Raw genomic sequence first — 131,083 nt, 5'->3', positions numbered from 1 at the left:
ATGCGGACCCCCTAGATGGCTTCAGAAATTCTTGAAATTTAGCATGGTGGATACAATTAGGATACGTAACAAATTAATTTCGGTGACAGGGGGTTCGCAGAATTTTTTTCGAAAAAGTGGGGCGTTTGATGCACCCTAGTGTACACCAATCTAACTCTTCATTTGTTTCCGACGACAAGCTGTATCCCTTTATCCGTTGCCTCTCTCTCTCTCTCTCTCTCTCTCTCTCTCTCTCTCTCTCTCTCTCTCTCTCCCTCTCTCTCTCTCGCTCTCGCTCTCGCTCTCGCCTCTCTCTCTCTCTCCCTCTGTCTATCTGTCTGTCTGTCTGTCTGTCTGTCTGTCTGTCTGTCTCTGTCTCTGTCTCTCTCTCTCTCTCTCTCTCTCTCTCTCTCTCTCTCTCTCTCTCTCTCTCTCTCTCTCTCTCTCTCTCCTCTCTCTCTCTCTCTCTCTCTCTCTCTCTCTCTCTCTCTGTCTTTCAATTAAACATATTTGAGACATCGAGAGAGACATCCAGCCGACATATATCACCACTCTCCACGCATGGTACCGACAAAACGCTCTGTTGGTAAGTGCCAGCCCCGAAAGGAAGTCTCCGCTCACTTTTTGCGCCGACCGCCTCCAGCCCGTCAGCAGCTCTGTGGGCGCGTGGTGAGTTTGCTCGGCGGTTTCGTGTGGCCGATAGGGTCAGAAATCAACTAGCCTTTCCACCTCCAGCTGAGAGAAGCCGGTTAATAGATTTCCGAGGGAGAAGATTACCATGGAAATTATGGGTTTCATTTGGCCGGTCGGGTATATTAGGGTGAGGATCTTAGCTCGGGGTCAGGCTTTGAATGACAGGGTGCCGGGCGGGTGGAAGGTAGTTTGTACACTCATTTGCTTGGAGGAGTGATTGAAATAGCTGAGAACAAAACGGCAGGCCAGCGCTGCCGAAGGGGTTGAAGTGGATACAATTTGAATAGTATGCCACTTCAGCGCTAACTTTGATTGGCTCTTCACACACAGAGGTGAACGGTGGACGTGACTGTAGTGCTTCCCTTATTAATTTAACACCTCTTTTAAATGGCAAGCTTTTACAAATATCATATAGGGCAATTATTAATGACAATATTCAACTGATTTATTCACAAGCATTTTAGTTCTGTCTGAATCACGTACTGGAAAGCACGTGATTCCTGAAAAGCATATATTCAGTCATTCGTTCGAACCGCTTAACAAAAACTGCTTCAGCAGTTCACCCGACTGTAGAAACAGCTCAATTACCCCAATTCCAATCCTCGCACCTACCGGCGGGATATGTTTTGTCCTTTTACTACGCACCACAAAAAGCTCCGCACGAAATGGTGTTCGTTTCTTGTGCGCGGCTGCGGTCTCCAGCGCTGGTGTTAGTGGCTTATTTTGCGCGCAGTCTCCCAGCCTTTCCCGAAGCCAATTTCCTGTCTGAAGGTGAAAAAGTGAGGCATGGGAGTGAGCTGCTGTAATTTCACGGAATATTGGTGGTTATAAAATACAGTAGTGTGTGTTTGGTGGGATGTTATAATATTGTCAAAAACTGTACCGGAAGCTCGAGGTTGAGTGTTCACATCAAAACAACGCCAGAAAACTTTTCACCCCTTTCCTAGCAGTTAATTGATACCTGTGGGTATATGAACCTATAACGATGCCGACGAACATCTCGCCATCGGGAAATTTCATTTTTTATGCCAATGTATTTATCAGCTTCTGTACAGCAATACATTATGAAGAAAAATGTTCGCTTTCTACGTAGCGTTTATCATTACAACCTAGTCTCGGTTGGGCTGTGCCGCTGGTAATTGTTCAGTGACCGATTTTGAATGCGAAATTGAATGCCATTTTAAAGGTGATACCCTCGACACGTAATCAATTAAATCGAAACGATCGGTGCGCTCAAACGCCGTTTGAATTTTCCCTCATGAATACCTCTCTAATATCTGTCCCTAATTAAGCCAGCATGCTATCTAACAGTCGCTGTTTTTGCGTCTCTAAATGTGCTAATTCGCCTGTTTTTCCGCTCTATACCTTTGCAACATTCCACCCACCCCACCTGTTCGAATTCAGTGCACGCACTCGAAACACACGCACCGACACTAAACCTCTAATTTGCGTGCCGAAAATTCCGGCTCTGATCTCGTGGCTGGGGAGAAAGCCGAGCGGTCGCCCCCGCCCCACAGCTGGTCAGTGGGTTGGACCCTACCATCTGTACCGGTATATCACGGAGGAAGGGGCGCTCGCCGTACTCTCACGTGGCAGAGCGGACGGAAAGCAGCTCGCATTGGGCACATGATCTGAAGCGATTCGTATTAAGCGGCGAACTTAGTTTTCATACCCGTTGTAGGCGTTTTTAATAACTGAGTGTTGACAAATGTGGAAATGAATATGCGTCCATTTGATGTCTTTCTGATCGCTCACTTAGGTTACCCATTACCTTATTTTGACGTGAAGTTACAAAGTGGCGATGCACAGAAATGCGTCCAAAATTTGTGTTGCTTTTACAGGTCATTGTAAAACGAAGTTCGTCTTATTCCGGGCAGTGTTTTGAAATCATATTCATGACCCTTGATAAGATTGCGCAATGGTGACTGACCTTAACCGCCCGGGGGCAAACCGCCGCCAGCTGATTTCCATACAAGAAGTCACGATGGGAGAACCCGCTTCCGGGTCAAGCAACCCCGTCTGCATAAAGAAAATGAAAGTGTTTGATAGTGCGGAACCCCTGCAAGTTCATTGCAGTCACTTCCACAGACGTAAAATGATAGGCGGATCCGTAGCATAGGTGTGTCGGTTACGTTTCCTCTGTAGGACATGGCTTTAGATCGTGTGATTGAGGAAGGTTTGTGGAGCCAGACCTAGTAGCTCCAATAAAAAGTAAGACACATTATCATGCTCGAGTTCTTTCAAAGCTGCCGGTCGGGTAACATCTGTTGAGGCGTGGAGAACAATGCGTAAAAATGCGCCACGAATTGATTACCAATTCGTGAGGCGTTGAATCTATGCCGCGCCCCAGATCCAGCTGAATCTGTTCAGCCAAGAACATTTCGTGATTAGGTATGAGCTATGGTCTGGTTTGCCTCGTCGTGCTCGCTTTCCAACAGAAACTATTTTACAATCAATAGTAGAGTTCTATCAAATCTCGACTCAAATCTCGATTTTTTTATTCTAGCTAAGAAGAACCTAGTTCGAAAATATATTCTGGACCTTTTTTCAATTAATTTATCCGATATTATGAGCATAAGGTCAATTTCCCCATTTTTATTAAATCTCGATTCCATGACGAAATCGACCAGTAAATCCATGCCTCCATGGGAGCTCCCAATAAACTTACAAATTAACATTAAACGCACAAACAGATAAATGACAGATAACGCGGAAGGAATTGACGCACCTTTCTAATTCCATTTACCTTCTGTCATTTGAACACACAGAGCCTTCTCTTACGCCCTAAGGATGGGACAACGTCGCAGTCGGCGTATTGAAGGACACCTCATCAAATTACGTGCCCTGGGCACCGCTGAAGCTACTTCAAAACGGCTATTAAAATCACTCAGAGAGGGAGCGCACTCATCAGAGATCTCTCTCCGCCCACTGGTCACGTGATCTGAGGGACATAGGCGCGTAGTTTGCCCCACGGCGGGCGCGCCAACTTTTTGCGCTGGAAAGGACGACGAGCCGGCCCCCTGTAACACGCGACCTGAGACGGTTGAGATTGAAACAGAACTGACCAGACGCCACTAAAGTGGCATTAGATGACATGCTACACCTTATTATGGCTCTGGTGGCTTTCAGAGCATGCGCAAAAATCGAGAAGAAAAACGGCTAAAGTATCGCGAAACAGAGGGCGATTTGTAAAATGAAGGCAATAAGAAGAGATTGTTTTGAATGAGTCGAGTCATACTGTGTGGCTTTGGTTTCTTTGATTGGCCGCCATCACGAGAGAAGGATCCTTTAGAACCGAAGGAAGAAAAGACGACATTGTAACGATCTTGGAAGCATATTTGTTCGAAAAGTGCATCGAAAAGTTTTCGATGCATTTGAAAACAAAAGTGTTCTATCTGGCGTAATCTTAGGGTCGAAAAAAATGATGTTATGACTGCTATACTCAATAGCGTGTCATCCACGATATCATAACCCCATTCTCACCACACGCATTGGAAGAATCCCAACAAATCTAGAACTCCTATTCCTTCAGGTCAACCCTCCCCATAACTGTCAAATAAATGGATGGGTGCCCTCTAATTGACCAACATCGGCACCCTGACATGATTCACGCCGTTATCGGTCACGGCTCTGGCTATCTGGTGATCGAACATTCATGTCGGTTCAGTGGTGACTCTAACCGGAGTTCCATAGTCCGGTTATTCTTGTTACAGGCTCCGGTCAGTTGGTCACATGACCTGTGACAGGGTGATCACGTGAAATGCGGTGGCACATAGTGGTTAGAGAATGGTCGGACAGCAGGGATCACGACCGAGCTCTTAAGTCATATGAGCTTTATAAAGATGAATTTAGCGTGACATATTGACTCTAACCGGTGTTCGGTTAGAGTCAATATGTCACGCTCTTGTCACGGTGTTCCAACTTCCGTAGTCCGGTTTTGCTAGTTACAGGCTCCGGTCAGTTGGTCACATGACCTGTGACCGGGTGATCACGTGATAATATCATGTGGTGTTAATACGTAATGCTTAGAAGATGGTCTGTCAGCGGGGACGATAAACCACGACGGAGGTCAAAAGTCATATGAGCTTTATAAAGGTGAATTTAACGTGACATATTGGCAAAGAAACTGCAGTCATGTTGACCTTATCGTGAACCGGTATCCAGGATTACCAACTAATCAAGTGATTGTGAATTGATCACCTGATGTATCAACTGGTTAAGCTTTTATGTCTGTCTATATCACTGCACAAAAGTTGACCCAATCTTGATTTTAGATTTCAAAAAAATCACCACCACCACGTGTAGTCCATTTCACGCTCAGTACCGGAAAGCAATAATTCACCAAAGCTGGCGTTTGATTCAGCAGGCCCACATAATTTATTAACCCTTATCGCCCGACTGTATCCCGACCGCGATCCGACTGTAGTCCAGCCTTGGTCCGTCCGTGGTCCAGTCTTGGTCCGTCCGCGGTCCGACCGCGGTCGGTCCGCGGTCCGCTGGTCTCCGGAGCGTAGCGGGCGGTCTGCGGTGGGAGCTAGCGGTCCCACCACCCGCCCACAGATCGACACCCGTCACACCCCACCCGTCAATCCGACAATCCGTCAATTGGATCCGTTAAAAGATCAGTCAATTTTGGTCAATTGGAACCACGGAACCGGCTGGGCTGCATGGGGGTTGGTATCGGTACCGGTACGGTCATACTTCCGTGACTTCTGATGTGGTTGATTTGTAAGTAATGGGATTTGATTGGCGTCTGATTTGTGCCCCATATCTGTATATGGAGTTGACATACATAGATGTGAGTTCAACCTTGACCAACAGAAGTGAGGAATGATTCATGAATCCACTCGATAATAGCGAATGAAAAGTATCCAGTCCGCTATTCATTGTCTATTTTTGCTTAGATAGCTACCATTAGTTGGCTACGAAGTAAATCCAGGATATCACTGCCAAAGAAACGTCCGAGCTGAACGGATCCCGGTCATCCATGTTATCCGACCCATGATCTGTGCCTCAAAAACAGTTCAAAGCTTTAAGGGCTTGATCTCATCTGTTCGGAGCATCAGCTTAGAACCGTGTTTCTTTGGGTCCACCCCGTACTTGTAGCTATGTCCCTTGTATGAACTTTTCTCGTGGGATGGGAACCTTCTTTTATGAGCGTCTGAGCGAACTGCGAAGAGCCCTTTGGAGCCCTCGAGGACAATGTTTTGTTCCTCCTTTTTATCTGTTAGTATTCGACGAAGAAGCCGTCTTCAAATGCTATCGGCGCTGGTGTATTGTATTGTAGAGTTTTTCATTCAGCCATTATTTCTTTCTATAGCATTGTGCTGTAGGCTTTTCTAAGGCATTCTACATTGAATACGAGTTTATGTGTATTGTACAAACAACACGGACCGGGAAATTTGTTACTGCACAAGCCGTGAACTCGTGCAGCCGTGCGGACTTTACAGCACACTTGCTCACTTACAAACATTCAAAACAATACGGTCGGCAGTGCACACTTATTGAAAATAAAAATGGGCCGTACTTGTTCTCATTCTCACACAACAGAATCGATGCAATTTTGTGCACGTTTCAACTCGGCTCGCATAGCCAAAGACTTGCAGGAAAAGGACAACCCGTGAGGCCGGACGTCCTTTCCAACACGGGCCGTGCCGCTGTTTTTCACGGACCGTGTACCCGTGTAACACCGCCCGTGACGCGCCCGACCGTCACAACACGTCACAGCACCGAATTAGCCTCGTCATGGTATTCACAGCTCTAGTGAGTGAAGCGTGCGGAGACGCGGCCGCTAAATTCCCACACGGCCCCTCCCTTCGCCCCCCCCCCCCGCCCCGTTGATAGCTCCCAGGGTCCAGGCTAGTGGTGCCAATTTCATGAAATTTCAATTCCAATTCCGATCCAATTCCAAGAAATTGCCAAGTAAATTTCCAATTTTGTCCAAAGCGGGGGCTATTCCAATTTTTAACGATTTTTGCATTTTTTGCGTAAATTTTAAAAGTGTTTAAAAGCGTTTTAAAGGCCTCCGTTTTAAAATTTCAAATTTTAAAGGCCTTGTGTTCCGATTAATTTCCAAAAAATGTTAAGAATTCCGTCCAAATTCCAAATTGGAATTGGACAAAAATTGGAATTCCAAGAAAAGAAATTCCGATTGGCACCAATAGTCCAGGCAGGTGTCTCTCACAGAGTTACAGCATCGGCCGGTGAACGTGACATTGGGCAAGCTTTTTCCTGGTTTGTGCATTACGTATTAGCTACGGAGTACGGATTTAATTGGTTGTGGTTAAGCCTTAGATTTTGAGTTAGTTGTTTCTTTTAATTATTTCGGTACCTACTGATCAATTAGGTGGACAGCCTCAATACCTGATGAATCAACGACATGGAATCTTTTATGAATGTTTTTCCCTCAAAAAGTAGTTGACGACGTCTTAGGTAGATGCTGCTTACATTCAGCTCTTAGAACACAAGCAGTGGCAACGACACTAAAAACGATCCAAATTTCCAAGTTTCATGTCCACCATTCCTTATTCAAAGTCGCAGGCAGTAAGGCAAAGCAGAGGTCGCCCCAGGAGCGGCAGATAGCGGTCAGTCAACCGATGACGTAACGGCTTTCCGCTGACGTCACTCGGACGGACACAGAACAGCCTTGCCGCTGGCTGCGTAGTTCGAACGGCCGCCGCTTGTGGCGCTCCTGTCGCTACAAGGATGCACCGGTCGGATATCTTTCTGCTTAGAGTTGAAGTCGCCAATGGATTAGCCCATTTCTAGTGAGGCATCGGGTCACGATGCCAGCACCTCCTCAGTACACTACTCCATGCCCTTGCTAAGATGAAAATGTGTCTGTTCCCAGCGGGTAGGCAAGACCAATGGACATTTGGCAAAATGACCACTTGATGGACCAATGGAAATATTTTGCATGGGAAATGGTGCTAGCTGTAATCCTAAGTTGGACGAATGTATATTACTTAGGCTGGGGGGATCCGTGCTATCGTAAGTTATATCGGACGTGGCTGCGAAACTTCTCTCGGTACGAAACTTCTCTTGATCGGAAGAAAATCGGAGGGATGAAAAAGAAAGAGCGGCAAATCGGAGCTACGTTGTACGTAAGTTGTTTCGCAGCGTTTAAATGCCAGTTTTACTACGATTTAAATGCCAAGCAGATCAGCTGACCTCGTAGTACCATGTCGATAAGGTCGAATTCCCCATACGTCTATAGTGTAAAAGTGACCCTTATTGCAAATAGGCTGTCAGGGACATCTCCTCCTCTGTAAATTTGGAGGGATCATGTGTCGGCATTCCCATGTTCGTTTCGGAGTCCATCTGTTCCATTTGGAGCCCGTCAGTTAGCGTCAAGAGTTGGCGCAGCGAGCGCCCCGAAGACTGCGTCTGCGCACGAGGCTTCGCGATGGAGGAAATCGCCCTCGCTGCAGAAGAAATAGAGGGACTTGTTGAGAAAGAGGAGGCCGCAGTGTGCCGACGACTTTAAACTGTACGCCAACGCCAAGACCAAGGCAATCAGGGGGCGCTCAGATGATCGGGAGGTTTCAATTGATCAGGGACCCACCAGGTGACCAGGGAACCCTCTGATAACCAGGGGTCCTTCCAGTAACCAGGGACTTCTTCAATAACCAGGGGCCCCTCAGTAAACGTGGGCCACTCAGGTTACTGCAAGAGACAGGAGTCCAGGGACCGGCAAGGTCTCTCAGGTCCGTTTTTGACAAAGCTGTTATTGACGTCATATGCGAGCCCTTTGCCACCAGCAGAGGGCCCTTTCAAGCCTTTTTAGGGCCGTTTAACGTCTCTTGAGTTTCCTTTGAGGCTAAGGGCCTCTTCAGCAGCCGAGGGGTCTTTGAGGCCTTTTTGAGGGCCTCTTAACGTCAGCTGAGGACCGTTGGACGCCATCTGAGGACCGTTTGGTGCCTTCTGATGGCTAGTAGATGCCAACTGAGGGCTCTCTGACACCAGCTGAGGGCACGCTGACACCAACTGGAGGCCTCCTGACACCAGCTAAGGGCGCTTTTATATTTGACACGATCTCAGGGCCCTTTGACGCCCTTTGAGACCTTCTGAGGTCCGTTTGACGCCAGCAGAGGACCCTTTGGGGTCATATGAGGGCCCTTTGCTGCCTTCTAAGCGGCCTTTGAGGCTTTTTGAGGGCCGCTTGACGCCACCTGAGGACCGTTGCGACTCCAGTTACGGACCGTTTGAGGCCTTCTGATGGCCATTTTGCGCCAACTGAGGGCCCTCTGACACTAGCTGGGGGCCCTCTGACACCAGATAAGGGCCCTTTAAGGCCTTCTGAAGTCCGGTTAACGCTAGCGGAGGGCCTTTTGAGGCCAAATGAGGGCCCTTTGAGACCTTATAAGGGATCCTTGAGACTTTTGAGGGCCGCGTGACGGCATCTGAGGACCGTTGTACTCCAGCTGACGACCGTTTGAGGCCTTCAGATGGACTTTTGGCGCCAGCTGAGGAGGGCTTACTGACACCAGCTGGGGGCCCTCTGACACAAGCTAAGAACTCTTTAAGGCCTTCGGAGGGTCGTTTGACGCGAGCTCAGGGCCCTCTGACGCAGGTTTAGGGCTCTTTGACGCCCTTTAAGGTCTTCTGAGGTAGGTTTAACGTTGGCTGAGAGCCCTTTGAACCCATCTGAGGGCCCTTTGAGGCCATCTTGTGGCCCTTCATTTGGCCATCTGAGGGCCCTTTGACACCAGATGAGGGCCATTTGACGCTAACCGAGGGCCCTTCGAGACCATCTGAGGACCCGGTGACCCCATCTGTGGGCCCTTTGAGGTCTTTTGAGGGCCATTGAAATTTCACCACAATACCCCTGGCTGCGCTACTGGGCATTTATGGACTCGTATGGGCCTGCTGGGGAACGAGATGGGCCCTCCCCGTCTTTTCAATCATTATTTCAGTTCATTTTACATGGTCTTCGGCGGTCTAAAGATTAGGGGCCCCAACTCGAATGGGGGGAGGCCCGTGTGCCCTCTCCTGTGTGCGGCCTTGCCGACACTACACCGCTTCCCCTCCCTCCGCCATAAACGCACCGCTGCACTGTTAGGCGCCGACAAATACGGACCGGCGCCGCAACCGGCTCCCCCGCGGCCTGCCTCGCGTTGACATAGCCCTTCCCGAACACCAGTGTAACCCCCACGCGGCCTAGGTATCGCCGCGCCCACCTGTCCGCGGCGCGGCCTCTGATGGCGTATCGGATCATTGATGGTGCGATACATGTTTTGGTCAGATTTTCGCAATTAACGCGAAAAATTGCCCAAAACACTTTTTAAATTTCAAAATTGAAACAAAGTGATTACAAAAATGACGTGAAAGTGACCGTTTTCAACGTGTAAATTTAAAACGCTCTAGCGCAGCCATTTTTGAAGAAATCGACTTCAAATTTTGCACACGTGTTCATCAACCATATTTGTTTAACATATATTTCGGTTTTGTGAAAATTTTGAAAATTTCTTATATTTTTCTCTTGAGAAAGAGGTAAAGCTTCGCTACGATCGGCCTTCCGATCGACCGAGAAGATTCGTAAAGTTAGTTCGTATCTTCACCATTTGCGATACAACTTGCGTATCTACTTAGCCTACGATGTGATGGATCCCTCCAATATCTGTTCCGATTCAACTTACGTTTGATCGCAACTGCGAGGTGCCTTGCGATCACATGGATCCCCCCAGCCTTAGGCTGGGGGGATCCGTGCTATCGTAAGTTATATCGGACGTGGCTGCGAAACTTCTCTCGGTACGAAACTTCTCTTGATCGGAAGAAAATCGGAGGGATGAAAAAGAAAGAGCGGCAAATCGGAGCTACGTTATACGTAAGTTGTTTCGCAGCGTTTAAATGCCAGTTTTACTACGATTTAAATGCCAAGCAGATCAGCTGACCTCGTAGTACCATGTCGATAAGGTCGAATTCCCCATACGTCTATAGTATAAAAGTGACCCCTATTGCAAATGGGCTGTCAGGGACATCTCCTCCTCTGTAAATTTGGAGGGATCATGTGTCGGCATTCCCACGTTCGTTTCGGAGTCCATCTGTTCCATTTGGAGCCCGTCAGTTGGCGTCAAGAGTTGGCGCAGCGAGCGCCCCGAAGACTGCGTCTGCGCACGAGGCTTCGCGATGGAGGAGTATTTTGACGAAATCGCCCTCGCTGCAGAAGAAATAGAGGGACTTGTTGAGAAAGAGGAGGCCGCAGTGTGCCGACGACTTTAAACTGTACGCCAACGCCAAGACCAAGGCAATCAGGGGGCGCTCAGATGATCGGGAGGTTTCAATTGATCAGGGACCCACCAGGTGACCAGGGAACCCTCTGATAACCAGGGGTCCTTCCAGTAACCAGGGACTCCTTCAATAACCAGGGGCCCCTCAGTAAACGTGGGCCACTCAGGTTACTGCAAGAGACAGGAGTCCCTTATAACCAGGGACCGGCAAGGTCTCTCAGGTCCGTTTTTGACAAAGCTGTTATTGATGTCATATGCGAGCCCTTTGCCACCAGCAGAGGGCCCTTTCAAGCCTTTTTAGGGCCGTTTAACGTCTCTTGAGTTTCCTTTGAGGCTAAGGGCCTCTTCAGCAGCCGAGGGGTCTTTGAGGCCTTTTTGAGGGCCTCTTAACGTCAGCTGAGGACCGATGGACGCCATCTGAGGACCGTTTGGGGCCTTCTGATGGCCAGTAGATGCCAACTGAGGGCTGACACCAGCTGAGGGCACGCTGACACCAACTGGGGGCCTCCTGACACCAGCTAAGGGCGCTTTTATATTTGACACGAGCTCAGGGCCCTTTGACGCCCTTTGAGACCTTCTGAGGTCCGTTTGACGCCAGCAGAGGACCCTTTGGGGTCATATGAGGGCCCTTTGCTGCCTTCTAAGCGGCCTTTGAGGCTTTTTGAGGGCCGCTTGACGCCACCTGAGGACCGTTGCGGTTGGACTCCAGTTACGGACCGTTTGAGGCCTTCTGATGGCCATTTTGCGCCAACTGAGGGCCCTCTGACACTAGCTGGGGGCCCTCTGACACCAGATAAGGGCCCTTTAAGGCCTTCTGAAGTCCGGTTAACGATAGCGGAGGGCCTTTTGAGGCCAAATGAGGGCCCTTTGAGACCTTATAAGGGCTCCTTGAGGCTTTTGAGGGCCGCGTGACGGCATCTGAGGACCGTTGTACTCCAGCTGACAACCGTTTGAGGCCTTCAGATGGACTTTTGGCGCCAGCTGAGGAGGGCTCACTGACACCAGCTGGGGGCCCTCTGACACAAGCTAAGGACTCTTTAAGACCTTCGGAGGGTCGTTTGACGCGAGCTCAGGGCCCTCTGACGCAGGTTTAGGGCCCTTTGACGCCCTTTAAGGTCTTCTGAGGTAGGTTTAACGTTGGCTGAGAGCCCTTTGAACCCATCTGAGGGCCCTTTGAGGCCATCTTGTGGCCCTTCATTTGGCCATCTGAGGGCCCTTTGACACCAGATGAGGGCCATTTGACGCTAACCGAGGGCCCTTCGAGACCATCTGAGGACCCGGTTACCCCATCTGTGGGCCCTTTGAGGTCTTTTGAGGGCCATTGAAATTTCACCACAATACCCCTGGCTGCGCTACTGGGCAATTATGGACTCGTATGGGCCTGCTGGGGAATGAGATGGGCCCTCCCGGTCTTTTTAATCATTATTTCAGTTCATTTTACTTGGTCTTCGGTGGTCTAAAGATTAGGGGCCCCAACTCGAATGGGGGGGGAGGCCCGTGTGCCCTCTCCTGTGTGCGGCCTTGCAGACACTACACCGCTTCCCCTCCCTCCGCCATAAACGCACCGCTGCACTGCTAGGCGCCGACAAATACGGACCGGCGCCGCAACCGGCTCCCCCGCGGCCTGCCTCGCGTTGACATAGCCCTTCCCGAACACCAGTGTAACCCCCACGCGGCCTAGGTATCGCCGCGCCCACCTGTCCGCGGCGCGGCCTCTGATGGCGTATCGGATCATTGGTGGTGCGATACATGTTTTGGTCAGATTTTCGCAATTAACGCGAAAAATTGCCCAAAACACTTTTTAAATTTCAAAATTGAAAAAAAAATAATTACAAAAATGACGTGAAAGTGACCGTTTTCAACGTGTAAATTTAAAACGCTCTAGCGCAGCCATTTTTGAAGAAATCGACTTCAAATTTTGCACACGTGTTCATCAACCATATTTGTTTAACATATATTTCGGTTTTGTGAAAATTTTGAAAATTTCTTATATTTTTCTCTTGAGAAAGAGGTAAAGCTTCGCTACGATCGGCCTTCCGATCGACCGAGAAGATTCGTAAAGTTAGTTCGTATCTTCACCATTTGCGATACAACTTGCGTATCTACTTAGCCTACGATGTGATGGATCCCTCCAATATCTGTTCCGATTCAACTTACGTTTGATCGCAACTGCGAGGTGCCTTGCGATCACATGGATCCCCCCAGCCTTAGTCGTGGATCTCAGACAACATGTGACCATCATTCAAGTTTTTGCTGCACTGTGCAATGTGTAATAATCTCAGAACCTGCCCAGCATAACCCCGTGAGTCGTGACCCTCGGCTAACCTTTCCTCCCCCTCCTCCCCTTCCTGTCCAGAGTCCACCCCCCTTTCCGTTCTTGGCGGTTCGTACCGTCCCCAACCCATCAGTCATACCCCACTGCCCGTGTCGCTGGCCCGACATTCCTGTGGCTTTCAGTGGTTTTCAGTGGTTTACGACGACCCAGTCGGGTGACCCGGACGTGGAGGTCCTGGAACGGTGTCGTTACCGTGTCGTTACCGTGTCGTTACGGAGTGTCGTTACCGGCGTTGCTAACGGTGTACCGTGCGCGAGGGGACACTGCCGATGACGCAATGAGGGGTCACTGGAGCGCTTCGGATGGGACGGGTCAGTCGGAGCCCGGAGGGACTTGACAGGAATGGAAGGGAGTGTACGGGGCTGTGTTTTGTAACTTCAACATAAGCTTCTCAGGAAGGTATGCCTATTTTATCGTTCGGTTAAAATGACGGATTCGGGAGAGAAAAAAAAAAGATCCGTAGACCAGAAAACAGTAGAATAGCTGTATATTTCAGCTCTCTGAGTATGGCCGATTGTCTAGAGTGGGACGTCACATTTGTTCCAACCAAAACAAGTTATTGTCAATAAACAAGCTATCGTAATACATGTTATGTTGAGTAACGCGTTTTAACTATAATGCACACAACTTTTCTACCTTTCTCCCCAGTTCCTGTCACATAAAACCTACCAGCATGTCACTTATCGCTGTATCACATGTCACCTTTTACAACCATCCCCCTGTCACCCCGTAAGCCGGCGTAGGGTCACGTCACACCCTGCTGGCTGTAGGCACGTGTGGAAATCGTGTGGAATTTGAAACGGGCGGGGTCGGTGGACCGTGGACGGTGTCCATTCATAGCCTCAGGGCGGGGGGGGGGGACAGAGTGGGGTGACAGAGACCTGCGAATGGGAGACACATTGGACATGGTGATGGTTGTGTATTTGTACCTATGCTAGGAAGCGATGGGGAGATGGAAAAGGAATTAAGAAATAGGGCCATGGCGGAGGGATGCGAGAGAGAAAGATGAGAGAAGGGAGAGAGAGGGAGTGAGAGATAGCGGACAGGAGAGGGGAGGAGACAAAGAAGGAGAGAGAGAGATAGAGAGAGAGAAAGAGATATAAAGAGAGAGAGAGAGATAAAGAGAGAGAGAGAGATAAAGAGAGAGGAGAGAGAGAGAGAGAGAGATAAAGAGAGAGGAGAGAGAGAGAGAGAGAGAGAGAGAGAGAGAGAGAGAGAGAGAGAGAGAGAGAGAGAGAGAGAGAGAGAGAGAGAGAGAGAGAGAGAGAGAGAGAGAGAGAGAGAGAGAGAGAGAGAGAGAGAGAGAGAAGAATGGGAGGGTGAAAATCGTTTCGAGAACGTTTTGGTACAGTCAGGCCGGTAAGAAGAAGGCATTTTATTGGAGATGTGGACCTGTCGAGAAAAGGAATGTCCACTGCCTGAATAAAAGCATCATGCATTTCGCTTTCAGTTGAAGGTTCACATTTCACTTAAAATGCGAGTGAAAGTGGATTCTTTCCGGAGAAAAGTAGTCAAACATTTTTTTTTCTGAATTCCAACAATACTTGTGCCCGTTAGTGACAGATCTCTCCCATTGGTCACTCTGTCAGACTTGTAAGCGATTCAACTCTGATCGAATCGATTCTCATGAATCGCTTGAAAATGCCGATTCACTGTGATTGAGTCGGTTGAATCACCTCTTGTCACCATATGAATACTGATTGAATCGGTCACACATGGCAACTGCAAGTGATTGAATCGGCAACTCATCGATTCAAGTTGATTGAATTAACAAAATGATTCAATCACCATGTGCTGGAAATTGAAGTTATGACCATATTTAGTACTATACATATTATGTGGAAATATATGTGGCATTTGCATCATAGTCACACACAACGCACTGCAAAGTTTTTAGGTATTTTGCTAGTATTACAAATGCGCACAGCTATCAGTATTGAAAAAAAAACAAAAATTTTGTTTTAAGTTTTTAATCAAACTGTAAACACAAAATTATACATAAATGTCAATGCATGAAGATGAAAAAATGAATGTAAAGTTTCTTTCCATTACCCTAAAATCAGTATAGTAATCAAGTTAACAGTAGCAGTAAGCAGGCGCACATTGCTCAACAGTCAACACACATGTTTTAGATATCGTGTTAATCTTTATATTTTCAATACCCTGTTTCATCAGGACATTTGTGAGCAAGCATAGATTTAGTACTTTTCTATGTTTTTTGGTATTTTCCTAGTGTATTTGGTTGGTATCTGTTTGGTATCAGTTTCCAAAAATGTCTTAAATTGATATCGCATCATCTTGATTGAATCGCGTTGAGTTAAATCATGAGTTGAGCCATTCCCTGAATCACTGATAATGGGATGAGTCGTGATTGAGTTGAATCACAAGATCCATGAGTCGTGATTGAATCGCTTGGAAAATCAGACTGTTTGATTGAGTTATGATTGAATCAGTCATTTCATGAAGTGAGTCGTGATTGAATTGATTGAATTTTTTTGAATCGTTTACAAGTCTGCACTCTGTTGCCGATAAATGGTTTAAATTAAACGCACCAATAAACAAACAAAAAAAAACTACAATATCGTCAATTATTAAGTGAGCCTTTCACAGAGAACGTTTTGCCGAGCAAAGGGCACAAACAAATTCCTTGAACTTTTGTTATATTGAACTCCAATAAAAAAATAATCGAGAGAAATAAAAAGCGCCACGCCCCCCTCTGACGTCACATCCCCTCTGTTCCGACAGGACCGCACTGATGACGTCTGCACTGGTGGCGCTGATGACCTCACAGATGACGTCATCACGGCCATACTCTGGTCACTTCACGGTGATTCGTCCAGACGGCGAGACAATCAGCGAGAACTTCATCAACGCCGCCGGCAGTCCGGCACACTACCAGAACATCAACAAGAACTCACCGACTTACTATATCAAGCTGGCGCCTTCACCCTATACTTTTGTGCCAGGTGAGAGCGGGATGGAACTAGGAATCAACTTTGGAACAGTTGGTTGAAAGAGCTCAGTTGCTTGTGAATAGTAATCTTGAGGAAACAATGTTCAGATAAAAATATCGTTTATTGAACTGGTTTCACATTGTAAGCACAGCAAGTATAGAAAAACAGAAGTAAAAACGGATGGATATGCAATATGCATTGCGCGCTGCTCATGTCATTAACGTATTGTTGCTTAAATACCTAATGCTCAAAACTCAAAGTGTCGTTCCTCCATTGCATTCACAGATATATAACTCAGCCAGTAGGCACATTTCCCCCTTCGATCGCCTCCCTTTGTCACGTCTCGGCGGCTCATGTCAAAGCTCAATAGCCTCTGACTCAGTGCATTTCTCGGAGAGCAGTCGCGCACCCTCTCCCTCTCCTCCCTCTCCCTCTCCCTCTCTTCCTCTCCCTTCCCCTCTACCCCTGCGTGCCAGCTGACAGTTAGCACCAAGTAACCGCGGCGGGGCAAGGTCGGGCAAGGACGCTGACCCCAACCGAGCCGGACTGGGACCTCCTGACTTGCATAGGGAGCTGGATTGATTTGTGACTCAGCTAGGGAAATCCTCCTCCGTTCCATAGGCCTTAGGAATGGGGTTGGATTGAGATGGGGTCTCTGAATCGACAGGGGTCTAAAACGGATTATCGAAAGGGTTGAGTCACTTCGTTGATGAATTTAGTGATCGATAGGTACGGGTTTTTATGTACGAAAGAATAGCCTTTTCTGTTTCTGGGCCTGTAAAAGATGCAGATCAGCGAGTGATTTTCGTTGGCATGATATAACTTGAGAAAATGACTGAAATATTAAGGCAGACCGTAGCAGATCATCAAAAAGACCTAATGCATTTGATGTGTCAGCAAATCTCACTCAAAAATTGCGATGACTTGCTAGAACTGCACCATCATGCTATGCCGGTCTTGACCTACATCGCTGAGATGGCATTGGCATGTCCCTCGCACAGCGAGACATAACTAATTGTTAATCAATAACTTCAGTGGACGGCATGTGTGCTGTGTGAGGTCATATATGACAGCACGGCAAATGACGAAAAGACGGCATCATCGTGACACGAAAAAGTTACGTAATGGACTTGTATTACCGCGTTGGGACCCTGAACTGCATTCGACTGGTGCTTGAAGAGCAAGATTTCGAACGTCATCTTTCATTCATCAATAACTTATCAATAAGCTAGACAGTAGACATGGTACTTGACCCAAAGGAAGGAAGCAATCCACAATTAGAAACTAAAATCTGAACATGTTGAATGATGTTGAGGGTTTCTTTGAAAATGAGCCCCATTATTATTAAAAGATAAGCAAGTAATAGCCTTTGGCTCATTGTATAATAGACAAAAGACCTCATGCTGGGCATGAGGTATCATTTATGCCCGTATAACTCTGTACTTGTTGGACTTTGAATGATTTTGTCGACATTTCTGAAATTATTATGTAATATATAATACTGAACGAGGCCGGTGTAAATAAATTTTCAAGACCGAGGTCCTTACTGAATTTTTGAACGAGGCCGAAGGCCGAGTTCAAAAATCAGTAAGGACTGAGGTCTTGAAAATTTATCACCGGCCGAGTTTGGTATGTATTTTACTGTATGCCAACGATAAAATAATTGTCTAGACCGAAGCTCTTAGCCGTTTTTTGAACGAGGACATCCCAAAATGTTGACTTGGTAATTCGTTTTTGACCGTGGTCACTTTGCTTACACCAGTTATTACCACACCTCTCAGGCTAATGTATTTGAATAGGCCAGGCATACAGTAATCCAATGTTTCGTTATCAGAGGAGGGATATTCAACTGTGCTCGTTTTGTGTGTTTGCTTGTCAACAAAAATATTTTTTAAACATCAGTGCATGAAAAAGTGTCGAACACGAAATATCGCACATATATTCTTTTCCATTTCTTTTGTCTATTATACAATGAGCCAAAGGCTATTACTTGCTTATCTTTTAAAATCTGAACAATCACGGGGTGTTCGATGAAGCATCGAAGTGCTGCCAAAGGGATGAAAGGAAGGGGTCTACCCGGAAAGGCATGCCTTCTTAAAAAAAAAAAAACATTTGAAGCTGGGTTAAGGACAAATTGTCATGATATGACAAAACTCATTGGGGAGCTGTTTCCGCTTCCGCCAAACCTTTTTCCTTTGACCTTGGCACGACCCTTACTTGAACTAGGGAACATCTTATGAACGGTGTAATAATCAATGATTAAATGACGTGTTTATTACGAGTGCTTATTTTTCTCTGCTCTCAGCATGAACCACGTCAGCCAACTAGCTGGAAGGCATGTGACACCTCCTCACATCTAAGTAAGCTTAGCATCTCTTGCCACCTTTCTTACCAATGTCTCTTTCTCCCGCAGGTCTCGGCTACATCAGCAAGCCGCCTGTGAAGAACCCGTTCTTCAGCGTCAACTTCCCTTCTAACGGGAAACCGACAGGCCTCTACTCTCTGACCAGCCTTCTTCAATCGAGCCAAACGACCACCACCACCACTCCTGCGCCCATCTCGCGTTCAGATAGTCCGGTTTCCTGGATGAAGGGAAGGTACATCTTCAACGGAAGGCCATCCCAGAGGGTTACCGCAGTACGTGGACCCGCCAACTCATCCCTTCTGAACGCCCTCCTGGCCAGAAACCGGCCATCGAGGTTCAGCTCCCGTGCGGGAAAGATTGACAGCTCCTTGTGGTGAGCTTCGTTACGCTAGGGTTCGCTTCACGTCACGTTTTCGTCACATTTTTGTCACGTAGTGTGACGACCGGTAGATGATCCGCCGGTCACCGAATGTCTTTCTGCTGGTGTCGCTCGGACTGAAGGGATAAGAGAGATCTCCGAGTGATTGACTGCCAAGCGTACCGGGCGGGATTAAGGCTCGGAAGTGCCGGAGTTCTGCAAGCTGATGCCAGGACATCCACTGCCGTCCTGCCCGATGTTGGGTCATGAACTGCTGAAGGTCCTGCCGAATCTGAGGTCATGTATCGTCCAGCGTACTGCCTGATTTTACATCATGTACTGCCCGATGTGAGGTGCTGTTGAATGACCCGTACGATATTAGACCTTGTGATGTCGAGCAACCTAAGCACAATCTTAGGTCAGGTCACATCATGGATAAGTGTTGGCAACAGTTGACTCGTCAAGGTTGGCCTACTGGCGATACATGTCACTCGACTCATTTGTTACAGTTTTGATTGGCATCCTGCATGCTTACTTGTAACGCTTCTTGGCTCGAATATTGTTCGATTCAAGAATGCACGCCTGAGAGTGCGCTAACATCAGAATCGCTAATCAAAACTGTTAATTGTGCTGAAGTAAGGTCTCTTCGAAGGAAAGCGAAGCTAAAAGACATTGTGATGGAAGATAGCGACCATCACTCAACTGGTGTGTTAGGAACCAATTTTATTAGTCAGTTCCATGTCACGGGAAATAGTGGTAATGGTGACTAGATATGCCAGTGTAGTTGTAGATGATTTCTGATGCATATCCACATGTTACCATCTTTGTTCACTATGGACGCCTAGGAAATCACTGGCAGCGCCATCTGTTGCCCAGTAAGTTTACAGGGGTGAAAAATTGTATCGTTTTGTCGTTGTCGACGACAACCGAGAAGACGATCTTATGGCGACCACGCGCCGCGCCTGAACTGATTAAGACCTCCCGCTTAGTGCGGTTAGAAGCGCGCAATCCATCCGCCTCTGCCCACGCAAACTATTCTCTGTCCCTCCCCATCACATCGACTCGCAGTTCTCGAGTCCGTTACCTCCCGTACGCGGCGGCATCCCAGTGGAAAATTTCCTGGTAGCTACAGACATATTCCAACTCCCCGTAGCTATTTAGTATATACTGCGTCGTTCGACCATCGTTCAGACGGCCGATCGGCGACCCTCATAAAGACGACCAATGGCATACCAAGTGGTCGCCGTGGTTGTCCGCTGGCAACACGTGTCTGGCAAATCTAGTACATTCCAGGACTCGGCCGGCCCCTGCCCGCACCCTTCAGCGCCGCCCCCGGCCGGCGGCCAGTTAGCGTCCCCTCTAATCCGCCGGGGCTCTTTTGTGACGTCAAAACCCACCCCGGTGGCGCCTGGGGGTAGGTCCGCGGCGGGACATCTTGAGTGGGACCGTGTCAGTGCCGGTAATGTTTTGGTGAGGCCGAGGGGAGGGCACGCCATGTCATGTCCACGAGGATATGGAGGCTCAGGACTTCATAGGTCGAGGAACACGGATCGTCGGACAATTGAGCCTGACGGCTGAGCGCCCTGCGCTATCAAAAAGGAGCGGAATTATAATGTATTCGCACGCAGGGTACGTGGCGTCTGCACGACTGAAGTGTACCAACTTGAGCACATTTTGTTCAAAGGTGAGTGGAAGTCGACCAGTGGCACCGTCGAAGGGTCACCAAAAGGGTCAAAAGGGCTGTCTAATCTTTTCCGCGGCGCTGTACAGCTCTATATAATTGGTTCCCGAGTTGTGCGCCGGTGTTAAAAAAAAAAAATGAAAGGCAATATCTTTCATGACCTCCGGTGACCTGACCTTCGACTTAGCCTATAAAACGAATGTCATATTTTCGCCCTTATTTTGGACGTTCTTTCGAATGCCGTTTACTGCTTGTCACTACGTGACCCAGGATCCGAGTTAACCCGCGCCCTGGTGTGGGTCTGAGCCACCTTCGCCCTGGTGGGGGGGGGGCCAAAATGACCCCCCCCGTCTAACTCGAAAACGAAGAGGGCTAGGAAGACGCGGAAAAAAGCAAACGAAAGCCCATAACAAGTACGTTCGAAAGTATTTCAGTCATTTTTTCGCTAAGGTCAATATTGAGGTCGCTAGAGGTCATCATAGGTCAAATTTCAGTGTTTTCGGTGTTGCCGGACATATTCCGCTGTAGCTCGGAAACTAGAAGAGCTAGAGAGCCGCGGAAAAAAGCAATCGATAGCTCTTTTCAAGCTCTTTCGCCAAGGTTCGTCAGATTTGACCTCAGCTCAACGGTTTGGCCCACAGAGGTCATGCAAGGTCAACTTGGCAAATTTCGTTGAAAATGTTTTTAACTATAGCATGCATTCACGAGAAAATAGAGAAACGATTCATGCACCATCGTGCTTGGCTCGTCGAGACGCGTCGAATGATATATAGTTTGACCTCGAAAGGTCATTTTGAAAATTTGACCTCAGGTCAAGGTCATGACCTTACCGAAATAGGTCATGCTGCATATCATTCGATCCGCATTGACGAGACAAACACGATAAACGTCGAACGGAGTCTCTATCTCTATTCAATAACAAGTAAGTGCAGAAAAACCGCTGGTGACCTCTGGTGACCAGGGAGATGACCTAGCGTGACCTCAGCGAGGTCACAAGCAAATGGTTTCACATGGGCTGTGATTTGCTGACCCAAGACACTTCAATAACGAAATATAGGAACAATCACGCCCGATTTAGCTGAAAAACAACTACTTTTCGATTCTCCCATTGACTTATAATGGGGAGCAGCGATGACCTGACCTGACCTTAGGTCACATTTATAAAAAATCCGAGATAGCCATTTTGTAGAGCTGGGTGACATCTTCAAGTACTGTAAATTTTACATCGATCGGATAAAAGCTGTGCCTTTGAGAGAGCTTTGAACTTTTTTAGAGGTGGTGTCAGTTTTGGTGACCTTGTGACCTGACCTGACCTGACCCGAACCCCCCAAAAAAGGACATGATGTAAAAATGTTGAATAAACAGCTATACAAAGTTTCAGGGCGCTAACTCAAGTGGTTTCTGAGTTATCGCTGAAAAACCACAGGGGGGGGGGCCAAAATGGCCCCCCCCCCCACCAGGGCGAAGGTTAAAAGGGCGGGGTGTTTGACCCCCCCCCCTCCCGAGCAGGGCGTGGAAATCAAGGACCCTCAGCGGGCGCGGGTTAGACATCTTGAGTTGACAACCACATAAGCCCGTTTTCCCTTGGACGACAACCACCGAAACACTTTTTCCAGCCCTGTAAGTTTAGTAGTGCGGTGGGTGAAAATCTACCGTGCTGTTATTAGCATATCTGCAGTGTTATTGGTATGGTGTTTTGAGACCATTGTAACGTGGTTATGAAGATACGTGCTGGATTTTATATTGTACCATGCACTGGATTGTTGTTTGTATGCGTGTGTGTGACACTGACTCATGACCGATATGGTTTGATCTGAATAAATAACACAAGGTAGATGATTGACGTGATTTTTTTCGATATCACTGAACATGAGGGGGTTGCAAATTTAATTTCCTTGTGGCCTTGTCTAACTTTTCCATAAGATATGCTGAAAAATTCGAAGAATCTATATGCCTATTTGTATGCGTTACGGCCAAGGCATTGATGATATTGGAAGGAAAGGAAATATGAACATTCGTATCAGGATTCAGATGGGTAAGATTGGGCGATCATACTGACGACGTTGGCATTCACTGCACCTAGTGTTCATGGTTTATGTGCGCGTCGTTTCCTTAGATACATTCAGTAATAAACAATCACTATGCTTACATCAATGTATATTCAGTTCACCATTTATTCGAATACACGACCGAAAAACGAATGGAGATGCTCAAAAAAATATAAACGAATAAGAACATACCTAGTACCTACCGTGGTTGGTTTTATCGTCTTTTTTATACATCCTTGAAGGTGTCGAGCTGGTGGTTCATCCACTGGCGCAGCCTCCCGCCAGCAAATGAAGCACCCTCTCTCCCTCTCTCTCTCTCTCTCTCTCTCTCTCTCTCTCTCTCTCTCTCTCTCTCTCTCTCTCTCTCTCCCTCTCTCCCTCTCTCTCTCTCTCTCTCTCTCTCTCTCTCTCTCTCTCTATCTCTCTACATCAAATAGAAAGTATATCCTCTCTTGAAAGCATCGCTACTCGAAAGTATCGCTATCCCCCCCGGTTTTAGAGCACCTGGCTTTTGAGGGTTGGCCGCCTGGCCGGCCCGTAAAACCGTGAAAACTGTACGGGGCGGCCAGACGCCCAACCCTCAAAAGCTGAGGCTTGAAAAACCAGGGAGCGATAGCGATACTTTCGAGTAGCGTTACTTTCAAAAGAGACTTAACATATATCCCACACACACCACAACACAAAAGGTTAGACACAACACACGCAGCACAACGCAACTGTTCCACGCACACGCATCATACCACTAAGATCAATTCGCATGCAGCGAATGTCACACACCATACCATAAAGATCCAATGTGTGATATAGCCAATGTCTAATGTCGCGCATATCGCTCAACACACAACTCTTCATTATTTGAAGCGATAGTCAATGTCTGCCTTAATAAAGGTGGCACATGTAGGTATAATTGTAGAACGCGCGCAACATCGCACATAGATAGCGATTGGTCCCCCGTTACATGATTCGTTGACTAGTATTCATTGCAAATATGACATCATGCAATCATGCGTGCAACATCGCAACACAGACGCCGTTTAACAACTAACGCAGCACATTCAATAGCAGTTGGTCCCTTAATTCCAGCTTGGTCCCTACACACATTACACGAGTCATAATCATGATTGGCAAACTCACATTGATTGTTGATATACAGATACACTGATGTCAAAATATTTACATGTTTGTCCCTCCTCCTTGATAGTTGACACTCATTAGCTCGAACTCGGTATGGATTGTAGGTGCGATAGCTATTATTCTCCCTTAACGATTAGATTTAACACTAAAGCGCAAAAGCGCTTTATATCTGCAGTTCTGTAGGGTTCTGTAGGAGAGTGTTCTCGTCTGCATGTTTTTAGCAAAATCTAGTGGGGTACACAAGTTGAGATCTAGAAAACCTCCAAGAGAGAAAAATCAGGAAAATGATTTAGCTTCCCAGTTCAACATCCTTCGCTGTGCTCCAGCCTCAAAGTCCTCGTAACTGGTAAGATGAAAATTTAAAAACAAAAAATGTCACACCATTTGAATGATAAGCAATATAACCCTATTACTTGCGGGCTAATGAAAGGTTCGATTCTGGGCGGGGGGGAGGCTTTTCAGGCCCCCTTCAGATCTCAAAAACTACACATCGGAGCGTCAAACGTCAAACGGCGTTTGATAGATCATTTAAAGATCTACAACTTTTACAAAAAACATTTTCGAGTCAGGTCAATATTGGGGTCACCAGAGGTCATCAACGATAAAATGTTTTGGAATTAGTTACTTATATAACTTTTGAACTAAGAAACGTAGAGACATAAAGCTAATACATTTGTTGTTGCTCTCGTTGAGGCGATGCGAAATAAGTATACGATGTCGATGACCTTCACAGGTCAATTTGAAATTTGACCTGAGGTCAAGGTCAGGTCATTCACCAATGGGGTTGTGGGGTATGGTCATGCTGCATACCAAACGACGCGCCTTGACCAGGCGAGTACTTCGGTACCACTTACAAGTCTGGAGCACCATCATGTCGTGATTTATTTTAAAAAAAACGATTTATGACGTCACATGACCTCAGATGACCTTGCCCGGTGCCCCTGTCATTAAACGGCACCAGGATCATCACCGATGAGATTATCTTCCATAATACTGAAAGAAGTGGGTGGGTTTGACCCGTTTACACGAAGCAGGAGGCATTTCAATAGTTCCCCATAGGCTTGCAATGTAAAGGTCACGAGTCTGGCCTGACCTCAGGTCACAGATATACAAATTCTGAGATATACAAATTGCACATACGGGTACCGTTACTAAAACCTGAAGAGAAGAAAGTGATCAGTCAAAACCTCTAGCTCTGGCGTGATTGCAAACTTTTCTGAGGTGTGGTCAACAAACCTCCTCTGGTGACCTGACCTGACCTGACCCGGCAACTTTGTTTTGTCAAAATGTGCGCAATGAATGTCTAGGAAAAGTCACCGAATATGAGCTTTCAGTCTTGCGGCGTTTGGCAATGCCACAAGAAAAACGTGAAGGGGGACTTGAAGTCCCCCCGCCCGGAATAGGGCTAAGCAAGCATTTTCTCGCGCACTTGAATCTGTCCATGGGGAAAGACCATATCGATCTAAGGGTGGCCTAAATGGATCATCATGCCTCTAGGGGATCAGTTGGTAGTGTTCATAAGCCTGTGATTGGTGTTTGTGCTGTTCCTCTATGTGTGATTGGTCGCTGTCTCGATCCCTCCGTTGTGATTGGCCGCTGTCTCCGTTCCCGCGCTGTGATTGGCCGCTGTCTCCGTTCCCGCGCTGTGATTGGCCGCTGTCTCCGTTCCTGCGCTGTGATTGGCTAAGGGCTCCGGGGTGACAGCTGGTGGCGGGGATGGGGTACGAGATGCCTCGGCAGGCAGCGCGGCAGATAACAGCTGTGTGATGGCTTCGACATCTGCATCCTCGTCGTTTTCTTGAATCTTTCTGCGGAATAACGAGATAATTATGTTATGAGTCTCTTATGGGTCATGACCTTCCGTTCTAGTGAGACCTTTCGGGACTACATGATATCAGGAATTAGGGGGATACCGGGATATTTTGGTCAGGGGGTATGACTTGCCACTAAGGCTGGGCCCATAACGAAGAACAAGCGGCACTCAGACTCTCGTTAGGATTTGACGAGGACAGGTGCGAAGATAGATCAGAGGAATCGGAACGAGATCAATGATAGCTTCCTGACCTAGTTGGAAAAGAAGGCCCAAACACCTTAAGACCCCAATATCGCTACCCCTACTTCATCAGTCAGCAGTCGAGCCTAGCTGGCAGATCAAACGCGGCACTACTTAGCGACACCCCCTGCATCCCTGAGGCCCTCCCTAACCACAGCTTCCTACACCACTCACTTGAGGGCGTTGGTGACGATACAAAGATCGCCACGGAGCTCGGACACTAGAGCTGCCACTTTTTGCGTGCTGGAGAGCACGTCCACGGTATGAGTGTACGGATTGTACCGGACTCCGAACGGCCGAACGATGGTAGCTGCGTAGGCCCTGCCAAACAGCACAAACATATCACCGAAATTCGGTAGGAGTGGATCAGCCGCTGCTAGCGGACCAGTCGGTGGTCGAATCATCCAAGATCTTCTTCCTCTATCCTTCTCATTCCCTCGATCTCTCTCATAATGGTCTCATAATGGTCTCATAATGGTCTCATAATGGCCCAGGAATAATGGTCTCATAGAATAGACCAAAAGTTCCGGGCCCAGCGAAACAAAACCGATAAATTTAAATCTCTTGGCACTTATGATCCACGTTCAAAATTTCCGCATGAAGACCCACCTCATCTTTTCCTTGGCCTCTTCGAACGTGTCCGTGTAGTAGTAGACGTTCTGGAAGGCGGTGATGATGCACTCCTCGTTGCTAGTGACGTCAGGGTCGAACCTGCCGCACGAACCAGTGATGAGACCATACAGAGAACATGTACTGAAAATATACTGCGAACAAACTGCGCTACTGTTATAGGTTTGGTTCTCGACGAGAACATACTGAAATGCATGATTTTCAAACCTAATATTTCAGCTAAATTATGTTGTGAAAGATTGTGACCTTTTGAGAATCTGCGTTGTTATCATGTAAGGATCTACTGTGATCCCATCTGAGTTTTCTGTGGTGTCACCTGATCCGAAGTCAAGACCTGCAACGTAATTATAGTCTGATAACTAATTGTTCTATTGTTATCGGAAGACGTCCTGTTGTCTCATCTGAGAACCTTCTGTATTCTAAACCGAGAACCATGGCTGGTCTCATCTGAGAACCATGGCTGGTCTCATCTGAGAACCTACAGTGTTCTCACCTGCGGACCGTGGCGGCCGGCGTCAGCGAGTGTTTCAGCTCGGCGATCGATGACAGAAGGCCAGCACCGTACACACGCAGCTGACCGTTCTCGCGACAGAGACCGAACTCCACCGTGAAGAAGTAGCACTGAGAACAGCACAAAAGGTCCACCGTTCCGTGCTTCTATCCTCAGGACACTGAAATCCTTCTCCTCCATGCCGCAGCCCCACTCTCCGGGCTGGACAGGCAACTTTATCTCATGCGGGCTGCTCCCTTGGAGCGGCACCGCCGCTCCCGAGGGAGCGCACCCCGTAGCCGGGTGCAGTGAGTGCCTTGGGGCTGGGTGGCCTGTCCTCTGGACGGGCTCCGCCCCGGCGACTCACTAGGGTGCCTGCCCAGACCAATGTCTCCCCCTATATCCTATCATCCTCCCGGCTCTGAAATGGTCTCATTGGACCGAAAGGGCCTAACCCAACAAAACAAAAACAAAACAAAAAGCACAAAGGAGGGGAAACAGCACAGCGCTGCTAAATTACTATTAGCCCCGGATTTGCTTGTGAAAAGCAGCTCATCGAGTAGCTCAAAGAGTATGTAGATTGTGCCTGAATGGTCTTAGGTAATGTGGTAAGAGGCAGATACAGCCTTACATATATTTTAGGGGAATATAAAAATATGTTTTCTTTGATTGCTCTTATTGGTCTTTCATTGTTTAAAATTGTTTTATTGCTTTTAATGATTAGCCTATCTAATTGTTTTTTAGGTGTTTTGGATGTTAATTCAATTGTTTTGGTTTTGAGTGTGAAATTTTACGTTGGAGTTGAAGTTGAAGTTGGTGTTGGAGCTTGAGTTGGAGTTGAAACTTATATCTACTTATATATAGAAACTTATATCGAATATCTGCGTCCAGATATTCGTCCGAGGACCAGCGGTCGTGTGACCTCATACCGTGGCCAATTTGGAGATCTCCTCCTCAGAGGCCCCCAGAGAGGCGAGGCCCAGCTCCTGCGAGAACTGCGCGAAACTGGCGTTGGCCAGCAGCGGCATGTGGCCCAGCAGTTCGTGACAGCAGTCCCTGGAGCATAACATAAAGAGAGAACGTGTTAAACAGTGCGCAAATCGTATCCCTTTCGATCTTCTCAGACATTGCAGGATAAACTACATATAGCATACTGGGTTGTTGGAATACTATCTTCCTATAGCATTGCTTTGGTGTGTTGTACCTCTTTATTCCTAACTAATCTTGAGTCTGAAAGTCCCTTTTGTTTGTTATACGTTGAAGTATCGGTTCTTGTATCACTCTCCCTCTTATTTTCCCTGTCTGTCTGTCTGTCTGTCTCTGTCTCTGTCTCTGTCTCTCTCCCTCTCTCTCCCCCTCCCTCTCTCTCTCTCCTCTCTCTCTCTCTCTCTCTCTCTCTCTCTCTCTCTCTCTCTCTCTCTCTCTCTCTCTCTCTCTCTCTCTCTCTCTCTCTCTCTCGCCTTTACTCACGGTTCGGGTGTATACAGTGGGTCCGAGCTGTGCCGAATATACTGGGTACAGTGGAACACCCTGAATGCCAGGCCGGCCAGGAAATCCCGTGGTGATAGGTAGCCCGCCACAGGTCGTAGCTGAAAGCCGGTTCTCTCTGTCGAAATAAAATGAGAGCACACCAGTGGTTTATCGTTTTGGCTGGCAATGGACATGGAAGTCACGGGTATACCTATCAGTCGTGGTTTTCTGAGGTACTAAAACGTCCAATGTTTGGCAAGATAATGAACAATTTAACAATCAAAGAAGTGCTAGGATTGTCTACAGAGTATCACTCGTCAGCGATGTGCCTAAGAACCGTGCTAGAAAAGAAGTTGATATACCCTCTCGGGCCTTTGCTTCCTTCGCCTCGATACGCTACAATCGGGTCACTTGCTCACTATCACTCATCAGTCATCACAATACCTATGTGGCACAGCCAGCATGTATGGTGGGCCTATTTATGCCTTCGTTGAACTATTGCATTGCATAGATGGCAATTGCTGTGTGGTAGGTGGCTGGCTGTGTTGTGCCAGTGTCACACCGTCCAGTAACACCGTCATGCACCGTCATTGACACAGTCCACGACTTACGTCGGAGGTAAGCGTCGACGTCCACCAGTTGGGGGATGTGGTTCTGACGATAGCCGCAATATTTCCTCAGCTCACGCCAGTTCTCCAGGTACTCTTTGCAGGCGTGTGTCTCGTACAGCTCACTCAGCTGGCTAAAGATCACACCCCTGTGGGTCGGATCAATATATTGTCACTGTGTTGTTGAGTAATACAGTCACTGCTATTGTAAAACGCAATAGTTTGCTAACGAGGCACTTCTTCCAGCATATTTCGTCTTTTATCTTAAAGACAACGCTTTCCTTGGACTTTCCAAACATCTCATAAGCTCAATTCGGTTGGTCTCGGTCTTGAAGTTCAGCACTAAGCAGACTGAATGGTCTGGCTTGCATTCAGAATGGCCAAATGGTAGGACGAAGAGCAGCAATTTAATCAACACAAACTCTACACAAAGATAACAATGTTAATCACAATTAGGGGATGGCTGCATGATTTGATTGCATGGTATAGTGCATAGGTGTAGCAACGTATCTCTTTGGTGAAGGATACCTTTCACCAAAGTTTTAGATTGGTGAAGGATCCTTCACCAATCTTGAGCAATGCAGGTGAGGGTCTTCACCAATGCTAGAAGTTAGAACGACTGGGTTCGACGGTCGATCTAATGTTAAAAAAAGAAAAGCAATGCCGAATGGGATGAACAAAAAGGCTAAAACGGCAACAGGTACCCAATTACCCCATCCTTTCAGTTATGAAGTGTTATGCCCACCTTCTTCACAATTCACGCCATTTAACCCGGCAGTTGCTGGGGTATTTCGCCACCCACCGTTTGCTGGGGGGGGGGGGCGTTAAACGCCCCCAGCCGATAACTCGAGAACCAATAGGCGCAGCGAAACGCACGAGGCGGCAAACGAAAGAGCGCGACGAGACGCTTCAGATGAGTACTTAAAAGTTGAATTTTGAGGTCACAGGTCGGGTCAAGGTCAGGTCAAACACCTGAAAACGGGCTTTCAGTAGCATGGACTTCAGGACTTCGCAATGGGCGCCTCTCGCCATAAACTCTGTCAAAACGGTGCACAATCCATCTTATAATGCCTACAGGAGTGTCAGCTCCATGTAGGGGTCAGTCAAGCATAGGTCAGGGTCAAGGTCAGGTCAACCGGGTAGGCACATATCCCCGAAAATCAAAACTGATATTCGCAGCCTGTGACACATGTTTTATAGGTAATTTGGGGCGTAGAACACGATGGTGACATTCATTTTATCATATGTGTACGTGTTTGGCTCAAAAAGTTCAATCTAAGAAATTCATGTATCATGGTCGTGAAGTAGTCACGAAAAATTGCCAAGATTCAGTTCAAGATTATGGAAAATGCGGAACAATAATCAATAATCGAAGATAGCCATTTGATTGATCATGGTATTGGCAGTCTAATAGCGTTTACAGCATGTCTGTATGTCTATTCTGTGATTTTATATGATTTTTTGAACATATGCCGTTTTTGGTCGAAAACTCAGAAATCATGACGTCACTAAAACCTCGATATCTCAAAAACTTTCCGACTGATTTTTTTGAAACTTTGTCACAATAAACTTCAATCAATTCCCTACAGGTACCCAAAATTTGGCGCGCCTGCGGCGCGCCGTTTTTATGCTATGGCCCGGCGAAAAAAGTGGGGGCGTTTAACGCCCCCCCCCCCCAGCAACTCGCGGGTTAATAAACCAGTATAACGCCTTTTGGGGCGACTAACGGAGCGGGCGAGAGGGTGAGCTTTGCACGTGCGAAATTTCGACGGGGTACCTCCAGCTGACTTGTGCACGGCACCCTACTAACCGGTCTCTAGCGATGTGCCAAATTTGAGCACAATCGGCCCAGTCGTTCTCGAGATCTGGAAGCGGCACCCTGCACGTGCGCACGTGCAAAATGGGTCCGAAATGACTTTTGCACGGCACCCTACTAACCGGTCCCTAACTGTGTACCAAATTTGAGCGCCATCGGTCCAGCCATTCTCGAGATCTGGAATCGACCCCTGCACGTGCGCACGCGCAGCAGCACCCCAACTCTGGCACATGGATATGCATTGCCTAGTGGGTGCCTACCTACATGCCAACTTTCAGCGCAATCGGCCAAGTAGTTACCGAGATATTGCAACAATCACAAAAGTGACACCTCTTCGTTTTGCACGTGGCACGTGCATAAGGGGTCACCCACATGCATCGGGAATAGTCCAATACTTGGTAGAAGGAATGAAGCTACCCTACAAAAATTACTGCGTGTAAATCGGTCAAGTGGTTGCTGAGATATAAGCGTCGCAGAATCGTGACCACGGCCGGCCGGCCGGCCAGTCGGACGGCCGCTCATACTCAGAAATTTCCGTTAATCTAAGGAAAGACTACGCTCGCTTCGCTCGCTCCGTAATGATAGGTAAGGCCGAAAACTATTGAAGTTGGTAAAAGTGTAAATGTGTCTCAGTAAATGCGTGAATATCAAAATACATTGGCTTGTTTTTACTCGTGGGAAAGTTGTAAGGGTTGTAAGACTTTGGTCACGAAAAAAGAGCAGTGGAGCATACCTTCAGGTTCCAAAGGTATGCTTGGATAGTGGATACCTTTGGTAGGTATCCAAAGGTATGCTTGGATACCTAAAAATTCAATTTTAGGCATGTACTGAAAAGTTGGCGTTAATTAGATGATAATGGCGTGAGACATTTGCGAGAAAAAAAAACAGGAGTTGGCGAAATTCCCCCCCCCCCCTCCTCCACTGCGGTAAGGTCCTGCGCCTTCTCCGAAGGTTCAGGTGACATCCTTCACCAATATTTTTGGCGCTCCTACACCCATGGTATAGTGTCACATTTCGGTCTGATTTCTTTCGTCCGCGTCCCGTAGAGTTTCACCCCTTTGGAGCGTGCCTAAATTGAGCAAATTATTTCCGCTGATTTAACAACGGTATATCAGTCCTCACCCCTACGTCTCCTAACTACGTTACGCTGAGACACCCGTGATAACCAAGTCATTGTCACGCCTCAATTCATCCCAGGATAATCAACTTTCAGGTATTTCCAGAATTGTGTTATGCACCACGATGAAATTTAAAAACATCTGCGATCGTGAATTGCTATTGTCTTACCATGTTTTTGTCTCCTCTTCTGTATATTCCACCCTTGGGATCGGCTGATTACTGCAAACAGAGGGATTCAGTATTCACATCTACAGAGATATAGTTAGTCGGTACAGCGGATACAGAAGTTGTTGAGCAGTGTAAAAGAAAGAGATGACGTTCTCAAAGCAACATTTTTTTTAATTGAACGCTATGCATAAAAAGAAAAACAACGATTACGAGATGTAATAGCAACGATTTAGAAATGGAATACGTCATACCGTATCATACTTCGACGAAACGACCGAGCTTTTTATCAATGCAAAATATGAAAACCTGAAAGAATTAAAAATAAACTAAGCCGTCTCACTCCCGTCAAATGTTGAACTGTTATGACTATCCTAAAATGACCCTCTTACAATCGATACTTCATCGCAATGTCGTAGAAGTGTTTTCTTCGCTTTCTGTACTCGGTGTCCTTGAATCCCTGAAATGCGTAGAAGACACCTGTCGATAACAATATCAGGAATCGATCATTCCACAGATAAATGGGGAGTGATCGAAATTGGTATTTTAGATCAGCAGCGTAATGTGAATTTTAATTCATTGGTTGGAACAACTCAAAATAATGAAAAAAAGGCTCATAATTTAATCAAAAGTAACTTGTCAGCCTGAACCAGGCTTGTTCATGTCAATTCTGACCTCTGAATAGCCCGCGGTCATTTTCTGTGACCGGAGAAGGTGTCCTTACCGGGTGATCAGCGTCCAGTTCGGAGCCATACATCAGCACCCGCTGAGACTTGTCCAGGTCAGACAGCTTTCTCGGGAACCACGGGATGTCACCAAAATCTGTTGGTAACGATCAAAAGTGCCGGGAATTACCGCGGAATGGCACAAACGTGTGCTGGCAACGTAGGAAAAGGCGCCGTGAATAATCACAGAATGTCATTAAAATCAATCAGCGGTAAAACGGTATTTTAAAAGCACGTTCAAAGATACTGTTGTAGATTAGAACAGGGTATATATTGAATTAGGGGTACGAATGTCAGAAAATCGATTTTTATGTGTCACCAATAAAAAAGCATAACTACTGAGGAATCATTCAATGCTATGGAAATATTTGAAGGGTTGAAAACTTTTTTAGCACGAAGAATAAATAATAACATTTTGCTCTTAACCAAAGGAAGAATTGCTTTAGGTATGAGCAAATCGTTATTATTCATCCTTTCTTTTGTGTTACCGAGTCCGGAGACATAAGCTTGAATACCGAGACGTTTCCGCCCGATAACAATACGTATTTTTTCATCCATGACCATACTTACCGAAACTGCTTTGGATGCTCATGCTTCTCTTCGCCAAACCTTCTCTTGAAAAGCCGGGCCTGAAAGATATGTACAAACGTACAACATTAATACAAAACGGCAAACACATAAATACCAGTAAAACGCCTTTTGGGCGAAGAACGAGCGAGCGAGATAGTGAGCCCTACACGTGCAGAAGGGCGAGAGGGTACTTTCAACGGGCTTGTGCAAAGCACCATTCTAACCGGTCGCTAGCGGTGTACCAAATTTGAACGCAATCGGCCCAGCCGTTCCTGAGATCTGGAAGCGGCATTCTGCACGTGCGCACGTGCAAACGGGGTCCAAAATGACTTTTGCACGGCACCCTACTAACCGGTCCCCAACCGTGTACCAAATTTGAGCGCAATCGGCCCAGCCGTTCTCGAGATCTGGAAACGCCCCCTGCACGTGCGCACGTGCAGTAGCACCCTAACCGCAACACATGGGAATGCATTGCCTGGTGGGTGCCTACCTGTATGCCAAGTTTCAGCGAAATCGCCCCAGTAATTACCGAGTTACTGAAATGGGAACAAATTTGGCACCTCTTATTGTTGTATTTTGCACGTGCAGTGGGGGTCACTCACATAGATGAAGAGTATCCGACCTTTGCACAGTGGGGATTTTTCCGATCTAGCACGTATTTATTCGTAGAGGGCAAACCATAGGTAGAATTGTAGCCAGATTGTGCACAGATGTTGGCTGGTGTGTCCTGGTGAGAATTTTACCTGTAAATGTGCATAATCAACATAGTATAGGGGGTTCAATTGGACCCCCCGCTCAGCCGTTTGGCCCCTGATCAAGCTAGAGCTTCGCGGAAAAGTCAAGCGTGCTGCCTATGACGAAATTAGGCCGAATATATCCAATTTCAAAGTCCAAGGTCATAAGCTGACTTTCCAAGTCAGTTTAATGACCCAACTAAAGTTGGGAAATCGAGACCTCTTGAAACTTCGCAAAGTTAGGGTGTTACGGGGTATTTTGGGGTGCTGATCACGAATTTCATGTTAGTTTTGATCACAGACGATGTCTTTATGCATTTAGGCCAGGTCGGGTCAGGTCAGGTTAGATCAATTAGTAGGCGTCCTGCCGGCCATCCATAGAAGTGTCACCTACTACTGATAGCTTCGTAACATGGAACGAAGGCACTAGAACTACTTCGTAAATATTCAAATGGCTGCTAAAATCGAAATCAGCACCAAAAACTACCCTGGAAACAAGTAAAACTCGAAAAAGGGAACTAAGGTCATCAAAAGGTCAATGACCTTGACTTGACCTTCACGTGACCTTGACACCCACCATTATGCATGGCACCAACATCATTTCACATATTTGAACGTTTAAAACCACAAAAAGACTGGAAACCGCGGATAATGTGAGCTGGCATACGCCGAATCGCGATTCCGGCCAAACATGGTCTCGAGAAATATGCCACAGGTCAAAGGTCAGTTGGGTCAGAGTCATGAAATTTTTAGGATAGATGTAAAATTGATGATCTCGAGGGTACCGAAAGTTTCGGCGCGATCGGCCGCTTTTTGCGCGAGTAATTTGCGGAAAACCATGGGGTTTTATCCGACCCCTTCCCCCTCCCCCTCCCCACAAGTGCGATGGTTAATAAGGTTACGGTATGTATAATTTACGCTGGTCATCCTATTCCTAATGAACGTGTCTCAGAAAATATGCATCATATAAATCACGAAGTAGAATTATTCGCCTATGTCCGGAAAATACCTATATCGTGCTGTTTGCTCTAGCGCTCCTCGAGTGGGGTGTTAAGATACTCTAATGTGAATATTCCGTGTTCAGGCAAGTTTCGGCAGCCAAACTAGGCGCTGTCTTGTGCAGAAGAAAGTGGCGAATGCGAAAGGATATATTTCGGAGTGGAAAAGTGGGGAGAACATTTTTGATTTCCTACATTTATTTAGAACTAGAGGTACAGGTTTACGCGATAACTGTATGTTTTGAGTTATGTTATGTTACGGGTGCATTAGTTTGGGTGATTGACTTGTATTCTTAGATGTATTATTTGGATAGATTTGGGTAGCTGTTTTTAATTAAACTGTAAGGGTTGGTGATAGGTGCGGTGCGGTGCGGGGTGTTCAAGTGTTTTGTATGTTAGGCCCTTTTTGAACTTAACCCTACCCCTACCCTACCCTACCCTACCCTACCCTACACTACCCTACCCTACCCTACCTATACCCTACCCTACCCTACTCTACTCTACCCTACCCTACCATACCCTACCCTACCCTACCCCTACACTACCCTACCCTACCCTAACCTACCCTACACTACCCTACCCTACCCTACTCTACCCCTACACTACCCTACCATACCCTACCCGTCCCTACCCTACCCCTACCCTACCCTACCCTACCCTAACCTACCCTACACTACCCTACCCTACCCCTACCCCTACACTACCCTACCCTACCCTACCCTACCCTACCCTACCCTACAATCCCCTACCCTACCCTACCCTACCCTACCCTACAATCCCCTACCCTACCCTACCCTACCCTACCCTACCCCTACACTACCCTACCCTACCCCTACACTACCCTACCCTACCCTACCCCTACCCTACCCTACTCTACCCTACCCTACGCTACCCTACAATCCCCTACCCTACCCTATCCTACCCTACTCTACCCTACAATCCCCTACCCTACCCTACCCTACCCTACCCTACCCTACCCTACCCTACCCTACAATCCCCTACCCTACCCTACCCTACCCTACCCTACCTTACCCCTACCCTACCCTACCCTACCCTACCCTACCCTACAACTACCCTACCTACCCTACCCTACCCTAAACTACACTACCACCGACAGTCCAAGTTTCAGCTAAATCATCCCAGAAACGGCTGAGATATTGCAAAAGCAAATTAATTGTATTTACTGGCGAATCCCCTTGGCGAGCGGTGCCCTGTGTCGGCCTTCGTTGTCAAAGGTCAACGACCTGCCGGCTCTGATGCTTTCACTCAGTTTTTTAAGCGAACAACTGAGCCTAAAGCACGTGCCCTCTGCTCGGCGCCGGTCGCGATTCTAATGCTAACCCTATGGCGCACATGAGCACGCGCCACGGGTGCACCCCTGGCCGCATCGTGCCCAAAATTTAATACGACCTGTTGAATTACGTGACCCACGAGTCGTGAAAATTTCACCCTCCTGCGTCAATCGACGGCGCCGCAATAAGCGTTTTTGGGAGTAACACCGACTGCGTAACCCCGACGGCGGCGGCGTGGGCGGACTTTTTAAGATTTACTAGAGGTACAGGTTTACGCGATAACTGTATGTTTTGATACGTATGATTAACGGATGCATTAGTTTGGGTGTAGAAACTTGCATTTTTATTGGTATTACTTCTGTAGAACTGGGTAACTGCTTTTAATTGAACTGTAAAGTATGATGGTGATGCATGCGAGTTCTTCGAGCCCTTTGTAAGTTAAGATGTTACTGAACGCAACCCTACCCTACCCTACCCTACCCTACCCTACCCTACTCTACCCCTACCCTACCCTACCCTACCCTACTCTACCCCTACCCTACCCCACCCTACACTACCCTACACTACCCTACCCTACCCCTACACTACCCTACCCTACCCTACCCCTACCCTACACTACCCTACCCTACCCTACCCTGCCCTACCCTACCCTACCCTACCCCTACCCTACCCTACCCCTACCTTACCCCTACACTGTACCCTACCCTACCCTGCCCTACCCTACACTACCCCTACTCCTACCCTACCCTACCCTACCCCTACTCCTACACTACCCTACCCCTACCCTACCCTACCCTACCCTTACACTACCCTACCCTACCCTACCCTACCCTACCCTACCCCTAACCCTAACCCTACACTACCCTACCCTACCCTACCCTACCCTACCCTACCTACCCCTACCCTACCCTACCCTTCCCTATCCTACCCTACCCTACCCTACCCTACCCTACCCTACCCTACCCCTAACCATACACTACCCTACCTACCCTACCCTACCCTACCCCTAACCCTACACTACCCTACCCTACCCTACCCTACCCTACACTACCACCGACAGTCCAAGTTTCAGTTAAATCGGCCGAGAAACGGCTGAGATATTGCGAAAACTAATTAATTGTATTTATTGGCGAATCCTCTTGGCGAGCGGTGCCTTGTGTCAGCCTTCGTTGGCAAAGGTCAATGACCTGCCGGCTCTATTGCTTTCCACTCAGTTTTTTAAGCGAACAACTGAACCTAAAGCACGTGCCTTCTGCTCGGCGCCGGTCGCGGCCCCACCACGTGCACACCGCTGAACCCACCCTCTCGAAAATTTAATACGACAAATGAGTGCACGCGTCCGACTTGCAGCGAAAAATTTACCCCCGTAGCCCTTACCGTTCCCGAGCAATAGTCTGTTGCCGATTCTAGTGTTAACCCTATGGCACACCACGTGAGCACGCGCCACGGGCGCACCCCTGGCCGCATCGTGCCCAAAATTTAATACGACCTGTTGAATGACGCGATCCACGAGCCGTGAAAATTTCACCCCCCTGCGTCAATCGACGGCGCCGCTATAAGCGTTTTTGGGCGTTACCCCGACGGCGGACTTTTTAAGATTTATAATAGTAGATAATAGTAGATACCATTCCTTCAATATGGTGTCTGTAAGGGTTTTTTTTGTAAAGGGCATTTTTGTGACCTTAGTAAGGTTGTGGCATACTTTCTGTTTGCCATTCCATTCCTAATAAAGGTGCCTTTCAGACGATATGCAACTTTAAGACCTCGCAAGATTAAAACCAACAGGACAGGACAATGAAATTGAGCTATACTTTCGGGCCTTGTTGAGCCCATTGAGTAATCACGCATGAGTGTGAACTTTGGGCGCATTTTTCCTAGTTTTGCTGTGGACATACAGATAAAACAATGCCATAGATGAAAAATTCAGACATTTCTTAGCCCCACTGACACAAAAAATAAACAAAAATCCAAAAAATATTTTTTGAATTAATAGGCGCTAGATCGGAAAAATCCCCACTGTGCTTTGGTAGAAGGGATGCAGCTACCCTATAAAAACGACCGCAAGACAATCGCTCAAGCCGTTGCTGAGATATGGGCCTCTCAAAATCATTACTTTTGCAAAACTGCTTGAACACCCTTGACTTTTCACGTGGCACGTGCCACGACGGTCACTGAGATGTATCAAAAGTAGTCAATTACGGAGTAGAAAGGATGGGGCTACCCAGCAAAAAAGACCGCAGGCCATTCGGTCCAGCGGTTGCTGAGATATAAGCCTCTCAAAAGCGTTACAGGCCGGGCCGGGCCGGGCCGGGCCGCTCATACTGAGATTTTTCCGTTATATTGAAAAGACTTCGCTTCGCTCGCTGCGCTCGCTCGCTCGTAACAAGTTTGTTTGAAAAGAGAAAAAGTCATACCTAAGAAACTTATTTTGACTGAAATGAATGTAAATGAACTGTTTGCATTCACCAGTGCTGATTACGAGCGAGCGAGCGCAGCGAGCGAAGTGAGTCTTTTCAATATAACGGAAAAATCTCAGTATGAGCGGCCCGGCCCGGCCCGGCCCGGCCCGGCCCGGCCCGGCCCGGCCCGGCCCGGCCTGTAACGCTTTTGAGAGGCTTATATCTCAGCAACCGCTGGACCGATTGGCCTGCGGTCTTTTTTGTTGGGTAGCCCCACCCCTTCTACCCCGTAATTGACAAGGCTGTTATTGGCCGTACTCACCCACTTTTTGGTTGCGCTCCTCATCTACCACAACCTTGGGTGAGACGACGGTACCTATTACTGGGGACAACTAACAAAGACAACGAAGCAGGAGTGGAGTTAAAAAAAAAACGAGAAAAGGAGAGAAAAAGAAAGGAAGAGGGGCCGCTGTGTGGGGATGGTGGGCGGGGGACGCGCTGTCCGCGGTCCATCTCCGCTCCCCGCCGGCCTCTGCCGCAGACTGACGGCTGTCCCCTCCGTCCCGTTTCCCCCTCCCTCCCCGTCCTCGCCCCCTCCCCACAGAGTGTTCTCCCGACCCTGCCTCGGACCAGGCGGCTCGCGGAGTCTCCAATTCGCGCCTCGTCGAGCCACTAAACTTCATTAGGGGGCCCTAATGTCGATTAGTGTTTCCTCCTCTATCGCCATTGTCCCGTGCTCCCATTCCCATTTGGCTGTTATTGGCCGTACTCACCCACTTTTTGGTTGCGCTCCTCATCTACCACCAAATGCCCCAACTGGAACCGATAGGCAATTGTAGTGTATTGGCACACGCAGAGTCGATAACCGGACAGTGGCGACGGTGTCTAATATGACCCCCAAAAGTTCGATATATAGCGACATATCGCCTGAATGTGATCGTAGACGGCGACCGCGTCGTCCGTGTCACCCCGACCGACACCACAAAGCTCCCATCGGGTGGGACAGGTCTAAAAAGAGCCGGGCGTCTGAACAGGTCCCCTAGGGAATCCGTTATTGATTTCCCGGGTAATCGCAGCACACACGGCCCTGCTGCGCCGCACGGCGGAGCGGTTGTCGCGGTGAATCTCCACCGGCGGCCCCCTCTGAACCCTATCCGCTGAGCTCGGACGCGAAAGCGGTACAAGACGACCTCCGCGTTTCTAGGTTAACATTGGGACAGCCCCGGAACACTTGGTCAAGTCTCTCGGCGCCTATACCGGTGTAGGCGGGCACGCGTCTCGCGCCGCGGCAGGTGTTGCACTCACCTGGGCACTAGGGAAAAACACCGCCGCGGCTCACCGGTCCCCGGCCGCGGCCCAATGCCGGGCCAAAACCGCCACCGCCGATTGGTGCTCCGTGGTAACCTGTAGGGTGGACCTGAGAACCACACTCGGTACACGGCGGGTGATACCTGTTCTCGGGGCACGGGAAACGGCACACGTTCCGTTGAACATGACGCATACATGTCACTCGGCCATTACGAAACCCTCCCCCGGGGCCTGGGTTCCCACCATTCCGCACTGGGGCCGCGGGCGCCGCGAACCGGTCCAGATCATCATGCGTCATGAAGTCTCTCGGCCGCATGGCCATGGCCTGACGCGCCCGGCTATCGGCCCCCTGTACGTCGCGGAGCGAGCGCCGCGCACACAGCCCGACAAGCCAACTCAGGTACCCGACCACCTGCAACCCGCACTCAGGGAAATGAAACACTGTGTGTGTGAGCAAGCCGGCCACACGGTCGACATACTCCATGGCCGTGTTCGGCCGGCCCTCTGCGGCATCGTAAGCCTCCTCCACTGACACATACAGGCGCCTGTTCCGTAGCCGCCGCTCGGCTCTGACTTGGATCGCAGGCAGCCGCAGAGCCGTCGGCGCCGCCCCCGTCCGTGACCGCGTCGGGGCGGCCCGATACTCCACCCTCCGGTCGATGCCGTCCTCTTCGTCAGACTCCGACTCTGATGAGGACGACAGGTCGTCCCGCCGTCGGCGGCGCACCGGTCCCCCATCGCTGCTGTGTCGGCGGCGCCGCCGCCGCCCGGTGCGGCCGCGCTGCTCCGGGTCCGCGTTCCGGGGCTCAGGGCCGCCGCCGTGCCGTCGAAGGTCGCCGAAACGTGTCGCCGGCGCCGCCGAACCAGCCCGTTCGCGATCGTCATCATACCCCAGAACGTCATCGGTCCCGGCCCATCGTCCCCGTGTGTACGAGTCCTCCGCACTATAACAGCCGGGCCGCCGGGGTCGTGCCACCGGCTCTCGGTCACGGCCGCCAGCCGCCGGCCCTGTACCCGGCCCACACGGCCCCGCCCCCGCTGCCGGGGGCCCACTGCGGAAAGCCGGGCCCGTCGCCGTCGCCGCGCCGGCCGCCGTCACCGTAGCGGCGGCCGGGGGCAGGTGATCGCGCTGTTGGCTCTGATGGTGGATTGCTGCATGCGATCGCACACCTTCGTGACCGCCGCCGCGTTCGTCGCCGGACCCCGGATGCATGGTGCCATCCTGGCGGCCCATCACGAGTGCACAGTCTAACTCCGCTCGCAGTTGGGCGTCGATCCTATCTTGTTCGCCGCTGGCAGCGCGGAGCGGCCGCAATCCTGACAGACCGTACACACGGTCATAATCTCGACTAGTATACATGTGGACAAACACGCACGACAAAAAAGGTACCGATAGTACCAGACTGAGCGCTAATGGCCCGACCCCGCCACTGCGACCAAGGCATCGATTACTGCCCTCCTGTGTCCCCGGACGTATCCGTCGCACGCTGCACTCCGCCACCGTCCCAAGCGGCGCAGTACAGGGTCGGCCACACCCGCCGCCGCCGCAGCCGTGGCCAGACCAATCCGCAGGGAGTGAGAAGAGAATCCTGGCCCAAGCGCGCGACGGAGAAGATCATTCAGCCGTCGTCGCGTGAGCACTGCTCCCGAGTCCAGTACAAAGAGCGGCGCTCCATCCGCCGCGCGCCCTGCCTGTCGGTACAGGTACATAGCTTTCACAGGACAAGTGGACGTGCCTGTTACTGGGAGCTCGACGGCCGTTGGCGGTCCATGCTGTCGGTTTTTTTGAATTCCCACCAGTACCCGAAGGCCGACCGATGTGAAAGACACATCACCATGCCGTATTCCCCGTCCGTGGCCGGTGACGAGGAATTCGCTGCTCCGCAGGCCGCCGTAGAACGCCAGTGTGCATGCAGCCCAGACGCACCGCTGGTTCCAAGCCGATGGCAATAATGATGCCAAACGGGTTTTCAGGCGGCGAAGAACCGATATGTCGATCGCCTGCCGGCGGGGCTCCGTACCGCCGCCCCGAGGCTCGTAGCCACGAAGCGCGGCCGTAGTGTAGGGGGGCATGCCCATTGGCAGCGGCCGACCCCACTGAAGACGAAGGTGTCTCACTGCTGCCAAATACTGCCTCACGCTAGCGACGGCTAGTCCCGCCCGTTTCAGGTGACCCACAAAATATGTGAGTGTGTCATCCGACGCCGGAACGCTTGTCAGCCCGTACCGCCTGCAGAACTCAATGTACCGGCGTTGGCCCGTCTCATAGGCTCGACGGGAGCCCGGCGCCAGGCTGTTTCGTAGCAATTCGTACGTCACCGTCACTAATGGAACGTCACTGTCGCACGGATGCGCGCCGCCGTTGGGAAACCCTGGCCACCCACTCGCCATCACGGCCGTGCACGTACTGCTCAAATGGCCGGTGGTCCCGCTTCGCCCCCCCCCCCCGGACGCCGCCATGCAGCCATCCCCTCGACCGTCCCGCCCGCCTCGGCCGGCCCGACGCTCCCCCACCCGACATCTGACCTCTCAGCTGACGCCGGCTATGGTCCAACAGCCATGTGACACCTTCCGAACAGGATACGCTCCCAGGAGATTAGTGATACTCCCACCAGACAGAAGAGTGATACTCCCCCCAGACACGTGATGCTCCCAACGGACCAGTGATACTCGATTCGTGTCCCGCCGTCTGGGGCGGGCCTGCCATAAAGGGGAGGGGGAGGGGTCCAGGGTCGTAAACCATCTGTGGCCCGGCTCCGCCGGTTCGACCGCAGCCGGCCCGGCACGGACGCCGCCGCGCAAGGGCCCGGCACGGACGCCGCCGCGCACGGGCCCGGCACGGACGCCGCTGCGCCGCCGTCACTGAGCCCCGCCGCGCGGGCGGCCCGGCACCCTCGGCCACCCAGGGTCGTAAACCATCTGTATCCCGGCTCCTCCGGTTCGACCGCAGCCGGCCCGGCACGGGCGCCGCCGCGCCGCCGCCACCGAGCCCCGCTGCGCGCGGGCGGCCCGGCACCCGTCGACCACCACCCGTGTCGGCGCTGACAGTCTGACGGCCTTGCACCCGTGCTGTTGGCCGCTAGCCGGCCCAGTGTCGGCGCTGTCGGCCTGAAACGGCCCGGCACCCGGTCTGTCGGCCGCTGTGGCCCTGTGTCGGCGCTGTCGGCCTGAAACGGCCCGGCACCCGGTCTGTCGGCCGCTGTGGCCCTGTGTCGACGCTGTCGGCCTGAAACGGCCCGGCACCCGGTCTGTCGGCCGCCTTGGCCCTGTGTCGGCGCTGTCGGCCTGAAACGGCCCGGCACCCGGTCTGTCGGCCGCGGTGGCCCTGTGTCGGCGCTGTCGGCCTGCACGGCCCGGCGCCCGGCGTCGGCCGTTACCGGCCCAATCTCGACGTCGTCGGCCTGAAACAGGCCCGGCACCCGGTCTGTCGGCCACTGTGGCCCAGTGTCGGCGCTGTCGGCCTAAAACGGCCCGGCACCCGGTCTGTCGGCCGTCATGGCCCTGTGTCGGCGCTGTCGGCCTGAAACGGCCCGGCACCCGGTCGATCGGCCGCAATGGGCCCTGTGTCGGCGCTGTCGGCCTGAAACGGTCCGGCACCCGGTCTGTCGGCCGCCATGGCCCTGTGTCGGCGCTGTCGGCCTGAAACGGCCCGGCACCCGGTCTGTCGGCCGCCATGGCCCTGTGTCGGCGCTGTCGGCCTGAAACGGCCCGGCACCCGGTCTGTCGGCCGCCTTGGCCCTGTGTCGGCGCTGTCGGCCTGAAACGGCCCGGCACCCGGTCTGTCGGCCGCCATGGCCCTGTGTCGGCGCTGTCGGCCTGAAACGGCCCGGCACCCGGTCTGTCGGCCGCCATGGCCCTGTGTCGGCGCTGTCGGCCTGAAACGGCCCGGCACCCGGTCTGTCGGCCGCCTTGGCCCTGTGTCGGCGCTGTCGGCCTGCACGCCCCTCGCCCGCCGTCGCCCGTTTACCGGCCCAATCTCGACGTTTCAGCCTGGAACGGCCCGGCACCCTCCGCTGCCGGTGTAACAAACACACGCACAACACGACTCATAACAGGTACCCGGTAACTCGTCAACACAGCCAGCCATATCACACATGACCCATGTGGAGGACGCTGGTGCCGGCGTACCGGACCCACCTGCCATGCCGTGATTGTCGCGGTCGTAGTGATAAGCGGTGTCCATGCCCCGTTTCTCCACTGATTCGTCCTCGATGGTGCTCACTAGGCGCCGTACCCACACTACTCACGAGCCCGACTCACAGGACGTAAAGCACACGCTCTATCACACAGGGACGCGCTGTCCGCGGTCCATCTCCGCTCCCCGCCGGCCTCTGCCGCAGACTGACGGCTGTCCCCTCCGTCCCGTTTCCCCCTCCCTCCCCGTCCTCGCCCCCTCCCCACAGAGTGTTCTCCCGACCCTGCCTCGGACCAGGCGGCTCGCGGAGTCTCCAATTCGCGCCTCGTCGAGCCACTAAACTTCATTAGGGGGCCCTAATGTCGATTTTGATACATCTCAGTGACCGTCGTGGCACGTGCCACGTGAAAAGTCAAGGGTGTTCAAGCTGTTTTGCAAAAGTAGTGATTTTGAGAGGCTCATATCTCAGCAGCCGCTTGGGCGATTGACTTGCGGTAATTTTTGTAGGGCAGCAGCATCCCTCCTACCCAAAATAGGATACTCTCGATGCATGTGGGTCACCCCCAGTGCACGTGCAAAATACAACAATAAGAGGTGCCAAATTTGTTCCCATTTCAGTAACTCGGTAATTACTGGGGCGATTTCGCTGAAACTTGGCATACAGGTAGGCACCCACCAGGCAATGCATTCCCATGTGTTACGGTTAGGGTGCTACTGCACGTGCGCACGTGCAGGGGGCGTTTCCAGATCTCGAGAACGGCTGGGCCGATTGCGCTCAAATTTGGTACACGCTTGGGGACCAGTTAGTAGGGTGCCGTGCAAAAGTCATTTTGGGCCCCGTTTGCACGTGCGCACGTGCAGAATGCCGCTTCCAGATCTCAGGAACGGCTGGGCCGATTGCGTTCAAATTTGGCACACCGCTAGCGACCAGTTAGAAGGGTGCTTTGCCCAAGCCCGTTGGAAGCACCCTCTCGCCCTTCCGCACGTGCAGGGCTCACTATCTCGCTCGCTCGTTCTTCGCCCAAAAGGCGTTTTACTGGTAATACTTATCCCCATGCATCTCAATGTGTAAGTACCAATGCATCACAGTGTGTATTGTGCACTGTGCAGTGACTATTGATCTTACTTGATAGGAGTTTCCAGCACTCTCGCCAGTTCTTCTGCGAGTGACTGCATGTCCTGTAAATGAGATCAGAAATCAAGACACCCTTTGCGCGCTGCAGCTGCCAAAAATGTAAATTGATTGAAGAATTGAAGAGTACCGTCGCACAATTATGGGTATGTAAGTACCACATTTTTAATTGATTCAATTTGAGGTGTTTTGTGAGAAAAGTATTGTGCTTAGCTATGATTAATAATTGCATGGAGTAAGAGTTTTATTTATTGAAACCATGGTTAAATGTTTGGGTGACACAACATTTACAGCTGGGCGCCCGTGTATTATTTACGGTTTTACTTATTTGCTGCCGTAAATAAAATCCACCCGTAAAATATTCACTGAGAATCGTGAATATTTTCACACCGTACGTGAAAATGTTCACACGCACGGTGTAACCTACCATTCCGTCACAGTCGAGACCCATGTAGATCTCGTACTCGGCGTCCATAGAGCGTGCCTTCCTGCTCTCAATGTGCACCACGTTGACACCCCTCTCCTGCAACAATTCAGTTCAACTTTATTTCTGTCCATTGCCCATACCCATGATCAAGAATAAACGATAGAATAAACTATAAACAAACAAACCAACAAACATCGCAGCTCTGTTCATTGATCCACTGCGTTTGTGTCAAACGTTCTTTGGAGCAGCAAATTTGGCTTCCTGAAATATGTTGCTTTTTGTATTGGACTGAGTTTGTACTTTGCTCGAAAACAATTTGCAGTCAACGGTCAGGTCACCTGAAGCATTTCAAGAATAAGAAAAAAGGATACTCGTAGATTAAGTAGTGAATATGAGAAAGCTGGTTATTTAAAGCTACGGAAATTATCAAGTATTTTTATCGTTTTGCGTTTGAAGCAAAATGACATTGTTGCAAAATGTTGGTAATGCTGTTGGGTTTCAACTGTAAATAGTCGTGAAAAGTATGATCTTCCCGTCGAATATTATGCTCGTGTTTTTGGTGTGACGAATCGTGACATGACCATCGATTAAATATTCTCATCTGATTCTTACCTGCATTACTGCAAGGGCCTGGGACAGCCCACTTTCCATTCCGTTCTTCAGTGGGAATATGACAGAGTTCGTTATCCCCTTGCCTCCATCCAAAGACCGCTGTGATCAATAGAAAAAAAATAGTTATCAATATTGATAGAGGATGCATCAGCCGACGTTTGTATATTGTGTTCGGTATTAGTTGAAGGAAGAGCCTCTTTAAAAGCTGATTTACGCTTCATAACACCGATTAACGTAAGAAATCGATCTAACGACGTCGAATGAAAACGAGAATGAAACAGCTTTGATTTTTAATTGAATAGAACCTTTCTTTACTACCAAGTTGTTTGCATGGCAAAGTTAATGCTTACAATTATCCAGTTACCGTTGAGAATGGTTACACGCGGTGGAAGGGTCACCATGAACAAAGTTCATAGCGTTTGTGACAAATATTTACAAAAACAAACTTTTTAAATCGTGCACGGTACGCATAACCTCAAACATATCAGTATCATACATGCATCATCCGTGCACTTTATTATCACGCCATAAGATCACAACTATTTTTTTAATTAGTCGTTAAAGGGACTATCCCACCTTCTAAAATGTTGTTAAAACCAGTTAAATTGTGCCTGAATTTATAGATTGGATGACCAGGAACACGGTTCTGGCATTTATTTTTCATTAAACATCTTAGGCTTCCCATATTCCAAACACAAACTTTCAAATATGTGACGTCACAGCCCAAAATTACCTCCTTCCCCAGGCCACATTACTGTCATAAAGCTGATTCTTTTTACTCTGTAGGCACCACAACAAAGTTCAGACCAAGTTTTAAGCGATTTTTCAACGAACAAACCCATTTAAATCAGAATGACTAACCGAGGTGACGTCACACTAACGGTCGCTCCATGTTGAAGATAGGGCCTTGTACAAGGCCCATTTTCAAATGAAGGGAACGAATTTCTTCAACACCAAGAGGCCGCGGGGGTTGCAACCTAGATAGATAGTGGTTTCTGAACCTCGCCGCAAACTTGGCTATCTCAACTCAAATCCCATGTTAAAGGTGGGATAGTCCCTTTAATAGCCGTTTTCACGACGGGCTATCCGGCGAGTGCACCTGATTTGACCAAATCTGCACCTAATCTCTTTTACAGCAAATATCTTTATTTTGTGAATTTATTTCAGTGTTTTAATCGATGATACTGTCTGATAATATGACAAAGCAGGCATATAAGCAATGCGTGCAACCCTAGCTGATAGCTACTAAGGAGACACACGGAACAAGATTTGACCAAATGTGCACCTGATCTGCACCAGATGTGCACCAAATGTGTACCAGATGGTCGTCGTGAAAACGGCTATTATGTGACGACTCTCACCATGGATCTGCCGCTGCTGGTCACCCACGAGTCTCTGTCCTTCTGGTACAGCCAGGGACCAAGCATCGACTTTCCTGTGGCGCTCATCCTCGCCGGCTGTCAGAGTCGATCTGCCGTTCAAACAATTTTCAGGTTTTTTATGTAGCAAAAAAAAATGTGTATTTTTGTGTTGTGAAGCACCTTATTTGACCTAATGACCTAGCCACCCTGATATTATGGTGCGATACCCAACGGTTTATATGAATACGGACTCACAGAAACAGAAGTTGTTTGTGTTACTTTCAGAACGTCAAATTCAGTTTAAGAAAGTGGTCTCCCTTCTTTTGTGCTATCATGATGCGGTTTGAAACTGATCTTTCGTAACTTAAATTTAACGTCTAAGGTCTAGAAGAATCAAATTTAAATGATCTAACGAATTTATTTAATCCATGCCATATATTTGACCTCTCATCTGGAACCAGTCACAGCAGTTTAGTTACGGTGCCTATATCAGAAGTACCTAAGTGGTTAAATCAGAGTTTAAACTTTACGGCAGAGAAACACCTGAAGTACAATGACGGTACGTAGATCAGGACAACGTAATGTGTGAAGCGTTCACACTGGTCAACATCTGAACAGCGGAACCTCAGCAACAGCACCTCCATTCCGTATGAAACTGTTCTCACGCTGCTGGACCTACCGGGTGGTGTTGTAGCCCTCCTTCGCAGCTCTGCCTCCGTTGGCCCTCTGCTCGCGGCAGAGTGCGCTCGGCAGCGAATATCGAGTGCCAATGGAAGCTCCAGCGGGAGGAGCCGCCTCTTTGGCTGGAGTGACGTCATCGGAGCAGGTGACGTCATCGACTTGGGATTCGCCAATGAACGCCTCCTCCGGGAGGGTAGCGTCCAATATTTGTTTAAAGTGCTAAAACTACAAAATGCCAACGCCTGCAAAGAAGGATAGTAAAATGAAATCGTAAGGTTAACATAAATAAGAAACACTTAATTGAGCATGAATTTTCACTGATTAATTCGAAGCGATAGCTGTTTTTTTTTTTTCGCCTCACATTTAAATATACGTAATAAAATGGTCAAGTGGCGTTTTTTTTCTTTTGAAAAAAAAAACTATTGACACTGGCATGAAACGCGAGCGGATTAAAAGCCCATCAAAAATGCTTCATCGCCTTTCTTTTGGAGGGCAAAAGGCTTATCGCAATAACTTACAAAGGACCTTTCAATTTTGGCAAGTCAAGTAGTTTGATTTATCGACAACTTGGCAAGTCAGCAACACCTGGCCAGAATCTTTAAGATCATAAATATAGAATTAAGAAAAATATGATCATAAAAAATGACTAGAAAAGTGAGAATAATTGCTAGGCTTGCCAAAGGGAACACATATTTCATCTAATCTATTATTGACGAATATTTCTCATCAAGTGACCCATTACTTCAAATATCATCACTTCTGTCATATCTTCATGCTATAAAGTTACCCATGACCGCACATTAACGACCCTCTCACTCCCATCACCCCACCGTTAGCCACTTTCACACCTCATAAACCCAATCTCAGCGTCCCCTACCAAACGTCCTTCCATAATTTCACCCAATACCACCCCCGCATCCCATCAACGTTATTAGCCGTTTTCTCGACGGCCAGCCGGTACACATTTGGTGCAGAATAGGTGCAGATTTGCTTAAATTAGGTTCATTGTGCTTTTTAAAAGTCATCAGTTGGGGCTGCACAGATACTGATATAGGTGCCTCATTTTTTCAAACTATCAGACATTAGTTTCGACTAAAACACTGAAATAAATTCGTGATGCTAAGATAATCCTAAGATATTTGTTGTGGAAGAAATCTGGCGCAGCTTTGGTCAAATTAGGTGTATTCGCCAAATGGCCCGCCGTGGAAACGACTATTGTCGAGCGCGGACCCCAATGCGTCATTGCACCAACTCCCGTTTTTACGCCTTCCAACGATCGACCAGCCTTTCGACGATCAACTACCGACGCCGTTCCTCTGATTAACCTCGTCGAGATCGACGATGTGCGCTATCGTTCCCCGGGGACCCAGCGGCACCTAATGAATCCAATGTTGTGCTTGAGAACGCGCCGGACCCGGCCGGCCGATGGGCGTATTATGCGTCACATCAGGCCGGCGTCGGTGGGGTGGAAATGCTCGACGATGCCGACGCGTCGGAGACGTCGGTGCCGACGCGTCGGAGACGTCGGTGCCGACGGAGCTATGGTTGCGGAGGTGGTGAGGGAGAGGACAGTGCCGGAAGTGGTGGGGATGGTTAGAGGAAAGAGCACGCGCCGTCTGGTTTTGGTTGGGGTACGTCATTTTTACCATTCAGGACATTACGTACAGGAAATTATTGTGAATGCAAGTATTAATTATGCAAAGTTTTGAATAAAAAACTTATCAATTTGAATGCATACTGCATGACCATGAATCTAAAAGCATAAATGTAACATTCCTCATAAATCTGGAGATATATGAACTGCTATAGTTACACTGCCTAATTTTAGAACACGAATGTGTAAGGATTAGCAAGTCATTCTATATGACTCTCCTATAGCACATCCATCCTATACGACATCTATATTAAGGCCGTGTTACATATAGATGCCGTTGACCGATTCGGGATCTTTCATACTCGGTCTTGGCATTTCGCAGACCAGTCGGTGTCCACCGTGCGACATTTGCGGTTCGTCACGACCGCCACGATTATTTCATGAAAAATTTAAATTTCGTGGCCGTTTGCCGATGCCAAACAGTCGCCAAGTTGCCGCCGACATGTCACTACGTGCGCCAACGCCCAACATGTTGCCAAAGTATCGCCGACTATTCGGCATTCATTCGTGATGCTCGACGAATCATGGATCAGCTTCAACCCGGGCACGATTAGGGGACTATACAAAGCCCCCCGTTTTTCTGCAATATCTTCAAGACCGTTGCACGTATCGACAGGAAACTTTCAGCTCCTTCGACTTCATCAGTTTGACACCTTTATCCAAAGGAAAAACTCGTATCTACCATTAGTCTGCCGCAGCCCAGAAATGACGTCAGAAAACGTCATAATGTTCGATCGATTCTGATCGAATTCATGGGCTTACGAGAGTGGCTCTCAAAAGGTGAGCCCATGCTTTTTTAGCTAGAACCAATTTCTTCAACGGGTTGACACAAAATACTCAAGGCTTAGGGCACAGGGTATATACCGGGAATGCTACAAGCACGGGTGTCTTGGCAAACTGATCACCGATTTTTACACGACTTGATTCGGCGACAGGCTCGTGGCCAAAATTCGGCAGTGTAACAGGACCTTTAAGTCGCATATGGGTACGATAACGGATGGCACCTGTTGGTTGCCATCGAGTCTTGCACTGCATTTAGCAGCTGTTCCGTCCCCCTCCCCCTGCCCCTCCCAGCCGGCCGGGCGGGAACACGCCTGCAATAGAGCTGATAACGGGAACACATACAAATACTCCATGCAGGGCAGGTGCAGTCAGCTCTGACGAGACTGAACCGACATTTCAGCATCGCACAGGGTCTTCTATTAGACAGGTGAGAAAAGCGGATCTCCTGAGAAAAAGGGAAAATATTTACAAAAGCGGTTGTTCTTATACTTTCACATAGCCATGCTACCGTCAATCTTATAGCGGATATTGGTCTGCCATGACGACTGAGGCTCGAGCCCCGCAAACATCGTTTTGCTTCCCTGGAAAAATTTGTAATGAGTGCTTAGCTAGCATAAAACATTTCTCATTTTGCATGCAAAAGGTGTGCAGGTGCATCCAGCAAGGTTCAACGATACGAAACCAGGAACAATGATTTTTGTTTCAACAAGCAGGCTTTGTCTTGCAGGTAAGTAGGTATCTGTGAGGCATGAAAACCTAATGGCGATTTTTATTGCACTACGACTTTACAGTGTATGGGAATCATAGGAATTACAAATCTGTACAAATTTCACGGCAATAAATCAGTAGTTCAGGTTTTGGGGGCTCAAATTTTTAAAGTTCGTCGCGTTTGTGCTTTTAATAGCCGACGTTTCCCTACCCACAGACTACCTACCCCATTTCCTTTCACAGAACAGACTTCCCTACCCACTACTAAGCCGAGAAGTACGTCAGTGCCGTCAGGAGCATAATGCTGACGTGGACTCTGCGTCTGACGCTGGTTGCGGCCGCTGTCACCTTCACTATTGCAGCCTGTCCCTCTTCAGAGTGGAAGCAGTTTCGGGACAAATGCTACTGGCTGTCCAACTACAAACTTCATTGGGTGGATGTATCCAATGTATGTGCATCGATTCACCCTGAAGCGACAATGGTCTCTATCCATGACGCCGTAGAAAATATATTCGTCGCGGTGGAAGTGGCTAGTGAATTTACCACTTGGCTTGGCCTGTCGAGACAAAACAGCTCTCCTTCTTCTTGGACCTGGACCGACGGTACCCCGTACAACTTCCATCTCTGGTTTGATAACGACCCGGACTATAACAGTGGAAACTGTGCTGCGATCAACGCTTACGATACGACCATTTGGGCTACCTATAATTGTTCAAATCGTTACTTGCGATTCATGTGCCAGGTTTTTACCTCCTGAGCAGCAACGTTTGATGAAAGAAGCCTGCTGAGACAAGAGCTCTTCTTCTTTTTCTATTAGATGTTCCCTAGCATTACTGACAGAGGCCCAATAAGTGCAGACTGACATTGGAAAAGACGACACTGACCTATCCCGTTCAGCGCAGTTAGGGCTCCCTCCTCCGACCGAGAGCTCTTGCCCTCTCTTTCTCCCTCTTCTTCCATTCCTCTTCACTTCTTGTCATCTGGTGCCCTTCCCCGACATAATATGGTTCCCGATTTCTTTATACTTTCTACTTTACATATACTGCATCATGATTATGTTGAAAATTACAATGTTTGGTCCATGTCAAATAAAATATTTACATTTACTGCTATGTTCTTGATCATTATTTCATTCTTTACTGACACAGTCAGCGCGGAACAAGCAACAATCGAACATATCGAGAACCGAACAACTGGATGACAATCAGATGCTGCTGTAGTCCGGTTGTATCCAAAGTCTCACCGGACTAAAAGCTGCGGCACTCTGCGGCCGCAGTGTAATGTGATTGGTTGTGTAATGTGATTACACAACCAGTGGCGCGGGAACCGGGGGGGGGGGGCTAGCGGGGGCTGAGCCCCTCCCAACTTTTCGGCTGGGGAGGGGGGAAGGCTCGAATGTATTTGAGCCCCCCCCCCCCCCCCCCCAGCTGGAGGAATCGAAATCGGAAATCTACCATCATAATTTCATAGATTCATACATAGGCGCAGGAACCGGGGTAGGGGGCAGTAGGGGAAGCTTGCCCCCAAAACTCTGCGGCCGTGGAGGCGGTGCCCCAGTACTTTTCATGAGGCCAGGAACCGTTGGCAGCTTGTCCTCCCCAAATTAGGGGTTGTGGGTCACAAAGGAAGAAAGCATCCTAAGTGAAAAATCCACCTCTTTCACTGGCTCGGCAACTCATTTGGCAGATTGAAACCTTTATTCCAGGTCGCCAAAACGGTTGTTTCTTAACACTCAGCTGAGACGGAATACCTCAATTTTTTGGCAATTATTTTCCTTTTTTGTTGAAAAGGCCAAGGTCTGAAAAATAAGTGGCCTAAAACCGGTGAGAAAACTAGATTTGGGGGTACCCAGGTTGATCTCTATTATGGTTCAGCCCCCCAGTCTGGAAGAAGTTCCCGCGCCACTTTACACAACGAATAGCGTCGGCACCATGTTCAGGCTAGTGACGTCACGTCTCGAACATGTCGACGCATTTTTTTTGACAAACCCTTCATCTCATAAATATCCGCGAAGGACGAAATATCCCTTTTAAAAAGTGTCCAAGCATTCAATCCTGATCAAATACCTATTTATTTATGTTCGTAGACCGTTGCTCTGTCATTGCTTCATCCACCACTAGTCCAAGACAGACAAACTTGAGAAAAATCGAGTGACTGTACGTTTTTTGAAAGTTTTAATCCAACTTGTCGGATATTCACGAGAGTATAGATGTAGGGTTTGATAAATAGAAATGCGTCTATGTATGCGATTGTTTTATTCTGGGATAGGTACAGGTGAACCGCGCAGGGGTTTAGCTGACGGGGTGTTCGGGAGATGGAAGTGGGCTATGCATTGGATTCGCTCTCCGCATGTCTTCAAGTTCATATAGAGGGGTCGGCAAATGGTGGGGCATGCCTTCTCTGGGGGCAAAGGAGCCCTTCGACGAGGATAATGAGCGGCTCTAGGAAACCAATAAGCCTGTAAGAACTCGTGACTCGCATGATATGATAAGAGGGTGTATGTGAGCTGCGTCCAATTGCGATTCTTGCCTGGCATGGTCTAAAGAAAGAGGTTACATGTGAAGGGCATTTAGATCAAGGTCATGCAAATTTTAGATGAGAGGCCAGTTTTACCAACAGAAAAATTGCCGCCGGCCGGAATTTTTTCCTAAAGACCGCTTCACATGCCCATCACGTAAACGTGATGGGCACCAGTGTTCGCCACGGGCCGGGCCAGCCCAACGGGCCACGGGCCGGGCTGGGCTACGGGCTGGGCCGGGCCCCCAAATATCATTAGTTAACGGGCTATGGATGGGCCGGGCCAAGAACTTTGTGCACTATGGGTTTTGCGACTAATGTCAATTTAAGAAAATTTGGAAACTGATGCAAACAAAACCCACTGGGAAAATACAAAAACTAAACCAAATTTAAGCAATGTGAAAGAAAACCTACTTGATATTGAATTTTGGGAATCTTGAGAATTATCCAATATCACATCATGTCACACATAGGAGGGTTTTCATAAAAATTCCGCAACCAAAAAGATCAGAGAATCTCTAGCATCATTAGTTTGTTAATAAAAGTTAAAATGTAGTCATCAGAACAACTTACTTAGCACTACAACTCCAAAAACTAAGAAGCCACTCAACAATGATGGGCTACAGGGCTACATTAAGTTAACACTTATATATGGCGATAGTGAGACAATTCCAACACAGTCTTTTTTCCTTCACCGACGGCTTTTTAACGAACAGAACCTTAAAAGGATACTCACAAAACACACTGTAAGTAACGAGGAACTCTACAGAGTATTTCGCGATGAAAGCTTCTTTAAATGTCCATAAATTTGTCCAAATAAATCACAACAAACCAGCCCCTTCTCAACAAAATGTGCAATCATGGCGGCGGCGCTATGTTTATGTGGCGGCATCTAGGTAGTATACACAACAGTATATCAAATAAATACGTTTTTTAAGTGAGTATCAAGGTGAAAACAAAATTAAACCAATGAAAAATAAAACCAAAATCACGAAGTCTGAAAACTCGAACGAAAAACAAAACAAAAACTTGATCATATATGTTTTATTATACAATTCGTCAGAATCGCTACCTGCCGCAGCTGCGACAATCAAGAAGTGTTCGCTCATTTTCAATTGATGATGATGATGCGTACAAGTCGCAAAAGTACCCAATGACATTTCAAGCTTACCATGTTTTCTGCTTACGCTGCTAGCGATATCCATATCTTGAAAAGAGCCTAACATAAAATAGCAAGGAAAGTAGCAGATAGTTGTCCACAGAGATTCGGTTGACACGTGGGCATGAATTGAAAATAGATTAAATCAGTTTTGCTGATAAATGGATGGATTTTCTCTTTTTTTGGAAGACAGTGCTAAAGTTAGTGTCACCTATTTTGTATGCTTTCTCAGGCTTTTGATATTGCAGCATCTATGGAGTGAATTTAACAGCAAGGTCAATCCCAGACAGATTCATCAATTCCCATAAGTCAAGCTTTTTTTCTGCTGGTAAGTGCTGGGAAGTATAGAGTATGTTGCAAATACTTCCTTCAAGTATGCATTAGAGTCACCAATTATTAATGATAATGTTCACACACATCAGCTTGCAAGATAACTTTACTCATAGAATGTAGTTAATATAATCATGTAAACTTTTTATAGGTGTGTAATCATGACCTAATTGACTGAGGTGCTTGCTGTTACTGTTAAAATTTGTGCCATAGGTGCTTGAAATGATTATATTCATTGAAAAGAAGGGAGTCATGATTGCCATGTTAATATTCATGCAATTTGAATTGTTCTCAAAATAGTGTAATCAATCATGCTTATTATAGCCATAGACTAAGACAATAACTAGATTGCTATTTTTGACGGGCCGGGCCGGGCTGGGCTTGGAATATTTGCCAAGAGCGGGCTACGGGCTGGGCCGGGCTCTGAACCCATGGGCCCGGGCCGGGCTGGGCTGGGGATTTTGGGGCCCGTGGCGAACACTGATGGGCACGTAAGCGGATAGGGCTCTACCGCTTACGCTCCGTACCTATGCGAAGCGGTCTTTAGGCAAACAATTCCGGCAGGCGGCTATTTTTCTGTTGGTAAAACTGGCCTCAGGTGTAAACATGATCAGCTCGGAGGTTGGTTAGACTCGGAGGCTGGGTCGGTGGGTGCAGTTAGGGTCAGTTGGGTGCAGTTGGGGCCAGTTGAGTGCAGTTGAGGTTGGTAGGTGCAGAGCTCAGGCTGGTTAGGGTTGCCGAGTGCGCGGTCGGCCGGCAGTGACCTTCTCTGAGTCACTATCACTGTAATAATGCGGAAATGGGTCTTGGCAATGGCCGGTTCATTGTGTTCAGCGAAGATCGGTTTCAAATGGACTGTGAAATCTATTCGGTTATACGGTTATAACCTTTGCAAAACCAAAACCAAACGAAACAGTTTGACCGCGCACATGGTTATCATTTAGCAGATCAATATACGCAGTACACAGTGGAATATGCTGCCGAGCAATAAGCTGTCTATAGTTTAGACATAACATATCCAGTATCCACCCAGTACCCACTTATGCTTACATCAAAATCTAATTTTAGCGCAGAATTATCTGCACTGACAATGCCCACTACTCATCCCATTCACCGCGCGCTCGTTTATCATTCGCATGACTGGAACTCATTACTTCAAGTAAAGCATCAGAAGCATGCAAACTAATGCGATTATCTCTGGAACATGTTCACCTTGACTTGGTCGCCCCGGGGTACCTCAGTTATGGTGGACCTTTGCAGTCGCATGGCTGCACGCTGCAGCTACTAGTCAGACGGCCAGTAAAAGATCATCTCTCGACAGATACACGATCATTCTTCCTCGGTGGGCACGCTTAGATCATCTCCCGCTCAGCCGCTGAACGCTATGATCGCTGACCGCTTACGCTGGTGACTGATTGCTGATAGCCCATCACTGTCCGCTAGTTGCTGAACCAAGTGCCGGGACAAAAGTGAATGTGTGCTGTGGGTCTTTGGAAGGCCATCTATTGAGGACAGAAGCTGATTTGGCGTCGCTGCTGATTGGCAGTGGGTTACACCAAGATTATGACGCCTCTGCTGAGCATTTCAGTAATGCTGCTACAGGTAGGTAAGCGCGCCCGTGTTTTGCCTTTATTGTGGATATCGGTTGGGAGGTATAAAATGTGATATTCGGACTGGTGGTAGTGTGTTTGACGGGCGAGAGTATTCTCTGTAATAAGGACCCGGACCAGGAGCTCATCCATTTATTTATGTTTTTTTTTTTATTCTCACTAATTCGATGTATAACAGCAACTCACCTCACCAATAGTAATGCAGGCTACAACGTTTTTTTTTTTTTGCAAACTGATGTGGAAGAAAAAAACTTAAAATTGGTTGATAAATTTATTTACTGCTAGAAATATTCGGACTGGTATTCCTACCAGTCTTTTATTATTATTAATATCCCAATAGAATTTAAAAATAATAATGGTAAGCGACCCTCTTTACTTTTTATCCCGTATTACGGTTCAGCTTCGAACTCCGGTGCATGACATTTTTTTTAAATACTAGCCTCGATATGGATCATCGATGGAGTTTCAATACAGAACTACGTTTCACAAAGTGCAATCGTCGATATGAATATGGATTTCGTATATAGGAACAAAATAAATTTAACGGTCATCATAGGGTGCGGTACCAGGGCCTCGTCTAAGGAATTTTCACTGGGGGGGCAGAGACTGAAGGAGCCAAACCTAGGGTACCCCCAAATCCTGTTTTCTCACCGGATTTAGGCCACTTGTTTTTCGTCACAGCCCTGAGACCATGATTTTTTTTACAAAAAAAAACAGGCAATCCGAGCCATGTGTAGGGACGGGGAGGGGGATCGGATGGACCCGCCATGGGTTTTCGCAAAAAAACTCGCGCAAAAAGCGGTTGACCGCGACCAAACTTTCAGTACCCTCGAGCTGATCAATTTTACACCCACTCTAAAAAAAATTCATGGCCCTGACCAAAACAACTTTTGACCTGTGGCCTATTTCTCGAGACCATGTTTGGCCGGAATCGCGATTTAGCGTGTCAGCTCACATTGTCCGCTTGTTTCCAGTCTTTTTGTGATTGACATGTTAGATGAGTACCGCAGCGGTACTCATGTGGTTGTCTTTGCTCTGAAATTTATCTTTCTTTTTTTTCAGTTGGCTGCTTCTCTACACGGCTTTCCAAGACCTACTTCAGTGAAACACCGTCGCTCCACGACCGATTCGAATATAACAGAAACTCCAGCATACTACATCACAATCATCACGGGTTTATCTCAGCCACCGACCTGGCGTCTTCAACCTCCGACCAACGAAAACTCATACTTTATTTCCGTATCCCAGCCTTCTCTCACTAGCGATAACGACGACAACAAATCAGATAAAATCAACACCGATACTCCCGGAAACACAAACGAACCGGATGAGATGAGCGCCGAAGTTAACCCTCTTGATTTCGAGTTCGGAGATGTTATTGCTGTGGGGTGTTCGGAGGGATTCGGTAGATGCGGGGGAGGATGTTGTCGAATGGTCTCCGAACTGCCGCCCTGTCCCAGCGGTTTGCCGCGGGTGGGTGGGAGATGTGACCTTTTCGATTAGGCGTCTGGATGTTTGCAAATGGTCATGTCGAGTTGTTGGTGAATGAGTGGACAATAAATGGTATGTAGTTAGAAATGTAATTAGCATAAATGTGCGTGTAAAACCGGTGGGTTGTGACATGTAATGTCGGCCGAGTCACCTGATTTCAATCCGACTTCGCTGTTTTCGTCAATAAATTTGATTCCAAACCCGAGTTCAATAACAATGAAAGAGCAAATAAACATGCCAAAATAACAACAATTCAACAACCGTTACCCTTAGAAGTTAAGACCTTTCTTCCTTATCTAAGCATGGATTTTGCTACCCAGTGGGGAAGTAAGTGAAGGAGGCCGCTAATGCGCCGAACATGTCTAAGGTAACCGATAAATCGGCTAACTGGTCTAACAGGTAATAAAGTAACACATGCCTCTCTCTGGTCAATGCTATTTTTAAACGGACAGTTATTCTAATACGAAGCCTCGTTGATCAACATAGTAGAAGAACTGACCTTGCGTCCATTTATTAGTGAAGTGTCTGAGTGGGCTGAAAGAATGATACAATGGTTATGATGCCGTTGGAACTGCAACGGCACACAGCTAAGATACCGATTCGCAAAACATCACTTCCAGTACCCAACCTGCGGATCCAACATGACTTCACAAGCCACATTTATGCATACGGCATTTCCGTCCTTGAGCAAAGCCACATTCCTTCGACGAACACCATCACTAGGCGCCTCCGGGTAAAAAGATAATCGCCGTTTATCTCTCCCAGATCACAACACTCTATTCGCCCGTTCTGCAGCGAGCTCAGCGGCGCAGCAGCCTCGGGCTCCGAGGAACAATCGGTTCTTCTTCGGTTAATGTCTCGCCTGTCGCCGTCTCTATGCGATGAACGCTCCCTAACACATGCGACCTTCGCTTTGGGACAAAGCCGACGTCTGAATGGATTGCTGTATTGCGTAAATTGCGGCTCAGCTCGGTTTGAGACGACTGAGGTGCTACCCGCAGTCGTCTCAGTGGAATCCTAAAGAGAGGGTGTCACGGGTGAACGCCGTCCTTTCTGGCTGTGTGAAATAGTAGTGTGATAGTGTGTAAGTGTAGCGTGGTGCCACGTTCCTAGTGGATCCTCTCTCACCAGAACGGATGGCGCTGGCGTGGAAATGTTTCCTGATAACGACTTCAGTGGTAAGTCGTACCCCATAACCGTATAACCCGTCTAACAACTACATAGTAACCTTCAACCGTATTGCCGTTACCTCGTTTCTGTTGTAGGTAATTAGTCATTTTCGAAAATGCATTGCGGCTCGTCGCTCAACTAATTGTTTATGGAATGAACACGAGCCTATATTGAAAAAAAAACATGTGGTCGTTAGCAGCTATCGACCTAATGTGCCCTTTAGATCAACCGAAGCTGATGATTAGCTCCTGATTTATGATGGCTCTGTATACTGCGCTCCTGTTTCGTGCCTGCTTGCTTTGGCACTATCAGGAGCGTTGCTTCATGATACGTTCTCCTTTTTTCAGATGGCTACTTCACTTCTGGTCGGTTCTTCGCCAATAGATATCATCACACAGCATTCAAGTGAATCCAAAATATCTGGCGACGCCTATGCAAGTGATTATCTGGATGTGGCAGAATCTCCCAAATATTACATCACTATTATCTCTGGCCTAGAAGAGGCGATACCCCGCTCCAGTGGCACCTATAGTGGCGGAGATCAGTACTACATCACCGTCCTTCAACCGTCTGAAAAACGCAGTGGGGAAGGCGAAGGATTGAAGACCGGCGTAACAGGCCCAATCATCATAGGTGAAGGAGATGAAAATAATCAGGAAGCCTCAGCAAACACAGAAGAGACTAGCACCAACAATGAACCAACCATCGACGAAACTCCAGTTGAAATTCCGACTGAAGGAGGCGAAGAAGGCGATGAAGAAAGCATTGATCTGGAGCTCCCAGTGAATATCATACCTACCACCATTGAGCCTCAGGTTTTCAGTGCGGCAATCGCTCCGAGCTGTGCATTCGGTTTTGAGGAGTGCGGCACTGGCTGTTGCCGCAGTTTCTCGTCGTCACAGAGCGAGTGTCCACCGGACTTTGTCACGCTAAGGGGACAGTGTTTTCCGCTGTGATTTAAACCACGATTGAGAGATTGTTCTCCGCTGAGAGGCGCAAGTTTCTCAACAGTTAACACTGCAAGTTTTCACCACGATCGTGGGCCAGAATTTCCGCTAAAAATAGGACTTCTTCATGACAGCAGCGTAACGCCCCCAGCTGATTGAAGTGCTTCTTGTAAAAGCAGGACTGCTGAAAATAGTGAGACGGTGCCACAGCGTATTGATAATTATGCCTACTGTTACGATGTTCATCCAGAAAAAGTACCCAACCCAGCAATGTCTCACGCTGATTGCGAACTAATATGCGAATATGCTTCCCTTCAAATAAGCCGTAACCACACTGTGTCAACTCCTAGTTATAGTGTTCCTTTTGGACCACCGCAAAGTGTATCCCCACCCATTTTAAGGTTTCTGATGCATCGATCATACGACGCATGCCTATACTCGATGCCAGCTTCAAAGCAATACCGGTACATAAAACATAACGGATGATATGCGCATGAAGTCTCTGTATTATATCATATGGTCATGAAAATGCAACCAGCAAGTCGAAGATGACATTGAAAGGTTTCAACAAAACATATACAAATCGGCTCCCATAGCACACAGGATGGAAAATGAAAGTAACGCGAATACACCCAAGAGAAACTTAACTAGAAATCAACATGCAATCTTGCGAACTTAGGAAATGTGCGCATCGAAAACAAAACAAACGTATTTCACACATCACAGGTGCACCACTGATATCCATTAAAATACACCAGTGCCTACACAACTAACTTAGGTCTCATGACAATTGAGCGAACATAACTCGCCCAAAGCCAAAAAAGGCCACACATCAACCTCATTCCCATCGGACACAGACTGAATTGTGGATGATCCCCCAATTGACTGATCTATCGATAACCTGCTCCACAGATATTCTCCCAAGTGATCGCATAATGTCACCAATGATAGCTCCAAACGGAATGCATCGAGCCGCATACAAACAGAAATCAGAGCAGATAGCTAACCGAGATGCTTTGGAATTCATGCATTGCCAAAATTACAATTTCTTAAATCGGCCCTAGATTGATCGTAGTCTGGAATATTAACACAAAATTCACCGTGCATGAAGACGTAATGTGGGCACATATTCTACGAATCGAGGCACGATTGCATCCAACTTATTAACCTACATGAGAAGGTAATGATTACTCCTCCCTCCCCCCCCCCCCAACACACACTCCAGAGCCTCGCCGTCAGAGACAATGTCGCGTTCGGGATGAAATGACTTCAGTATGACATGCGCTTGGCCTGTGCCCTTTCAATATGATGTAATGAATCAGCGTCACACTGACGCGTTATCAGAGTCTAAACATCAGTGACATTACGTCAATCCTTTTCATCACCGCGGCTCCATCTCAGGGTCGTGAGGCATCACCGCGGCTCCATCTCAGGGTCGTGAGACCACATTGCTTCACAGCAGCGGCAGCTGTCTACTGATCGTCCTTCACCTTTGCTCTAGAAGCACTGGTCAAAATATTGGGACGGGCTGGAGGCTCGTCCTCCTCCTCTTCATTCTCTTCCTCCTCAGCTACAGCAGCGTCCTCCTGTCCTCCCGCCGCGGCTCCATCGTCCTCAATATCCGCGATGAGGATAGTCTCTGCTTCGATCTTGTGCAGATTCCTCATGTGTTTGACCATGTCACCCTCGAAGCGAGTACTCCAGTCACCACATAGCTGACACACGTAGAGATCCGATAGGGGCGCTGCGCTGTCACAGGTATGTCTGTCACGACCAGCCCATGAGCCGAAGCAGCGTCCGCAGTTTCCACACCGGTACATCTCGCCCGGGCGGTGGTCAGAGTCGCGAGGGATTTCTCCGTGAAGACCGTGCTTCAGGAACTCGTGGTTGCGTAGCTCACGTTTGAAGGGATACCTGGCTGGACAGAGGCTACACTGCATTGGTCGTTCGTGGCACCTCATGTGCCCATCCAGAGTATCCGATCTGGCAAACTTTTTGCCGCACACGCGGCATTGTACGCCGCCAATACCATGTTTGCGCCACAGATGCATCGAGAGCTGCTTCTTTCTGGCGAAAGTTGCTCCACAATGATCACATGGTTGTCCGGCACCATGCATCACTTGACGATGTTCAGCCAGTGCATGTCGACTCACCAACCTCTTCCCACATATATCGCAGTGGTGAGGCCGCACCATCGTATGGAAGCGATTGATGTGACCCTGTAGATCCACCTTGATGAATTTCCCACAGTACTGACATGGCCCTGAACGAAGAGCTACGCTGTCGGGCAGCCGGGGTCGGCCGCGGCGGCGCTTGCCGGGCATCTGTCCCGCTCCTCTTCCTGCGCCGCTGGAGGTCCCAGAGTCCTCATTTTCCTCATCCTCCAGTGTTGTTTCCTGCCCCAGCGCGGCACCCGCCTCCTCCATCACAACCTCTACCGCGACCGCGGCGGGGCGCTGGGTACTGCCTCCCGGAGCACCCGGTAGCTCCCCCACCTCATGCTGGAAGTATTCATGTCGAGCTAGCGCTTCGGGGGACGAAAACACCCTCTCACACTCTGAACAAGGGTATGGTTGGACGCCTGGTCCGGCGCGAGGGGGGACAATGCCATCGGCAGATGCTTCTACCACTGCGTGGACTAGCCCGCTACCTGCAGCGCCGGGGGTCTGAGTGATCCATTCGTCTCGGCGTGAGAGATACGCCTCGACAGTGTCTTCCTCTCGAGGCAGGACGTCGCCTTCGCCACTGATGATGTAGCGCACCGCAGGCGGCGGCTCCGGGAGTGGCAGGCCCAGCTGGGGGCGGCAAGGGAGAGGGAGTGTTACAGAGAGTGGTGTCAAAGGGGAGGCGTCTTGGGGAGAGGGGCGCCACAGTGCGTGATGTCACAAGGTGGTCAGCGTTACGGGGGCAGTGTCATGGGGGGGGGCGGGGGTCATGAGAGTGCAATCATGAATAAAGTGTCAGTTGGGTGGTGTTACGGGCATGTCACAGGGGTGGACAGGTGACTCGGGGGGGGGGGTGCGTTGCCACAGCGGACATTAGTTAGCAAGAGGAAATGACTCATTCCTCACCCCGGGAATTCCAAGCATGCCGTGCTGTGCGTCGGCTCGCAGCGCCTTCAGGGCCGCCTGCACTTCATCCTCCTGTCCCTCGGTCTCTCCGTCTGCTGGCTCCTTCTCCTCAGCAGCTGCCGGCGGCTGCAGCAGCTGCTGGCTGCGCGTGAACCGCTCCAGCAGCTGTCCTCGCAGCAGCTGCACCTGCTGTTCACGCTCCTCAAGTTCACTGCAGAGGGATGGACAGGAGTTACGTCATGTAACAATGCCTAAACAAATAAGGCAGGTGCGGTACAAGTCAACGACAAAAGACATAATAAAGGGACGACTGATGGCATTTAAGAAAGCTTTATACGACAAATGACGCCAAAGGTGAAAAAAAAAATGATGAGCATCGGCACTGCAGCGAACTTACACCTACGCCAGTAAAGTAGCGACACCTACTGCTAAGTTTCGCAACCGAGGCCTACACTGGAGCAAACTAGGTGGTAAGCTGGTAGCTGGTGAAAGTGAGGATTCTATCCAGATGATCGAAAACGGCAAACTCAACACATCATATCCGCTGAGTACTGACTATAGCTGTTCTCAGAAAGTATTGACACACCTGCTAGGAGTTCTATACATCGAGCGACAAAACGAATTAAAACTGAGCTTAAACTGACGGGATTTCACACTGCACTTATAGCCGAGCCAAGAAACGGACAAATATTTCTTCCCAAGGAACGATTACCCCCCCCCCCCAACTCCCAAGAAATATCCCTGATACACACACACCATGCATAGATTAAGCAATAACCGGAAACTTGATAGCAATTCTTACCGTACGAGGGCGGCACAGACGGGACAAAGCAACTCAAACTTGGCGGCGGCGTCCAGATCCATACCCAGTGCACCGGTTATCTGACGAAAACAGGCGGTCAGGTCGGGTCACATTTGGACAGTGATAATCAGGGGAATCCACCACATGCTTTAGCATTGGCCAAATTATTACCAGGTGAATAGCTATTCAGAATCTACTTAAAAGATTCACAATCATTTCACAGACACGGCTATTATCCGGGTCTCATTCAATACAACACTACAACAGATGGGGATACCTTATTACGGAGCGAGCGAAGCGAGCGTAGTCTTTCCTTAGATTAACGGAAATTTCTGAGTATGAGCGGCCGGCCGGCCGGCCGTGGTCACGCTTTTGCGAGGCTTATATCTCAGCAACCACTTGACCGATTTACACGCGGTATTTTTTGTAGGGTAGCTTCATTCCTTCTACCAAGTATTGGACTATTCCCGATGCATGTGGGTGACCCCTTATGCACGTGCCACGTGCAAAACGAAGAGGTGTCAGTTTTGTAATTGTTGCAATATCTCGGTAACTACTTGGCCGATTGCGCTGAAAGTTGGCATGTAGGTAGGCACCCACTAGGCACTGCATATACATGTGCCAGAGTTGGGGTGCTGCTGCACGTGCGCACGTGCAGGGGTCGTTTCCAGATCTCGGGAACGGCTGGACCGATTGCGCTCAAATTTGGTACACGGTTGGGGACCGGTTAGTAGGGTGCCGTGCACAAGTCAGTTGGGACCCATTTTGCACGTGCGCACGTGCAGGGTGCCGCTTCCAGATCTCGAGAACGGCTGGGCCGATTGTGCCCAAATTTGGCACATCGCTAGAGACCAGTTAGTAGGGTGCCGTGCACAAGTCAGCTGGAGGTACCCCCTCGCAATTTCGCACGTGCAAGGCCCACCCTCTCGCTCGCTCCGTTAGTCGCCCCAAAAGGCGTTATACTGGTAACTTATAAGAAATATGGCGTAAGACACATAACATGGCCGGTGTAAAAGCTCCAGAGCAAGACTATCGAGCTCGACTAAACCGAAACTCGTTTTATGACACACATCGCCAGACGCGTCATGTCTCACCAGCTGGGCAGGCTTGTCCCCATGCTCTGCCACATATCCATTGAGTCGATTGTAGGCCTTGGCGGCGGCCGGGGCCGGAGAGCAGGGGTCCCAGCAGACCACGCACCGGCACACGTCATCCGGGTCCAGGTCGGGGCCGAGACTGCCGGTGGGGGAGGGGGGGGGGTAAGTCAGTCATGGGCCGATACTGGTTAGAAACACTGGCTATCAATTCAGACTTGTGATCAGCTCAGTTGAGCCGGCTCAAAAATCAGCTCAGCTCATGAGCCGGCTCAACATTTTGCCAAATTGTTGAGCTGTGAGCTGAGCCGGCTCAGTAATGCATTGAGCTGAGCTGCTGTCTGAGCTGAGCTGAATGAGCTTGAGCTGAGCTGAGCTGAATGAGCTTGAGCTGAGCTGAGCTGAGCTGAGCTGAGCGAGCTGAGCTGAGCTGATTGAGCTGAGCGAGCTGAGCTGAGCTGAGCTGAGCTGAGCTGATTGAGCTGAGCTGATTGAGCTGAGCTGAGCTGAGCTGATTGAGCTGAGCTGAGCTGAGCTGAGCTGAGCTGAGCTGAGCTGATTGAGCTGAGCTGATTTAGCTGAGCTGAGCTGATCCAGTTCTAATTCTTTTCAGTTCATGCTTGGAAATTAACTCAGGATTTGATGCTTCAGCTATGAGCTAGCTATGGAGTGAGCAATTACACTGCCTTCGTGATCGCACTTAAAAATATCAAAACTCTAAAGAAATCAATATTAATCACTAATCAAGCTTAATTTATTTCATCCATGTTGCATGGAAATTGGAAGACCAGGGTCTTGGCCAATTTACAGGCTAATACAGCCAGTCTCAAGTTTCAAGTCTGACTGCAAGATGAATACCTACTGTCAGGCTTTGATGCTTCGCCTTCACACTCTGCTCCGCAATGTACAATTCAGCATTCTTCACTTTGTTATTTAAGCAGTTATTTAAATTAATTTTATCGATAAGGGTTCTTACCTCTGCATAAAATATTTACAATTAGGAATTAGCAAATGTTCCTCTTCGTTGGTTGAATGTGGGCTAAGCAACCATATCCTATTGAAAGTGGGGTGGGGCAGAGGCGCTAACTGGAACTCTCACCTTCTGATGTCCATAATATGGGAAAAGCTCCCTTATTCACACGCCGACTATGAATTCTAATTGTGTTGACATTGCCTTGGTTGAGATCAGGGTGGTGTTTGGTTTCACTCAAGGTTTCACTGATAACAGCACGCTGCTATCACACGTGTCAAATGGGGTTTCCATGGAGATATAAACAAACTCTTATCTCCAAGTTCCAACACTACCCCAAAATGTAACGTCAGCTCCTGGCAGGGTGCCAAGAGCGGGTGGCGGCGTGGGCGTGCTGCTCTCGGCCGTGAAACACCGCCTAGTTGAGATGATTCCATGGCGTTTTTTTCGTCTAGCAGATTTTCGTCCGACTTTTCTTCGTCTGGCATTTTTTCGTCTGTACATTTTTTTCGTCTGTAAACTTTTTCGTCCAGACTTTTTTCGTTCGTATATTTTGAACTTATGTTATGTTAACATCGCGGGTGCACACTCTGATAACATGTGATAACACTGCCAAGAACAGTCCATTTCATGTAACTATAGTCTGAGTCCAAGTAGACGCACGACTCGCAAAGTCTCAAGGTCTTAATGAGCTTATCTCTTTTGCCCATTGTGTAAGTTGCCTCGCTCCTTGTTAGAGGAGACTTACTTATGCGCCAAGAGTTGGTCTGTTTTTTAACCCTCGCCCGTATTGGTGTTTTTCCAGCCGCGAACGTATAAGGGGGCGGGGGTCCGTTGGACCCCCCCTTGCCGTTTCGTCCCTGATCGAGCTAGAGCTTCGCGGAAAAAACGAGCGTGCTGCCCGCGACGAGAGGAAGCCGATGATACCCAATTTTAAGGTCCTAGGTTATCGGTTGACCTTCCAGGTCAGGTCAATGACCCAAAAGTCGGGAAAATCGGGACCTGTTAGAACGTCGTAAAACGTGGCTGCTATGGGGTTTTTCGGGGTGCTGATCACGAATATCATGTTAGTTATGATCACTGATGATGTCTTTATGCATTGAGGCCAGGTCGGGTCAGGTCAGGTCAACCAGTAAGGATTTTGCCGGGTATTCGTAATTCGTAGTAGCCTCTGACAGCTTCGTAACATGTTACGAAGGCACCAAAACTGCTTCGTAAATGTTCAAATGGTTGCTAAATTCGAATTCAGCTCCAAAAACTAGCCTAGAAACATGTAAAACTCGAAAAAGTGAACCGAGGTCATCAAAGGTCAATGACCTGACCTGACCTTCCGGTGACCTTGACACCCACCCTAATGCATGGGAGCAACATCATATGCCATGTTTGAACACTTGAAACCACAAAAAGACTGCTAACGCGCGGCTAATGCGAGCCGACATACGCCGAATCGCGATTCCGGCCAAACATGGTCTCGAAAAGTAGGTCACAGGTCAAAGGTCATTAGGGTCAGGGTCATGAAATTTTCAGGATAGGTGTAAAATTGATTATCGCGAGGGTACTGAAAGTTTCGTCGCGATCGGCCGCTTTTTACGCGAGTTATTCGCGAAAAACAGGGGGGTCCGTTCGACCCCCCCCCCCCCCCCTACACGGGCGAGGGTTAAGCATGTCCGATTTAAAAAGAACGACTGAGCGATCTAAGCGTGAATTTAACTGAGCGGAAACTGAGCTAAGCTGAATTGAGCGGAAACTGAGCTGAGCTGAACGGGAACTGAGCTGAGCTGAGCTGAGCGGAAACTGAGCTGAGCTGAGCGGAAACTGAGCTGAGCGGAAACTGAGCTGAGCTGAGCTGAGCGGAAACTGAGCTGAGCTGAGCTGAGCGGAAGCTGAGCTGAGCTGAGCTGAGCGGAAACTGAGCTGAGCTGAGCTGAGCGGAAACTGAGCTGAGCTGAGCTGAGCGTGAGCGGAGCACAGCCGGTTTGAGCGGAGCGTGAGCTGAGCTGAGCCGTGTTAAACTGAGCGGGAGCTGAGCGGGAGCGGATAAAACGGAGTTGAGCTGAGCGAGCTCACTTTTTTCTTGAGCTGTCACAAGTCTGGCTATCATATCTTTTTAGGATGATTAGGCAGGGTAATGAATGCTCCACCAGATTGGTGACAGAAGGGGTTCATGGGGCGTACCTTGATTTATCATCATTAAAGGCAGCTATCAATGAGTTACATGAAAGTTAAGCATGTAAGCATTTGGAAAGTTTGAACTGTTGAAATGCTCACATCTGTTTGCCATTTCCAAAGCATAGTTTTTAAGCGGTACAAGACTTATCTCCACTGTTACCCCATGGGATGTCATGGCATTTACCTTGACTCAAATAGTAAATACAAAATGTCAAATTATTCAGCAGCTTACCCATTGGCCTTTGTTCCATCCTCGCTCTCTGATGCGGTGCCGCCCGCCAGTGCCGCCTCAGAATCATACTCCTCTGAAAACCCAGACCCAGATGGTACAGTCAACTGAGAGGAACACCCTCACAGTCAGCCTGCATAGTCAGCAACCCTATAGCAATCATTGGTATCAGTAGCCAACATCTCTGGTCTTGTAGTGCTCCATGACTTGTTCCTAGTGACTTAATGGCATTGAATTGGTTGAATTAAAAGCCAGCCTACAGTTGCTTTGACAGCTAACAAAAGAACGAAACTTCATTCAACTGTGTAATAGTTTTGCACATTACATAATACATTGTGACTATATTGATATTGCAGGATGTCAGCATTATTAAGTGACCTGTTTCATTAACTATTTCAGAGCCAGTTGCCTATATTTGATTTTGTCAATTATCCTATACACTATTACGCACATCATAGCGTGCCAAGTTTTGCACACTGTTTTTCGATGTTCAGGCTAACTTGCTCAGATCTTAAACACGACTCACCATCAGAGAGAGGGTCTGGGCCGACCATTTTCTGGACAACTCGCTCAAATGCCTGTCCCTGGATCTCGCCATACTTGGTGTTCTTTTTTATAATGCGCCCACTACTGCTGCGTGGCACCGATGATGCCATAGTTCACTTCAAAGGTGGAAGCTAAGGACAGAAAAAGCTTAATGGTGACGAAGTCTAACATATCAATAACAGTAATAGGTGCATGCAAAGATTTAATTTGCTTCAACAATTCCTTGGCTTTAGCAACTGCCACAAATTTAAAAATGTATGTTAGCAGGTAAATTAGCACACATATCATGGCTATTTTTGCACCCTTTAAAAAAAAAAAAACTGGAAAAAATCACAGAATACAAACATAAGTAGCTCATTTTTTACAATAAAAATAACCATAAGCTTGGTATTGGTATAACTTGTCATAATTGGACATAAGCTTGGGATGGCAGGCCATAAGCAAACATTAAAATGACATCCAAAATAATTACCGAAAATAGTCTATCTCATTCATAATGATCCAAGAGTGATCTGAGAATTACTTATTATGATGTGATAAAACATAAGCATTTTATTTACAATTTTCAATTACAAAAGCGGGAAAAAATGTGTAATCCAAAAATGCGCAAGAAATGTCGCAACCTCGTTTAAATTGGAGAAATAAATTGTTCTTGGAATTCGCGCAATTCAATAATTTCAGCGCTGCGCACTGAACTCTATAATGTGGAATGCGCATCGGCCGCCAAATGGTGTCCAACGGTGCCGCCATGTTGCGCAGACCAGAAAGCGGCCGCCGCCTGTGCTGGGGAATAGGGAATTCGGGACCTCGATTTACGTTTGCGGTCGCTGCATCCGTTACGCTCAAGCTATGTGGACACGGAACCCGGCATCTTACGCAGAATTGAGTGGAGAACAAGATGAAATCCTAAAAAATCATCAGCTATAAGGAACTAATACGTTAAACCCTTATAAGTCAATGGGGAAATATGAAAATTGTTATTTTGGCGCCGAGAATGATCTGAAACTATCTCAAGCATATAAAATCATGATTTCATGCACTCTTTGCAAGGTTCTATGCTTCATATTTGCACTGTTGCCCTTGCGTGACGTCATTTGTGACGTCACAAGGGTCACCATTTTTCTTCAATAACTCCCGATCAAATTGAGCTAGTGAGTCGGGAAAGCCACCAATGGACTCAGGAAGACCTGCCGAATCGAATGATATGCGACATGACCTCTTTCGACCAACTTCGTGACCTGGGGGTGCTGACCTGACCTTGACCTGAGGTCAACACCCTAAGTTGACCTGACCCGAACAAAAAGCATATCACTCGATGCGCCTGAGCTAGCTGAACACGATGATGCCAAAATCGCGGCTCTACGGCCATTTTTGGCGAAGTTATTTACCAAAAACCGAACCCGTGCCTTAGATCACTTGACCTGACCTCAGAGGTCACCGGTTGACCTGAGACCCTTACAGCGGGTTCCTACCAGTCACTCTGCATTATACTTTGCCGCATACGACCACTTTACCGCTTAATTCTAGTTTAATTAGCGGTGCATTAGCGAGGTGGGTTCAATCAACCCCCTCGGCCGGGGCAAATGTAGGTCAGGCGAGTGAATTTGAGGAATTCTGAAGATACGATCGTGTTCCCCACTCAATTCTGCGTAAGATGCCGGGTTCCGTATCTACGTAACTTGAACGTAACGGATACGGCGGCCGCAAACGTAAATCGAGGTCCCGAATTCCCTATTCCTCAACACAGGCGGCAGCCGGTTTCTGGTCTGCGCAATATGGCCGCCACCGTTAGACACTACGGCCAATAGGGTTGAAGCGGCATTGCTCCCCGTGGCGCTGCGCTAAGCTATTGACGCATACTTAATCAAAGCCAGCCTTGAGGGCATTGCAAAGATGATGAAAAGATTGCGCTCACCAACACCGATATTTTCCTTATCAATAAATACGCTATCACATTTGACGATCCCAAAGAGCTTTGTCCTCAACTGTAACGTTTGTAGGTGGCAGCACTGGACAATAAAAGATTCCTCAGCATTTGCACACCGCACTATTTTACTGCAAAAATTTACCTCAATTAAAATGCCTGAAATTGCAATGTTTCAGGCTGAAAATTAAGTATTCAGAAGCCTGGTGAGAGCTCATATTTGGTCGTACGGCATACCATATACAATGCAACTGCCAACTGCACACGGTGACGGCACGGCTCCACAGTGCACGACTGCTGTCTGTGACCGCAACGCAACCGCAGTCAAACCGCAGCCCAGCCCGCACCGTTAGGACCCTGCTCCCGACACAGTCGACTGCTCAGAGCTCTGTCGGGCGGGTTCTCGTCGTGTCGTGCATAGCTCTATCAGCATAAAGTACGATGGCCAATCCAGCGGTCCCACCGGTCGCAGCTCTGTCGGGCGGGTCCTCGCTGCGCCATGTGCAGCTCTATCAGCACAGGGCACTGTCGTTAGCCCGGTCGGTCACTTTTCGGGGCTCTGTTGGACGGGCTCTCATCGAACCGTGCGCAGCTCTATCAGCACAGTGTATAGTGGCCAGACGAGGCGGTCGCTCAGGGCCACCCGTCACGTCCCCGCAGTCGCAGTGCGGATTGCCCTGGCACTAGCGGCTGTGAGTGTATATTTGTAGCGTGGCTTTTGATTGTTTTCTATTATTTCACTTGTTGGGGTAGTATCGAGGTTGCCGAGAATCCCTCCGCTAGTGCATTGTGTAAGGTTGTGAACCACAATTTCATAAATCCAACAGAAGAGTGAAACTTTCATCTGTGAATGCTGATAGTTTTTGGAGACCATTGCATTGACGGGCAAGACGGTCTGAGAGTCCACACGAGGTCAGCTGTATCGCAGAAGATTGGAGGGTGAGCTGGGCCCGGCAGGGCGGATGAACCACTTCTTCGGCAGGTGGACGGCTTACGAGATCTGCCCCACTTGACTCCATAAATCAGGTTCGTGCACTGCTCCTGACCTACCTATAGGTACCGACATACAGTATTACAGTGTATTACGCACGTCATGCAATGAGCGATGTGGAGCCTTTAAGTTTTGACGGCTCAGGCGTTGGCCAACTATTCCACCTCCGGCTGCGAGTAAAGTGTTCCGTCTTCCGACTCCGGTTCCACTCCAAGCCTGGATTTCTGCCTATTTTGTCACGTTTCACACTGGTTCAGTGAAAAAACCTTTTCGGTTTTCCCTATCTGCTGAATACCGACATTTGTTTAGCAACCAGTCTGCAGTCACACGGTCTGTCTCGGCTCTCAACCTTGTTCATTTGACACCATATTTGTTTATTGCACGATGCAGGTCTGCTAATCGAACGTGTGCATTTGGAGTCAACGGGATACAGTGTTGCAACTGTGTCAGACACCATACAGATGCTTGGATGCTGAGCTTCGGAAAGAACACTATATAATTATCCCGAACACATTATCCCGAACACGTTTCTCTATTCGTGTACCATCCAGAAGCACTCGCTACCGTGCTGCTTTTTTCGAGCCTGTCGCCAGAGTGAATACTATTAAAAACGGCATGTTGTAGATTACCCAGACTCACCAATGTTTTTCTTGCACGCTGCCCTACCGTTGATATGTTCTGTGACGGCAAGGCGACGATTATCGCACGACTAGCCAGGTGCCTGACAAGTGACCATCTGTAATGTTGTGACGCATATTTATTTATTTATTGTTTGTGTTTTATCTACTCGACTTTGCCTATCATTGGGAATCTGTCCTGTTGGCAATAAACTGAATAAATACAAATACAAAATACAAATACATAGCTAAAAGTCTACAAAAATTTTCACGATACAACTTCAGTCATTCGTAAGCTAAGATACAGATACGTCAGTCAACAGAAACCATCGCATCTCGATTTCACGATTTAATTTTCCCCACAAATTTCCTCAAATGTGTGCAGACCAGCAAAGCTACAGCACTTAAACACGTCGTTTACCTGTTTTTCCACAGCGAGTAAGCGATCACCATGTCGCTCCACGGTGGAACTCAGATGGACAGTAAGCAGGCTGCCCGGGCGGTCATCTTCGAGAGGAAGCTGCTTATACTCTGTCTGTGGCTGGCGGCGATGAGTCTGCTCACATGGATCGTATCCATATCGACTAACTACTGGTCGGTACTGCAGTATTTGTGCTTATTTCATGTCTTATTGCTAGGATAAGGTAATTATTTATGCATGTGCTAGGAGCATTTATTCGTGTAAAATAGACTTTTACCTACAGTACGGGATACTGCATTCCGTCAGCGCATAAATTACTGTTATGAATAAAATACAGCATAAAACGAAGCAAAGCGTGGCTCCGCTCATGTAGAAAAAGTGTTGAATTAAATGGATATGTCGACATTCTTTATGGAACAGTTTGCTTCGGGGTAGCTCTTTCACTCTTCGTATCTCTCCTTGCTGATTCTCTGTTGGTTCCGTCGTTAACTCTTGTAAACCGTGACTTTTCCCAAATTTCCTATTCCTGCTCCGTGTTGCTCCGTGTTGCTCCGTGTCTAAACTGGGAGTCAAACTTCACATTTTATACCTGTGACCGGTACCCTCGCCAGGTACGTGACCCGGTGTATTGGAGCAGACGAAGAGGAGCACCCCGGTCTTCCTGACATCAGCCGTGCCGCCCTTCTCTCGGCTCACGGCGGCCTCTGGAAGTCCTGCAAAACCGTGCTGGATAATGATACAAACCTGCCCGGTCAGGCGTTTGTTATAAGTGAGTACGGATGGGATCGTTATTTTTTAGTACCTACGTAAGCTCACGCATATAAGAGTAGAGCTGAATGAACAACACAGCTATAGCTGTGCACTGTCCATCTAATGATTTTTTGCGATGATCGTCAAATGCTACATGTACCAAACGCAATTTAGTCTTGCAAATGGCGTTTGCTTTTACAAATTTCTGCGTTCAAAGCATGTTTCCAGTTCACTCAATGTTTTTGCTGGATGCTGTTTTGCTATTTTTCCTGATATGTCTCGCATAAAGTTTTGACGTCTGTGTTTATCTGTGTCCGTATCCAGCGGCCTGCCGAAACCACAAGGTGTTCAGCGTTCCAGAACTGCCGGCAGACCATCCCATCAACGTACTCATAGGTGAGACCGGGGGCTGCCTTGTGGATGGGGCAAAATGTCCGTTTAATCGGTTTTATTCCATGCCAATACGAATATTCAAGCCACTTTGGAAATAATACCGTTTTCGTTCGTTCGTGACGGTTGCATGTTTAGATTCCTGGTTTACTCGCACCATTTGAAGTTTTGCTACAGCCTTGTCCGTATGTTTTTTTCTGTTCCTAAAGTTTTATAGAAATGTGAGGTTTTCTTTCGCTTGTTTTATCGCCATCACTCGCTATTACATTGACAGAAATAGCCATTTTTAAACCGGTCCGAGTGTAGTGTGCACTAGAGCGAAATAAACAGACGACTGACGTGCCGTCCTCAGGATTCTGGCGGACCAGCCTGGCGTTCTCGGTGCTCTCTGTGCTGATGCAGCTGCTCACCATCTTCTTCTCATGGTACTCGATGCGGGTCCCGCGCTACACCTTCAAACGCCTCACCGGCTGTCTGTACTTCATTTGCGGTGAGTATTACCGCTCTATATCTTGGAACGGCTCATTGGGCTTATGTACTACTAACCTACATCATCTGTGGTGAGTTCAGAATTGTATAGTGAGCTTTGCAGCCGTCTCTGCCGTTCTGTACTAAATCAGTAATGATTTGTGACCATGGGTACCTTCAATCTATATATTCTAACGGCAATAGTTATATGTCATTACCTAGCATAATGAGGCAATGGGTAGTAGACCCCATCGATGTGTCGTTGACAAGCCCTCGATGTTTCGCCGCATGCCATGACTCACCTGCTATTGAATGATGTCTTCCCATCTCCTCCAGTGAAGCCGCCGCTTCCCTATCATTTTGTGTCTCCCATTTCCCCCAAGTGAAACTATCACTCATCAGTCCTATCATTTTGTGTCTCCCCTTCTCTCCTCGTGAAGCCGCCACTCACCTGTGTGTGTGTCTGTAATTATGGTATCACAGGTATGTCACTATCTGTGTCTCCTCTTCTCCCCCAGCCGGTGTGAAGCTGGTCGTGATTCAGGTCCAAGAGTCGGTGGTGAAGTATGAAAACACTGCCAGACCGTCGAAGCTGGACCCTGACCATTGTACCTGGAGCTACGGGTGAGCTGCGACGTCTATTGCGCGTTCTTGTTCTTTTTTTATCGCACTTTACGTTCCTTTGATGGGCTGATGTTGGTTACGACAGCTGATAAACATTGAACAAGAACTCGTGAGAATTTTCTACCTTTAAGGATGAAAAGCCGGTGTTATTTATTCATTCATTTATTTATTTATTTATTTATATTTATTTATCAATTGATTGATTGATTGATTTATCTATTTTTGACGAGGCCGTCTAGATCGAATTCGCTAATGAGTTTGATGGCAATTAGCAAGTGATGTAGCCGTAGGTAGTAAGATTGCTTTCAATTAACTTTTTGTAACACCTTAGACTATCCCAATAAAATGTGCGTTCTTAACTAAGTGATATCGACCAACTCTAAAAACTCCGACCATTTTCACAAACACAAACACTAAACACTGACCGCCTCCTTCATGTCCATCATCAGCTATAGCTTCATCATGGCGCTGGTATGCTTCATCACCAACATCGTCTGTGCCGTCTGCGTGTTCTACACCTCGGGCAAGAAGAAGAAGGTGCATCCTCTCATGGCGACACTTCATCACGATCATGAACATATGGGCGACGACGAGCCAGTCATCTTCTCTGGTAGATAGACGTTTTGTGGGGCGATGGAAAAAGGTAGTGAGTGCGGTGTTAATGGGTGAGTGTGACGCTATTTGAAAGCGTGACGTCAGTTGAGAGTGTGACACTCGTTTATTAGTGTGACATTTGTCACTGATGTTAGTAACAGTGTGATGTCAGATGTCAGTGAGGCATCAGCATAAAGATGGTGACGTCTGATTTTCAGAGGGTCCCTGTCCAGTGTCCATGGCCGTGGCTAAGATTGTGATATGAACTTCGATGTCAGGTTATTTCAGTACGCCATTGGATTTAATTGGCCTTTTTTTATTTAATGGCGTTTTCAAGCAATGTCATTCCAGGTTTCTTTTGAATTGTGATATAACTACACATTGAATGGTCTTCTTATTGGCACTTGGCAGATATGGCGATTAAGGCACTCGAAATATTGACATTCCGTTTTTGTAGCAAAATACTTCGAAACGATTTGAGGTCACTAATTCACTATTGTTCCAGAACGAATGATTATGTCATGGTCATTTGCTCTAATTTGTATAGATACTAATCGATCGAGGCATACTTTATTTTTATTCCATTGCTGCCGTTACCTATATAACCAATTCGTATTGAATGCTCGACTACTCAATAGTGATTGCATACAGTGCATATATTCAACGATTGAGAAGCTAATGCCTAATAATTCAAAGATGCCAAGCCAAGCATTGTTTTATGCGGGACTAATCGGCGCAATTACTCGGGATAAGAATGGTGTTATTTGCTATATAGAAATAGCCGCAATAACCACGGTATCGACAAAGCGAAACCTTTTTTTTATAGATATTTGTGAAAGATGCGATACTGCTGTGCCGATTTCTGACATTTTTGTGAACCGAGGATCAGTCTATTAAGGTGTACCTTTTTTAGATCTGGTAGTGGGACCAGCGTGTTTTCTACTGTGCTAAGTGCCAATAGACGGTACGATTGTGCATTTTGAGCGTGTTTGCGGGGCCAATAACGTATAAGAGGCTGTACTGCGAAGATAGCAGACCCTTTTCTCATTAATGCAAGGTGACATTATTTGCGTCTTTTATGCAAGGGAGACCAAGTACGACATTTAACCCTCGCCGGACCTATTGGTTTTCTACATATAGCGCCGGCCGAGGGGGGAGGGGCGGGTACGACCCCCCCCCTCGCCGTTTCGCCCCTGGTGGAGTTAACGCGTCGCGGAAAAAAAACGAGCGTGTGCGCCGTTACGAGACGCAGAGATTGGTACCGTAAAGTGGGGCTATTTGAAACGGATTTTACAGTTTTTGGCCTCTCCCTTTAAGACGGTTCATATTCCTTATAGCATGTAAATTGTAAAAATGTAGTTCTCCGTAAGCTCTTTCATATAGGTGCATTTTGGTTCAGCTAGTTATAATGATTAAGGATATTTTTTTAGTTAAAGCCTGTCTCAAATAGCCCCATAGGGTGGGGCTATTTGAGACAGTTTTAGTTACGAAGAAATTGAAGAAAATCGGTCACGCTAGAGATAATTTTTTAAATGCCATGCGATTGGAAATTAAATTTTTATCATTCTGGTAAAAATTGTTTTTGCAAAAACAGTTATATTTCCTTTATATTCAATCTTTTCCTTTTTCGTAGGATGCTTCTGATTTCGGTAGGTTATAAAAGTGCATCACTATATGCTAAGGCTATCATAATATGATGTGACCCTAAACTTTCAAATTTGCAGAATGATCATCAAGGACTATTTTAAAGTCAACAACAGTAACATTTTGAAAGAAAGTTTTTGTATATAGCCCCGGTGGCGTGAAAACAGACATACTGAAAGTCGGTGGGGCTATTTGAGACAGGTTCGCTACCTAATGAAGCACACCGTAATGAAGCAAACGAGCTAAAAGGTTTCCCAAAACATTTAAGTGAATGGTCTGCATGATTCCTTGTTCCATTGCACATCTTCATGCGAAGAAATAACAGAAAAATGTTAAGCGGTTTTGAATTTATGCCAATTTTCCTCGATCGCTGCATGCTGTATCAATTGGCCGGTTACCCTACCACATCAAGCCTACTTGCATAGGCTCACCTAACAGTACGTTCATGTGTTAAATAATCTTATATGGTGTTTTTTTGGTCAACCAAGGTAGACATGTGTTGACTGTCGACTAAGTCAGTGACTGATGAAGCACATTTTCAGCACATATTCATCAGAATAACTAGTTTGGTCACCAGCTAAAGGGTCATTATGTTACACTACGAACATGTAAATATTGCTTGCTGCTAAAAGTACCTACCATGAACCCACTGCACGTTTATGACCACGACCGATTCATCGGTGTTGCTCATGTCGAACGTTCGATGCACTTCAGGTAGATGGTGGTAAGTCTTCTCGGGTGCAATCGCATCACCATTATCAGTAGCTATTTGGCATATCGGTTGAGGTTTGAACAGGTGGGCATCATCGGGATTCTGAGACAATGGGTTACGCAATCGGCAGTAACGTTAACAATGTATAATATTTTCATGAAAAATATGCTTAGCCTATAAGTAAAACGGTAGTAACGATAGATGCAGTGCCGAAGCTGTTAAAATTTCAACTATGTTAAGCGGCAGGTAGGGGTCCTTTTCGAGCAACTTAAATTGTGCGTTTTTCTGTATTTCGTATTTTACACCAAATTTCTTTCAAAACTTTTCGAAATTTTTCAAAAAGGGTATTCAGGTCATTCACTGTTCAATTCCACATCAGCCTAAGCAAAAATGACGAAAAAATATCAAACAGTTTTCATTTTAGAGCGATTTTACTAAACCACTACCTTACTGTCTCAAATAGCCCCACTGTCTCAAATAGCCCCACTTTACGGTACCCGATTTTAAAGGTCCTAGGTCAACCGGTGACCTCTGAGGTCAAGTCAAGTGCCCCTAGGTACGGTTCAGTTTTTGGTCAATAACTTCGCAAAAAACGGCCGCAGAGCCGCGATTTTGGCAGCATCGTGTTCGCCTCGCTCCGGCGCGTCGACTGATATACTTTTTGTTCGGTTCAGGTCAACTTAGGGTGTTGACCTCAGGTCAAGGTCAGGTCAGCTCCCTCAGGTCACGAAGTTGGTCGAAAGAGGTCATGTCGCATACCATTCGATTCGGCAGGTCTTCCTGAGTCCATTGGTGGCTTTCCCGACTCGCTAGCTTAATTTGATCCAAAGTTATTGACGAAAAACTAATATGACCTTGATGACGTCATAAATGTCACGCAAGGTCAACGTTGCAAAAGTGACGCATCTAACCTTGCAAGGAGTGCATCAAATCACGATTCTGTGTGCTTGAGATAGTTGGAGGTCGTTCCCGGTGCCAGAATAGCAGTTTTCATTTTTCCCCATTGACTTATAATGGTGAGGTCACGAAAATGACCTGACCTGATTTGACCTTTAGGAAAAATCCGAGATATACTAGTTGTGAGACCATAATGGATACTAGATCCTGCAAGTTTCATTTCCCTGTGACATCTCCTCTGGCAGTGAGGGCGTTGCGAAGTTGCGACATCTGAAGACCGTGCAGAGGTTCACTTATGACGTCATAACTCATAGGTCAGTGACCTGACCTGACCCAAAAATGTGGTTGGTGTCAAAAGATCCGGCTTGAATCAAAGGTCAGGTATGCCAAGTTTCAGCTCTCTATCGCCAGCGTGTTCGGAGCTATCGCGAAAAAAAACCTATGGGACCCCCCCCCCCGCCCCGGCCGGCGAGGGTTAGAACATTGCTGTTTCAATATCCCATTGCCGTATCTTCAAGCGTTTTCTTGCGGAGTTAGTATTGCAGCGGTGGGCTTGTGATGTCACTGCTATATAGTCGCCGTCAGTTGAATAGCAATGAATGAATCTATGAATTTTTAGATGAAATGCAAAGTTGCAAAAGGTGAATAGAGAATGTTTGTGTAGGATCTAATATCTGACGACTCGCTAGTCGCTTGTGACATGGAAGTCAACCAATTAGATCGAGCCAGATTCCCTCTATCGACTCCCGTCCCCCAGTGGCCAGTATGACTATTGTTTAGGCAGCTCGTTTATAAGGCACGTTTTTGATTAACTACTGCAAAGGATGGCAAAACCAGCAGCTCACATTCTTATTTTATTCGGACCGTTATCGAAAACCTATCGTAAAAATTATTCCTTGTCCCAAATAACGCACATTTGAGCTCGGACAAGTAACCAATCAAGATTCGCCTCAGCACACATCGAGTAAAACGAGTCATTCACAGATTCACACATGCATCCTTATCTATCCTTACTGGCAATCATTCTTCCCAACACTGGCATTCGGAAGCACGTCAACATCACACTGCACACATTCAATAAGGTCCATTTTCCGGCAGAGGTGGACGAGAAACTGCTCTTTACTGACCTCCAAAATGCGGTCCTCTCCGGTAAAACATAGTGCCTTATGTTGCAATATCATCCTCTCACTCACACAACCTCAAACTCTGGACGGACGGGCTGATAAGGACCCCGGCTGCTGCGAGGGCGCAACAAAATATGCAACAATGCAAAACACTCGGGAATTCGTTGATGAACCTGCAAATCGGTAATGATAATTACTACCCATCGTGGGTAATTAATTACAACCGATATCTAAACTACTAAAATACATCTGTTGAAACAAAGGCATACAGCGTTTCCAAGCTAAAAGTAAAACCAAAACACTGAAAATAAATTAGACACATAAACAGGAATGCGTGAAAAAGCGTTTACAGAATAAATATCATCAAAGCCGGAAGGCACAAAGGCAGCAACACTATAGTACAAAACAGTCAGAATAACAGTGTATGAACTACACGTGGGGCACAACATTTACCGCATTGTTCGTTGCACTAACCGATAATCCGTATTAAAACGAACACATCAGTACGGTATGTACAAGCCATGAACACACATCTATTTACACAAACGAGGGGAATGTATGTCCGCTCACCAATAGTGGACCAGCATTGGAACCACTACATTAGCTGCTCATGAAGGGCATACATTGATTCGATATAAACGAATCTGCTCAGGGGGGTTGAGGACCAGGGCACGGGGCACCTCACTTCTACCGATCATTTCATACAACTGTCTGTGATGCATAACTAAGAGATAATTTTGACGTAATGCCGGTAGAACTCTGAAAAACTATATATCTACTTAAGTACTGTTGCCGCGAGAGGTAAAAATACAATTGGCAAATTGTTGAACTGCTTGCCTGCCAATAAGACCGCTCCAAACCTCACACCGCCCTTAGCGACAGTGAACCTCAGCGGATAGCTTAACAACTACAGCTTCATCCCGCGCTCCCCACGCGGCGCTGGCGTCGGTGTCTAGTAGTTGTAGTTTCCGTACTGGGATCCGTAATACGGACCGGGGTGGTTGTACGTGTTGTACCCGTACTGGGGTCCGTACCCACCGCTCGATGATTTGGTCGGGTACACTGAAAGAGCGCGCGAGAAAACTGGTTAGAAGATAGAACGGGACTTGTTACCGGGAGCACGGGGAGGGGTTAATCGGCATCGTTTACGATAGGAAAATGCAAATAAGAAAGGCACTTTAAAGATGAAATACAATTAATTGATAGCTGATAACAACTGTTGTGAGATTGAGGGACGATGAAATCATATGAAATTCGATAATTTACAAGAAGAAAAATCGCACGTCACGTTTGCGAGATAGCCGTGCAATGACAGACGTCAATTTCAAACCGTATAAAAATTTACTAAAAACAACGGCAAAGGACATATAGCAAAATGTCATGCACTTACTTACCGTTTCTACTCATAGCTGTGATTTTTATTGTCAAAACATGAACATTTTTAAACATTAGGTATGAACATGCATGTTAGTTATTTTGTGCAATATCGTTTATGGTTTATTTGTATAGTAGGTATGCGGTGAGATTAGCGACACATGATTATTTTTAGCAACAGCAACGTTATTGGGGATGTGCGGAGTGTAACTGAATCCGTGAGGCGTGAAGTATTCAACGTTATTTGGACGACTCATCTTATGTGTGGATCGCCCATGATCGTAAATACATACATACATACCTACATTAGGGTGGCACTTAGCAATAGGGTGAATTCTATGTTATCCGATTTTTAGGCGTGCGGGTAGTTTTCTGGTTCCATTCCCGTAAAAAATAATGTGTGCAAAATGATTTTGAAAAATATTGATATTTAGGGGTCGCGAATTGAGGTCAAAGTTGGCAGTTTTGGGGAAAAAATCAACTTTTTGGAAACTACTTTAAACCTATTTGGAATGACATATGTGGTCATTAAGCGTCATATCCGACGTATTTTGACCTTTATTTGTATAACAATTGCTTATCCCATCACTTCCGGTCGATCGTAGCCAGTCCAGGTCAGGCCAAGACAGGTCTGATCTGGGCTGTTTTACCCATGTCAGGCCTGTTTTTGGCCTGCGACCGGTGCCTTCTCACAGTGGAGGTCATATCCTCTTATAAGTGTGAGGAGTGAATGGTCTCTCCTGTTCCAAAGGGAGGACGAGCCCCACAGTTCTATCGGTTCTTGAGACATGCTCCTTTTCTGTCAAAGAGAATGTGAAGAAGTTGGAGTCAGCCTATCGCCGGCGGGGGAAAGCAGAGGCGAGAGTGGGCATTGAGCTGCACTGGTTTATTGTGCTTTCGGGATGTTCTTCCGTGGGCGCTTCTTCCGACTCTACATAGTGCCAGTGCCAGCAACAGACTTACCCGGCCGTTGCGGCGCGCACACGGAGGGAACGTCTTTGACGATGGCGACCATGAGAGAGAAACGTCGACTCACACTCCCAAGCGCATGCGGGCGAGTGGACTTCCCCAACAGTGAACTGGCCTCGACCGGGCCAAACTGCCCAACCGTAATATGTGAAGAACACGTGAACCTGTTATCAACTGCGGCACGGAACTTCTGATACGACTCCGGCTGAACCGCGAGAGAAGGAGCGTCGACCGATTCTAGGTCCTGGTGATGGGGGGGGGGGGATTAGGGTGGCCAAGCTCCTCGCCGTTCCCAAACTCCCCTCCATCCAAGCACAGGAGGCCATGCTCACAGCGCTGGGGGGCTAGGAACTGTAGAAGCGGAACTGCGGCCTTTTGCTTCGACGCCACGACGCCGAACAGCATGCTGGTGAACGGTACTTTAGCTCTTATCGAGCAGAAGCTGGATCGGCCCGTCCTCCAGCTGGCCTGCCGGCACCACGTAAAAGAGCTGGTCCTAGAGAAGGCCTTCTCCACCTGCCGTAGAATCTCGAGCGGCCTCTACATCCGGCTGTTTTAAGAGGTTCAAAGGCGGGTGGGAGTTCATGCTTCATTGACAGGATCACACCGGTGGCGTTCGCCGTCGACGCCGTTCCGGAGTGGGACAAGCTGCTGGTCAGCTTTCATCGCTTCCATCGCTGGACTATGCCTAGCACCGGGAAGACTACCGAAAACTTCTGGAGCTCTGCGTAACTGCTCTCGGTGGAGTTCCAAGCACGGCATCCGTTTCTCCGCCTCAGAGTACTCCACTGAGTTAGGTGGATGGCAAAGACCATCCGTACCGTGGGTGCCTTCCTCTTCAGGGAGCGGCTCCGGCTGACGGCGGCCGAGGCCCAGGTCATCAGACGCTGTGCGCTGTTCGTTGCCTGCAAGTTCGCCGCCGCCGCCGCCGCCTGGTCTGGGACTCTACTGCCACTGCGCCGGCTCTGGACCTGACCTTCGTGAACTCGTTCTGCACCTACCCCGACAAGGAGCTGTCGAAGACGACAGTCCCGGTCTTCGGCCGTCACCTGTAGTAATTGAGGGATCGGCTGGTGACTCTGGAGCTTTTAGACCCCGACCCTCGGGCTCAATCAAGACATGGAACGGGCAATATAGACTTGTAGGAGAGGGGACCCGCCCCATAAGTACTTAGTGGGCACTATGAACGCCGCTCTCGCGACCGAGACGTTAGCGAGCTTCCTCACACCATCGTTCAAAAAGCTCTCAAGGATACACGACCTGGACGCGGGGCTCATCATCAATGACCAAGGCCACTGGGAGGACAGCAGCTACCAAACCGCAGCTCGTGTAGTCCGGGAGCTGCGGGTGGTGAATGACTTCACCAGGCGCGGTATGGCGCTGATGTAGGACTGGCACTCATGGAAGACAAAAATTAGCGCCAGTTCTTCCTCCATGTCGTTGAAAAGATCACAGAAAACGCTAACCTGACACCCGAAGATCGACTGCAATTGCTAACCAGGCTACACACAAAGTGATCTGGGTGCCCGTTGCCCATGATGCCCCTCCCTCCAATGAGGCGCCAATAATCTAGGTAGTAAAGAGGAGGAACTGGAGTAGTGGAGTACATAGACCAGCGTTCTGGCGTGGCCGAAGCTGCATGGAATATCAATAAACAATATGAAAATGACTAAGAAATGCCTTATTATCATCCGATTATAGCGTAATAGGAAACTCAGAAGCGATTTTAATGATATTGAAATATGCTACCAAAATCTCAATTTTGACCTTGATTCGCGACCTCTAAACATCAATATTTTCCCATAAAAATTTGCCTCCCTTATTTTTTACGGGAATGGAACCGGAAAACCACCCGCACGCATCAAAAATCAAAAATTGATTTTTAAGTGCCACCCTAACCTACATACAAATTTTCCTTTCGTTTATTAATAATGTGAGAACCAAAGTAAGCGTTTTATTTCGCTTCTTTTCCCTATCAGCTATCATAATCTTCCGAATGCAGTCACGCTTATTTTAAAAGTGCACTTAATTTCAAGATTTACTGCAGTTATATTGGTACCCAAATTCGTTAAATGTAGTCATATGTTATTTTTTCGCGCCTTGGTTTTCGCCCTCCTCTGTAGCTGTTCTCGCCGCTGACGTTTGCTGACATACCAGGCATGATGTAGGGCAGGTTTCTGCGCTTCTCGTTGTAGCTCTCCTTCTTGATACAGACGGAGGCTCCAACGAACAGCAGAGCCGAAACCAGCACCCAGCCGACGCCCACCCAGGCGATAAAGTACGACCAATCAAACACCGCGATAGTGTGGCTCTGCAACAGCTGAAAGGCGACCCGGCTGTTAGCGGGACGCTCATTGGCTGACGGACCCGTGACACGGTTGTGGGTCACGCGGCTGGCCAATGAAATGTTAGCGGTCTTCTGTGGAGTAGTTGCGGGACGAGAGGACGTGTGTAAAGGTTAAAGTGCTGGTTTAGTTTACATCGGACGTGCTGAAATTGCGTCAAGAGCATTTGACAAATGCCTGTGGAGTGTGGGGACAGCCTGACAGGTAAGTTGTGAGGCGGAATGACATTACCCGACCACCGTTCATGCCTTGTTCCATCCACCAATAAGAGCCCAAAGAGCGGTTTCAAACAACCAATCACCGAGTTTGACATGCGTTGTCATGGCCCGTGATCGGCCATTACCTGACATGACGTATTGGGCCTGCATTGCCCTCTTGTCCTTCTCCCTGCGTAGAATAATTGAGGCGATAACAAAGAAGAGAAAACTGAAGAAGCACGCGCCCACTCCGGTCCACGCCACGTAAAAACTCCAGTCGTAGTCAGCGTGGGTGTGCTTTTTGGCCAGCTAGAAGGCGGGGAAAATAGGGGAAAGGTAAAGTCGGGCTCATGTCGGTTACAAAAAAAAACTAGGTACCCCATTCGGTTGCAAGAAGCTACGCTGAAAGATATCGTGGAAGAGAGTAATATATGGGATAGAATACCCGGAAGACCGATGTTGAACACACCATTTTTATCACACAATCACACTATGTATGAATTTGCTTTGTAATGATCCCGCATTGTCCCGTTCAAACAATTTTTTTCGATTAAACATAAGCTTAATATTATTTGTTTTTAAACATTTTCCTTATACCTGCAAGTTTAGTCCTACAGATGCGACGCATTTTTAATGAAATTTAATTATCTCACTAAATGACACTGCCTTCTTGCTGTCGCAATGGGCAATGGATAAGACACTTCTCATGTGCACACCATACCTATATTGAGCTAGAACATGCTCAAAAAGTTCAGATACAAGGCATGCTCAAGAGATAAGAGATCAGCTCGCTTCGAACGAAATAGGATCATTGTGAGGTGAACGGTAGGGACAATGACTCACGTACAAAATCATTACAGCAAACAGTGGGGAACCAACATATTTTAACTGTCTCGTACTCATTAAGAAATTCAATGTTACGTGATTTATAACAAAACATCTACTCACTAAAGGATTTTAGTTTAATTTATTTAAAATCAAACTCATACTGCAATTATAGCCGTGCCCATATTATGTCAGCAGACGGATAGCCAATAGCCAATATGTAACAATTTATCATTAAATACTTCAGCCTCAATGATTAATGGCGAGAATATCAACAACGTATACGAGTATAGAATGGCTATTGTGCCCCAATTTCAGCATATGACCTTACATTGATATCTGATTTTAACACTGCTGGCTGCTGCTAAACTCAAGCAACTTGAACGGCAATTGGTAGAGCTAGAACGCAGGTCAGTGAGGAAACGGGTGGTCTGTACTCCTTACCGGGGGCCAGCTGCGGTAATAGGGAGCCTCGTTCAGTTTCTTCTGCTCAAAGTACTGCACTCCGTGCCACAGACCCATCGAGCCCGCCGAGAACAGGCCTGGATGAATGCAGAACGCGGAGTCAAGTCACCGGTCAAAAAGCCACACGATGATAGCTCGTTCAATGCATGATTGGTAATCCGAGGCGTACATCGGTATTGCATTTACATGCATTTATAGACCCTTAAACTATTCAAGGCCGTCTGCATTCAAATTTCTCGTTGATACAGACTGTTTTTAGTAATTTTAGTTTTACAGGACCTTTTTTAATTTATTATCAGATCTAAATTCAATCATTGATATCAACATACCAGAGCATATGCATCTCGTCATCTACAAATGAAGAAAACTTCTACGAGACAATAGAACGATTACTATGGTAACTATGCAACAAATGCATATGTAAATTTAATGAACTCACATGCAAAGAGCATAAGTGCGGCGGTAGTTCCAACGTTGGCCGCCGAGCGGCGCCAGCATCCAACCACTCCAGTCCAGAAGGCGACGAACACGAAGAAGAATGCCACAATGAAGAGAGCAATCATCGAGCGGGCCATGTCTGAAATGGGTGTGGGTAGTCGCGGTTAGAATGAAGAGATTAGACGGGAAAATTGTGGGCAATCGGTGTCGGAACTCGGAATCGATGTAAAACGGCAAGCACGTAGCACGGAAGATAGGAGATGAAAGAGATGTAAAAGCATTGTTAGACCGGAAAAGGCTGGCATAATTCACTTTTTGATTGGTTATTTTTGTGAAAATAGTCCATGAAAATTTCAAACTAGTGCATCCATTCATCCACACGCTTTATCTAATCGCCGTTAGAATAAAAAAACTTCGAGTGTGAATTAAACGTTTGTTTCCTTTAATATTGAAAAGCGGTGACAGCTTCGTGAGTAAACGTTTGCCGGGGCAGAGACTTACGCAGCCGTGCCATCAGCTCCTCGGAGAAGGTCTTGGTGAGATTGTCCTCGTCAGGGATGTAGTAGTCGATATTTGTGCAGTAGGTCTCCACGGGACTCAGGTAGACGTCCACTGGAAACAGAAAATAATAACGTCAGTCCATATATCGGTAAACATGCTGGCTGTCTAACGCTTACTCATCAATCAAAACAATACACCATCGGTATTCTCATTGAATAAAGCAGCCAAAAACAAAATCGATGTTGACTTAAACCCAGGGGTGAGTCTTGCTTTCTCATAAGCCCACTAATACGGAGAGTCTTCGGATGAATAATCGCGGGCATAAACCGACAATAAATTAATCAATCGGAATGACAGCATGATTAGATATACCGTCTTATCTACGCAACTTATAAATGACCTCAATGATGGATAACTGAACTGTGAAAGTTTCTTGACGATGATGAATTCATCTCATAATTTGATTGCTGCTTACATGGAATCGATACTTGAACGTGCGTCGTGTTTCAACGCACGGAAGTAAGATGCGTCGCCCGATGACCGATACAAAGTTTGGAAATTGTGCGCACACCTAAAATATGAAGTATGCATCTACTTATACGGAAGCTTCGTACATACTGCTTGTGCTCATGTTTGTTTTGCGCTCTTTGTGTTTCTGTAGCGGTATGTTGATTTCGAGGGAAATCGATCCCATTTCGATAGGACGGCCATGGCACGTTGATTGGCCGTCTGGTCCGTGAGCCACTGTCCACAAGCAGCCATCAGCTGACCGCTGAACACGCCACATTAAGGCATGTAGCCGCCAAGGCAGAATGTGGGTCACAGCGGCGGCTACGGCTTTGGAACACTGTCTGACGTGACCGAGCAAAGCCGAGCCGCGAGACCCGTTGCAGGATTTGAGTGCAGCTTTCGCTTAACAAACCGGAACTGGACCGGCCTTACAGAAAAATGGAGTACAGGTTTGGACGGCCTATACCGTGCCATCAATATTAATGCCTTTATCACGCGCGCGTTCAGAGCTCACAAACGTTTAAGCCACTACGCTAAGATACGAAATGATTTTAAAACTTTGTACCTAAGTGCAGTGCATGATTGTCAAAATCAATATTAACGCTTAGCTTAGCTAGCGTAGATTTATCTCGTAACGTTTCGCTTGTTATAACGTTTATGAGTTTATGCCTGAAGTCATCTAAGGAATCAACGTCAGAGGTGTGGCACATCCTGTTCTACCTCTGCGCTTCCTTTCCCACCCTCTACTCTTTCTCTTCGCTCCTGGGGTCAGTGACCGTCTGACCTTCAACTCCTCACTCCGAACTACACAACGACACGCCGACATCTCATCTTTCCTAATATTTTCCTGACTTCTCTCCAGTTCTGCCCATCCACGCAGACTTGCACTCAAATGCAGGCGAATGTCCTTGGCATAGATCACAGGTGGTTCGCTGGTCGACCCGATTGTGCCCCTGGCCTAGCACGTGCAATACGCGGGACACTCCCAAGCCCCTGTGTAGGCGATGTCCTTGAAGGCCTGCAGTTCGCATAAACCATTCGCTGCATTGTCTGTCTTGAGCTCAGAGGGCTCAGAGGCTTGTGGTCCGCCAGCTATGCAGGATTGAGCATCGCATTGTTACGCACATAGTGATACGGGCGGGCTCATAAAATTTAACATATAAGAAAGAAGCCGCCGAAATGCTAGATGAGTTGTTTGAAGATAAAGAGTCGCCAAGAACAGGGACAGGACCATTGCGTGGTGGCTTTACTTAGAAACGACGCTTTAGTTCACGGTTGCAACACGATGACATTGTGTCCAAAGGGCTCCTCTAGAATCCTCTACCACACAAACGTACGGAGAAGCAGTCGTCCCTTGGAAAATCCCGATCAGTCAGCCTATAATATCATGGGGAAACTCTTAACCCCAATAAGCCCGAGGGCTCTTTCCAGTGGTCATGTCATTCGAAACGGAAACAGACATACATGGTTAGCTCAAACCTCGCCCGACCAGCCCAGAACTTCAAGCAGAGCAACTCAGAAATTTTCTATGCAACCAAGGACGCAGATTCTCTTATTGGAATGATGATTAGACGCCACCTAAGCCAACTTAGAATCCAGTCCACCTAACTTTGGATTAAAACCCGATCACTTTAGGAGAGTTTACTGCGTTGATCTGAGTTAGTCCTAGCTAGCAACCACCCCTGGTGATTCAGAACACTGTCCCGGCTCTCTCCCACTGTACCGGAGGGTGACGGGACGGGAGAATCCGGCACGGGTGATTCAGAACTACTTAGAGGCATAGTATGTGGGACGTCCCAGTCAGGAACGGTGCAGAGCTGAGCTGGCGAGGCCGCGGTGTACGTACGTCATTTTCATGAGAGATGGAATCGACGGTAGAATCGCTTACCTATTTTTAGTAATGTCGGATATGAGCAGTGCTTTAGCAGTGTCGAGTGCATACTGCATAAGGGACATCAGATAGTGCACACTGCACAGTTCGTTGTTGGATTTAGAGCATGCATTAAACTTATGCCGATTCAGTCGATTTGAAATCAAATTTTAAAACATCCGTGGCTTAATGCATGCATTTCTGTGGGCGTAAAGAACAGGTGTTGCAACCCCATTTCCGCAAACAACCAAGTAGTTAAGCAAATGTCATAATACGGGTGCAATTAAGCTAGCACCAGACCTTGCCTTCTGCTACAACCACCATTTCAGCATCACTCATAAGCCATCCCTCTGCAGAAATGACCGTCCGGCGTCCGCTCATTCTCATTATCCTTCCGAACCCTCTGTAGCCCGGCAAAGCCTTGGCGGCGGTGACCGCCGCCACGCCTACGCCCAGCTGGACGCTGATTGGCTGCTTGGGGCGCTTCTGAGAAGTGACGTCACTCGTACCAGTCGCTACCAGCTCCGGCAGGGCCGACGTGAGGCGAGGGAGGGGAGGTGGCGACTCAGCGCGCGATGCTACCGCGGTCCGCGACTGACATAGAAGGTGGTTGGGGGATGAAAATGCTTATATTCAAAGCACACCCAACAATGTGGACACTCTGCAGTAGAGGTGGCAAAATGTGGACCCGAGGACCCGGTCCAAAGAACCAGTCTGGAACCATATGGGTCCAGACCGGTTCCTGGAAATTTTATGACGGGTCCAACCGGGTCCTACCATAAACTATACATCTTGCCCACTACACATGATTGCAAAATATAGAGTGAATGGAAAGAAAACATTTGCTGATGTATATTTCTTAGCACACTAGCTCATAAGTATTCCCAGTGAGAAAAAGGTTGTTTTAACTTTTACATGATTCAACTAACGATACCTACAAATAGTTTGTATTAATTGACGTTTGGGAACGGGTCCGACTGGTTCCGATTCCAACTTAGACCGCGTCTGACTGGTTCCAGAAATGTCCAGACGGGTCAGGTTCGAGTCTGGTTCCCAAAATTTTCATCTTTTGGCACCTCTACTCTGCAGTCAACAGAAAACAAAAACAGACAACATTTGTTTATATGATGCCTTTGGGACATCAACCGTGTAAAGGTTAGTAATTTCGCTCATCCTTTTTCAACTTCAGCGTTCTTCGTTTAATAAAACTACAGCTCAAGACCTGCAACACCTGTCCACAGCTCTCGGCCCGTTACTTTTCCGATTATTTTCCTGTGGTCAAAGGCCGAAACAAACGTGTAACAAAGCGCAGAACACAGCGTCTATAAACAAGGAAACAGAACAGGAATGTTGCTGCTATCATGTTAGCATTGCTTAGATTCTCCTTGGCACAGGTGCACCTGCAAGCTTTTTGCAACGGAATCGTGACAACGGCTCACGCTTCAGTACTTTACAATTTAGAACTCCGGGAACGAAATATATGTTGGTACGGCAGTTGCTTAATTGTTGACAAAGTATGCTTTTGCTGTTACCATGATTCCTTTGCCTTTCTAGGATTTTGACTGCTACTGATTATATGGTAGCCTTGATATACAGTTTTTGTTGTCGGATCTATGTATGTATATCTCAAGAACACACTTCTCTATAGAAGTATGTGTCTCAAAATAAGAAGAAATGTTCGTGCGAGAATCTTGTTCCCATGTTGATATTGAACATCCCGATTTAATTACATGATGATTGCAGTCATAATCGGGTTATGTGAGAATGTGGATACGATAGACTTTTAATTTCATTAGAAATTGTACAGCGAAAGCTGGGAAACTGACCGATTTTACGATCATTTGCGGGGCGGGAATGAAAGTGTCTTATTAGGTTACATTTGGTTTACATGCCGTTTCAATTTCCTTAAATGTTTGTGAACTAAGGTGCCGTGATACTGTTGAGAAAAATAATCAATACAAGTAAAGGCAAATTGTAAAAATGTAATTTGACAAATGGAAGAAACTTAAAGATACGTACTTTTCACCATCTTTCTTTTACCTTGAGGTCCTCGATATCAGGAAAATGAACAAAACTCTTATCGATTTCAATAATCTGCCGTCCAAAGGCAAAAACGCATATGTCGGGTCATGACCTGACCCGACATATGCGGTTTTGCCTTTGGACGGCAGTAATCCCCTGGTCGACAACTCCTCGACATGTCATATTCGATATGGCATGTTCACCATGTTACAACACTGTTCCCGTCACTGCGTATGGGCCATCTTTCCCGGGTGTCACTAACGTGACGGTGTGCCGCTCGCGGCTCCTGAAATCGTCAATTTTCCACTCTCTTCCGATCATCGGAGCGTTACGCCGCACCCAGAGCTGTGCCCGTTCCCACATGCCGTATGACAGCTGCGCTCGTCAGTAACGATCTCCAGGTTCAGAAGAAAACGACGCCGTCGTGAGTCGTTTTAGATGGTGTGGTGTGTAGCAGGAAGCTTGTGAAAGTTTGTGTGTAAATACTAAATAACGAGTCGGCTGATGTTGGTGCTTGTGGCACTGTTGTCATACAATGACACGAAGAAAGTAAACATGCATCATTTTAAGTTCTTCGTCTCAGGGTTTGATTGCTTATGCCCGGAAATTGTAATAAAAATGTTCAGGAATTTGACAAAATTTTCTTTATCACGTCAAAGAAGCTCGTCTAAAAAATCAGCAGCCTGTCTCAAAAGATAAACTGATTGAAAGAGAGGGAGAGAGAGAGGGAGAGAGAGGGAGAGAGAGAGAGAGAGAGAGAGAGAGAGAGAGAGAGAGAGAGAGAGAGAGAGAGAGAGAGAGAGAGAGAGAGAGAAGTAATTGGTCTGTCCAGTGTCCCTGCGCGCGGGTGTTCCGCCTGAAAGCTAATCACAAGTCTGACGTATTGCGGTTAACAGTAACCAACCAATCAATGTGATGAGTTTGTTTACCACTGGCTAGGCGGCCCAATGCTGATTGGGCGGCTCAAGTGAGATGTAAAAACACAGTCAAGAAGGAGTTATCACTGTTGGGACTTGGTAATGAACTTCCGAAAGCAGAGCAGTTATAGGCGTCAAGGGTTACAACCACCTGTAAGCTAAGCATATAGCAAGGAGTGCAGCATAGAGCAGTGGAAACTGCTTACTTTATCTCTCAGTTTATCCTAATCATTCACATATGTAGAGCTATGTTGCGAAACATAGCTCACCTTCTAAAACTACTGAAGCGCATGAAATACATTTGATTGCGTCAACCATATCCATCAACTACCTGAAGTGGGTTTGAAGAGTTTGGACATTCCCCGCAGACAAAACATGGCCTCTGAAGGTTTCTGATGATCTTGAGCCATCTATCACGCACCTGTTCTATCAGCTATTCAGACCCGAACAATGCCCAGGTATCTCGCGTAATCTCCGGTCTCCAGCACACGGTAGCCTGGCATCTCAGTTCCATATCATTCATGGCCTTTAGTGCAGGTTTGTGACTTTCTCCACCTCGTAACAGCTGCTGAATGTAGCTATTCCTATCGTCTCGAACCTTGAGATTTCCAGATTTAATGCACTGCCATCTGCTGAACGTTTTAAGAGATTGTGAATGTGAATTGAGATAAATCAACTTTAATTTAATTCGCGCAGATTCTCTCTTGATACAGATAGCTTTCCGACCAAAATACTTTCTAATAGCGCTCCAAGCTTGTATGTGTCCATCATTTTCCTACATGTGGTCACTGGTGTGTTATTGCCCTAAATGGAGCCGAGACTGGGACGTCAGTCTTTTTTAATGAAGTTGTCTTACTTTGTATCTAATGCTGCCAAAAACGGACACATAAATTACCACGAAAACTCTTGATTACCCCAGACTCCAGCAGACAAAGTCAAACTCACCTCCTTTGGGTCGTCCCTCGGGGAAACAGGTGCGGAACAGTCCCTGTGTCCGGGACCGGTAGATAGCCTCTGTCTCGAACCGCTCCTGGTCGGCCGGAGACAGCGAGCCGACGCCACTGGCCATGTCCGCCTGGAACAGAGGTCAGGTCACGTCAGGTCAGGCAGGTCAGGGGCAGGTCAGCTGATATATTTTCAAAACGGGGAAAACCGAAGCCTGAAATTTGATCGAGTCGCTTCGTCGCTGGTTGGGTTGATTTTTTTTCGCTGACAATTATGGGCTGTATGACACTGTCCCTGAGGATTCCTTGCCTAAAACTACTGCTTATTTTTAATTGTTCTCGAGTTCATTATCATAGCACACCTTACACGTAAGCCCCGCACATAATCCAAATCTCCTTGACGAACACTTTACAACAGCTTATGTTTATAATTCCCAGGCATTTTAATTGCAGGGAATTCCACCAAGTAACAACAACTACCGATGTTCGCCTTCAACCAATCCCGGGTCCCGCAGCACCTAGTTAATGTCTACGATCGGTGTAAAACATGCACTAGCGAACATGTAGTTCGCCAAGCTTGTATCATTTGAAGCTTGTAGCTTGTAGTGATGACACCTCTAAGCAGTGTATTCTTCAGGTTTAATAGCAGAGTGTCAGCTGCTCGTAAGCGTTCGGTCACGATCATGACTCCTCTGCTGGGAACCGCTGGTTCGCGGTCACGCATCATTCCCCGTGCTGGCCCGGGTCCGTTGGGCCACCAAATAGCACGTCCGTCCCTTCCGGTGCTCATTCATGGCGCCATTCACCGTGACCAGCGCGCAGTGACTACCACAGGCGCTCTCCAACGCGGCGTCGACTATCACAGGCAGGCGACTGCGCACGTGCGCTTAGTAGCTTAGTAAGTATGTAGTTAGCTATGATGCAGTTATGCAGGACCACAGTAAGGACCACAGTAAGGCTTATGTCTCAAACGTGTCTCACCCTTCACACCCTACCCTGGCCGGGCCAATCCCACCAGGCACCAACCCCTAACCAAAAGTCGGGTCAGGACGTGCCTAGCCTACGTCCAGCCGAGGTCGGCACGCGCTGGCCTACACCGTTACTCTGCCTAGAGAGAGGGGTGGCGAACGGTTGGTAATGGTTCATTACCATACTGAGCTGCAGTCGACAGAACTGACGGATGCTGCCGAGAGAGAGAGAGGGACAGAGAGAGAGAGAGAGAGAGAGAGAGAGAGAGAGATGAGAGAGAGAGAGAGGGAGACAGAGGGAGAGAAGGGAAAGACGAGAGGGGGATAGAGAGAGAGAGAGAGAGAGAGAGAGAGAGAGAGAGAGAGAGAGAGAGAGAGAGAGAGAGAGAGAGAGAGAGAGAGAGAGAGAGAGAGAGAGAGAGAGAGAGAGAGAGAGAGAGAGAGAAGAAAGAGGAGGAGAGTCTGCCGGCTGTGGGCTGCTGGGGTATGAGGGAAAGGATTTCGGACGCCCGGTATAGGCATGTGGTGCAATGAAAATTCATTCAATGGTTTTATGGTTGGTACTTGAATGCATGGTCGTGCGGATATGCCACTTTAGAGCGTGGTTAGCTCTACTTGAGAGCAGGAACAACCTTCAACTGAGGTTAAATACTACAGAGATGTTACAGGTCACGACAATTCTACCCACCGCAGCGGCTTTGAATAACTAGAGCATTACAAGGCCGATCCATCATTGAACTTCGCCACCCAACCGGAAATCAAGGCCAAAGGCACCATTGTTCTAATTACTTACGCAGCCCAGTCACCACTCAAGCATTCTTTCATCTTTAGATTCATTCCCTACCATCCCTACACGAGGGAAACCTCAAGCTTCTCTCGACTCTCGTCCGGCCGGCCCGCATGGTTGGTCGAGCGCGAGCCTGAGCTGTGACGTCACCCGCCCTGAGGGCAGTCAGCTGATACCTGGCTAAAGTCGATGACCTCGCCTGAGGCAGAGGGACCGCGCGGCGAGTGGCCATCCGACGCGCTGCGCTGGCGTTCCGGAGACGCATTCGTCCGATCGCTGGGATAGAATTGATGGCCTTTTTGTGGCGACTGCTCCCACGGGATGGAGGAGGAATGGTCTGGGCTGAGGAACTAACCCGCTCGGGTGTGTCGAGGGATGAGCGGCTGAGATGAGCGACAGACACGGAATGGGTGGGACGTGTGAGCGGACGTTTTATGATGTTAGAGCTGAGTTACCGTGGAATAGACTGTATTCTGTTTTCCAAACAATCAATGAAAGGAAAATGCTTCTCAGATTCATAAACCACCCACCTCCGCCCTGTTTTGGCTTTGAACTCGATTTTCCATACATTGCAGGCTGGATTTTTATTTTGCTCTTCCTCAGCTAGAAGCATCATCTGTGCTTACATTACGTCCACATGGCTTCTGCTGCATAGCTTCTTGAGCCAGCGTGCAACTTTGTTTTCTACGAGGATGTAGTATGATCATTAATCATGAGTGACGAAGTCACACTATACTTACTTATCTCAGGTAACAATCTCTCATCGCTAAAACTCCTTGTGACTACGCTAGGTCTCTTCACCCCCTCCCCCCTGTGACCTCTCACGTTAACCTCATACCGACCTCTTGCCATGACCCCTGTCACGATCTCCGCTGTTCGTATTATCACGGTTCTCTGCTACATTCGACGTCTGCAAGCCCCCCACCCCCACCCCCACCCCCACCCTCCCCCTCCCCGCCGAGCTGGATGCGGGCGCCTCCCCATTGGGGCGGGGGAGGGGTCGTGACCTCTGGCCCGCCTGAACGGCCGCCATTGGCCGTGAACTGCGCCCTATTCTTCAGACATACTCAGTGGAGGGTGATGGGCAGACGTGAGGTCACGCGTGCATGGGGGTTAGGCGTAATTAGAGGCTAGTTAGCTGAGAATGAGACGTTGAAAGCCGAAAAATCTCTAACGAGGCACTCACATTTGACATTGTGCGATGTTTGAGTGTTTTCAAAAGTTGTGTGTCTAATCACGGTGACACAGAATAAGTCTGCTTATCAACTGTGATCAGCATACGCATTAAAAACAAGGTCATACGTGACCAAATACCAAACATTGTGCAGTGAAGCCTAACCTGTACCTACTGAACCAAAAGTGATGATGTAAGGAAGAAATTGTGTTCAACTGAGTGCATTGTTAGCGCTGCGTGCGAATATCAGCGAATTCCATCGCGGAACTATGCCCAATCATCTTGGTGATGTTTGCTGGTTCTACGAAATATGTAGGCTCTACGTATTTCGTTGAGTCAGCAGGTTCAAAATATTCTGCATTCTACAAACATGGCTATCGCGACCCCTCCAATTTTCAACCAGGGCAAGTAAACTACCATCACGTAACATGTTTCTAGCTTCAAATTCTCTCACAGACTGGATTCCAGTACCATCAGCTCTCATATCAGCGTAGCGCCAAGAGAGCGGGAGGTGAAAGCGAGCCAGATCAGAGCAGCCGTGATCGGTCGGTCCCGCGGGACACTTTCCCTCGGCTCTCGGCGTACCGCAATGGTCATAGCTGAACGATCCTTCCGTGGTTAAACCTAATGGTGGCGTGCTCTCGGAGTGTCGTGAGCCGGGGACGCGTGAGTTCAGAGTCAGGGCGTAGAAAGCTACTGAACTGAGGCGCACGAGGGGGTGGTGAAGCAGAAATCACGAGCTTTTGTTGCGCGTGATGGCTAGGCTGGAAGTTAGGGGCTAATTAGGTTGAGATTCTTGGCGTTGTGATGAGATGGGATAGGAATGACACATAGGTAAGCAAATGCTAGACCTAAGTAGTGAGACAGTGATCTATCACGTTGTCTATTGGGCCTGATTATTCTTTATTGTATCTATTCACAAATTGAATGATTTTAAATTTTGATAAGTGAAATTCCAGCAGTTATCGATGAAAAATTGTTCATTTGTCTTTTTGGGTAGGTGTTTGAAGCATTAATTTTCTGCTTCTCCATCCGTGAAAATCTAGATAAGATTCTCAAAATAGCTCAACTTCAATCAGTTCACGAAATTCCGAACCGAGTTATCACTCTCATGTGATAAGATCCATCACACGTTCATCACTCCACCAGCATACCAGTTCCCGTGACCGACCTCCCATCTATCTGCATCGTTTCGGTGTATGACCAGTCTCAGTCGCTGCGTGCCCGGCTGACCACTCGCTCCTCAAGTCACTGACCGACCCCCTCCCCTCCCCTCCCACCGCCACGCGACGCTACCTGCCCCCACCGGGGCAGGGGAGGGGAGGTGGGGAGGGAAATAGGACACGTTACCACTACCTCAGCCGCCGCCGCCGCCGCCGCCGCCGCGGCCGCGACTCAAGTAATACTAGGGCAGCAGGTTTGCTGGACGGCCGGTTTATGTTCTCAGCCTCGGGGTGAATACTTATCGCAGACTCGTGTAGCTAGTATGGGGTGCCGGTTTGACTATGATGGCACCTTGTGCTGGATTCGGTATAGCCGTGGGAGGCTTCAAGGATGATGGCGGCGGCGGCGGCGGCGGTGGCGGCAATGGTGGGAGTAGAGCCAGCGCCTCCACCGCTTATTACAGGCAATCTGTTCCGCTTTCGGAGCGTCACCAGAGAAAACTGCGCGCACATCGACCGGCCACGGGCGACTCCGGGTCTTTTTGCATAGAGTCGGGTGACTCAAGACAATAGGCTTTGTCATGGGGAGCGTCCGGGTATGAAGGGGCTAATGGGACTGACCTCAGCCGAGCAGAAGCCATTGTGCGGACAGGCACGCCATGATTTTTATCAAGACTGAAGGGGTATTTATCATGATGGAAGTTGTGCATAACTCTTTCAAAGTATGATACTCGAGATGTTTTTATAAAGATAAGCGAAACGTTAAGTTCATGCATCTCTCTCTCTTCTCTCTCTCTCTCTCTCTCTCTCTCTCTCTCTCTCTCTCTCTCTCTCTCTCTCTCTCTCTCTCTCTCTCTCACACTCTCTCTCTCTCGCTCTCTCTTTCTCTCTTCCTCCACCCCACCATTTCCTTGCAACACCCCGTTTCCTACTTTTACCTATCAACCCGTCTCCCGACCCTCATTCAACTGTGACAATACTTGGCAACACGCCAAATCACCTGCGGGAGCTGCCGCCCTGTTTTTCGGTCGTGGTTGGTGGCGGTCGTGTTGATATGATGGCCAACCGTGCCCATTCCCATAAGCTCGTGCGGTCTCCATAGACGGAAAACGGAGCATGAGAATGGGCAGCCCAGCGAAGCGGCAAGGCCTGGCTGGGTGCCCACTTGAAGCGGGTACAGCGCTACTTGGACTTGATTGTCTTTCACTCTGGGTGTTTTATTAGCCGTCTTCGAAAGGAAAAGAAGAAAAACCCGATTCATTCAATATATATCTCTGTGGAATATGAATACTGTTGTTCGTCAAATATTTCTTCTAAACAATGCCATCATGCTGCTTTTGCAGCAGATGCGACCTTCTGTCAATGGAGACTGCAACGCAAGGATGAGCGCTTAGGCCACTAACACCAGAGACTGCGTCAGCGCATAGGCCGCTAACACCAGCCCGCGCGGACGGCCATCTCTACCCTCGAGGGTTTCCCTACCAATTTCTCGGCTGACTGGAGTTACAAACAGTCGTGACCCTGGGGGTAGGAGGGGGAGGGGAGGGGAGGGACGACCCTTCTCGGAACGGCAGGAAAAACACACGTCTGCCCCGGCGGGCGGGAGGGGTGCGGACGGGCAGGTTTTGAGGACGCTGTCTGATGCCGCCAGGTAGAAAGCTGAGCGTGTGGTGGTGTTTTACGTCGAACTTCGGGGCTTTTATGAAAAGTTGAAGCATTATAAAGCCACTATGGTACGGTTCACTATGACCTAAAAACGAACTGCTTATATCAGCTCTCAGTTAGCAGGATCTCAACTCTTAAATTAGCAAAGATACTTTTGTTCAGGCAGCAAGCTAGGTGTTTCGGAACGGTGATTGCTGAACACTTGGGAGTGTTTTCCATTTATAATACTTTTTTCAGCTTCGAATACAAAACCAAGCTATAGCCTTCTTATGCTATAGCTTGCATAAGAAGAGCTATAGCTCTTCTTATGCCTAATAACTGATAAAATAGGCGTATTTCGTTAGTCGTCTTAAATGGCCATTGAATTGAATGATGCCATTGAAGTTCACCAGCCCACGGTCAACGTTTCTGTTCGTAACTTATCTTTGGCAGGTGTTATCCATAGCCAGCAGGACTAGCCGCGCCGTACAGATTTGCATACAATGGTCAAACACCCTACCGGCACCCCTCACGTCTCCCCCTCCTTCCCCCTCCTCTCCCCTACCCGTGTCCGTGCTCTCTCTCTCCCTCCCTCCACTATCCGTGCTCGCCGCGACGGGCCCACACATCACGTCCCACCCTCCCCTGCACTCTCCCCAACGTCCCCTCTGCCCTTCGCGCCCCTCCCTCCCTCCCTCCCCAAACTCCCCTCGGCGCATTCCTCAGCAGGTGCGCATGCGCAGTAGGCTCACCTGTATAGCATCGCGGTCCACTCGGATGTATACCCAGTTGTCGGTGCCAAAAGCAATACCGAGGAGAGCCACAGCCACCACACCGGCGACAGTCGCCAGCGAAAGGGTCACTGCCGAGCAAGGCATCTTGACCTTGATGAGGGGTCAAACAGTCACTGACCGACAAGCGGTCACTCAGGTGCCGGTAGCGTCGTCGGCAGCGGCAGCAGCTCCGCTCGGCGGCGGGGTAGGTCTCAGACTGGCAGCGGCGCCGGCGAGGAGCCTGGCAGCAACAGGTGCGCGGCAGGTGAGCGACGCAAAATGGCCGCCGTTCAGTGCCTGGGGCGAAATGCCGAGACGGCACTAGCCGGCCGGCAGAGGCGCGCACAGCGGAGGAGGGAGGGTGGGGAGTGGCTGGACGCTGGTCAGGGAGAGTTGGTGGAGGGCCGAGGCTGACTCCCACTTATATCCCAGTGCCTGAGATAAGGTGGGGTTTTAAAAGACCTAGAACAAGCATTCTTGCGATTTATGAACGGGTTTCTCCTGCAATTGAAAGTATTCATGATGCTGATGCTTTCATTTTTGATATTATTTCCTTCCCGTTATCGGTCATATATTGTTTGAATGCAAGAGAGCTTCCTCTTTTTCTTCAATATTCCAGCAAACATGTGACCTCTTCTCTTATGACCTCTTCTCACCTGATTAAAAGGCTCGAAGGATATGTGGCGGCGCCGAGATTCGATTCCAAGTCCTCCCCCGGAAACTTGGCAGCCTAGGTCACGAATGTTTCCTGAAATTACCTCATTGATATCAGCATGGAAAACGGGGTTTATCCTCCTTCGTTCCAAGATAGAACACATATCTTGTTGTCAATCAGCAGAACATGCTTTGGTAATGCATGTTCGCTATAAATATTTTCATAGCTCTAATCCCTTCGTGAAAAAAAAATGCTAGGAGTGATCTATATTATAATTTATTCTACACTAACAAGCTTAAATAGATCACTTGAAGCAGGTTTACATAGAAATAAATGTCAGAAGTATTGGATGAAGTATCTGAGCTATGCATAAGTGACTTCACAAATTTTGCTCCTTCCCGTGAAAACATATAACCAAAGTCCAGAAACCAGCATGTGTTCAAGATTTTCGGGTCAAGCTTCTGCGAATGAAAGCACTCTGCACATTATATTCATGTTTTCTAGAACTCTACGCCATCTTGCAGCGATTGCCAAACAAATAGTGAGGGTTGCCTATTTTTTCCAGAACTTCCGTGATACCTAATTTAACAGCGGCTGGTTGGGAGATCTCAAATCCTCGAACTCCTTTATGGATTATGAATCACGAAATCACATAACAAAGAGAAATATGAACTGTTGGTTACTAAACGAGGCGTGGGAAAGGGGTAAACGCATTGATTTAGAATGCAGCATGTAGTTGTTCTGCGAAACATGAACCCAACACTCATGATTGACGTTAGGTATCACGCAGGCCTACTTCCAACGTCACGTAGGCACTGGCTGTCTTTTATTTTTAATCTTATAATATATTGCTCTTCAAGCTTAGCCTCATTGTATACTACTAGTTACCGCAGCAAAACTTTAAGGTGGATAGCATCATTTGCTTAGATGTCCGACCTCTGGCTAGTTACTTGACGCAGAAGCTTTAGCTAGAAATAAAAAAAAATCGGCTGAATTGCTTTTCGTATTGCTCAGAGCTGTACTTATGGTTGTACTAAATGATCCATCACCCACAGTCTCTATTCCGAAGCCTTTTAAAGTGTAATCTATGAGCTCAGACGTCCGTGGTCATCCAAGATATCGTGGTCGGTCCTAGTTCTATGTAACATTTCGGCTGGCAGTAGCGTCACCTACCGAGGTCAGTGTTTGTAGCGCCACCTGTGGCGAACCATTGCAATGAAAGGCAAGTAAAGTCTGCTCCGAGAGATTGTAGAATGCAAAGTACATAAAAGCGAATAATCACGCAAACTGAACGTGTTTTCCACACAAGCTGCCTACGAATTTGTCTATTTTATCTTGAAGCAAGAGTAACTATTTAGTGATTGGTGGCAGAGTGGCCAAATAGGGGCTGTGTGGTATGGGTATCGTGCACGTCCACAACTTCTCCGCAAAATACCATCTTAGTAGGTGGGTCGAATAAACATAATGAAACCGATCGCCAGCACTACCAGAGTTCAGAACCCGATTCAGTGCAGTGTATATTTTATGCCGTCCTAAAAGCTGCCCCCATTGGTTCTCTTTGCTCTCAGAACCAGTCCATCCACAATCCCAACAGCTACCCTATAAGCTGAGTGACGGTCAATCCATCTACACGACGGTAGAGGGCAGGCTCGATAGTCCACACCCCGCTGTGATGATCCCTTGAGTAGCTGGATGGTAGATACTATCGAAGCAATGCCATCCCAAAGATATTGCAACGCACTAGTCGCTCGTAGTCGAGCAAGCTCAGTCACCCCCGTCCTTCTGCCGCTTGACCTCAATGGGTTAGGATAGGTACTTGTTACATAGTTATACGACTTATATATTTCAAACAATCAAGTAACATTTCCAAGAGCTCATACTATGTACAAACGACCGTAACTTTTGGCTTCCGCAAAACGCAGCCATTATGAAGACACATACATTACATTGTCCACGTAATCATGGTATTCATACAATAACGCCTCCCCACTCGGTTGCATAATGAATAGTGATGTTAGATTTGCTGATCGCATCCAGTTGTTGACATTCAAAGCAAAGGATATGCCTAGCATCGTAAAGCGCTTACATGCAATAATACTCGTAGACCCAGAAATGCAGCGTTGCTTATGTAGTGTCATGCCATTAAATATTTTATATTCATTCATTTTAGCTACAATGTCATAATACACACGGCAGTTGCGATCGTACATCAAAACTTTTTCCCTCCTGGGGCAAAATGAATGATCAGCTAATCGTATACGGTCTGTAGAAGATATTACATATCACGAATCATCCTCGCTACAGCAGACACGGATCGTAACCGATCATCCTCCCCGCAGCAGATGCTCCGCCACTAGTCATCCTCCTCCCTGTAATAGTGGTACACCGTTCCTCCTCCACTTCCTCCAGAGCCTCCAAACTCGGCACTGCCGTAGGTTCTCCGTGAACTGGGACCGGCCGCCGCCCGGTGTCCGCCGGCAGAGAAGTCGAAACTGGGCCCGGCGCTGAAGCCAGTGCTTCCACCACCGCTGCTTCCGCCGCCAAAAGAGTGTGCACCGCCGCTTCCACCGCCGCCGCTTCCACCGCCGCCGCCGCCGAAGGATTGTCCGCTTCCGCCACCGCCGCCGCCACCCCCTCCTCCATTGAAGGAATGTCCACCGCCGCTTCCTCCGCCGCCGCCGTTGTTGAAGGAAGGTCCTCCGCCACCTCCACCGAAAGACTGTCCACCGCCTCCGCCACCTCCACTGAAAGAGTTCCCGCCGCCGCCGCTGCCGCCGAAAGAATGGCTACCGCCACTTCCTAAGGCGTTTCCACTTCCACCACCACCTCCAACGCTTCCTCCTCCACCGCCTCCGCCGAACGAATGTCCTCCTCCACGTCCGCCGCCTCCTCGCCCATACCCCGGCCCTGCATGTGGCCTAGAAACTGTGACACTTCTACCGCCAGTAGCCCCTCGTGCGCTACCTCCGCTATGGAAGATAGCATTGGAGGGTGAATGCACTGGCCCGGGTCCTCCTTGAAAGGGAATGTCACGAATTCCCTTGAAGAATGTCGATGAAGCCCTTCCTCCGCCACCGACGAAGGAGTTGCGGTTTCCGGTGAAGGATGCTCGGCTGTTTTGGAATGAACGCCCTCCGCCGTGGCTTGCATAGCCCGCTCTGCGCCCGATAGATCCTTGGTGGCTTCCTCCGTTGGAGTATCCTCCTCCCCCTCCGCCCTCTCCTCTTCCTTCTCCGCCTCCTCTTCTTCCCCCTCCGCCTCTCCCTCCCCCACCCCCACCCGATGAATATCCGTAACCCTGCCCACCGCTCCCGTACCCTCCTCTTCTTCCGCTGGAGCTCGAACGGCCACCGCCTCCAGAATTGGTAGCACTTCCTCCACCGGATCCACCACCACCCGGTCCTCGGTAGAATGGACCGACGTTGGGGGTGTACTGGCTGGCAACGACGGCCAGCATCGCTGCCAGTAACACCACCTGCGGAAGAGACATGTCGTTAGGTACGGCTTGGCTTTAACGATTTTTAAAAAGTATTTTATTGATGTCTGTTAGTAAAATTTGTCTTATGTTTTATCTATTAATTAAATTTGTTTAATTAGTTATTACGTGCATACCTACTACATTGTTAAATGAACATCAGCCTTCTTTTATAATGTTTGTATTGAAAAACACGGAACAAATAGTGCTATATCTTGCTACATCTATGCTATGCTAGCTATATCTTGTTTTCTCTGTGATTATGTCATGCTGATGAAGATTTAATAATCGAAACGCGTCCATGCACTACTTGTTCCGTCATCCGTGTTTTTCTACTTGTCTCTATCAATATACAATGTTTGTATTACTTGTAAAGTAAATATATCGTTATGCCGTTATACTTAATACTAATGCTGTCGATATGACGATTCAATGATAATGACGTTCTAACGCTGGATTGTACGGGTGCATGCGATTTCTTGCATGGTTAGAGTTCATTGCTTTTTGTGTTGTAAAGAATCCTTAACCCTATTCCTGGCGGGCTCCGCCGGGACAAGAAACTGGCGGGGGGGGGGGGCCGATTCGGCTCCCCCTGAGATCTCGAGAACGAAGCAAGATAGCGACAAACGGTAAACGGCATCGGATACGCACGGTCAAGATCTACAATTTTTACTAAGGTCATTTTCAGGTCAGGTCAAAGATGACGTCACAGGGGTCGAAAAAGTCAAAATGGCGGCGCTAGATATGGAGAGAGTTTTTCTCAAATAACTTTCGAATTAGTCAAGATAGGAACAAACTAAGGGCATCATCGTGATCCTCTTGTCAATCCGCATGGAATGATATATATGTTGACCTCGCAAGGTCAAGGTCAAAGGTTGACCTCAGGTCACGTGACCTCGAGGTCATCATGTATATCATTCGATGCGTCTTGACGAGCTGAACACAATGAGACCATCCACGCGTCTGTATCTTGTTCCTGTACGGAGTTATTGGCCAAAAACCTTTGGTGACCTTTGATGACGTCACATGACCTCACAGCTGCCCAACAGCAAAACAGACCTCAAGGTAGTGAAGGTTGATCGTATATGAAGTCATGTATGGTATATGGGGCCATTCCGACCCGTTTTAGTGGTAAAAACAGGGAGTTGATTTTTCCCCCATTGACTTATAATGGGGAGGTCGCGAAACTGACCTGACCTTAGGTCACCGATATCAAAATTCCGAGATATACAAATTGCACATACTGGTACCCTAACTAAAGCCTGAAGAGAAGAAATTGATCGGTCAAAAACTCTAGCTCTGGCGTGATTGCAAACTTTTCTGAGGTAGGGTCACCAAACCGCCTCTGGTGACCTGACCTGAGGTCAGATCAACTCAAAATTTTCAGACATGTTGCGTAGAAGCCTTTTAGGAAAAGTCAGAAAATTTGAGCTTCCTACCTCAACGCGTTTGGGAGAAATAACCAAAAAACCTCAGGGGGGGGGCTCCTGAGGCCCCCCCCCCCGCCAGGAATAGGGTTAAGGCATTATATCATTGCATGGGCTATTGATTTACCAGATGCACTGTGATTTGAGCGAATGAGCTCTAAGCCTAACGGGCCCTTCTATTAAACTCATGCTGCATGCACCATTCACCCATTCATAAATGTGTCAGTGAGTAACAAGGAAACTGCTCGCATATTGTGCATAGTCACTATAGACTGACTCAATGCCAACGGTAAAACGTAGCTCACAGTAGCAGTTTTGCTGCTCCGATGACAACTGATAACATCGTACAGTTAAACGGGTAAAACGCTCGCATATTTGGTACATTCTTTGCAAGTTGATAACAATCGGTCAACATTTTATCACGGAACCTGTCATATCTGAATGGATAAGTTCTGTTTGATCTTGAAAGTTACTTCTTTCGGCGGAAAATCTGTGTCGATTTGGTTGTAGTTGTTCAAGGGCAATATGATGACGGGGAAACATTGACGGATCAAATGATTGATGGGCACAGATATGGCATTTGCTGCACGACATGACACAAAACTGTTTTTTTTAGCTTGAGGAAGGCTGTCCCGTTTCCTACAGATGAGATAACATTAAAACAAGCCTGTGATTTATAGGGTGAGTCGAAGTTTTGTTTAAATATTCTTTTATTTTAGTTTCGGATCTAATACCTTTTTATTATGAAGATAGGTTAACCACGAGACGAGTACCTACTACACTAACAAAACTATGAAATATTTACCACAGTAAAACCACTTATTTGCACGGTCATTTTTGCTTGTTTTGATATATCTATCAATCCCCTTTTCATTGTAGAGAGCACAAATGTATCAAATGACTTTATGCACACTCCGGCTTAAAATATAGAGTAGGGTGGGACGAGTAGCGGAATAGTTTCGTTTTACCAGATACTGACTTCATTTAAACTGTCCCTCGATGAACAACAAACGTGTTTGTCTCCAAAGCATATTATTATAGGCATTATGTTTTTAGAACTTCAAGCGATAAATGAAATGAAATGAAATGTTGTGCAACCTGTGATGATTCGACAGCGAGAATCAACGAGCCTTGTTTATAGAATAAATAGCGTAAGTTGAAATCCATTATTTTCCAAAAGTATTTCGATTTACAAATCGGATTGACGGATTGATGGGTATGGTATGTTTCAGATAAACAATAATAATAATAATAATAATGCCCTTTATTTCGTTCCATCCTTGAAACATATGTGAGCACACATGGAACACACACCACACCACAGCAGTCCCATACATGGAACGTCAGCGCTCAACAATGCGCTTTAACTGTGACGCAAACACATTTACAAGATCAGAGCGACTCACAGAACTGATCTCGAGGCCCATGAGACCATACTGCCGGAGTAGACACTGGTAGTCTTTGATCAGGATGCCTCCACAGCCAATCTCACTTGACAGGACCGCTTTAATTATAGCATTGTTGCTGCACAGCAGTCTTTTATAGAACATAATCTTCCTATTAGCTATAAGCATTGGACATGTAAGAATATTCAATGAGTAACAGAGAGGATGATTTCTATGGGATTTAGGAACACCGACCAGTTTTTTCACACACGAGTGGTAAGCCACACACAATGCACGATAAGCCACTTTAGCACCTGAGGAATCCCAAAGTTCACAGCCATAAAGGTTTGTACAATAGGCCTTGAACAGTTTAATCTGAATCTCACTGCTTATATCATCTCACAATATATAAGCCACTCGTCTTTTTTTTTTCACAAGAAGATAGCTTTGTAGTTACAAGTCCCCTCACCTTCATGATTCCCCGGCGTCGTCCTCTAATTTCAACACTTCAATGGCGTACGGGAGCATCCAACCACTTGGTTATATGTATCATCTATGTAAAAATGGCAACAACACCACACAGGACGTCACATAGCTGCGCAGAAAACTGCGCAGTGACAAACCTCGCATCGCTTGGCCTCGACGCCTTGCAGAAGCGAATTACAGTGCACAAGGCAATTGCACCTGCGACGAACTAGTTTTTTCTCCTTCTTTGCTTTGAGTGAACATCCGACGCGGTCTGCGCATGCGCGGAGGGTTGTTTGTCCTTCGAACACGGACCCTGAGGATAGTTTCCCACAAAACCGTAACGAAAATGCAGCTGCCGAATGAGGAAAACGAGCATGTTCGTATCATTTTACGAGATCTGCCTTCCCACCATTGTGGGTGGCGCAGTATATTTTCAATTCATAAAACCATTCCGAACTCACAGTGCTTTGCTGAGTTGAAGAGCATCAAAGTTGTTTTTCGTATATTGAAGGTTATGCTCGGATTTTGGCAACCGTAATGCCATTGAGCCAGGCTGGCTCGTCTTACAGAAAGTTTTTTTTTAACAGGTCCTGTTACGTCATGAACTAGAATTTTAGAGATATGATCATAATATGCAACGCACACCCGGACATGGATGTGATCTTCGCTGACGTTTTGCTTGCATGGCCAATGGACTTGGTGTGGGACAGATAAGATATAAACAAAGATCGCAATGCATAAGCGCTTTATACACCCACTCACAGTTATTCACGCTCACTCATAATGTCTATTCTAATTCATTCCAGCCAACTAACCATCGCGTGCTCATGTGCGTGACAGGGAAAGGCCAGGACCGCAGACATAACCCATCTGGAGTCAACATGGACCCTGCGCACAGTTACATTCCTCCCGTCTTGCTACTATTGACCCAAATACCAGAGTCGCAAAGAATTCGGTTGACAACATAGCTGGCAGAATTGTAACGAAAGCGTTTGGAGTTTAGAGAGTCATGGCAATATGCCACCAAAAATAACGTACATGGGCGCAGAATAGATTGGGACGTAAAAAGCACCGGGTCAACGAACTTGAACATCAAGAGGCATCATGTTTCCCGTCAATGGGCGTACGCGACTATGTCAGAATTGCGTATCAGCATACTATTTGTAAAATGTGCTCGCTCTTGTATATATCTGGGTCAGTCCGGTCTTATTTGGTAACCTACTTGTTTTCTTGGAACCGTTTTCTCAGAAGCTTAACCCTCGCCGGACCTATTGGTTTTCTACATACGCGCCGGCCGAGGGGGGGGGGGCGGGTACGACCCCCCTCGCCGTTTCGCCCCTGGTGGAGCTAGCGCGTCGCGGAAAAAACGAGCGTGTGCGCCGTTACGAGACGCGGAGATTGGTACCCGATTTTAAGGTCCTAGGTCAACCGGTGACCTCTGAGGTCAGGTCAAGTGCCCCAAGGTACGGTTCAGTTTTTGGTGAATACCTTCGCAAAAAAACGGCCGCAGCGCCGCGATTTTGGCAGCATCGTGCTCGCCTCGCTCAGGCGCGTCGAATGATATACTTTTTGTCTGGGGTCAGGTCAACTTGGGGTGTTGACCTCAGGTCAAAGTCAGGTCAGCACCCCCAGGTCACGAAGTTAGTCGAAAGAGGTCATGTCGCATATCATTCGATTCGGCAGGTCTTCCTGAGTCCATTGGTGACTTTCCCGACTTGCTAGCTCAATTTGATCAAGAGTTATTGACGAAAAACTAATATGACCTTGATGACGTCATAAATGACGTCACGCAAGGTCAACATTGCAAAAGTGACGCATCTTACCTTGCAAGGAGTGCATCAAATCACGATTCTGTGTGCTTGAGATAGTTGGAGATCGTTCCCGGCGCCAGAATAGCAGTTTTCATTTTTCCCCATTGACTTATAATGGTGAGGTCACCAAAATGACCTGACCTCATATGACCTTTACGAAAAATCCGAGATATAAAAGTTGTGAGACTCATAATGGATACTAGATCCTGCAAGTTTCATTTCCCTGTGACATCTTCTCTGGCAGTGAGGGCGTTGCGAAGTTGCGACATCTGAAGACCGTGCAGAGGTTCACTTATGACGTCATAAGTCAGTGACCCGACCTGGCCCGAAAATGCGGTTGGTGTCAAAAGATCCGGCTTGAATCAAAGGTCAGGTATGCCAAGTTTCAGCTCTCTATCTCCAGCGTGCTCGGAGCTATCGCTAAAAAACCCTATGGGGGGCGGCACCCCCCCCTCGGCCGGCGAGGGTTAATATCCTCTAGTCAAATGAGTGTTTCATCGTCAGCTGATTTAACTAAGAGCTACTTACACAAGAGCGCAGTTCTGTTTATCGTGATCTCATCAAAACTGCTACTGATATAAGTCAAAGAGGTGTAAAATCCGTGACCTCGGCCACGCATTGGCACGCAGTCAATGCCGCGCTGCGATTTTATCCATCCAAGCCAAAGAGTTTGTAGTTCAATGTTCCCTCTGATTTTATCACTGCTAGTGCGCTAGTAGCCCGTTGGCAGTAGCACACGGAAAACTGATAACGTTTGGCGGCGGTATGATCAAACCGGGCTAGGTAGACGAACGGTTGCATAAAGCTATCGTGATCAAAGTTCGTTGGAGATCTGCGCTATTGAAAGTTATTTTATAGCTTTGCTAGCCAGCGTAAGAGTAAGTTGTAATGAAAATAACCAGTATAACGCCTTATGGGGCGACTAACGGAGCGAGCGAGAGGGTGGGCCTTGCACGTGCGAAATTTCGAGGGGGTACCTCCAACTGACTTGTGCACGGCACTCTACTAACCGGTCTCTAGCGATGTGCCAAATTTGGGCACAATCGGCCCAGCCGTTCTCGAGATCTGGAAGCGGCACCCTGCACGTGCGCACGTGCAAAATGGGTCCCAACTGACTTGTGCACGGCACCCTACTAACCGGTCCCTAACCGTGTACCAAATTTGAGCGCAATCGGTCCAGCCGTTCCCGAGATCTGGAAACGACCCCTGCACGTGCGCACGTGCAGCAGCACCCCATTTCTGGCACATGTATATGCAGTGCCTAGTGGGTGCCTACCTACATGCCAACTTTCAGCGCAATCGGCCAAGTAGTTACCGAGATATTGCAACAATTACAAAACTGACACCTCTTCGTTTTGCACGTGGCACGTGCATAAGGGGTCACCCACATGCATCGGGAATAGTCCAATACTTGGTAGAAGGAATGAAGCTACCCTACAAAAATTACCCCGTGTAAATCGGTCAAGTGGTTGCTGAGATATAAGCCTCGCAAAAGCGTGACCACGGCCGGCCGGCCGGCCGGCCGGCCGCTCATACTCAGAAATTTCCGTTAATCTAAGGAAAGACTACGCTCGCTTCGCTCGCTCCGTAATTACGGAGCGAGCGAAGCGAGCGGAGTCTTACGTAGAATAACGGAAATTTCTGAGTATGAGCGGCCGGCCGGCCGGCCGGCCGTGGTCACGGTTTTGCGACGCTTATATCTCAGCAACCACTTGACCGATTTACATGCGGTAATTTTTGTAGGGTAGCTTCATTCCTTCTACCAAGTATTGGACTATTCCCGATGCATATGGGTGACCGCTTATGCACGTGCCACGTGCAAAACGAAGAGGTGTCACTTTTGTAATTGTTGCAATATCTCGGTAACTACTTGGCCGATTGCGCTGAAAGTTGGCATGTAGGTAGGCACCCACTAGGCAATGCATATCCATGAGCCAGTGTTGGGGTGCTGCTGCACGTGCGCACGTGCAGGGGTCGATTCCAGATCTCGAGAACGGCTGAACCGATGGCGCTCAAATTTGGTACATGGTTAGGGACCGATTAGTAGGGTGCCGTGCAAAAGTCAGTTGGGACCCATTTTGCACGTGCGCACGTGCAGGGTGCCGCTTCCAGATCTCGAGAACGGCTGGGCCGATTGTGCTCAAATTTGGCACATCGCTAGAGTCCGGTTAGTAGGGTGCCGTGCACAAGTCAGCTGGAGGTACCCCCTCGAAATTTCGCACGTGCAAGGCTCACCCTCTCGCTCGCTCCGTTAGTCGCCCCAAAAGGCGTTATTACGGAGCGAGCGAAGCGAGCGGAGTCTCATACTGAATTAAGGGAAAATCCTGAGTATGAGCGGCCGGCCGGCCGGCCGGCCGTGGGGACGCTCTTCAAAAGCTAATATTTTAGGAACGGGACATCCGATTGACAAGCGGTCTTCTTTACTGAATGTCACTTGGACGTAAAAGTTCTGTGGTGTGATGGCCACCATGCGTTCTTGCCAACCACCGCACGTGGCGCGTGGTAAAGTTGGACATTTTTTAAGAACCTCCAAAATTGCAACCTCAATAACGGCACAACGGTTGGGCCGATTGAATTGAAACTCGGTACACAGTTAGGTCTCCATCAGATAATTCATCTGCATGTGTTCAGGTTGGGGTGCTACAGCACGTGCGCACGTGCAGGGGGCGCTCCCAGATCTCGAGAACGGCTGGGCCGATTGCGCTCAAATTTGGTACACGGTTGGGGACCAGTTAGTAGGGTGCCGTGCAAAAGTCAGTTTGGACCCCGCTTGCACGTGCGCACGTGCAGTGTGCCGCTTCCAGATCTCGAGAACGGCTCGGCCGATTGCGCTGAAATTTGGCACATCGCTAAAGACCGGTTAGTAGGGTGCAGTGCACAAGTTAGTTGGAGGTACTCCCTCGCAATTTCGCACGTGCAAGGGCCGTCCTCTCGCTCGCTCCGTTGGTCGCCCAAAAGGCGTTTTACTGGTAATATTGATGATAGCTTCCTAATTATTTACGTCATTTCCTACGTCTTAAGTCATTTCCTAAAGTAGTGAAGGCATCATCTGTTTTATGAAACATTGCTCATCATTTCGGCTGTAAATGTAAATGTCCATACTGCCAGGACAAATAAGAAAGAACCTACCTACAAAAGCACACTAAAAATTAAACTTCAATGAGCTTTGCTACAAATTAAAAATGATAAGGGAGACCAAACTATGGCTGGAAATGCAAAATTGAGACTTGAAAAAGATAGAGGCACGTTTATCAGGCGTCTCATGATCGCATAGGCTATGCATGTAGGCGAAAGGCTGTCAAAATACATTGCATCTATTGGATGGAGCAGACTGAAGAAGAAGAAGAAGTATGAATTGAGAGCGGGTGAAGAAAACCTCGAGGTCCAAGGACAGGCGATGAACACGAAAAAATCCAAACACCGAAGTAACTAGCTGTTTTATGGGTTTCAAATAGTTCAGCTACATATAAGAACACTACGGTCCAACACAGTTTGAAGGCGCAGAGAGTAGTAAATATCAAAGACCTTTGGTGTACTAAATCGTTTAACTGCACATGGCAAAACACATTAAATTATCTTCAATTAAATCTATTGTGCACCTACACATTGACAATGACTTGTATTGCAGCATGAAATATGGTATAACGGTTGCTGAGGAAATTCTCTGTGTTAAGACCATCGAAGGAAAGTGAAATAAAGAATGCCTGACTCGCCAAGAATGTTTGCGCTACGTAAAGGAAATGCCCTGTAGTCATAAAGAAAGGATACCGCCGAATTCAACGCCATATGCTGGCCGTTTATACCTATAATGTCCGTTGAGGAGAGCTTTGCTGAGGAAATATACATTTATTGCAGATCGGTTAATGAAAAAGTATGACTGACATAAGAACACCACTTTGCTACTCCACTCCAGCAAACTCCGTACCAAGTATGTATAGCACGATACCTATCCTGACCCGTCTTTCGGGCTCACATCGAAAAAGCTACCTGTATAGAGATACCTAAAGCCATGTTTCTTCAACATACACTGAGTGGTCTTATTGTCCACATTTGTACCAACACAAGGCTGGAGACCTCGCTTGATACAGAGACGACAAAGTTCGACTAGCACTGCCGAACCGTAGCCTCGACCTCTGAACTGTTCCTCGGTCCAAAGGAACCCCGCGTCGCCTGACCTCTTCAGCACCATCCAGGCCAGAAGTTTGTCCGGCGGTGGTGGTGGTGTGTCCTTATCATCATTCTCACTGAAACTAGCTGGCTTAGTAGGTAGATTTGCATCACTTTGGAGACATTCGTCCGGCTTTCCTGGGCATGTAGAAGAGCTGCTACCATCCTGTTGATCGCGAGAACGATCTTCCTGATTGTGATCTTGATCGTGTTCACTATGAAGTCTGTCATGCTGATCGTGATCATGTCTTTCTTGCTGGTTATGTTTTTGTAGGTCCTGTTGATCGCAGTGTTTTTGATGCTCATCTTGCTGACTGTGCTGTTCATTCTGTTCATTGCGATGCTGCTGTTCCTGCTCACCATGAAGCTGCTGTTTACGCTCTACGCCGCGTTGCTCTCGCCCCGCCTGCTGTGTGTGTTCGTGTGTCTTAGCGAACACTCCCATGGATAACCCAGCCCGCACGGGTCCCAACACCAGTCTGGCGGCGTCTGTCACCACAGAGCTGTAGGGCCATCGACTGAGCAGCTTGGGGATGTGCGTCTCGTCTAGGGGCTGCATGGTCACTCCGGTCAGTCTGTGGAAAAAGGAGGCACATTGGTCGTCAAATGGTGTCAAAGGGCGTCACTGGGTGTTACAGCTATGCAATAAGTGATTTTTACGACAATTCGTTGTTATTTGGTATAAAACGAAAGTCCTTTTATTCAACGACAGCACGGACGTTTGACAATGGTTTATTTTAACATCTTTGATCTGTAACCCTCGCCGGCACGGGGGGGTTGATGCAGCCCCCCCCCCCCCTAAGGTTTTTCGCGAATAACTCGCGTAAAGAGCGGCCGATCGCGACGAAACTTTAGTACCCTCGCATTGATCAATTTTACACCTACCCTGAAAATTTCATGACCCTGACCCAAATGACCTTTGACCTGTGACCTCTTTTCCGAGACCATGTTTGGCCGGAATCGCGATTCGGCGTATGTCGGCTCGCATTAGCCGCGCGTTTGCAAGCTTTCGTGATTTCAAACGCTAAAACATGTGATTTGATGTTGCTCCCATGCATAAGGGTGGGTGTCAAGGTCACCTGAAGGTCAGGTCAGGTCATTGACCTTTGGTGACCTCGGTTCACTTTTTCGAGTTTTACATGTTTCGAGGCTAGTTTTTGGAGCTGATTTCGAATTTAGCAACCATTTGAACATTTACGAAGAAGTTTTGGTGCCTTCGTAACATGTTACGAAGCTGTCAGAGGCGGTTGACACGTATTACGAATACCCGTCTCAACCCCTACCGGTTGACCTGACCTGACCTGACCTGACCCGACCTGGTCTAAATACTTAAAGACATCATCTCTGAGCAAAACTAACACGATATTCGTGATCAGCACCCCGGAAAACCCCACAGCAGCCACACTTTACGACTTTCTAACAGGTTCCGATTTTCCCGATTTTCGGGTCATTGACCTGACCTGGAAGGTCACCCGATGACCTAGGACCTTAAAATTGGATATCATCGGCCTCCTCTCGTGACGGGCAGTACGCTCGTTTTTACCGCGAAACTCTAGCTCAATCAGGGGCCAAACGCGAGGGGGGATCGTACCCCCCCCCCCCCCCCCGTGCCGTCGAAGGACGCAAAATGGCCTGTGCCGGCGAGGGGTAATGTTTTGGCCAGAAACGTTTCTGTCAAAAGTTTCAGATATGCTTCATACCAATTCTATGACCTGTTGATAATAAGGTGGTAAAACTGAGTTGTTTAAAGTCAATGAGTGCATTATCCCTCTACAGAGGATCAGCATTCTAGTTGCAGCCAGTTTGTTGTCAAGCTTGCTTCGTAGCTAAAATATAGGTACTTGTTACGACCTAAACCGCAAAATCCGTGACGACTAGATTCCTCAGCTCTCCAGATTCGTCGAACCAGATTCATCGAAGCATCGATTTTCCCGGAGACTGAATGGGCCAGCCCCTAAGGTCTATTCTATTTCCCCCATCCGCTGGTGCAGATTAGCGTCTTACTCACGCGGGTGATGCTGGCAGCTGTTCGGGGGTCAGAAATATCTGACGATGCACCTCATTTTCTACAGTGCATCCCATCGCCTTGGCCACTGAAGTTACCACAGTGGCGGCGAAGAGCGGAGCAGCGGCCATCATAAAACTCACGGTCCAGAGCTCACTGGCTACCTCTGAAGATTTGAGGAACTGTTCCAGTTGAGGCATATTCGCCTCGGTGATAAACAGTTCGACGACGTTTGATGGAGTTGGCGGCCTCTGAGGAAGACACAACAAGAGGAAGATCGGTCAAAATCGCTCCATTAATTAGTAGCCTGCATCCTTAACCCTTGAAGACGGTTGGAATGGAAGCGAAGTAAATTTATTTTCCAGAAGAGCCGAGCAAGCGAGGCAGAGCTGAGGAATTTTAGTTGATAGCCGTTTTAAGTCAAATTAGTTTTGATCTGAGAACCATATTTTCAGTGCACGCTTGGCCTACCTTTTTCCCACCCAGAGCCATTCCCACCTGAATTGTCAGGATTATCGGTGAACCATCAGCCATTCCCTCTTCTGTGAAGATTGTGTACCCACAGTCGTTGATGCCAAGGATCATCAGCTCAACCAAGCACCGCATCTGAAATAGAGAATAATCGAGTGATTATCGGCCAAACGAGCGAATGACACTTTTCATCAAATAGCACTTACATAATTCGTGAATTCATTACACATATTGGCGAAGCATGTTGAATTTCAAGGTCCATCGCTTTGCGTACATACATTGCTAGTGGGTGACAATTACACTATAGTATGGCATTGAGGTCAAGTCAATGCGAGCGCTCTCTGCCAACTAACTAACTCTCTACTAACTAAGAACTACTAACTAACTGTAACTAACTCTCTGCCAACTAATCTTTACCACCGCCGCCATCAAACTTACCCTGGCGGCTCCTGTGCCCAGCGGTCGCAGCATCTCCCTCACAGCTAGCAGGTCCGTAATACGCCTCGGTGTCGGTGGGTTTTCAGTCACGGTGGTCATTGCCTTGGTTATCGCAGCCAAATTGTTTGAATTGCAAAGTATGGCGAATGCCTGCCAAAGTATGGCGAATGACTAATCTAACTGGTATCTGCGTAACGATAACCGCCGCGTGTCTTGTTGTTGCGTCACAACAGCGTTACGCGTTGTCGTTAACCCGCGCACCGACGGGGGGGGCGGATATCCGCCCCCCCCCCTGAGGTTTTTCGCGGATAGCGGGAAAACCGCGGCGCGTAGCGCCGCGAAATTTGGTATGATTATAACCTCATCAATTTTACACATGGTGTGCAAGTTTGAACCTCCTAACTTTTAAGGTCAGGTCACTAGGTCACTTTGAATGACCCAACCTCAAGTCACTTTTTTGCAACTTTGTCACCGTGCCAGAGCTACAGTAGATGTCGGAGGCCTTTGAAAGTCGCAGGATGTTATAAGGTCATTAGTAGCTACAATTTGTATATCTCGGAATTTTGATGTCGGTGACCTAAGGTCAGGTCAATTTCGCGACCTCCCCATTATAAGTCAATGGGGGGGAAAATCAACTCCCTGTTTTTACCACTAAAACGGGTCGGAATGGCCCCATATACCATACATGACTTCACATACGATCAACCTTCACTACCTTGAGGTCTGTTTTGCTGTTGGGCAGCTGTAAGGTCATGTGACGTCATCAAAGGTCACCAAAGGTTTTTTGCCAATAACTCCTTACGGGAATAAGATACAGCCGCGCGGATGGTCTCATTGTGTTCAGCTCGTCAAGACGCATCGAATGATATACATGATGACCTCGAGGTCACGTGACCTGAGGTCAACCTTTGACCTTGACCTTTCGAGGTCAACATATATATCATTCGATGCGGATTGACGAGAGGATCACGATGATGCCCTTAGTTTGTTCCTATATTGACTACTTCGAAAGTTATTCGAGAAAAACCCTATCCATATCTAGCGCCGCCATTTTGACTTTTTCGACCCCTGTGACGTCATCTTTGACCTGACCTGAAAATGACCTTAGTAAAAATTGTAGACCTTGTCCGTGCGTATCCGATGCCGTTTACCGCTTGTCGCTATCTTGCTTCGTTCTCGAGATCTCAGGGGGGGGGGCGGTCATCCGCCCCCCCCCCCCGTCGGTACTAAGTTGGCGCAGACCCCCGTCGGTGCGCGGGTTAATTCCGTGACACTAGCGTTCTCCGCGTAACGGAGCTTTGTAACGTAGGATCAAGCTCACTGATGACCACTTTAGGGCTCAGACTTGGGACAACAGCACGATAACCTAAACCGACTGGCACTGATCAAGTGTTGTGCTGTTATCTGTCCCTGTACCGCTGAGCTGTGCTATACGAAGCCACTCTCAGCCACAGAGCGGGGAAACAGACTGGCGACCACGGGACGAGGCACATGTTCCGTGTCTTCCCTCGCCGCCGCACAGCTGGTCGTCAGATGGAGGCCACCGGACGCTGAACGCTCGGCGTTTGTTTATATTTGTAACGATGAAATGAATGCCGCAGGCTGGGGAACTGCCGTGCCATCTACACTAGCTTCACGCAGACATGGGGTAGACTATATGGTTGTTACACATGTTTGCACGGCCTTGATTTGATGAGCAGTTTGGTTACATTTCGTTGTGTCCTGCATCCTCAAAGGCACAATAGTTAGGCAAATTATTACGCACGCACTATCCATGCATCGATTATCGATTATGCATCGATATTTAATTCCGGTTTTATTCCTATTGCGTCATCTTCTCAACGTGCAATGCATTGCCAATATTAATCAATCATTGCAAAGTTTTTAACTATTCCATATGCATAGCGGAAGATGTAAGAATAGGCGTTTTGTCTAACAAATGGCTGTCCCTGCTCAAATCGCAGCGTATACCTTGAACCGCCCTATTTTTTCTTCTGAATTGGGTCACCTCATGGTGTGCACAAACAGTCAAGCTTTCCGCTCCGGTATCTACCAAATGCCGCGCTTGGAGTTCTTTGCATTGGTGCTGCCTACCGCAGCGATTTCAATCAACCTCCAGTAACCGGGAAAGTATGCTCTCCGGCTCCTGCTGACGTTGAGGTTTTGTCTCAGTGCGCGTGGGAGGTAGGTACGGCAGCAGCTGCTGACAGAGACCAGTGCAGCTTCCTCAACAATCTGTGGACAGATCGGGGGACCGGGGAAAACGGAGCACCTTTTAGCCGAGCTGAGACGACGCAGGCGGAAAAGCGTGCTCAGAGCATGTAAGTATAAATTGGGAGCAATGTTGTCAGGAGATACCACTTGTTCGGCGGTCAGCCCACGGGATAGACATGAAGGTAAGCGACATACAATGGCTCAAAGATCAAAGGGTTATTGGGTCAACTGCCGTTTAAGACACTTCTTGTGAGTCTTTGTTCTCCGAGAAATGCAGCATTGGTTGCTCTATGAAATGTTTCGAGTGGTTCGTTTGAACGCATTGCGCTCCTTGCATTAGATCAAAAGATACTATATGTTCAACGAACGTAAATTTGTGAAAATTTGTTGCGTTATATTATATCTAGTTATAGGTAAAATTGGCATGCTCTTATATCAAACTGGAATTACATCAAAAAGTTTATTGTAGCGGTATTACTAAATTTATTATTTCCGCTCTCGCAGATAGACTCCAACAATACGGTCTGATAGAAGTTTTATAGCGGTTGCTACAACATCAACACGGCCTCAAACACGCCTAAACTTTGGTCTGATATCGTCTTAGGTGCTGCTCCTGACATACTCCTAGTCCTGCCCCTACAGCTGTTATATGTTTCGCCCCTGTCGGTGACACTCCTGATTCCTTCCTATCCGCAGCTAACACTAGCCAGTCTGGTTCCGCCAGTCACGTCCATCAGTCCTCATGACACCCGACGCAATTAATGTGGGCGCTGTGGGTCTTTCTCTTACTTAATTCCCATAACTGTGGATGCTTCTCCTTCGCAAGCGCTGACTTCCCGCCTTCTCCAATGCTGCTTTGGGTCTCACTCACCTCTGACGGCTCTGACCATGCTCCTCTCCTCAGCTGCTGTGGGCGCTCTTCATCATATGAACTCTCTGAAAAGCCGCTGTAAGACACATTTGACCAATATCCCTCCACTTACTAACTCTCTGAAAAGCTGTTGTGGGCCTCACCTCTGACCATAATTTGTTTCTCAGCTGCTGTGGGCGCTCTTTCTGGCGGCGCTGGTCGCTGCCGATGACTGCGACGATGACGATGACTGCGGGGGCGGCTTCGACTTCGGCGGGGACTTCAGCACGGTCGGAGGAGACTTCGACGTCGGCCTCGGCAGTTTCGGAGGCGGCGCCGACTTAGGTCTTGGCATTAGCGGTGGCAGCTTGGGCGGAGGCGGCGCAAGTTTCATTGGAGCTGGCGGCGGCGGAGGTGGGGGCGTAAGCTTCCTCGGAGGCGGCAGTGGAGGCGGCGGAGGTATAGGCCTCATCGGCGCTGGCGGCGGAGGCGGAGGCGGCGTCAGCTTCCTTGGAGGAGGAGGAGGTGGCGGAGGCGTTGGAGTCCTGGCTGCAGGCGGCGGCGGTGGCGGTGTTGCCTTCGGCAGCAGCGTGGGAATCGGAGGAGGCGGAGTCAGTCTCGCAGGCCCTGCTGTAGCACCCGCGCCTGCCATCATCGGGTCATCTGTTGTTCGTGGAGGAAGCTTCGGCGGATCAAGTATTGGCCTCGGAACTAGCTTGATCGGTGGTGGAAGCAGCCTGTTTGGCGGCGGAAGGCGGCTGTTTGGCGGCGGAAGGCGGCTCTTCGGAGGCAGCAGAGGATTCTTGAGCGGAGGTAGAGGATTCTTGAGCGGAAGCAGAGGATTCCTTGGCGGAAGCAGAACATTCCTGGGCGGAAGCAGGGGACTTATTGGCGGAGGTCAGCGTTTCTTCAGCGGCGCCTGTGCCTTCGGCTCTGGCCTTCTCAGTATCCACGGCGGCAGCAACTGCTTCAACCCGTACCTGCTGCCGTACTCCTTCGGCCTCCTCGGAGGCGGCAGCCTTCTGGGCGGCGGCTCTGCTGGATTCCGGCGCCCGTCTCGCGGTGGTCTTTCCTACTATAGCGTGCCTCAGACTCGCTACATCTACGTCTCTGTGCCAGACCAGAGCTACTTCTACAAGGGCTACCTGCGCGGCTACTCGGACGCCTACTCCAAGGGCTTCGCGCGGTACTACACCGCGGGCGTTCAGGATGGCATCACCATCGCCAGAAGGCTTTCAGGAGGCAGGTTCCGCTCTTCAGGTCGCTCCTTCCGTGGCATCGGAGGCGCCTCCCGAGGTATCGGCAGTTCTTTCGGAACATCCAGGGGTAGCCTGGGAACCAGCCTTGGCTACACTGGCTACGGCCAGGGCTACGGCTACGCCAGGCCTTACTACAGCCGGGTTGGCTCCGGTCTAAGCTCCGGCTCCACTGGGGGCTACTACGGAAGCTCGAACAGTGGATACTACGGCACTGGATACTACGGCGCTAGCTCCAACACGGTCAACAGCTATGCCTCCAGCACGGGCCAAAGGCGGGCTGGACCTCAGATGCCATCGTACGCTGCTCAGACCCAGTACGGAAAGTGATGCACCCTGTCATGACTAGCTGAATATTCGCCGTTGATTCTCGCCCCATCATCGATGTGATCAATTCTACCCTGTAGGTATTATTAGGAGTTATATTATGTGTGTTTCTGTTGTATGCTTGGAATGTGTGTCGTTGTAGAAGTGTGGCGTCCTACCCTGTCTATGACAGAAGTTGATGTTTCTTGTTGTCTCGTCCAGTCCTGTCTCGTAAATAATTTGTTGTCCTTTGTCTTATGTCGATGAATGCGACCGATACAGTGGTAGCAATGAACTTCCCGGTAAATGGCTTTAAGGGCTGTATTTGAAATACATCAGCAATTGAGAGCAAATGTTTGGAGATGTGAGCGATAAATATTTCTGCACTACGTAAACCAGTGAGTACGAATAGTGCGAGCCATACAAGGTAAAAAGGTGAAACGTACGAACAGTTTTGTAAAGGACTCCGAAGCTCCATTGATTCGTTAACTCAATCAATTATTTCACACTAATTGGCATCAGATTACAGTGTGATAACAATCACGCAAAGGTGAACTGATCTTGCTGGTCAGCAATGATGGTAATTGAATAATTCAAAAAGTATTGCAGCATCTAGAATTATATCCTCATAGACGGTTTAAAGACCATTTAAAGCCGGACTATTTACGAACATAATGATTGCTCGTGATGTGAAACACAAAAAGGTTGTTTCGAGAGCAAAATCGCTGGTAGAGCAAACATTTCTCAGTTATTACCATCGCAGTGAAAACTATAATAATGAAACGTGTTTTGTTTTCATACTTTAACCTGACAAACAAATAAAAAACATATGTTGCGAATTAGCGCTCGTACCAGTATCGAGCGAAATGGATTCGACCGCTTTCTCACGACTGACAAGGGCTCACGGTTTTCCGTCCTCAGGCTACCAAACTCTGCACAGTATCAAGGAAATCAATAGATATAGCTGACTAGCGCCAGTGGAAAACCAACTGATCGGTTCACCTTTTGAGAAAACAAATATCGCCAGCATTGGCGTCACTCGACATACTGGTGTCAATGCTTCATTGATGTGCTTTTCTACGGTGCGTCATATTCGCTAAAATGGATTAAGGTGCATGCAAACACACGCAATGCAAGTCAATCGTCAATGACGTCTACCATCGTGTCAACATCCACTGTCCTTTTTGAAACGGGACGGAGTCGGCAGCACTTTTTTATTTGGCCTCGCCACACAAGCATCGTAACAAATGAAGCGTCAAACATGTGCATATCGCGCAAACATGTCATTGAAAATGCCTCAATTTCGTGACATCGTCTTCGTCAAGAATACAAGAGCGCGGCCAATATGAAAGTAAACCGTTTGGCAATGGCATGAGTCTATCACGTCATCTGGATACGAACGTAGAGGGTCAGTAATATCTTATCCAATACTTTTGATGATCAATTACTACTTAACTTGTGAATACCAGCTTTGTCCTTTAATAACTTGCCCCCCCCCCAAAAAAAAATATATTTCCTTACCTATATACACAGACTTCTCTATTCTGTATAGAGAAGTCTGTGCTATATATAGTACCTATTGCATTTTATTAGCACCTACCTTTATATGACTTTGAAACTTGAATGGAAATACTGGATAGTGGATACCCTCTCAGTGAACCTTAGTTTAGAAAACGTTTAAACCAGAGCGCCTCGCTAGGTCGAAGTGACAATTAACCCGCGCACCGACGGGGGGGCGGATATCCGCCCCCCCCTGAGGTTTTTCGTGAATAGCGGGAAAACCGCGGCGCGTAGCGCCGCGAAATTTGGTATGACTATAACCTCATCAATTTTACACATGGTGTGCAAGTTTGAACCTCCTACCTTTTAAGGTCAGGTCACCAGGTCACTTTGAATGACCCAACCTCAAGTCACTTTTTTGCAACTTTGTCACCGTGCCAGAGCTACAGTAGATGTCGGAGGTCTTTGAAACTCGCAGGATATTATTAGGTCATTAGTAGCTACAGTTTGTATATCTCGGAATTTTGATATCGGTGACCTAAGGTCAGGTCAATTTCGCGACCTCCCCATTATAAGTCAATGGGGGAAAAATCAACTCCCTGTTTTTACCACTAAAACGGGTCGGAATGGCCCCATATACCATACATGACTTCATATACGATCAACCTTCACTACCTTGAGGTCTGTTTTGCTGTTGGGCAGCTCTGAGGTCATGTGACGTCATCAAAGGTCACCAAAGGTTTTTGGCCAATAACTCCGTACAGGAACAAGATACAGACGCGTGGATGGTCTCATTGTGTTCAGCTCGTCAAGACGCATCGAATGATATACATGATGACCTCGAGGTCACGTGACCTGAGGTCAACCTTTGACCTTGACCTTTCGAGGTCAACATATATATCATTCGATGCGGATTGACGAGAGGATCACGATGATGCCCTTAGTTTGTTCCTATCTTGACTAATTCGAAAGTTATTCGAGAAAAACTCTCTCCATATCTAGCGCCGCCATTTTGACTTTTTCGACCCCTGTGACGTCATCTTTGACCTGACCTGAAAATGACCTTAGTAAAAATTGTATATCTTGGCCGTGCGTATCCGATGCCGTTTACCGCTTGTCGCTATCTTGCTTCGTTCTCGAGATCTCAGGGGGGGGGCGGTCATCCGCCCCCCCCCCCCGTCGGTACGAAGTTGGCGCAGACCCCCGTCGGTGCGCGGGTTAACAATTGTTCCGTAAACAGGTCATTTTAAACATTCAGCATTAGTTACCTTACCGCGGCTTTTAAATGGAAACACTCAGCCACGGCCACCAACCAGTATCAGTATAAACCATTGTATGAAATCATTTGCCAGATACTTTGGTGGTCACTCTCAAAGGCAGGCGGATGATGATGGTGCTTTATTTATTTATTTATTTATTTATTTGGGGTCAAGGACAACAGGCATACGTAGGCCCATTTAATGTCCAAGTACTCAAAATCAGTCAAATGTTACACACAAACACTGGGACAAAAACATTGCGACTACGATACAATTTTACAATTCTTTTACATATGTTGACACATTGGCCCTAAGTTCCCTTAAAGAGTCATGGAATACATCAGCATCAGTACACTGAAACAAAAACTTATTAACAAACGATGGTGCTCTAACAAAAAGTGACCTTTGTACCGCGTCTACTCTCGCAAATGGAACATGAAAGACACCACGTGCTTGTTCGGTGTTTCTCGTTGCCCTTGGCGCGATAAATAGAGGGAAATGGGCTAAAAGGGCTGCACAATCAGTATGATTTTTATACAATTTGGCAACAAACATAATGTAATATTGTCGACGCCTATTCTCTAGACATGCGACGCCAAATAATCGCAGCAAAGCAAGTCACTGTAGTCTGTAATCAATAGCTGATGGTGAGTCTTGACATCGAGTATAACAATATAGCCAATATAAGAAACGTTGTTGCACCCTTTCGATTCTGTCCAGGTCATTTACGTCATTTGCAAAAAAAAAAATATCAATACCTATCCCTATTCCCAGCCTCCCTACCAAAAGCGACAAGCTTGGATACACGGATGACTAATTAGACAAGTGCAACGTCTTTCGAAAGAAATAATCAATATTTCCTAACAAGCTACCTGCATGTTTCACCGTATGTTTGGTAAAATTGATTTTTATGAAAGGTACCAAGCAATCCCGATAAGTGTCGCAAAAGCAGCTAGCAGTAACAATGTCTTGTTTTGCGTCAGTTCATCTATCATCGTCGGCGCCATATTAAAACGGAAGTTTGCTTTCAGTAATGCCCTTCCCAGAATGGTCAAAGCCATGTGTTGGTGTGCACATTTTCGACGTTCCACCACTATTCTGCGTGCAAATACCGTGTGTATACACACACAACTGCCATGCACGGCTGTCAAATATCAATGATCGGATACTGTGTTGACGATGAAGGCTTCGGAAATTTGCCCACGCATGCGCCCCGACTATATATGGATAATCGCTCCAAGGAAGTCAGCCAGTCGCCCCTAAAAGTTTGGAATGGACGCTACAGGTGCACACCGCACGGGGACGCTTTTTCCGACGAATATTAGCACTGCACTTTCAGCTGATGGACGAAAAGCCTCCCTCACACAGAAAGACCGACGTCCTACAGCTACCAGACACACCAAGATCAGACGCCGAATCTTCTGCTCCAAATGGACGCAAGCTTTCCGCCAAAACTTCCAGAAGCAAAGTGAGAGCTCAGGAGGCGGCAGGAGGAGGTCAGGTAAGAGATCAGGAGGTGACAGTTCCCAGCTATGTCCACTGCGTGTGGTGTTACGCAGCGCAGCACGCGGGGCACTTCTTCTACTGATGGCAGCGTTACTCTGGCTTCAGATCATTCAGTACCGGGCACAGCCTGTGAGCACAAGCATCGAACCCCGCCTGGTCGCCTTCCCGAGGCTAACTCTTTGTCCTGGCACGTACCTGAGGAACGACACCTTTGTTGCTGATGCTGTGCGACGCACCAACAACGGCTCGCTCTCAGTGGAGGAGTTCTACCAGTTGATCACCATGGAGATCCGATCGTCTGCGAACACGATGGAAATGCCCAGCAAGCACTATCGATTCACAAAGTCTATAATTGGCAGCACCGATAGTGCACTTGGGTCTTGGAAACAACGCTTCTACCTTTCCTTAAGATCCGGTATCTGGCCAAATCGGTGCATTACGTTCGAACCAAGTCATGAGCTTCTCAATCCGGAAAAGCTCAGCGTTCTTAAGATGGTGTTCAAGCTGCAGACTTCGCCTATGTTTACCACTGACAGAGGCGTTGCCTTCCAACTCTTCTTCCATGGATCCGATGAGCCTAATGTGGGTGATCTTAGTGCTGTCACAGCTAACGATGGCTCGCTGGTCACTCCAAGCGTGCGTCTCTTCGCGGGGCACTCTGCGCAATTTACAGTGACGGCCAAGGTGCGTCAGAGGGTGAACCTCCGTCGACGTCCCTGCATCAGCAAGGTCGGCTACTCCAAGGCCGGCTGCCTCAAGGAGTGTCTGTGGCAGAGACTGACATCGCACACCGGCTGCCGACTGCCACACATGGTGGGAAAAGACGGCGAACAGCCGCCAGCTGCGCTTCGTCACCTTCCCGTATGCGAGCAGCTGTTGTTTTCCTCAAACGGTGAAGGAATGTTAAGTTTGTCAGAACAAATGACCCGTGTCGGAAACCACTCTGAAACGGTTCCAGCTGGAAATCTTGTCGTCCCTCCGGGTCTTATGAAAATCGTGAAGGGGTGTGGCTGCCTGAAAAGTTGCAGTGAAACTAGTTATATCACGCAAGTCCAAGAATCAAAGCCAACCGAACAGGCGAATCGAACCAATTTTATACTCACTTTTTATTTGGCGACCGAAGCCGTGGAGGAGTCTCTGCCATTTTCTTTGAGTACTCTCCTGGCCAATTGTGCTGGGTTTGTTGGAATGGTGACGGGTTTTTCGCTGTTCACTCTAGTGGAAATGGTGGATAAAGTTGCTACAGCAGTCTTCGGCAGGTGGATGAAACGCAGGAAGATTTAACTGAGGGGCCTTGAAAGTTTCACATGAAACTCCTCCGCTCTGCTTTTTCTTTTCTTTCTATCTTGCTTTTTCTCAATTTCCTTCTTCTTTCGCAGTGGAATTAAATTTTCTTCACTATTGACAAACCTCAATCTTAATAAAGAAAAAAGAAAAAAGGAGTGGCAATAGCGAACTAACACTCGTAATAAACAATACACACGACTTCTCAATCATTCCGAAACGATGCTTAGATTACTGCTTCAGAAACCTGTGATTCAAAATCACCATGAAGCAGTGAAGTACTGAGCACACATCTAGTAAAGGAAGTGGACGGTATAGTCATGACCCAGGAAGAATGAGAAGGTCGAAACAGACAGGTGTTGTGCCGGACCTTATACCCGGCGACCAGGTGTGGGTATCACTATCAATGGTGGCAATTACGCCAGATACTGTGTTCTCTTTGTTTGGTAACAAGGCAGAGTGGTTATCTGACCCAGTGAGTGCGTCAACAGTGAGGAAATTGGACATTTGGGCAGTGAGCTGAGCTAACAAGTGACACCTGACAAGCGTTTGTGATTTGTTGCAATATGTGATATATTGACAATTCAACACGGCGTGTTAAACAGACATTTTTCAGCTCGCGCTGCGGTTCAAGGTATTTTGACAATTAAGATTATTACCATCTTTTTGTGCGTATCTTTGAGTATCATATGTTCTTCATAAGTTCCTTGATAACTGACAAGTGACATGTCATATGTTTCTTCAACAGACGTTGTTTACCAGCGGTTTATCTTTTTATCTATTTATCTTTCATAAAATAACAAGTTCAAATAAACGTCGTTTGAAGTCACTGTTGCGTTGCATTTGCATCGATCGGTTTCGCCAATTGGGAAACCGTTCTGCCAACAACTGACCATTGTGGCAATATGACAAAGCGTTCAGTCCATCGTCTATTGACGAACCTCATGGCGCTCTATATATACGGCGAGTGACGAACATTTGTCCTCTGTCAATGTGTTATGCAGAATGACCGAATGATGTTCTTGTTCTATTTTGGCGACAGCCAAACGCGTAGTATTGAACAACTGGCAGGCTATGCAGAATGGCGCAATGCTCGAAGCCTCGAACTGCTGCTCATTTTTGATGGGGTATTGATTATTGGGCATTGGCCATCTGACATCGCAAAATGCGTGTTTCGGGACGTCGTAAATGTTGGCGCGGGCCATAAGCCAGAATTGAACGGCATTTTAGAGACTGGTTGATTGGTTGTTGTTATCCCTTTAGGTAAGATAAGTACATACATTTTTGATAGTTATTTACAATGAATTGTTATTTATATTGATAATGTGCCTCTTTCAGTGCTTGTATCAATAAAAACATTGGTTTGAATCGTGAAATGTGATAAAGGCGCATTCAATTGTCTTTGTGTCACGACGAAGAGAAGATGCAAAATAGAACCAATCACAGCACTTTGTTACAAATCCATAAGCACTGACAAGTAGAGTAATCGTACTTCTTTAATTGGTCGGTATTCTGCATTGCAAATTCTATGTAATCACAAGTCATTTCTGTGTCTTGGTGCGCAATGAGAGTTGCCCCAAGGAAGAAAGTAGGCCAATCAATCACCATTGAAAGATGTGTCGCATACTTTCTGCACTGCAGTCCAACTCTCCAGTACACAATAACAAATACCGCTACAGAGACACGCGCACCCGTTTCTTAGGAGCTCACAGGAATGTTGAGTATCTCCTCTGAACCCGGTATCCACTCGGAGGTAGCGACCAATTTTCCTCGGGGAGAATGACCCACACGTGTGTCCGAGACAGCGCGTTGTCCGCCGCTTTAGCTGGTCCCAACTCGACCCATTTTTCGCAAAGTGCCGGAAATTTCGCGGTGCCCTGACACGCGCATTTTGACGTTCGGCCACTGTCAGGCGCAGAGTCTAGCGGAAAAATTGGGGCAAACAACCGTCTCATGACGGGGATAGATATAAAGTCGACGAACTCTCAGCTGCAGCCAGCAGACCTCAACAGGAGCTCCACTGCACAGCAGACATGAAGGTAAGACAGACAGTTGAGAGTTCAGCAGCGAGATCAAGCATTACTTCTCGGTTGATTCAGTGCGGAGCCGGGGACTCTGACGTCCACCGGTCTCATTGATAGCGTTTCACTTGCAGCAATTGGGCCACGAATCGAGCTCTTCATCAGTCATTCACATAGTTTAGAGAACCTTCTTTTGATCAAAGGGACTTTTCAAGTACTTCATTTTTATTATTTGAAATAGAAAACTCAAATTTGTGGCTCCAATTAGGAGTTTTGTGTTCTACGCCTATATCCGGATATATAAAAATCGCTGTCTGACTGCTGAAATTCACAGATACATAACTCCCCTTCCTGTTCTATTTCAGCTGTCGCTGCTGCTGCTGCTGCTCGTCGCTCTGGCAGCGACTGTTCGCGCCGACGACTGCGATGATGACGACTGCAGCGGCGGGGGAGGCGGAGGCGGCGGCTTCGACTTCAGTGGCGGTTTCGACGTGGTCGGAGGTGACTTCGGCGACATAGGTGCCACTGGAGGCTCCTTCGACTTGGGAGGAGGCTTCGACTCCGGCTTCTCCGGCGGATCGGTCGGCGGAGGAGACTTTTCGTCCTTCTCTGGAGGCGCCGGCTTTGCGGACACCGGCTTCTCAGGAGGTGGATTTGACTTTGGCGGAGGTGCTGTGTCGTCCGGACCAGGCGCGTCGCTGGCAGTTGGAGGCGGCGGAGTCTCTGCGGGAGCGTTCGCAGGAGCTGGAGCTGTCTCCAGTTTCTCCGGAGGCGCTGGACCTACTTTCGTGGGCGGTGGCGGCGGCGCAGGCTTCGGAGCAACCAGTTTTGGAGGAGCTAACTTCGTCAGCGGCGGCGCCTTCGGAGGGGCCGGCTTCGGAGGAGGCAACTTCATAGCAAGAGGTCCTACCCCGAACTTCGCCGGCAGGGGCGCACTGGACAGCTTCCTCTCTAGGCCAGTTAGTATCGCTGGACCGCGGCCCTTCGGCGGGGCTAGTTTTGCCGGAGGAAGCTCCTTCTTCACTGGAGGTGCTGGCCTGCGTGGACGCGGTGCTGGATTCGGTGCCGGCAGGTTCTTCAGCGGTGCCTGCAGGTTTGGATCGGGCTTCGGAAGCGTATACGGACACAGCTCTTGCTACTATCCGTACCATCACTACTACTCCTACCCCAGCTACTACCACTCCTACAACCCATCTTATCACCATTATTCTTACCAATATCCTACCTACAACATCTTCCGAGGATACAACCGCAGACCCTACTACAGTAACATCTACCATCGGCAGATCAACAACTTCAACCACTACTATCCTGATTACAGCTACTACTCTTACCCGACGTACAACTATCGGTACAGCTACCCAACCAGCAACCTGTACCACAGCTCCTTTGGGGGGTACGGTAGCTCTCTTCGCGGTCACCGCGGATCTTTCGGAGGATATGGAAGCTCCTTTGGTGGAATTGGTAGTTCCCTTGGTGGAATTGGTAGCTCCCTGGGCGGATTTGGTAGGTCCCTGAGTGGTTACGGACTTTTTCGTGGGCTAGGCGGCTTGGGACGACGCGGTGGATTCAGGCGTGGGTCTAGGTTCGGATCAGCCGGATTCGGACGCCTTGGAGGGTACGGACGTGGATCCTTGGGTGGTGGGATCCGAGGTGGATTTGGCCGCCGTAGCCTGGGTGGTTACGGAAGCTCCTTTGGCAGGTACGGATCCCTTGGATACGGTTCATCCCTCGGGGGCTTTCGCGGGGCCTTTGGACTCGGTGGGTCTCTTGGAGGCTTCAGTAGCTCCCT

The 131,083-nt window shown here is 48.0% G+C and overlaps 6 protein-coding genes and 1 long non-coding RNA gene across 18 annotated transcripts in view; 4 read left to right on the top strand and 3 right to left on the bottom strand.

Annotated features, from left to right (window-relative positions):
• Nucleotides 1–25,020: 25,020 nt before the first annotated feature.
• LOC122366764 (tryptophan 5-hydroxylase 1-like) lies at nt 25,021–47,934 on the bottom strand. The gene is made up of 15 exons (XM_043339327.1): nt 47,821–47,934; nt 46,460–46,558; nt 45,848–45,943; nt 45,415–45,467; nt 33,423–33,481; nt 32,852–32,949; nt 32,520–32,587; nt 32,131–32,181; nt 29,031–29,176; nt 28,420–28,555; nt 27,879–28,005; nt 26,953–27,080; nt 26,439–26,540; nt 26,004–26,150; nt 25,021–25,584 (listed from the first exon to the last, which is right to left on the bottom strand). Exons 1-15 carry the CDS (start codon nt 47,905–47,907, stop codon nt 25,326–25,328), a joined length of 1,656 nt encoding a protein of 551 aa, XP_043195262.1. The 5' UTR covers nt 47,908–47,934; the 3' UTR covers nt 25,021–25,325.
• Nucleotides 47,935–51,284: 3,350 nt separating this feature from the next.
• Nucleotides 51,285–60,335, top strand: LOC122366763. 2 transcript variants are annotated; one of them, XR_006253940.1, is made up of 2 exons: nt 51,285–51,365; nt 60,271–60,335. It is a non-coding gene; the product is annotated as an uncharacterized LOC122366763 (long non-coding RNA). The 2 variants fall into 2 exon arrangements; XR_006253941.1 differs by lacking the exon at nt 51,285–51,365 and adding an exon at nt 55,432–55,650.
• A 1,018-nt stretch (nt 60,336–61,353) lies between these two features.
• On the bottom strand, nt 61,354–71,771 carry LOC122366761 (zinc finger protein 853-like). 10 transcript variants are annotated; one of them, XM_043339318.1, is made up of 8 exons: nt 70,224–70,353; nt 69,732–69,882; nt 69,209–69,281; nt 65,838–65,979; nt 64,744–64,823; nt 63,942–64,152; nt 62,299–63,665; nt 61,354–62,266 (listed from the first exon to the last, which is right to left on the bottom strand). In XM_043339318.1, exons 2-7 carry the CDS (start codon nt 69,859–69,861, stop codon nt 62,343–62,345), a joined length of 1,959 nt encoding a protein of 652 aa, XP_043195253.1. In that variant the 5' UTR covers nt 69,862–69,882; nt 70,224–70,353; the 3' UTR covers nt 61,354–62,266; nt 62,299–62,342. The 10 variants fall into 10 exon arrangements, with proteins under 10 accessions (XP_043195253.1, XP_043195252.1, XP_043195254.1 ...); XM_043339317.1 differs by having other exon boundaries at nt 61,354–62,280; nt 62,313–63,665; XM_043339319.1 differs by lacking the exon at nt 70,224–70,353 and adding an exon at nt 71,667–71,771 and having other exon boundaries at nt 61,354–63,665.
• Nucleotides 71,772–72,289: 518 nt separating this feature from the next.
• Nucleotides 72,290–77,507, top strand: LOC122366760. The gene is made up of 7 exons (XM_043339316.1): nt 72,290–72,701; nt 73,719–73,877; nt 74,316–74,473; nt 74,779–74,850; nt 75,197–75,334; nt 75,831–75,936; nt 76,386–77,507. Exons 2-7 carry the CDS (start codon nt 73,735–73,737, stop codon nt 76,552–76,554), a joined length of 786 nt encoding a protein of 261 aa, XP_043195251.1. The 5' UTR covers nt 72,290–72,701; nt 73,719–73,734; the 3' UTR covers nt 76,555–77,507.
• Nucleotides 77,508–80,624: 3,117 nt separating this feature from the next.
• Nucleotides 80,625–101,069, bottom strand: LOC122366773. Of its 2 annotated transcripts, none has more exons than XM_043339338.1 (7): nt 100,773–101,069; nt 94,286–94,415; nt 88,022–88,132; nt 87,522–87,659; nt 87,062–87,159; nt 85,405–85,570; nt 80,625–81,969 (listed from the first exon to the last, which is right to left on the bottom strand). In XM_043339338.1, exons 1-7 carry the CDS (start codon nt 100,896–100,898, stop codon nt 81,860–81,862), a joined length of 879 nt encoding a protein of 292 aa, XP_043195273.1. In that variant the 5' UTR covers nt 100,899–101,069; the 3' UTR covers nt 80,625–81,859. The 2 variants fall into 2 exon arrangements, with proteins under 2 accessions (XP_043195273.1, XP_043195274.1); XM_043339339.1 differs by lacking the exon at nt 85,405–85,570 and adding an exon at nt 85,939–86,101 and having other exon boundaries at nt 100,773–101,024.
• Nucleotides 101,070–119,456: 18,387 nt separating this feature from the next.
• LOC122366772 (loricrin-like) lies at nt 119,457–122,069 on the top strand. Its single transcript, XM_043339336.1, has 2 exons — nt 119,457–119,491; nt 120,348–122,069. The coding sequence occupies exons 1-2, from the start codon at nt 119,486–119,488 to the stop codon at nt 121,743–121,745; spliced, it is 1,404 nt and encodes a 467-aa protein (XP_043195271.1). The 5' UTR covers nt 119,457–119,485; the 3' UTR covers nt 121,746–122,069.
• Nucleotides 122,070–129,239: 7,170 nt separating this feature from the next.
• LOC122366771 (glycine-rich cell wall structural protein-like) overlaps nt 129,240–131,083 on the top strand; it is a 2,706-nt gene continuing 862 nt past the window's right edge. Inside the window, exons 1-2 of the mRNA XM_043339335.1 lie at nt 129,240–129,309; nt 129,657–131,083. The exon at nt 129,657–131,083 is cut by the window's right edge and continues 862 nt beyond it. Of these exons, the coding sequence (XP_043195270.1) occupies nt 129,304–129,309; nt 129,657–131,083 (1,433 nt within the window). The 5' untranslated portion in view covers nt 129,240–129,303. The remainder of the gene's footprint in view (nt 129,310–129,656) is intronic.

Source organism: Amphibalanus amphitrite, unplaced genomic scaffold (assembly GCF_019059575.1).
Source record: "Amphibalanus amphitrite isolate SeventyFive unplaced genomic scaffold, NRLGWU_Aamphi_draft 000829F_arrow, whole genome shotgun sequence".
NCBI classification, from domain to species: domain Eukaryota; kingdom Metazoa; phylum Arthropoda; class Thecostraca; order Balanomorpha; family Balanidae; genus Amphibalanus; species Amphibalanus amphitrite.
The sequence above is the reverse complement of the archived record's forward strand: the minus strand, read 5'-3'. Positions and strand labels throughout refer to the sequence as shown.

Excerpts from the sequence above, each read along its gene's own strand:
- LOC122366760 (XM_043339316.1), top strand. The coding sequence starts at position 73,735 with ATGTCGCTCCACGGTGGAACTCAGATGGACAGTAAGCAGGCTGCCCGG. Across the intron at positions 73,878-74,315 it reads TCCATATCGACTAACTACTG|GTACGTGACCCGGTGTATTG; the intron begins GTCGGTACTGCA and ends TACCCTCGCCAG. Across the intron at positions 75,335-75,830 it reads CTGTCTGTACTTCATTTGCG|CCGGTGTGAAGCTGGTCGTG; the intron begins GTGAGTATTACC and ends CTTCTCCCCCAG.
- LOC122366761 (XM_043339319.1), bottom strand. The coding sequence starts at position 69,861 with ATGGCATCATCGGTGCCACGCAGCAGTAGTGGGCGCATTATAAAAAAG. Across the intron at positions 65,980-69,208 it reads GATGGAACAAAGGCCAATGG|TCTCGGCCCCGACCTGGACC; the intron begins GTAAGCTGCTGA and ends CCCCACCGGCAG. Across the intron at positions 64,824-65,837 it reads GGGACAAGCCTGCCCAGCTG|ATAACCGGTGCACTGGGTAT; the intron begins GTGAGACATGAC and ends TGTTTTCGTCAG.
- LOC122366773 (XM_043339338.1), bottom strand. The coding sequence starts at position 100,898 with ATGCCTTGCTCGGCAGTGACCCTTTCGCTGGCGACTGTCGCCGGTGTG. Across the intron at positions 87,160-87,521 it reads CGCACTTATGCTCTTTGCAT|GCCTGTTCTCGGCGGGCTCG; the intron begins GTGAGTTCATTA and ends GCATTCATCCAG. Across the intron at positions 85,571-87,061 it reads ATTACCGCAGCTGGCCCCCG|CTGTTGCAGAGCCACACTAT; the intron begins GTAAGGAGTACA and ends GTCGCCTTTCAG.
- LOC122366764 (XM_043339327.1), bottom strand. The coding sequence starts at position 47,907 with ATGAGCGCCACAGGAAAGTCGATGCTTGGTCCCTGGCTGTACCAGAAG. Across the intron at positions 32,950-33,422 it reads GAGCATCCAAAGCAGTTTCG|ATTTTGGTGACATCCCGTGG; the intron begins GTAAGTATGGTC and ends CGTTACCAACAG. Across the intron at positions 26,151-26,438 it reads GAGGCCAAGGAAAAGATGAG|GGCCTACGCAGCTACCATCG; the intron begins GTGGGTCTTCAT and ends GCTGTTTGGCAG.